This window comes from Aotus nancymaae, unplaced genomic scaffold (genome assembly GCF_030222135.1).
Source record: "Aotus nancymaae isolate 86718 unplaced genomic scaffold, 86718_ANA_hifiasm-v0.15.2.pri h1tg000016l, whole genome shotgun sequence".
Taxonomy (NCBI): Eukaryota; Metazoa; Chordata; class Mammalia; order Primates; family Aotidae; genus Aotus; species Aotus nancymaae.
This window is the reverse complement of record NW_026988428.1, coordinates 30,367,480-30,494,119: the sequence shown is the minus strand read 5'-3', so window position 1 is coordinate 30,494,119 and position 126,640 is coordinate 30,367,480. Positions and strand designations below refer to the sequence as shown.

At 39.3% G+C, this 126,640-nt stretch overlaps 1 protein-coding gene and 1 long non-coding RNA gene across 2 annotated transcripts in view; both read left to right on the top strand.

The window, feature by feature from the left end:
* The first annotated feature begins 5,016 nt into the window (after positions 1–5,016).
* On the top strand, positions 5,017–75,544 carry KCNMB4 (potassium calcium-activated channel subfamily M regulatory beta subunit 4). The gene is made up of 3 exons (XM_012441243.3): positions 5,017–5,385; positions 41,996–42,123; positions 74,839–75,544. Exons 1-3 carry the CDS (start codon positions 5,050–5,052, stop codon positions 75,005–75,007), a joined length of 633 nt encoding a protein of 210 aa, XP_012296666.3. The 5' UTR covers positions 5,017–5,049; the 3' UTR covers positions 75,008–75,544.
* A 26,258-nt stretch (positions 75,545–101,802) lies between these two features.
* The window catches only part of LOC110567216 (uncharacterized), a 70,152-nt gene continuing 45,314 nt past the window's right edge, over positions 101,803–126,640 (top strand). Inside the window, exon 1 of the long non-coding RNA XR_010342971.1 lies at positions 101,803–105,063. This is a non-coding gene — a long non-coding RNA (uncharacterized LOC110567216). The remainder of the gene's footprint in view (positions 105,064–126,640) is intronic.

The window sequence follows — 126,640 nt, the reverse complement described above, 5'->3', positions numbered from 1 at the left end:
TCCACAGCAAAACAAAAATTGGGAATTAGATATTAGAATACTAAAACTATCTTCTAGACCAACACTTTTATATGACAGGGAGCAAAATAATAATAAATTATCGATATGGTTTAAATGTGTCCCCCAAATTTAATGGTTAGAACATATTCCCCCAGTTCATATTTTGATGGTATTTGGAGATGGGGCCTTTGGGAGGTAATTAGGATTAAATAAGATCATCAGGGTGTGGGGCCTAATGGGACTGGTGGCTTTATATGCACAGTGGCCTGAGCTGATAGGCACTCTTGCTCTCTTGCTATGCAACTGCCTTCTGCCATGTTAAAGCACACAAGGACCTCTCCAGATACTACTGTCATCCTCTTGGACTTCCCAGCATCCAGAATTGTAAGAACTAAGTTTCTTTATAAATTACCCAGTCTCAGGTATTCAGTTATAGCAAAAAAAATAGACTAAGAGGATTATTTACCTTATGTCAAATTATTTACTATTAAAGCTGGGACCAAAACCTCTTGACTGCTACATTTTAAGTTCCAAAGCTAATTTCTCTTTTACTACATTCCTGTGTATATTTCTCCCATAGAGAGTCACTGCAGTTAACATTAAATACTCACAGTTGGTGAGATTTGGGGAACTTTAGACAGCACTACCAATATGGTATTAAAAATTTGCTAACCTATCTAGAATGTAAATTTTAATGGAAATATGTAAATTGATTATCTATGTTTTGCTTTCCATAGTTGCAAACATAAAGGCTATACACAAACATAAATTTGAAATTAAAAAAAATACCTTAATTACTATTACAAGCAAAATGCAAAGTCTGGGAGCTTCTTGGTTAATGTTGAACTAGGTAATACTTAAAATCCCTTCCTGTTCTAATTTACTGTGATTAGAAATAGAAAGTAGTGGGCCGGGTGCGTTGGGCTCACGCCTGTAATCCCAACACTTTGGGAGGCCAAGGTGGGCGGATCACGAGGTCAGGAGATCGAGACCATCCTGGCCAACATAGTGAAAACCCATCTCTACTAAAAATACAATAATTAGCTGGGCGTGGTGGCACGTGCTTGTAATCCCAACTACTCAGGAGGCTGAGGCAGGAGAATTGCTAAAACCTGGGAGACGAAGATTGCAGTGAGCCGAGATCGTGCCACTGCACTCCAGCCTGGTGACAGAGCAAAACTCTGTCTTAAAAAAAAAAAAAGTAAGTAATGTTTAGTAATAATTATTTACTCATTTTAATACCTGAAGTTTATGGTTAGGAAAGAATAATCATAAAAAGTGACCACATAGGAAATGTATTTTGAATTTAAAATTCTGAGGCTAGTAACAAATATTTAACACTCATAATGGAACTTGGCAAGGAAGTTAATTTCTTGGTATCGGCAAGCTGAACTCAATTTCCTATGACATTAACAAAATCTATAATTACAGCTGCTGAATCAAGAAAATATAAAATTGTTTTATTTGGTTTTCTTTGTTGAGCCACTCATACTTTCATAATGTGTAGTATCTATCCTAGTTAAAAAGGTCTAAACTCTAAAATGTAAATTTTAATGGAAAAGAAGGTGATTATACATTATTTTCCTCACCTACGTATCTTAGCTTTTCAAGTGTTTAGTAGCAGTTACCAAAAAAAGTCATGATGTGCCAATTTTTGAAAAAATTTTCCCACCTGCTCTAAATTCCCTTTTATTCCTCAGACACACAAGCCTGCTTTATAATTCTTTTTAGAATTATAAAGAATCTTTTAATAAAAAGTATATACACATATGATATTGTATATTGCAACTTTAGCATCAGCCACAGGACTTTTTGAATATTGATCATGAGAACAAGTTATAAATAACAATGGCTTTAATGCCCTTGTTTAGATAGGCATTAATTTTTGTTTAAATTGAACTTTATCAAGACCTGGCCATGATCCTACTGGAAAAACTACTGCAGACAATGATGTACATCAAATAAGTCAGTCTGGTTCTTAGTATTACATTGTTAATCTTAATTGATGGAACACTATTCAAAGAAAAGACGAGCTGCTTTTTCTGTGCTGCTTCCATCTTCCACAGGGAACAGAGATTCTAAGTGACCTCAAAGCTTAGCTGAGCTTTCCTGAGGTTCTTACTACTATTCTGACTTAGAAAGTGGTGACCCGTATTCTGAAACTGAGGGGCTGACATATCCAATCTTCCTTGGGAATATGATAAAGCAACTCCGTTTTAAGTAAATAAAACTAATAAACGTTTCCAGTGTTTCCTAAAGAACAAAATAGAAATTGATTTAATTTGTGAAGTCTTGGTATGTTTGACTTTCGATAAACATGTGAAAATAATGTGTTCAGAGAAAACAAGTTAAAAATGGGAAACAGGAGAAAAATGTCTAAAGAACAGAAGACACAAGTTTCTTCAGATACTTTAAGAATAATTGCCAGGAAAAAAATTGACTAAATGCAGAAATAAAAGAAAATGGATTTTAAAACTAAGAATTTCAGTTAAAATAAGGTAGAATTTCTGATTTTGTTCCCTAGACTCACACCACTGTACTTCAATTTTGAGGCAGAGGTTTCCATTCACACAACACTTTGAGCTGTGGAATCATTGAAAAATGAATTATATTCATTAAATTATTGGTGGTCCCCCAACTGCTGTGCATTAAGGAATTAATTCTGCCTCAAGTTTCAGTTCTTCATGATACCGAGCTACAATAACTGGATCTTATTTGTTCATTATTGCCTCAGATCTTAGACATGGCTTTAGCTTTCTTGGAAAAGATTATAACAATAGAAAAAATATTTTTTCTAAATTTTTTATTTTTCCTGCAATAGGAAAAAGATTCAGATAGATTTGTGATTTTGGGTTATGTTATTTCAACTAGTAAACTCACTTTTCCTTTTAAGTAATGTAATCACTTACAGTTGCCTTTATGCTAACAAAAAAAAGAATACAATTCCTACGTTTAAATTTTAAAAAGAAAATCTGTCTCAAAACTTGAAAGATACTAAAGAACAAAGCATCTTCATAATTAGGAAGTTTTTCAAACCGTACATCTTCTTAATTTATGGGGAAAAAGACACTTAGGATCTTCCTGTAATTAATTTGCCCATTGCTTAGAAATACTTGTTACTTGTCACAATGTAGTGCTTCAAAATAACGTAACAGAACTGCAGTCGAAAGGTAATCAATACCAGTCAAGTAACATTTGAAGTCAAGTCATTCAGGAAAGAGAAGTCAAGAATTCTATGATTCCGTTTCCGTATTCATCAGGAACATAATTAAGAGTTTATTCATTTGAGACTTACAAACCAAAAAAAGGTTTATGTATATGTATGTTTTATGTATAGATTGCAAGGAAGTGAATATTCTGATTTTATTCTTCGAAATGTAGATATAAATAGTTCTCCAGTTTGATTTTATGCAAAAGTGTGGTTTGGGAAAAGGTAATTCTAACTTTAAAAAAGGTCGCGAAATAGAGGCTAGAAGCATAGTTGGCGTAATTGTGGGTGGAGGGAGCAGCGGCAAGAATTAAGAGCAGAACGCAGGTCTAGAAAGAGTTCCTGTCCCAAAGTGGGTCTGCACGCCGCTGTCGGCTTGAACAGCGCTCCTGGAAAATCATCTACATAAATCCTGAGGTGGGTCAGGGGTGGCAGGGCTCCTAACGAGGGAAATGATAGAAACGATTCTGTTCTTGGGAGCTCCGAAGCAAGGGCACTGTTCTGATGGGAAAAGTATTTCTTTCCAGGCTGCAAGCCTCTCCACCTCTTTCCTTTGGTCTCTACTTAGCCCCAGCCATGGGGGCAAATAAAGTTGGGGTCGAGCCGACTGCCGGAGACCTAAGTTGCCACAATGGCTATCGAGGACCTAGGCAGCAAGTTTCCTTGGTCCAGCCTCCTGCCCCCACGCACGTTGCCTCCACAGCAAACTCCACCTGACTCAGCCTGTTTAAATCCAATCCTGCAGCCCTTCCGGCCAGAGTCGGGCCAGGGGGCGCGGGTCTGCGCCTAGACCGTTAGGAGGCCGGGGCCCGGGGGCCGGAAGGTTACTGCGCTCGCTGTGGCTGCTGCGTCGGCTGCGTGGGCGCGGCTAGGTCACGCCTCCGGCACCGCCACGCGCCAACCCGCCCGCGGCGTGGGAACAGTTGGGTCGTCCCCGAGGGCCTCCCAGCGCACGCTGCTAGCCCAGGGCTTTCATATCGATCCGCCCGGCCCCGGAGGCCCGTGCCCTCCCACACCGCCACCCATGTCCGCTTCCCGGGGTGCGCCCGGAGCCTGGCCGCTCTCCCTGCAGGTGACCAGTCCCCGTTTGGAGTTCAAGATTCCCGCCGCTCCATCTGAACTCCACCCTTCCCTCTGATTATTATTATTTTTTTAACTCTCACTCCGGTTAAGCTATATTGATCTTAATCTTTCATCTCGGACGTCCCTTTAAGGGGATTGAGCGAAGATTCCGATTGCAAGCCGCAGCTGTGGCCTGTGCCCGCCAGCCCCTCGCCCACGGGAGACGCCCCCGGGGGAGGCGGAGCTGAGCTGGGCGGGGCGGGAGGGCCCGGGTCGGCGGCGGGCGGGGCGGGGCGGAGCCTCCTCCTGCACGGGGGAGCCCCCGGGCTCGCCCCAGATCAGGCACTCCTACCCTTGGGGCAGTGGCCGGGCAAGTCCGCGGAGAAGCGGCCAGCGGGCGATGGAGACAGAGAGACACCCGACGAGAGGAGGCGGGGTGGGGGAGGCGGGGAGAGTGCGGGGGCGGAGGCTGGCAGGGGGCGCTGGAAGCTGGAGCGGTCCGTGCGCTCCCCGCGCCCGAGGGTGCAGGAGGCTCTGAAGCGGCGGCTGCACCGCGGGGCCCAGGCGGCGGCTGGGGGGCGGGGGGGCGCTGCCGCCGCCGGGGGCGTCGCCGGCCTCGGCCCCTTTGTTCTCGCGCGCTCCCCCTCGCCGCCCACTCCCCTGCTGTCGCGCGGCGGCGGCGGTGGCGGCTGCGGCTCCTCCCGCCCGAGGCAGTCGGGCTCGGCGCCGGGGGCGGGAGGGGGCGGGGGGAGCGCGCCAGCCGCGGAGAGTGGGGGGCGATGGCGAAGCTCCGGGTGGCTTACGAGTACACGGAAGCCGAGGACAAGAGCATCCGGCTCGGTTTGTTTCTCATCATCTCCGGCGTCGTGTCGCTCTTCATCTTTGGCTTCTGCTGGCTCAGTCCCGCGCTGCAGAATCTGCAAGCCACGGCGGCCAACTGCACGGTGCTGTCGGTGCAGCAGATAGGCGAGGTGTTCGAGTGCACCTTCACCTGTGGCGCCGACTGCAGGGGCACCTCGCAGTACCCCTGCGTCCAGGTCTACGTGAACAACTCCGAGTCCAACTCCAGGGCGCTGCTGCACAGCGACGAGCACCAGCTCCTGGCCAACCCCAAGGTAAGAACGCCCCGCGCACCCAGGGGCTCCCCGCGAGGGAGGTTTGGGGGCAGCGTCGGTGTTAGACCCCGCGCGGGGAGGGTTCGGTGTGTGCTCGAATTGCTCAGAGGTGACCAGGTTGCGCAGGCTGTGCTCAAACCAGGAATGAATACATCAAGGAGCCCCAGGGCTCTGCTCTTTTAGGTGGGTTTACGCGTGGCGACCAGTGGTACCCAGAGGCTCATTTTAACACCTATGTTGCCTGGTGTCAGGTTTTGAGGCCTCGACCCAGTCCGGGTCCTGCGCCTACCGGACCGGGTTTGGAGAAGTGCAAGGGGCCCAGAAAGTTAACTTTTCCTGCATTTTGAGCCAGTGGTTAGCGGGGATCCACCCACTCCAGCACTAGGTCCGAGCTTCAGCTGGTCGCATCTGGAACTCAGCTGGAATGACCTTCCTTGAAAGGTCGAGGGGACCCTCTAAAGTTGTGAGAGAGAGTTCCTTAGCTTTTCGCTCTACACAGACATTTTTAACTTGGGGTTCAAAGATAAGCTTTTGTGGCTTCACAAACGACCTGAAATCAAATGTGAAATATTGCGGGTCCATTTTGGGAAGTACAGAGGGCTCCTAGTTTTCATGAAATAGATTCTCAAAAGAGTCTCCAGGGAGCCTAGTGTCCCTTTGTGTTTAGGGACAGTCAGAAATCGCCTGGTGAACAGTAAAACTTACTGAAAATAGAAAACCTTCAGTGAAATGTACCTAATATGACTTCTCTGACAACGTCTTTTGGTCTGGAAAGCAAGCAAGAAGAAAAAGAAAAAAAAAAAGGATAAAACTTGGTTAGGACTCCCGGGATGGAGAGCAGAGAGAGGAAGTCTCAGAAAACTGTTCCCAATGGAGAAAAATAACTTATAAAAAGCAGTGTCCTTAGCCTGTGAACTAATTGAGCTTTGTAGTGCACCTGGTTCTGGTTCTCTTTTTTTCTTCCTTTGATCTTTTCTACCCTCCTTGTTGCTTAACTATCACAGTAAAGGTATGTGTCTTTTAAAAAGTTACTGACATTTTTCATTTATTTGAGGGATCAAGCAGAAAACCAGTCCAGAAGGGAATTAATCTTGTGTACACAGGAAAACTTTCTGTTAACTGTAACAAGATATATTTGTATTAATCCAACAGAAAAAATTCTATATTAATATTGTAATAGTATTTAAAACAAGCTTACCATCACTCTGCAATAAAACTTGTGATCTAACCTCCTGAACAGTAAATTCTTGAATTTAAGAAAATTTTAAAACATTATTTTTAAAAATATGGATGACTCCTCTCAGAAAAAAAAAATGCTCCAATTGACAAATGAATATTCATTTACCTTAAAAAAATTGATAATACATAAGCAGTTACTATAGGACTAAGGATATAGAATTTAGATTATAATGTTAGAGATCTTGAAGAAGAGGTGATAACGTCTCAAAGACAGATGTTGTAAGTTGATCCTCTTAATGCTCAGGAATTTAAAAAGAAATCCCAGGGTTTTAGAAACATCACTTTGTTGTTTTTTAGAATTAAGTCAATAATGTCAAAGATAAGTACCAACCGGTAGTAATAATTTAGAAATTGTGTGTTAGTTCATCATTTAGAAGTTGTTATAGTTGAAGAAACATTGCTAATTACTTTAAGATAGTGGTTCAAGCACTAATAAATTTCATATATATATCTATATATACATAGATATGCACACATGCACACACAACAGTAAATGGCTAATATTAAAACATTGACAAATTATAATTTATTACAAAAAGACTGCTTCACAATTTTCAGGCAGCTTGAAGAAGGATTTGGCAGAAAAAGTAAATTGAAATCTTTGGGACATTGATTTTTTAAATTACTTCGAAGCAATTACAATGCTTTATGCATACTAAGATTTCTCCTCTCTCTTTTCTTTCTCTCTCTCTCCTGAAAATAATCATTTTTTTTCAGTGCCAGTTTAGATCTTGACAACAGTTGTTTTGAAAAAGTACCTAAACAAAATACATTTTATAAAGTAAAGTATTCAGGAACTGACAGAACTGGAGAAGGATATATTTATGTTACAGAAGTCATGGATGACATACTATCAATTTAGTCAAGGTTTTCTCAGCCAAACCAATTTATATCTCTTTATCCAGATTATAATTATGTTGTAGCATTTATAGACTATAAGCTTGTTCTTTAGCATCACCTTTCTATTTTTGACCAAATAATGCTCAATTTGGAAATTCTTATAAGCAGTGTGATGGAAAAATTTAATGTAATAAAAATATTATGGCAGACTCATGTACATAAGCAGAATGTTTCCACAGTGTCCCTGCAATTAGACAATACCCATTGTCCATTCCTGTTGCATCTTGGCTGCCCAGATCTTTCTTTCTTTTTTTTTTTTTTTTTTGCCTTACTTTACCTCTTTATTGAAGGCCTAGGTTTCCTCTCTGTTTCTTTGTAGAATGTCTAGATTCCCAACAGTATCTTGAATCCCAACCACCTTCAACCTTTTCTTCATGACCCACTAACACAAGAAACCACTTAGGAAATCACTTCTTACAAAAATAGAGTAAGGACTTTTTCCTCTCCCTTGAGTTTGCAGCATTAATTACAGTAAGAGGCAAAGGAGGGAAAGAATACATTGCAAATATAGAATTTCTTAAGCCATAAACTGCTAAAGAAGATACTGTGAGTAAATTTGATCTTTGACTAATAATTTCTTCAAAATACCTTGAGTTCCTACTAAATTTATTTATCTTTTGAATTATATCCTTATTGTCTAAAGCAATCACTATATCCAGTCTTGTAACAGATTATTCAAGCCAACAAATTAGCCGCAGGGAGATGATCTCTGTGGATTAACCATAACAAAATCTAAATTTGGGGTCAGCTTCCTCTTGCTACTATTCCTGTCACCACACTACCTTTTTGTGACACAGTTGTACCTGCTAGGAGCTTTGGTTCTCACCTGTGGCTGTACATTAGAGTCACCAGGGGAACTTTAAAAAGAAATTCTTATTGCTGGGTCCAACCCTCCAAGATTCTGATTTGGTCTTAGTTGGGGCCTGGGCATTGGCGTTTTTTAAAAGTTCTGCAATGATTCTAATATGAAGACAAGATTCAAAAACCACTGTCTTAGGGCCTGGCATGGTGGCTCACGCCTGTAATCCCAGCACTTTGGGAGGCCGAGGCGGGTGGATCACGAGGTCAAGAGATAGAGACCATCCTGGTCAACATGGTGAAACCCCGTCTCTACTAAAAATACAAAAAATTAGCTGGGCGTGGTGGCGCCTGTAATCCCAGCTACTCAGGAGGCCGAGGCAGGAGAATTGCCTGAACCCAGGAGGCGGAGGTTGCAGTGAGCCGAGATTGCGCCATTGCACTCCAGCCTGGGTAACAAGAGTGAAACGCCGTCTCAAAAAAAAAAAAAAAAAAAAAAAGATACTGTTGGTGCTACTGCATTTAGGGAGTTGGTATAAAAAGAGAGGGACTCAAGGAAATTCTGAAGGAAAAATATCATTTAAAATTATTGTATAAAGATTAGTTTAAAACTAATAATTAGTTTAAATGAAATAAACTTAATTCCAGACATTTGCATTTTCATAATTATATACATTGGATGACAAAAAAAGATGAATTTTTTAAACTGCCTTCTTGTTTTTGAGATAAGAGAGAGTGGGTGATTAGAGATAATGTGGTTATTTATTTATTTATTTTGAGATGGAACCTCTCTCTGTTCTGCAGTGCAGTGGCATGATCTCAGCTCACTGCATCTTCCACTTCCTGGGTTCAAGCGATTCCCCTGTGTCAGCCACCCAAGTAGCTCGGATTACGGGCATGTGCTACCATGCCCAGCTAATTTTTGTATTTTTGGTAGTGACAGGGTGTCACCATGTTGGCCAGGCTGTTCTTGAACTCCTGACCTCAAGTGATCCACCTGTCCCAACCTCCCAAAGTGCTGGGGATACAGGTGTGAGCCACCACGCCTGGCCTATATGTTTATTTTTATTTTGAGTTTTTTTCCCTTCCTCTAATAATAAAAACCTAGAAACAAAAGTTAAGAAGGCTCCTTCTAAGAAACCACTACTTGGAAAGTGAGAGAAATGCATTAAGGAGAAGAAAAACTTAGGTGGGACTGAACAAGGCTTTAAGCTTTAGGCTTTAAGTATATCTGCTGAAGCTGGATGTACCTAACTACAGGTCATCATGGCTCGCAGTTACCTTGACGCTGTCCACATCCACTCATGTACCCTGTCCCAGTGCACTGTCTGGAGTGGTTTCTGAACTCCTTCCTGGAACATTCAGTTTGATACATTTTGCATTCTAGAGACATTCATCATATCAGAACTGCATGATAAAAGGCTAAGCAGAATTGTGATGACTTCTTTGTAACCTTTATTTCTCTTGAAAAAGTGGCTTTTCGTGGTTATTTTTCCTTTGGAGATAATGTTATATGATATTTGATACATACATAAAATTCAATTTAGGAAATCCTTTTTTTTGGCATCTATTATAATGATCAAAGAACTGGGCAAGAAACAAGAGGGCATACAAAGATGAATTTTTTCATTTAACAAATATTCATCAAGTGCCTATCCTGAGCTATGTGTGCATCCAGGTGCTGAGACTAGAATAAGATCAAAACAGAGTTTCTGCACTCATGGAAATTGTATTCTGCTGGGAAGTAACAGACAAGAAATAAATTTATATATAATGTCGTGTCATGTAATGATAGGTAGATAAAGAAAATTCAGTCAGGGTAAGAGTATGCACAGTGACAGAAATAAGTGAAGGACTCTTCTTTTGGACAGAGTGGTCAGGGAAGGCTGCTCTGATAAAGTGTCATTTGCACAGAGACCCAAAGAACATGAGGGGATGAGCAGAGGTAGAAAGGATGGAAGTAGTGAATCATGTGGCTGTCTGGAGACAGAGCGTCCACCAGCTGAGGAAACAGCAAATGCAAAGGCCCTGAGAGAAGTGTCTGTGTGAGGAGCTGTGGGGGCGAAAGTGAGGTTGGACCACAGTGAACAAGGTGGACGGTGGGAAATGAGGTTAGGGTCTTAAAGAACATGATAGGGACTTTGGATTTTATTCCAAGCATGGTGGGAAGCTGTGACATTGAGCAGGGCTGAAATATCATCAGACTGAGACTTTGGAAAAAATGCAAATGATCCCTGTCACTGCTGAGTTGAAAATAAAATGTATGTGTATGTGTATATGTGCACATGCACACATGTTGACTTGTGCAGAGTGAGAGGTGCAGAGGTAAGATTGGAAACAGAAAGTCCAGTAGGACAGGCAAAAGAAGGTGTTGGCTTAGATCAGTAAGTAGCATTGGTAAAATTTACTGATGAATTGGATATGGGGAATGAGGGAAAGAGGAGTTGAGGATGGCTCCAAAGTTTGTGTCAAGCAAAACTGAGTGAATGGAGGTGCTTTTAGTAATGGAGAAAATAAAGGAACAGTAGGTTTGAAGGCGTGTGGATGAAAATCAATGGTTCAGTTTTGCATATGGATAACATACATTAAAAATGAGAATGAATCCATGAGTCTGTTGTCAAGGAAATTATTACCCAGCAGAGGAGATAAGAACACAAATAACTATCAAACAAGGCAGAACATTAAGTTCTAGAGAGAGGTACAAGCATTATGATATGAACATCCAGAGGGAAAGACGGGGAAAGCTTCATGGAGAAAGAAGCATTTGCTATGAGTGAGGATGAACAGAGTTTCATCTTGGTGGTGAGGAAAGGTGGGGTGGAATGAAGAGAAAATCAAAGAAGATAAAGTGCAAGAAACAAAGCTATGAACTGTGTGAGTGTAGGGTGTGTTGGAGGATCTGCAGATGGACTGGTGTGCCTGGAACACAGGGCACACAGAGTGAGGTCTTGGGGGTAAGGCAGGAGGGTAAATTGGGGCCCACAGTGTAGAAGACCCAGACAGCCAGGATGGGTTTGCTAGACACTGGGAAGCCATGGTAGGAAGAATAATGTCTCCCCTCAACAACATCTACACCCTAACCCTCAAAAACTATAATTGTCTTATGTCACATAGGAAAGAGAAATTAAAGATGGAGTTAAGGTTGCCAGTCAGTTGATATTAAAATAGGGAGATTATCCTTAATTATCCAGAAAATCTCAGTAAATACAAGGTACTTAAAGTAGAAGACAGAGGCAGAAGGTCTCAGTGATGGAATGTGTGAAAGATCCAACTAGCCATTGCTAGCCTTGAATACAGAAGCAGGCCATAAGCCAAACAAAGCATGTAGACTTTCTCCAAGGAAGTGGTAAAAGACAAGAAAACGGATTTTTCGCTAGGCCTTCTGTAATGATGATCACATCGGGGTCACCACCTGAGACCTTGATCAGCACTTGGCGGGGGTCTGTCCTGCAAACCCTGACTCCACAATAGATGAATAAATACACTCAAACACAGACTACAATGAACAAGTGGACTAGGGGGTCATGCACTTCCCACAGAGCAAGATTGCAGCTACACGACCCTCCACTAGCTGTTCCTCGCTTTTATTCAGTATAGATTTAATGACAGAGGTTCTAAGTCAACACGCTTGTGAATAATTAACATGGTTAAAAATGTGTTTTTACGAATGATAAAAGGTTTGGTTCTGGGGCCCAGAGCAAACACCATTAGTGTGTAATCTCTGTGGTGATCTCTCCCTAAGAGGGCCATCCAGCACAAAGTTTACATGAGTAAACAAGCTAGTTAGAGTAGAGACAAAGGAATGTGGGGTAAACAGACTTAACTGGGAAAGCTTCTGTCATCCCTAATCTTTACCCTATGACAATGCTTTAAGGTAAGAAGCGGCCGCTTTCAGCCAGTTTCATTATTACAAGTTTTGAAAACTTTTCAGCCTTCCAAAAGGTTTGAGACTATATCTTATAACTTTCCCTGATATTTCCCTTAATATTTTGCCAACTACCCTGAGTGAATCCTAACAGCTTTCAGAATGCAGCCTGGCGTCTTGGTTTTAGCCCAGTAAGATACCTTCTAGACTTCTGACTTCCAGAATTGTAAGATAATAAATTTGTGCCATTTTAAGCCACTAAGTTTGTGTTAAAGCAGCAATAGGAAACTAATACAGAAGTCAAGGAAGGTTTTTGAGTAGGTGACAATTATGATTAGATATTTAAAGGTGTGGTCAGAATGTCTCTTTAGAAACAATCTAATTTGGGCTGGTACAGTGACTCTTACTATAATCCCAGCCACTCAGGAGGTTGAGGCCTGTACAACTTAGTAAGATCCCATCTCTTAAAAAATATAAAGGAAATTGGCTGGTCATTGTGGTGCACACCTGTAGTCCCAGCTACTCTGGAGGTTGAGGAGGGAGGATTGCTTGAGCCTAGGAGAACAAGACTGCAGTGAGCTAAATTTATTTTAAATATATGCTTTAGCACTTAGGCCTGGGTGACAGAGCAAGACTCCATTTATAAAACAGAAACAATCTATCTGCAGGATGTTAGGCTCTATCTGTCTGAGGTTACTTATCATAATCTATCTCTAACCTGCATTTGTGGATGTCATTTATGAAGCTCTCAGTTATATTTGTAAGGTCCTCAAACGTTATGCATAAAAAAAAATCAGAAACTAAAAATCAAAAGAGATTTGTGATGTTACAATACATATTAGTTATAATTTGGTTACAATACATTTATTTGATCACAAACTTGCCTCATTATAAAGCTTTTTATGAGTTGACACATTTTATTTATTTAAAATGTTTTGGGCACTTATTTATGAATGAAGATGTCAAGTTTTATTTCCTTTGGGTTTAAATATTTTTTCAGTCTTGAGCAGAATTCCATATTCAGTTTAGTTCCTAGATCAGCAGTACATTTATATTTCAATTACCATAATTACTCACAGTAAAATGCTGAACAGAATAGTTTTTAACATTGCATATGTTTCCAACCATTCCTCATGCTGTGCCTTAGGTATTCTCTACAACACGTAAATTAATGTGTAAAAATTTATACTTATGAGTGGTAGTAATAGCCTCTTCTGTTCTTTTAAAATAACCAGTATAATAATTGCAAATCATTGTATTTTATTAAATTATTTACTTCTGTGGCCACTTTTGTAAATAAACTAAGATACATTTATTTTAAGTATGTATGCTTTCTTGAGTAGTGTAATCCAACAGATTAGGTTACTGAGTGGTCTCTTTATACTGAAGCACATGTGAAAAAATACCTAGACTTGCTTCGTCTTCATGTGACTGATGTAGTAGATCAAATGGACTTTGAAACCTTATCTAATTTCCAGTTTTACTAGTTTTAATTTAACTATATTGCAGCAGCATATGTTATATTTTATTGGAGAAAACTAAATCTTAGAAACTAGAAGTATAATCCATTTTATTATTTGTAATAAATATATTTAGGATAGTCTTGATCCAAACAATTTTATTTACAAATAGATCTAAAGAACTGAAAACCAGACAATAATACTGTTTAGTGAGTGCTGAATTTGTAATTCCTATTTTAATTACCTTTTGTTTTCTTTATTTCAATGATAAAAATGGTAACAGAATTCATCACTATTTCTTCCAAACCCACTTCTATTCTGGAATTTTTTGTTTCTGTTAATTGTATCATCATTCTCTGGTATTAATATTTTTTATAAATTTGACTGCCACTGTCTTATTCAATGCTATCTTTTGCTTTGATTACAGTGTCTCTTCAATGAGCTTATGGCTAGTCTTTTTTCCTCCAAATTAGTGGTTTTCAAAGTGTGGTCAGTGGACTGGCAGCATCAGAATTATCTGTGAACTTGTTAGAGATGCACATTCTGGCTGAGTGTGGTGGCTCACACCTGTAATACCAGTACTCTGGGAGGCTGAGGCAGGAGGATCGCTTGAGACCAGGAGTTCAAGGCCAGCCTGGGCAACATAGCCAAGACCCCATCTCTACAAAAATTAAAAGTAAAAAGTTAGCCAGACATGATGACACACACCTGTAGTCCTAACTAATCAAGAGGCTAAGGCTACTTGCTTGAGCCCAGGAGGTTAACCACTACAGTCCAGCCTGGGGAACAGAGCAAGACCCCATCTCAAAAAGGAAAAGAAATGCACATTCTCAGTCTCATCCTCAACCCACTGAATCAAAAACTCCACCTGAGTTTCAGATTTAGTAGTTGTGTGTTGGGGTTCAACAATGTATAGGGACAATTACTCTGATTTTATGTTTACATTTATATAAAAATAAAAAATAATATGATTTATACAATAGAAGTACATAACTAACTACCAGGCAACCAGGTGGGGAAAATGACAGAATATAAAGTAAATAGTCCAAAAAGAAGGCAGCAAAAGAGAGAAGACAGCTAGGTGTGGTGGCATGTCCCTGTAGTCCCAGCTATTCTAGAGGCTGAGGTGGGAGGATTGCTTGAGCTCAGAAGTTTGAGACCTGCCTGGGCAATGTAGCAAGAACACCCACCCCTTCTCTCTCTCAAAAAAAAAAAAAAAAAAAAGTTGGGAACTATGCAGAAAGGAAAGAGAAGAGAGAGAGAGGGGAGTGTAGGCAGATAAAACAAATTTTGAAATAATTATATATTAAATTTAAACCTGAATATATACGTAATTACATTAAATGTAAATGGACTAACTCCTTCAATTAAAAGACAGAGATTGTCAGAATGGAAAAATCAAACTCAGATATATGCTGTTTTCAAGAGTACCACATAGAATATAAGGGCACAGAAAGGTTGGAAGTAAAAATATACACCATTGAAATATCAACCAAAGACTGAGCATGGTGGCTCATGCCTGTAATACCAGCACTTTGGGAGGCCATGGTGAGTGAATCACTTGAGGTCAAGAGTTGAAGACCAGCCTGGCCAACATGGTAAACCCTATCTCTACTAAAAATACAAAAATTAGCTGGGTGAGGTGGCTCATGCCAGTAATCCCACCTACTCAGGAATCTGAGGCAGGAGAATTGTTTGAACCTGGGAGGTCGAGGCTACGGTGAACCGAGATTATGCCATTGCACTCCAACCTGGGCAGCAGAATGAGACTCTGTCTCAAGAAAAAGAGAAGGAAAAAAGAAATACCAATCAAAAAAGAAAGAAAGCTGTAGTATTTATGCTATATGAAATATAGACATTGACACACAAAAAATCTGTTGCTAGAAATAAAAAAGGGCATTTTATAATTAAATTAATCAGCTATTGAATGGAGTACTTTAACAGGAACCTAATAACAAGGACTTGAATAAAGCAGATACTAGTTTTTTTTTATTATTTTACTTTAAGTTCTGGGATACACGTGCTGATCATGCAGGTTTGTTACATAGGTATACCCATGCCATGATGATGGTTTGCTGCATCCATCGCCCCATCATCTACATTAGGTATTTCTCCTAGTGCTATCCCTCCCCAATATCCCCACCCCCTGTGGTTCCTCTCCTAGCACCCCACCCCCAGGCCCCGGTGTGTGATGTTCCCCTCCCTGTGTCCATGTGTTCTCATTGTTCAACACCCACTTATGAGTGAGAACATGCAGCGTTTGGTTTTCTGTTCTTGTGTCAGTTTGCTGAGAATGATGGTTTCCAGTTTCATCCATGTCCCAGCAAAGGACATGAACTCATCCTTTTTTGTGACTGCATAGTATTCCATGGTGTATATGTGCAACGTTTTCTTTCTCCTATCATTGATGAGCATTGGGGTTAGTTTCAAGTCTTTGCTATTGTGAACAGTGCTGCAATAAACATACATGTGCATGTGTCTTTATAGTAGAATGATTTATAATTCTTTGGGTATGTACCCAGTAATGGGATTGCTGGGTCAAATGGTATTTCTATTTCTGTATCCTTGAGGAATTGCCACACTGTCTTCCTCAATGGTTGAATTAATTTACATTCCCACCAACAGTGTAAAAGTGTTCCTTTTTTTCCACGTCCTCTCCAGCATCTGTTGTCTCCTGATTTTTTAATGATCACCATTCTAACTGATGTGCTGTGGTATCTCAGTGTGGTACTAGTTTTCTTTTCTTTTGTTTCTTGCATAAATGTCTGAGATTGTAGGCTGTCCATGATGCTGCACCATACCCAGATTCCCACTATCTTGTTGCTTTACCATCCTTTACAGTGTTTTTCCTAACTTGAATCATTTCTGCCTACTAGGCGATATGACAGGAGAAAGAGAAAATAGAGGGTATACAGCTTCCTTTTTAAAAAATTGAGATATAATTCACATAAAATCTTTGACCTTTTAGTGTGTACAGTTTTTAGTAATTCACGGAGTTGTTTAACCATCACCACTATCTAATTTCAGAATATTTTCATCACCCCCAAAAGAAATCCTATAAATATTGATTCTCATTCCTTATTCTCCCAACTTGGTCAGGATATTTAATTCTTTTTGTAGATTTCTGGATTTTGTTTGCTAATATTTTGTTGAGGATTTTTGCATTTATATTTATAAAGGATATTTGTCTGTACTTTTCTTATGATGTCTTTGTCTGATTTTGGTATCATAGTAATAGAATGAGTTGGGAAGTGTTCCCCCATCTGTTTTTTTTGGAAGAGTTTGTCATTATACACCATGATCAAGTGGGATTTATTCTAATAATGCAAGTTTGGTTCAACATGCTAAACAAATCAATGTAATAGATTACTAGCATAAAGGACAAGAAAACCATAATTATCGCAATATATGGAGAAAAAACATTGACAAAATTCAACAGTCCTTTCATGCTAAAAAAAATGACAACAATAACAAATTAGGCATAGAAGGGAACTTACTCAACCTAAAAAAGGAAACCTATGAAAAACCCACAGCTAATATTATACTTAATGATGAAACATTGAAAGCTTTACTCCTAAGATCAAGAAGAAGACAAGGATGTCCACTCTTGCCGCTCTTGTTCAACATTGTAGTGGGAATTCTAACCAGTGCAGTTAAGCAAGAAAAGCAAGAAAAAGAAATAAAAGGCAACCAGGTTGGAAAGGAAGAAATAAAACTATTTTCAGAAATTGCATGATCTTATATATAGTAACTTCTAAAGACCTCCCCTAAAATTTATTAGAGCTAATAAATGAATTCAGCAAAGTTGCAGGATACAATATCAGTATACAAAAATTAATTATATTTTTATGAACTAGGAGTGAACAATCCAAAATAAAATTAAGAACACAATTCTGGCTGGGTACGATGACTCACACCTGTAATCCCAGCACTTTTGGAGGCCAAAGCAAGAGGATCGCTTAGCTCAAGAGTTCAAGACCGCCCTAGGCAACATGGCAAAACCCCATCTCTACAAAAAAATTAAAATTAAAAAAAGTCAGTGTCATGGCATGTGCCTATAGTCCCAGAAACTTGGGAGGCTGAACTGGGAGGATCGCTTGATCCTGGGAAGTTAAGGCTGCAGTGAGCTGTGATCATGCCACTGGACTCTAGCCTGGGTAACAAAAAAGAAAAGAAGAAAAGAAAAGAAAAACAGAATGCAATTCCATTTCTAATGACATCAAAATAAAATGCCTTGGAATAAATTTTATAAATTTAACAAAAGCGTAAGACTTATAACCTGAAGACTACAAAGCACTACTGAGAGAAATTACAAAAGACTTAGATAAATGGAAAGACATCCTTTGTTCATGGATGGGAAGACCTAATATTGTTAAGATAGCAGTATTCCTCAAGTTGATCTACAGATTCATTACAATCTCTAGCAAAACCCCAGCTGGATTTTTTTTTCTTTTTGCATATATTGACAAGCTGATTCTAAAATTCATGTGGAAATGCAAGAGAACCATAATAAACAAAACCATCTTGAAAAAAGAGAACAAAATGGAAAGGTTCACATTTCCTGAGATACGCTGTAAATATTGCAGATTTGGTTCCAGACCGCTTCAATAAAGCCAATATTACAATAAAAGAGTCACACAAATTTTTTGTACATATAAAAATTACATTTACACTGTACTATATTAATGTACAGTACCGTTATGTCTTAAACATGTACATACCTTAGTTTGAAAATGTTTTATTACTAAGATGCTAATGGTCATCTGAGCCTCTAGAAGGTCATAATCATTTTGCTGGTGGAAGTTCTTGCCTTGATGTTGATGGCTGCTGACTAATCAGGGTGGTAGTTGCTGAAGATTGGGGTGGCTGTGGAAATTACTTAAAATAAGACAGTGAAGTTTCCTGCATCAATTGACTCTTCCACAAAATATTCTTCTGTTGCATTTGGTGGTATTTAATAGCATTTTACTCACAGAACTTCTTTCAAAATTGGAATCAGTCCTCTCAAATCCTTCCACTGCTTTATCAACTCAGTTTAGGTAATACCTAGGTTCATTGTTGTCATTTCAACAATGTTCACAGCATCTTCACCAGAAGTGGAGTCTATCTCAAGAAACCACTTTCTTTGCTCATCCAAATGAAGCCTCACTTGTTCAGTTTTCATTATGAGATTACAGCAATTCAAGCTATACTTCTAATTCTAGTACTAGTAGAATAGCAGCAATTCAAGCTATACTTCTAATTCTAGTAGAATATCTTCAAGCTCTGCTTCCCCGCTCCAGAAGAAGGAGTCTCGCCCTGTTGCCCAGGCTGGAGTGCAGTGGTGCAGTCTCGGCTCACTGCAACCTCCACCTGTGAGTTCAAGTGATTCTCCTGCCTCAGCCTCCAGAGTAGTTGAGATTATAGGCATGTACCACCACGTCCAGCTATTTTTTTTTTTTTTTTTTGTATTTTTAGTAGAGACAGGGTTTCATCATGTTGGTCAGGCTGGTCTCAAACTCCTGACCTCAAATTATCTGCCTGCCTTGGCCTCCCAAAGTGCTAGGATTACAAGCATGAGCCACCATGCCCGGCCTTCAAGCTCCACTTCTAATTCTAGCTCTTTCCTATTTCCACCACATCTGCAATTACTTTCTCCATTGATGTCTTTAACACCACAAATTGTCCATGAGGGTTGGAATCAACTTCTTCCAAACTCCTATAATGTTGATATTTTAACCTCCTTTCATGATTTGCTAATGTTCATAATGGCATCAAAGTGTTGAATCCCTTCCAGAAATTTTTTCATTTACTTTGCCCAGATCCATCAGAGGAATTACTATTGATGGTAGCTATAGCTTTATGAAGTGTTTTAAAAATTTTATTTATTTATTTTTGAGATGGAGTCTCACTCTGTTACCCAGGCTGGAGTGTAATGGCATAATCTCAGCTCACTGCACCCTCCACCTCCTGGGTTCAAGTGATTCTCCTGCCTCAGCCTCCTGAGTAGCTGGGACTACAAGTGCATGCCACCACACCCAGCTAATTTTTATATTTTAGTAGAGATTGGGTTTCAGTATGTTGGCCAGGCTGGTCTTGAACTCCTGACCTCAAATGCCTCACCCTTCTCAGCCTCCCAAAGTGCTGGGATTTTAGGTGTGAGCCACTGCACCCAGCCTAAAGTGTATTTTTTAAATAATAAGACATGAAAGTTAAACTTACTCCTTGATCCATAGGCTCCAGAATGGACGTCATGTTAGCAGGCATGAAAACAACATTAACCGCCTTGTACCTCTCCATCAGAGCTCTTCGTTGATGAGGTGCACTGTCAATGAGCAGTAATATTTTGAAAGGAGGTTTTTTTTCTGAACAGTAGGTCTCAACAGTGGGCTTTAAATATTCAGTAAACCATGCTGTAAACTGATGTCCTATCATCCAGGCTTTCTTGTTTCATTTCTAAAGCACAGGCAGAGTAGACTTAGCGTAAATTTTAAGGGCCCTAGGATTTTTGGAATGGTAAATAAGCATTGGCTTCAACTTAAAGTCACCAGCTGCACTAGCCCCTAACAAGTCAACCTGTTCTTTGAAGCTTTGAAGCCAGGACTTTCTAGCTATCAAAGTCCTAGATCTTCTTCCAATAGACGGCTGTTTCATCCATGTTGAAAATCTGTTGTTTAGTGTAGCCACCTTTATAAATTATCTTAGCTAGATCTTCTAGATAACTTGCAGCTTCTATATGAGCACTTGCTGCTTCACTTTGCTCTTTTTTTTTCTTTTTGAGACAAGGTCTGGCTCTGTCATCTAGGCTGGAATGTAGTGGTGTGATATTAGCTCACTACAACTCCACCCCAAGCTCAAGCCATCCTTCCACCTCAGCCTCCAAAGTAGCTGGAATTACAAGTACAGTCCACCACACCCAGCTAATGTTTGTATTTTTTTAGAGGTGAGCTTTGGTCATGTTGCCAAGGCTAGTCTTGAATTTGCTCAAGCAATCTGCCGTCCTCTCCCTTCAAAGTGCTGAAATTACAGACATGAGCCACCACGCCCGGCCTATTTTGCACTTTTATGTTATGAAAATGGCTTCTTTTCTTAAACCTCATGAACCAACCTCGGCCAGCTTCAAACTTTTCTTCTGTAGTTTCCTCACTTCTGTCAGCCTTCATAAAATTAAAGAGAGTTAGAGCATTGCTCTGGATTGGGCTTTGGCTTAAAGAAACGGTGTGGCCGGTTTGATCCTCTATGCAGACTCCTAAACCTTTCTGCATATTAGCAGTAAATCTGTTTCACTTTCTTGTCATTCATATGTTCACTAGAGTAGCACTTTGAATTTTTTTGCAGAAACTTTTTCTCTGCATTCCAACTTGGCTGTCTGGTAGAAGTGGCCTACCTTTCAGCCTGTCTTAGCTTTTGATGTGTCTTCCTCACTAAGCTTAATCATTTCTAGTTTTTAATATAGAGTGAGGGATGATGACTCTTCCTTTCACTTGAACATTTAGAGGCCATTGTAGAGATATTAATTGGCCTAATTTCAATATTGTTTTGTTTCAGGAATAGAGAGGCCCCCAGAGAGGTAGAGAGATGAGGGAACAGGTGGTTGGTGGAGCACTTACAACACTCACCCATTCATCGATTAACTTTGCCCTCATATGGGCATGGTTTATGGCATCCCCAAAGCAATTATAATAGTAACATCAAAGATTACTGATCATAGATCACCACAGCAGATATAATAGTCATGAAAAAGTTTGAAATACTGTGAGAATTACCAAAATGTAGCACAGAGACATGAAGTGAGTGCCTGCTGTTGGGAAAAAAAATGGTTCCAATGGACTTGTTCTCAGGGTTGCCACAAACCTTCCATTTGTAAAAGAATGCAATATCTGCAAAATGTAATAAAGCAAAGTGCAGTAAAACGAAGTACGCCTATACAACAAAGCTACAGTACTCAGGACTGTGTGATACAGAATAAGGATGGACCTACCAACCTATGGAATAGAACTGAGAGTCCAGAAGAAAGCTATACATTGTGGACAGATTTTTGACAAGAGCGTCAAGAGCATTCAATAGGGAAGGAACAGACTTTTCAACCACTGGTGCTAGAACAACTGAATATCTACATGCAAAGGAATGAAGTTGAACTCTGATTGCACATTAAAATAATGGATCAGAGACCTAAATGTAAGTGCTAAAACTTTAATGCTTGAATATGATACCAAAAGCATAAGCAATTAAAGGACAAATAGATAAACTGGACTTAATTAATATTAGAAACTTTTGTACTTGAAGCACCATGAATAAAATGAAAAGACAACCATAAAAGAAAATATTTGCAAATAATATATCTGATAAGGGTCTAGTACCAAGAAAATATAAAGAGTTCTTACAACTCAACAAGACAAATAATCCAATTCAAAAGTGGGCAAAGGATGTGAATAGTTATTTTTCCAAAGAAGGTATACAGATGGCCAATGAACACATGAAAAAATGTTTGACATTTTTAGTCATTAGGGAAATGCCCATCAAAACCGCAATGAGATACCACTGTGGATACAGTAGAATGCCTATAAAAATGACAATAAGAAGTGTTGTCAAAAGTGTGAATAAATTGGAATCCTCATACAAGAATGTAAGAATGAAAAAGATACAGCCACTTGGGAACAATTCCTCAAAAAGTTAAACAGTTACCATATGACCCAGCAACTTTTTGCTAGTTAAATACCCAAGAGAAATGGAAACATGTCCGTGCAGAAACTTTGTACATGACTCTTCATAGCAGCGTTATTCATAACAGCTGAAAGGTGGAAACAAACCAAACGTCCATCAATGGATAAATGGATAAATGAAATATCCTAATCCATACAATGGAAAATTACTTGGCTATAAAAAGAATGAAATCTTAATACAATATGGATGAACTTTGAAAATATGGTAAGGATAGGAAGCCAGCCACAAAAAAGTGGCCATGTTATATGAATCCATTTACGTGAAATGTCCAGAATAAGGAAGGAAATCTATAGAGATTGAAAGTAGATTAGTGGTTGCCTAAAGCTAGAAGGCATAGGAGGATTGGGAATGACAGCTAAAGGGTACAAGGGTCTTTTTGGTGTGATGAAAACATTCTAAAATTGATTGTGATGATTGTTGCATACCTCTGTGCAATCTACTAAAAAACATTAAATTGTACACTTTAAATGGGTGAATTGGATGGTATGTGACTTATATTTCAATAAATCTCTTGCCCTAAAAATAATAATGAATGATTGCTTTGCAAATTTTGGCATTTCAAATAACTTACAAAGCAATGTATTATTCAGTAAGTGATGTTAAAACTGCCTGTTATTTTTTAGAAGTAGATTTAAAAATATTAATTTTCTAAATAAAAAACTTGTTAGGAAAATATTAGGAATTATCAAAAAATTATTTGGAAAATAGTTAAAAATATAAATTTAATTAAAATTTTAGTTTTGATGGAATAAAATTTTAAAGGTACAAAAATAAATTATGAAAGTACTAAATAAAATTTGGGTAGATATTTATACATATTTTATACATTAATATTATATATAGGGGGTGAGCAAAGCTTTTCTAAACATAGTAGCAAGGGCAGAAATCATAAAGGAATACATTATTTTATTTAATGACATAGTAAAGAAATACTGACACATATTTTTTAAACATCAAAATTGAAGGAAAAATGATAAATTTGGGCAAATGTTTGTAACATGGTAGAAAAATGATTCAAAAGTAAACATACAAAGAACTCTTAGCAATAAAAGACCATCTCTTCAGTAAAATACTAGGCATGAACATGCATGTAATTGAAGAATTACAAATAAAAACATGAAAAATATGTGTTATCTCACTAATAATCAAAAAAATACAGTCGTTAATTGTCTAAGGTGATTTTGTCCTGCGAACATCATAGAGTGTACTTACACGAAACCTAGATAGTATAGCCTACTACACAGTCAGGCTATATGGTATAGCCTGTTGCTCCTAGGCTACAAACCTGTACATGTGACTGTACTGAATACTGTAGGCAATTGTAACACAATGGTAAATATTTGTGTATCTAAACATAGAAAAGGTACAGTGAAAATACAGAATTATCTCATGAGACAGCCATCTATATGCAGTCCATCATTGACTGAAATGTCATTATTCAGCACAAGACTGTACTAATCAAATCATAACTATGTAAGGTGATAGATGTGTTAATTAGATTGTGGCAGTTATTTCAGAAAGTACACATACATGAAAACATCACTTTATATACCTTAGATATGTATAATTTTTATTTGTCAAGTATATTTTAATAAAGATAAAGGGAAAAAAGAAATATTAATGCAATGTTGAGATACCTTTTCTGCCTATCAAGTTGGCACATATTACATTGGTAACAATATGGAGATGTGGGCATTCTTGTGCATGGCTGGTGGCAACATATTGCAGGAGCAATTGCATGTCAAATTGGAAATGCATATCGAGATCCTGAAAAATACGTGTGTTCGGTTCTTAGGGCTGCCATAACAAAGTACTACTAATTGGGTGGCTTAACCCAACAGAGATTTATTTGTTCACAGTTCTGAAGGCTTTAAGTCCAAAATCAAACAGGTCCATGCTCCCCTGAAAGCTCTAGAAAAACACCCTTCCTTGCCTCTTCCTAGGGTTGGTTGTTGCTTGGAATCCTTGCCATTCCTTGGCCTGCAGTGCATCACTCCAATTGCTGCCTCTATGTTCACTTGGCCTTCTTCCCTCTGTGTGTGTCTCCGTATCCCTCTCTTCTTTCTCTTATAAAAACGCCAGTACAGCCAGGTGCGGTGGCTCACACCTGTAATCCCAGCACTTTGGGAGGCCAAGGAGGGTGGATCACTTGAGGCCAGGAGTTTTAGATCAGCCAGGTCAACATGGTGAAACCTTGTCTCTACTAAAAACATAAAAATTACCTGGGCTTGGTGGCATGCGCCTGTAATCCCAGCTACTCAAGAGGCTGAGACAGGAGAATGGCTTGAACCCGGGCGGGGGCGGGGGTGGGTGTGGAGCTTGCAGTGAGCTGAGATCATGCGACTGCACTCCAGCCTGGGTGACAGGACGAGACTCTGTTTCAAAACAGACAAACAAAAAACACCAGTCATTGAATTTTGGGCCTACTCTAATCTGCTGTAACCTTATCTTAACTAATTACATCTGCAAGACCCTATTGTGTTCATGTAAATTTAAAATTTTTATATGAAAAAAGACTATACACAAATATCAAAGATAAATGGAATATGGAAAAATACACACCATTAATACTATTTTTGACCAACAGTAGCTTCTAAATTTCTCCAATAAAGATGGCTTGTTTTTATGAGAGAAAACCCAGAACGGTTACTTTAAAATAAATGCTCTGCGAAACACAGAGACTAAATATTACAACGGAGAGGATTGATATATTGAAGATAAAACTACCTTCTTACAAAACCGTGCTGTTTCTCCCATCCCAACTTAAGTCACCACAATAATGAATGACTAAAAAGGCCTTTCTCACAGTCCCCATTGGGGGAACATCTCAGGCTTTACTACCAGAGGTCTAAGACAGAGCTGGGCACATAGACATTTGAGAAGCTACCTGTTGTAATGGAAAAGGCCAGGCTAGGTGTAGTGGCTCATGCCTGTAATTCCAACACTTTCAGAAGCAATGTGAAAAGATAACTTGAGGAGAGGAGTTGGAGACCAACCTGGACAACATCGTGAAACTCTAAAAACAAATTTTTTTTTTAATTAGCCAGGCATGGTGGTACACACCTGTAGTCCTAGCAAGATGGTAGGATCACTTGAGCCCGGGAGTATAAGGTTACAATGAGCTATGACTGCCACTGTATTTCAGCCTAAGCAACAGGGTGAGACCCTGTCTCAAAAAAAAAAAAAAAAAAAAAGGCTCATGTGACTGAATCTAGATGATGCTTGCTCCTTTAAAGGTGAACATCTAAAGGTCAGTCACTTAACCTCTTGATCGAGAAAGCTTCACAAGCTGAGGACTATAGATGACATATATAATGCAAATATTATTGATAAATGTTTCTAGAATAAATACATGTTGGTTTTTGTATTTGTAGTTACTGATGTGTCAAACAGGGAGAATTTTACAGATGAGGACAAAGTTTAGGGACTTTGTCACAAGTTTTAGAATTGTTAGTTCAACAAATGTTTATTGAGTATAGGCCACGTTACAGGCACTATCCTAAGTGCTGTGAGTACAGTCAGTGATAAACAAAACCCATGCTGGGTTGGAGCTTTCTTTCTGGTGCAGTCTCTGGAGGACATCACACAGTGTTGTGATGGGTGCATTTACTCTTAGATTTGAGATCGAGTCTACCTCCTCAATCTGTTGAGCTGTCTTTCATCTAGCCTTATCTCCCATATCCTCGTGATGTACTGAATATTTTCTTCTGGTTAATGTCAAACATCTTTCCCTTCAGTGTTTTTTAATGAACATTTGTTTGATTTTTGCGTAAGAGTTGGTTAGAAAATTAACAGCACAAATGTATGGCCTTGAAATTTTTCTTGGTTTTAAAATTCCCATTGAAGATATGCTGAGCATATTCAATGAGTGCAGAATTGTCTTATTTTTGGGAAGATAAATTCAGTTATGAATCCTCAGCAAGTTTAATCGCCAAATAAATGTTCTTCAAAAATACAAAATCAGAAACAGAAATGAGGAAATAACCACAAATACAGGAAAAGTTAAATGAACTTTAAGTGAATACTTTGATCAATTCTGTGCCAATAAATTTGAACTCATAGGATGAGATGATGATTCTCTAGGATAATATGAACTTCCTAAATAAAACAATCTAGTAGAAATTTCTGAAATGTAGACCAATTACCATAGAGGAAATGGAGAAAACTGTCAAAGAACTACAACCGTAAATGTTTCCAGGTCATCTCTATGAAAACAGATAACTTTAATCCTACTTTAAACTATGCCAGAGGACAAAGAAATAAGGAAAACTTCCAAATTATTTTTATAATTTTACGAGTACATTGAAACAAAACCTGTAATAACATATATACAACAAATGAAAATTATAGGACAGCTTCCTGGCCAGGTGCAGTGAGTGGCTCATGCCTGTAATCCCAGTACTTTGGGAGACCAAGGAGGGCGGATCATGAGATCAAGAGATTGAGCCCATCCTGGCCAAAATGGTAAAAACCACATCTCTACTAAAACTACAAAAATTAGCTGGGTGTGGTGGCACTTGCCTATAGTCCCAGCTACTCGGGAGGCTGAGGCAGGAGAATCACTTGAACCCAGGAGGTGGAGTTTGCAGTGAGCCGAGATTGTGCCTCTGCACTCCAACCTGGTGACAGAGCGAGACTGCTTCTCAAAAAAAAAAAAAAAAGAAAAGAAAAAAGAAAAAAAAGAAAAAGAAAATTATATAGGACAGCTTCTCTTAAGAATATTTACTTAAAATCCAAAATGAAATAACAATACTAATCTTAGTGATGGAAGTATCATGGGTTTCTAAATTTTATTTTTGCTTGTTTCCATTTTCTAAAAACCTTTTTCAGACAGTCATATCTCATGTTGTAAGTCTGAGACAATGTGATAGTGGAGATCTTGTTTCAGAGATTACAATATATGTCTTTATAGATAATGGGTGTGTCTTCGAAGTGGGTCTTATATAAATTTTCACAGATTGATTTCATAAAAATTACATTTTTAATGTAGCAGATGTACCATAAATTAAATAAAGACAGGAAAAATGAGGAGGGAAATTGGGATTGTGACAATTTTTTTTATAGTACTATATAAAGACTCTTTTCTTTTTTTTTTGTTTTTTTGTTTTGAGACGGAGTTTCGCTCTTGTTACCCAGGCTGGAGTGCAATGGCGCGATCTCGGCTCACTGCAACCTCCGCCTCCTGGGTTCAGGCAATTCTCCTGCCTCAGCCTCCCGAGTAGCTGGGATTACAGGCACGCGCCACCATGTCCAGCTAATTTTTTGTATTTTTAGTAGAGACGGGGTTTCACCATGTTGACCAGGATGGTCTCCATCTCTTGACCTCGTGATCCACCCGCCTCGGCCTCCCAAAGTGCTGGGATTACAGGCTTGAGCCACCGCGCCCGGCCCCCTATATAAAGACTCTTAAACATTAGTGAAAAAATGACCAAGATAGGTAAAGATCATGGGTGGTCAGTTTGCAGAAAAGAAATGCTCGCTTAAAAATGTACATTAAAATAGGAAGCTCCATCTTTCACCATCAGAAAAGTTTAATTTGGACCATGTTTTTCTTTTTTTTAAGGAGATGGGGAAAGGTGCTCTCATTAACTTCTGGTGGAAGGGCAATTCATACAGTTTCTTTGGAATACCATAATTACATTTTTTGAAACTATATGCCAGCTTTTATTCTTGTTCTCACATGTTTGCATAGATGCTGGTACAAGGAAGTTTGTTGCTCTTTTGTTGGTAATTGCACAAGACTAGAAACTGCTATAATGTTTTTCATTAGAGGACCAATTGGTGCTCTAATGAATTTTGGCACAACTATGCAGTGAGTATGCAAAAGAATGAAACCTCTGTCTGCAGACATGAGAGCACTAAGATATTTTGGTCAGTGAAAGAACAAAGCATACACAGAGGAGTGTGCTGCCATTCTCGTTAAGAGATTATCTAGAAGAATGCGCAATGACTTAAGCATAACTGGGGTAAGGGTCAGTCAGAGGGAGACATTTCATTTTGAAACGTTTCCCACTGTTTGCATTTCTACCTTGTGTGTGTCTATTATGCTTTATTTTATTAATTTTTTTGGAGGGGAACAAAGTTTATTGCTTTCTTAAGCTTTTATCATATATTTCCAAATTATACTAAATAAGTAATAAAAATGTATAATTCCAACAGCTGTGTGTTTGAGAGCCTATTTTTGTAGATACTTGTGTGCACAGGATATGGGCTATGATTTTTCATTTTTAGCAGTTTAATTTTGCCAGCACCTTTGGTATCTAATTTTATGAACATTTCATCACGTGTTTGTGGGCCATTTTATTTCTTCATTTGTGACTCACTTCTTTGTTTTTTTCAATTTTTTTTTCAGTATGCGTGTGTGTGTGTGCATTGGAGTTTTTCTCTTGTTGCCCAGGTTGAAGTGTGGTGGCACAGTCTCAGCTTGCTGCAACCTCCATTTCCTGTCTTCAAGCAATTCTCCTGCCTCAGCCTCCCAAGTAGCTGGGATTACAGGCATGTAGCACCATGCCCAGCTAATTTTGTAGTTTTGGTAGAGGCTGAGTTTCACCATGTTGGTCAAACTCCTGACCTCAAGTGATTCACCCCCATTGGCCTCCCAAAGTGCTGGGACTTACAGTCATGAGCTACTGTGCCTGGCATTTTTTTAAAAATTGTTTTAATTTTTGTTGATACATAGTAGATATATATATGTTTATGGGGTACATGAGATGAGTTCTGATGCAGGTATGCAATGTGACATAAGCACATCATGGAGAATGGGGAATCTATCCCCTCAAACATTTATCCTTTGAGTTACAAACAATCCAGTTATACTCTTCAAGTTATTTTGAAATGTACAATTAAGTTATTATTGACTGTAATCACTGTACTGTGCTATCAAATAGTAGGTCTTATTCTTTTTATTTTTTTGTACTCATTAACCATTCCCACCTCCCCCACAGCCCTCTACTACCCTTCCTAGCTTCTAGTAACCATCCTTCTATTCTCTCCGTCTATGAGTTCAATTGTTTTGATTTTTAGATCTCTCAAATAAGTGAGAACGTGTGATCATTGTCTTTCTATGCCTTGCTTATTTCACTTAACTTAATGTTCCGTCCATGATGTTGCAAATGACGGGATCTTATTCTTTTTTATAGCTCAATAGTACTCCACTGCATATATGTACCTCATTTTTTTAATCCATTCATCTGTTGATGGACACGTAGGTTGCTTCCAAATCTTGCCTATTGTAAACAGTGCTGCAACGAACACAGGAGTGCAGACGTCTCTTTGATATACTGATTTCTTTTCTTTTGGGTATATACCCAGCAGTGGGATTGCTGAATCGAATGGTAGCTGAATTTTTAGTTCTTTGAGTAACTAAACTGTTCTCCAGATTAGTTCTCCAAACTGTTCCCCTTAGTGCTTATACTAATTTACATTCCCACCAACCAGTGCACAAGGGTTCCCTTTTCTCCACATCCTTGCCAGCATTTGTTATTGCCTGTCTTTTGGTTAAAAGCCATTTTAACTAGAGTGAGATGATGATGATATATCATTGTAGCTTTGATTTGCATTTGTCTGATCAATGATACTGAGTACCTTTTCATATGCCTGTTTTCCGTTTGTATGTCTTGATTATTAATTTTTAATTAAAATAGCACTGTGACTTCAGATGCTATTTGACCACTCTGTGCCTCAGTTCCCTTACCTGTAAAATGAGGATTATAATATAATAGTACCTGTCTCCTTGGGTTACGAGAAATAATGAGTTAATATGTGGAAAGCACCTAGGATAGTTCCTTGCATATTTGATAAGCCTTCAGTGAATGTTTGCTTTTGTTATTATGAACATAGTTTTGAAAATCAAATTGCACTATACTTTTATTTGAGGGTAAGGGGTAGTACTCCACTGCTCCAAATCCTTGTGCCACCCAGAGATAACTGTTAACTATTTTTAGGTGTTTTTTTTTTTCTGGTATTTACCTCCATGTTTCTAAACAATAGGTTTTCTGATGTATACAGCTGAGATACTGTTTACTGACTATGATGGATTATAGGGATTTAGCTTTCTTATACCACACCATTCTACCCTATTTTCCTCTTTATTCTTTAAATAAATATGATTCTATCATAATTTTGGGGTAAGTTAATATTGAGTGCTCAACTTATTTTAACTATGTAAAGTACTGTTCACTTCTATAACTTTTTATTTTCCTTAAGCTAAGAATCATCCTCCTTTTTTATTTTCTTACTTTCCTGTGTACCTTTTTCTTATTTTTCCAAAATTCTCCTGCAGAATTGTAAAACCCATTTGTATACTGTTTTTCATATGGCCATTCTCAATAGGTAGTGATTTAGTTCCACATTTCTCTCTCTTTTTAAAAATTTCTTGGCCAGGCATGGTGGCTCACTACTGTAATCCCAGCACTTTGCGGTGCCGAGGTGGGCAGATCCCTTGAGCCCAGGAGTTTGAGACCAGCCTGGGCAACATAGTGAGAACCCGTCTCTACAAAAAATACTAAAATTAGCTGGACGTGGTGGCATGTGCCTGTAGTCCCAGCTACTTGGGGGGCTGAGGCAGAAGGATCACTTGAGCCTGTGAGTTAAGGCTGCAGTGAGCCAAGATCACACCAGTGCACTCCAGCCTGGGTGACAGAGTGAGACCCTGTGTCAAAAAATAAATAATAAAAATTTCTTGGGACACCGTTGCTGGACCCCATCTGCCTACTTCCCGTACTGAACTGGTTGCACTTTAGGCCTGCTGCATCTATCCTTTATTGAGTACCTTGTTTTCTTGATCCTACACCTTCCTTTCTTAATTTATTCCTTTGTTTTGGTGGAGGACATCCTCAAATAGAGTTCTGAGAATGAGTGACTAAGAAATAGAATTTGTAGATCTATGTGTAGATCAGAGTTCTGTTTCTGAGGATTTAACACACTGTAAATCATGTTACTTGAATTATTTGTTAACCAGTGTCCATAAAATATTGTAAGACTGTACCTCCATCATTTCTTTCAAGAGAAATAAACAATCAGGTGTTCTGACCAAAGTTATGCTCAATGAGCTCAAATTGGATCATCAATCAAAACTGATCATAGGCTTTAAGTACCTCCTGGCATACTGCAGAGTATTCTTTCGGGTCTCTACATCCCAGTATGAAGAAAACAGACCTAGATTAACAACTGCATATTAGCACAAGTTGGGGCAGTTGGTAGTATAAAAAGAGAAGGTGCCTTGGGAATGTGAGCCATCTGCTTCTGAAACTTATTTGCCAACAAGTCCTGCTTTGAGTCAAAATAGCCCAGCATACAGTGGGTAAAATGGTAACTTGATGTTGCATGTTCAGACATTCAGACCCTACTGAGACCCAGTAACAAACCACTGGTTTCTCAAAAGGAGAATAGTCATTTGCCAAAGAAAGCATACATTTGCTTTATACCATCAGGGCTCTCTCTGGGGTCCATATATCCCCTAATCTGTCGCAGACTCTTGTTTATTATTGGAGCCACTGAGCCATAGAGATGAATTGAGACAGTTTCCTGCTCTGTATCCTAGAGAAGGTTTTCCTGCTCTGGCTGCCACTGAAAGCTGAGGTTCTGGGTTACTCAATATAGGGATCAGAGAAGCAATCCTAAATGTCAGTATGTGTTTCCTCCAAAATATGAAAAAGCTATACTTTCAGAATCTGTAGGAACAATCTATAAGAGAGTTCATGGACTCCCTGGGCCTACTGTGACACTAACTTGGGCTAAAACTTCATTTTCCCCTGACCCCCATGAGCTCTCATTCTAAGCACAGGTATATTTGGAGCCCCCAGGGATTAGAGTTAGCATAGAGCCAGTGTTCGACAATATTCTGAATGTCTGCCCTTTCCACTCTATACAGTTACTCTGCTACATGTCAGCATATTCTGCTGGGAAAGGCTAGGAGATTTTCAGCAGGTACAACTTGAGGTGCTATTGCAAGGTCTTTCAGTATAACCAGCCCCCAACCCTTCCTCTGAGGAGCTCTGGGCCTGGGATTGGCTGAGGAGTCCTGCCGTACATCACAGTGACTCACAGACTTCATTCCATCAAAACTCAAGTATTTTCAGGTATGTAAATCAAGAAGACCCTTAGAAGGTTGTCCACTTATTTTAATCCTAGATGTCCTATAATCTCTTAGTCGTTGTCAAAGATCCCTGTGGCTCAAATCATTTTTATTACATTCACAAATTATTTAATTTATTCATTTATTGTTATTATTAGATCACCCGGACTGGAGTACAGTGGCAAAATCATAGTTCACTGTAACCTCAAACTCCAGGGCTCAAGCTGTCCTCACCTCTCAGTCTCCTAACTAGCTAGGACTAAGGCATATACCAGTACACCCAGCTAATTTTTTAAAAAAATGTTCTGTAACCAGAGAGTCTTGCTATGTTGCCCTATAGTCTTGAACTCCTGGGTTCAAGCATTCCTCCTGCCTTGGCCTCCTAAGGCTCTGGGATTACAGGTGAGAGCTACCATGCCAATCCTATATTCACAAATTCTGTGGGTCAAAAAATTAGACAGGGCACAGAAAAGAATATAGTTTCTCTCTAATCTATGATATCAAAGGTCCAATTTGGAAAATTTAATGGCTGGTGGCTGGAGTCATCGGCAGGCTCATTTACTTACGTATCAGGCAGTTGATCCTGGATGTTGCCTGAGGACCTCAGTTCCTCTCCACATAGGCCTCTCATGTGATCTCACTGTATGGGCTAGTTTGGGCTTCTTTGTAGAATACTGTCTGGAGACCAAGGACCAGCATTCTCAAGAGAGTGATGCAAGCAGGAGCTTTATCACCTTTTCTGATCTAACCTGAAAGTCACACTGAATCATTGCTGTAATCACAGGTCCATTTACTTGCTAAGGAAGAGAAGATAGACCCCCACCTCTCAGTCAAGGAGTGCCAACATCACATTGTAAAAATGTGTGGAAAGGGATATATATTAATGCAGCTCTCTTTACAAAATAGATTCTGCTACAAATAGGAAGCACCAATTTTTTATCATCGCCATACTGGTTCTAGAGGACTTAACATGGACAGGGTTTGTTGATCCCCTTCATGCAGAAATGATGGTTGTAATATTTCATTGAATATATACCCATACATATACACTTTGAATTTGTGTACCTTATAGTACACAGTATAGCCACAAGTAATGCCATCAGTGAAGCCCATCTGAATGTATGCATGAACATTTAAGAACGTTTTATTTCATTTCAGTCTCATAAGAGTATTGACCATCTTTATTAGAGAAATGCAAATCAAAACCACAATGAGATACCGTCTCACACCAGTTAGAATGGCAGTCATTAAAAAGTCAGGAAACAACAGATGCTGGAGAGGATGTGGAGAAATAAGAGTGCTTTTACACTGTTGGTGGGAGTGTAAATTAGTTCAACCACTGTGGAAGACAGTGTGGCAATTCCTCAAGGATCTAGAACCAGAAATCCCATTTGACTCAGCAATCCAATTACTGGGTATACCCAAAGGATTATAAATCATTCTACTATAAAGATGCATGCACATGTATGTTTATTGCAGCACTGTTAACAATAGCAAAGACTTGGAACCAACTCAAATGCTCATCAGTGATAAACTGGATAAAGAAAATGTGGCACATATATACCATGGAATACTATGCAGCCATAAAAAAGATGAGATTGTGTCCTTTTCAGGGACATGGATGAAGCTGGAAACCATCATTCTCAGCAAACTAGCACAGGAACGAAAAACCAAACACCGCTTGTTCTCACTCATAAGTGGAAATTGAACAATGGGAACACATGGACATAGGGAGGGGAATATAATACACTGGGGCCTGTTGTGGGGTGGGGATCTATGGGAGAAATAGCATTAGGAAAAATACTTAATGTAAATGACAGGTTGATGGGTGCAGCAAACCACCATGGTACGTGTATACCTATGTAACAAACCTGCGTGTTCTGCACATGTATCCCAGAACTTATAGTATAATAAAAAAACTTTAAAAAAAAGGTATTGACCATCTCCTCAAGGATTTTAAATGATGATCATAAGTCATTAAACAAATATTTATAGGCACTGTCATGCCTGTAATAATTATTAATAACTATTGAACTTTTTCCAGATTAAAATTTCTTGTTTTGGTGTGATTACCTCTATTTAGATTCAACTTCTATTTTTGGCAAAGACAGTGTGTTTTCTTTTTCGTTTGTTTGTTTTGTTTTTGAGACAGAGTCTCACTCTGTCTCCCAGGCTGGAGTGCAGTGGTGCAATCTCAGCACACTGCAACCTCTGCTGCTCCGGTTCAAGCGATTCTCCTTCCTCAGCCTCCTGAGTAGCTGGGATTACAGGGGCCTGCCACCGCGCCTGGCTAATTTTTGTAGTTTTAGTAGAGATGGGGTTTCACTATCTTGGCCAGGCTGGTCTTAAACGCCTGACCTCATGATTCACCCACCTCAGCCTCTCAAAGTGCTGGAATTACAGGTGTGAGCCACCGCTCCTGGCCATGTTTTTATTTTCTAATTCCAAAACTAAATGAACCATTTTGAAGATGGAATGCCATGCCAGACTTTTCAGTCTTAGTAATATAACCAACCTTAGCAGTCTGCCTGAATGCAGAAGTGAATATTATTAAATTATAAAAATCCAGATGTTACATCAACATACCATAGTAAATTCTAACTAAAAAAGCTATGCATTGAAAGGTGGATATATGCTCCAGGAGGTAGTGAGCAATTTTTTTGCAGAAGCATTTAAGGAGAGAGGAGCAATTCTTCAGTGAATAGTAGGTCAGATAATTTGGGCATTTTCCAACACCATCTCCTATGCCCCTTATCCTCCAAGCACATTAGATGACTCAGTCTTACTGGAACATCTGTACACAGTGTCTGTACATTCCATTTCTTCTTGGGATGTCACCTTCCCAACCCATTCTCTGACAAGCAAATTCCTGTTCAACCATAAAGACACGAATCAAAAGTCATCTCTTCTGTGAAGCCTTCTCTTATACTCTGGAGGCCAAAATATTCATGTCTTCTTTTGTAGTCACAAAGCACTTTGTAAATATGCTACTATTACTACTCTGCTTGCTTCGGGGGAGGTGGAGAGGGAGAGAGAGGGAGAAAGGAGTGAGTAATATCTAATCTTTGTTTTCTATCCAGTACTCGACAGTCAAGAATAGTTTATTGCATAAATTATCAATTCTAAAAATCTGTCATTCCAAGACAGGAGAGCTGTTAAAAATGCAGATTCCTAGTCTTAATGAATGACACTTTCAGGAGGGTGGATCTTTTTGACAAGCAGTTCAAGTGATCTGTGGAACAGACTTTGACCATCTCTGCTCTAGGCTGGGCACCACTCTTTCTGCCCAGCCTACTCTCTCCTAAGAGCACATTTTAGCTTCTCCTGTTCCTAGTTAACCTTGCCTTTTACATTTTCTAATGTATTTATTTGATTTATTTGACTGAATTCTTCCATAAGATTTCATTTATTTAGCTTTCAGATATGGATATACATTCCAGACCACCTGCCCTAGAATTTAGTTTTCTAGCTGACGTATAATTTCATATGTGTTTGTTCAATTAACCTACATTCATAAGGACTCTGTATGTATGTCTGTGTGTCCACCCATGCATATATACATGCACAACATTTGAAACATTATGGAATTTGTTTATTTATTTTTGAGATAGGCTCTCGCTCTGTTTCCCAGGCTGGAGTACAGTGGCGTGACGGCTCACTACAGCCCTGACTTCCTGGTCTCAAGCAATCCTCCCACTTCAGCCTTTTGAGTAGCTGTGACTACAGGTGTGCACTACCATGCCTGGCTAATTAATTTAATATTTATAGAGATGGGATCTCCCTTCATTGCCCAATCTGGTCTTGAACTCCTGAGCTCAAGTGATCACCCTGCCTCATCTTCCCAACATGTTGGGATTACAGGCTTGAGCCACTGTACCTGACCATTATAGAGTTTATACATGGCTCAGTTATACTTTTTATTTCAGTGCTTTTCTGATTGTATGTTCATATTGTCAAAAGTATCACCAAAATTACAATCATAACTGATGGATATTTCTTACAGGAGTTCAGAAAATGAGGGATTATGATAGAAAATATAATTAAACCTGTGTTCCAGTAGGTAATGTTATAAGAATTCATTTTCTAACCAAATTTGTTTGGAAATTATTTAATCGGCTACATGCATTCTAGTATTATGTCTTTCAGCACTACCCTCCCTAACCAAATGAAGTCAAGAAAGAAACTGGGGAAACAAATTTCCTCATTTCTGTTTCTTAAATAATCCCTAACATAGAACCCAGTCCCTAATATTTAACTACGTAGATCACAAGATTTATGCAATAATCTTTAAATGACTCAGTAACAGAAGAAAGTTAATTCTGCCTACTCTGCCCAAATGATTGAAATGCAATCCTCTCAAGACACTTACACAAAGAACCTACTCAAGAACAATTCTATTAAAATATAAATCCCTTTGTGGTAGACTGAAAAAAAAAAGCTATTATAAATCTTGATAAACCCTAACACAAAATAATGGAAAACTAAGTAATAATAAGTACGTAATCAAAAATTCCATGTCGTGTGATGATGGTGTCTTTTCTTAATAAACTTATTGGAAGACTTTGTTATTTTACTCAGGATAACCCACTCAGTTTCACGAACTTTGTTCATGAATGCAAAGTCAAAAAATCTTTTTCTAAAATCTTTTTTAAAGAAAGTTATTTCATCTAAGTTCAGGCAGTAAACAACATGGGCCCTAGTGAAGGTTATTTGTGCGGTAATGATATTGGAAGTCTGAAAATGCTGCCTTTGCAAATGAAAAACAAAATAGTTCAGAACTATATGAAGAAATTTCTCTAAGGAAATGCTATTGTTCTCCATGACCAAAGGCATTGTATCTATAAATTCTAAGTGAAATTGCATCCATGGCACCAGAAACCAACCCTGAAGCCAAATTGAGACAGGAGGGAACAAGCAAAGATTTACAGTGCATTTCTTTGAGGATGTACCAGGAAAACAAAGGACTGCAACAGACTTGCCTTAACCCATCAGCTCTCAGGAGGACTATACCAATTCCATTCCAATAAAAAGATTACACTGGTTCTCCAAGAGAGGGATGCAGAGGGCAAGAGATTTCCTTATCCCAAATCAGGAGCTCCAAAGAGAGAAGACTAGGAATCCCTAAAGATGGAGATATGGAAAGCAGTAGTTAGGACCCCTCTGCAGTCTGAATCCCAGCTTTTCCATTTGCCATTGGGACCTTGAGAAAGTTTTCTTTTTCTTTCTTTCTTTTTTTTAAGACAGAGTCTCACTCTGTCACCCAGGCTGGAGTGCAGGTGTCAAAGTCTCAGCTCACTGCAGCCTCCACCACCGGGTTCAAGTGATTTTGGTACCTCAGTCTCCTGAGTAGCTGAGATTACAGGTGTGTGCCACCACACCTTGGTAATTTTTGTATTTTCAGTGGAGATGGGGTTTCACCATGTTGGCCAGGCTGGTCTCAAACTCCTGACCTCAAGCGATCTGTCCGCTTCAACCTCCCAAAGTGTTGGGATTATAGGCGTGAGCCATGCCATCCAGCCAAGAAAGTTTTCTTAAATCCCTCTGTCCCTCAGTTTTCTCATCCAAAAATGGAGGTAATTATAATATTTGCTTGTTTGAATTAATATAGCACTTGACATATAGTCAATAAGTGTTAGCTGTGATGATGATGTTCCATGTAGGTTGTTATTTGTGGTCCTCCCCAAATGAGAGACATTCATAGTGGAACTATTATGAAGCCTGGAAAACCACCAGGCTTGAACAACCTAGAAACAAAAGTCATTTATATGATTGAATTCTCGAGTTCTTTTTCTAGAACCCTGGTTTGATCATTTCTAACTTATGTAAAAGTTCTGACAATCTACAATAATCCACTAAGTGAACTGAGAAGGAATCTAGGGAGGATCTGAGTTAGGCTTCACAGTAACTGAAGAATAAAGATTTAAGGAAATAGAGCCATAACGATTTTTAAGAATTTGATGTTTGCCTTAAAAAGTTTAGTTTTTTAGACTAGGTGTGATGGTTCATGCCTGTAATCCTAGCACTCCAAGAGGCCGGGTGGGACCGTTGAGCCCAGGAGTTTGAGACCAGCCTGGACAACAAAAGGAGACAGACACCTTCTCTACAAAAGATTAGTTGGGTGTGGTGGAGTGTGCCTAGTAGTCCCAGCTACTCAAGAGGCTAGGCAGGAGGATCACTTGAGCCCTAAGAGTTCAAGGCTGCAGTTAGCTATGATCTCGCCACAGCACTCAAGCCTGGGTCACAGAGCAAGACCCTGTCTCTTAAAAAAAAAAAATTATTTCCAGGCAATATTAGTTTTAAAAGGTTCCTAGAGTATTATAATTACTGATCACTTTATCACTTTTTAAAAAGTTCCTAGAGTATTATAATTACTGATCACTTAATCTGTATCACTTTTTGGAAAGAATTCAGTACATAAAAAGAATACTCAAATTTTGATCTCAGATTCTTTTCTCTAGTGTAAAAAAGTACTTTCCTCCCAGCACTTTGGGAGGCCGAGGCAGGTGGATCACGAGATCAAGAGATCGAGACCATCCTGGTCAACATGGTGAAATCCTGTCTGTACTAAAAATACAAAAAATTAGCTGGGCACGGTGGCGCACACCTGTAATCCCAGCTACTCAGGAGGCTGAGGCAGGAGAATTGCCTGAACCCAGGAGGCGGAGGTTGTGATGAGCCGAGATCGCGCCATTGCACTCCAGCCTGGGTAACAAGAGCTAAACTCCGTCCCAAAAAAAAAAAAAAAAGAAAGACATTTATTTTAAACCCATTTCTCCCCAAAAAACTAAATAGCAAAGAATTCAAACCGAGTTAACTTACAAATATTTAAAATCTGTTTTGATTACATTGGGTTGTTAATTGTTTTCTAATGCACTTAGTATATCTCTTGTGTCAAGTATACCCATTGCCAAAAGGGCTCTGATGAATTTTTCGGCTTTCACACTTCACAGTTTCTACCTCCAAATTGGGAAATTTCTCCTTCCTAGAAGAGCACAATAACTTGGCACCTACTTACACTTTATAAACTAATTGACTGTAATGTAGAAAAAAAATACATTTTACTAGAAGGAAACAAAATATTCAACACCTTAGAGAAAGTAAGCAATAGGAAAATCATGGTCCTCTTTTGAACATTTTTCTAATGTAAAGCACTGGCCCCTATGGAAGGACCTACCACACTCCTCCTCTTTGCTGACTGGAATGCTGGCTTAGTCAGGGTTCCCAGCCATCTCCCCAGTGGGCAGGATCTCTTCTGGGAAAAATACTGTGACAGTGTTTGTAGTCCTGCCTTCTGCTGGGTTCTTTCTTGGTGTACCTCCAAGAATAGAATCATAGATATGTAGAGCTAGAAATTATTTTGGAGATTTTGCATATTTGAAAATATGAAGTCCAGAAAAGGGAAGTAATTTACCCAAGGGCTAACACCTAACTGATAATAGGACTGGAGCCCTCTCTAATGGTCTCCATTGCTTCCAAGCCCAACTGCTGCTTTGGAAGAACTCAGAATCCATATTTCATAGACATTTTTAGGTTTATATTACCGTTATTAATAGAAATAGAACTATATGTGCAGAAGATAAACATTCAATGATTCAGTCATTAAAATAACATTTGCATAACATGTTGTGAATGTGTTATATATAATAGACAGTAACCAAATTTACTAAAATTTATAATGTGTTTATATATTTTAAAAATGTTTAAACACTGTGAAAAAATATAATCTTGAATAAAATTGTATCCGTGTTATTAACTAATTCAATCAACATTTTTGCAATTTCACCGTTAGCAGACATAGTCATTAGTGTGAAAATATAGAAAAGACAGAAAAACAGTTCTCGTTCTCACCTCGCCAGCAAATTGGGAAGGCTGACATAAAACAGACAAGTATGATACTGTGTGTTTCCAGCTGTGATATCACGTGGCGTGAGTCCCATGGCAGCACAAATGAGGGGCACTTAACTGTGGTGGAAGAAAAAGAATGCTCCCTCAAATAGGTAACACCAAACTCGAATCTTTAAAAAGGGAGATTTAGGAACAAAGGGCATTAAAAGGAGAGAGAACAGCCAGTGCCAAGCAAGTAGGTTGACAGCACGTGGCAGATTTGGAGAGCAAGAACATCCATATGGCTACATCTCAGAATTAAATGAGGGTGAGGACAGGCAGGGACCAGATCATGAAGAGCTTTGTGCATCGTGATAAAACATTTCAGTTTTACCAGAAAATAATGAGAAGGTGTTGAAAAACTGCACACTGTAAATTAAACAATGTGACTGAAATTATACTATAAAGCTTATGTTGCGTTTGGTTTGGTTTTTCCCTGCTCCTTAATATTAGATGCCTTAGTAAAATACCTAAGAGTAGAATGTGATAAGACCCCAGAATCTGATTCTGGTGTAGAGCTTATGAAAATCTCAATGTCTGCATCTGTAAAATGGAAATAATTATAAGGTTGTAAAAACTATACAAGTTAAGTCCTGTTAATCATTTATTACAATGTCTTCTGTATTGTAAACACTCAATAAATAGAAGCTGGCATCATTTTCATCATCAATGTAAAAAGCTGAATTCCAGAAAATGGATTAGAATGCCAAGAGTTGATTTTAACATCTGGACTTAAGAACAGTTGTCTGATTCTGCTTAACCTATATTGCTTAGAATAATAGAGCCCCTTTAAGAGAACTACTTTGTCAGAGACATGGCTAGGAAAAGACATTGGTTAACAAAATACATTGATTATGTATTTGAAAGGAAAATTTCCACTGATTTTGTTGTCCACGAGAATGTAAGAAAAGAAAACGAGTTTCAGCAGTTTGGAACAGCATCCTGAGAAGAGCTGTGTGCTTGATTTATTAGTTACAGGTAAAAGAAGGAAACGTCAAGGTTCATAGATAGGAATTGGGAATAAAAATAAACTTATTTTTGCCTCCCTCTGTTGTCGGGCAGGCCCCCAAAAGAGAGAGAGAGCATATTATACTTTTAATTTGCTATTACATTGTAACTTTTTGTTTATAAAATACACTTATATCAAAATGGCTGAAGCTTATTTTTTGCTGTATTTTTGTATTTGGAATATTTTCTGTCCTTGTGCCAAATTGGAAATTTGAAATATAGTTTAGCAATTTCAGTTTGGTTGTATTTAAAAATTAGGCAGGTTCTAAATTAGACTTATTGTCTGTATAATGCCATCTTTCTATAAAAAATGACTATATTTCAGCCAGGTGTGGTGGCTCATGCCTGTAATCCCAGCACTTTGGGTGACCAAGGTGGGCAGATCACGAGATCAGGAGATAGAGACCATCCTGGCCAACATGGCGAAACCCCATCTCTACTAAAACACAAAAAGTTAGCCAGGCATGGTGGCACGCACCTGTAGTCCCAGCCACTCAGGAGGCTGAGGCAGGGGAATCGCTTGAACCTGGGAGGTGGAGGTTGCAGTGAACCGAGATCTCGCCACTGCACTCCAGCCTGGCAACAGAGCAAGACTCCCTCTCAAAAAAAAAAAAAAAAAGACTATATTTTAATATTCCATAAAATAATAGGTTTACTTTCTCTATTCTATTTTGTTAGTGCTCCTATATCCCTCCCTGTAAGAGAGAGAATCAGAAGAATTTGGAAAGTGTCATGAATTGGCAACAGTACTGGAAAGATGAGATTGGTTCCCAGCCATTTATTTGCTATTTTAATCAACATCAAAGGTAAGTCAATATTTGCATGTACATATTAAAATTGTTTGTAGTATCTGCAACTTATTACACTGATATATCATAGATTATGTGCCCACTTGACAGCATGGAGATAGTCTCAACTCTTCCTAGCATGTAGTTACGGAAATGCATGTAAAGAATCTGCAGGACAGAGAGGAAGACTTGTGTTGTACATCTTACCCTCTGAATACACTACAGAATGATAGTGCCTTTAGGTAGGAACATTACTTTGCATTCCCTAAGAATTACAGATTGATGCTTGTGAGCTAAACAATGTGCAGATTTGTCAGCACTTTTAAACTGCATCAAATCTTTCCTTTCATTTTCCTTTCTATTCTGATGAAGTGTCAATAACAAGAGTTCACACCATTAAAACCTTACTTGACTTAGGGATTACTCAGTTTATACCATATAAACCATGTAAAAATGGTTTCTTGGACTAGAACACTTTGGTACCTGATCAGATTAATCAGCAGTTTATTCATCTAACATTTATTGAGTATTCACAACTCCTTGCCGTACATCTCCACTTGGATGTTCCAGGGTTAGTGCGAACTTCACTTCCTCCCATAATCTCTGTCTTAGAAAATGGCATGACCATTCACTCATTTACCCAATCCAGAAACCTTTGAGCAATCCTTAGTTCACTTTTTCCCTATGTCACCATCATGGATTTTTGTTTGTTTGTTTGTTTGTTTTTAGACAGAGTCTCACTCTGTCGCCCAGGCTGGAGTGCAGTGGCGAGATCTCAGTTCATTGCAGCCTATGCTTCCCAGGTTCACGTGATTCTCCTACCTCAGCCTCCTGAGTAGCTGGGACTACAAGCATGCATCACCACGCCCAGCTAATTCTTATACTTTTAGTAGAGACAGGATTTCACCATGTTGTTGACCAGGCTGGTATCTAACTCCTGGCCTCAAGTGATCTGCCTGCCTCAGCCTCACAAAGTGCTGGGATTATAGGCATAAGCCACTGTGTCCAACCCATCATGTTGATTTTTACCTTTATTATGACTCCTCTCTGCCTCCCGACTCTCACTGTCTTAATTTGCATCCAGGTTTCTCAGCTCCATTAATGCAATAGTCTTCTAACAAGTCTTCTGCCTTCACCGTGGACCCACTCCAAGCCACTCTCCATAGTACTGCCAAGATAATCTTTCTAACACATGAGTCTAATCAGGTTACTCTGCACAGTTTTCAGAATAAAGCTCAAACATCTTGGCATGGCCTATGTCAGATACCTATTGCTACGTAACAAACCACCCTAAACGTGGTGGCTTACTACAGCAATAACACATTATTTTTTATGATTCTGTGGGTTGGCTGTGTTCATCTGCAGTTGGATGATGGCTGAAATAGCTGTGTGGTCCAAGATGGCCTCCTCCATCCCTCATATGCCTAGCAGTCAGTGCTGGCTGTCAGCTGGGGCCTCTCAGTATCCTTACCACCTGGCCTCTCATTCTTCAGTAGGCAAGATTGCCTTCCTTACAAGGTGGCAGCCTCAGACAGCATTTCAAGAGAGGCAGACCTCAGCTCTGCAATTTGAATAATATCACTTCTGACACATTCTGTTGGTCAAAGCAAGTCATGAAACCAGCTTCATGAGGTGCTGAAGTAGGCTTTGCCTCTTGATAGGAGGAACTGCAAAACGTTTGTCACCACATTTAATTTACCACAGGATACAGGGTTTCTCAAGATCTCATCTCAGACTGTCACTTTTCCAACCTCATCTCCCTTCTCATGCTTCTTGGTGGCCATACTGGAAATTCCTCAGATATCAACTTCTCTGGGCTACCTTCCTTGATCCCCAAATTTTGATTTAGTTATGTATCAGTTGAGATGTGATTTGTTGCAGGTAATCAGAATTTTGACTCAAAGCATCATAAAAAATTAGGAAATGTCTTATTGTATACATCAAGAAATGCAAGGTCAGGCATGGTGGTTCACGCCTTTAATCCCAACACTTTGGGAGGCCGAGGCGGGAGGATCACTTGAGCCTAGGAGTTCAAGGCCACCCTGGGCAACATAGGGAGACCCTGTCTCTACAAAAAAAAAATTTAAAATTAGCCAGGCATGCATGGTGGTGTGCACCTGTAGTCCCAGCTACTTGGGAAGCTAATATGGGAAGATTGCTTGGGCCCTCCGAAGCCTTAGGAGGTTGAGGCTGCAGTGAGCCATGATCACGCCACTGCACTTCAGCCTGGGTGACAGAATGAGACCCTGCTTCAAAAAAAAAGATGAAGGAGAATTGCACTGGTCGATGGATGTCACCGTTGTTTGATGCAATGACTTATTGGTATCACCAAAAACTCAGCTCTTTTCAAATCTCAATTTGGCCTCAAGGTGGCTCTTTTCACAGTTATAATATAGTCGCTTCAGTTCCAGATGTCACAGTCAGATGTAGCCGTATCCAAAGAGAGAAAAAGCCTGTCTTTCTTGATACATTTTTCTTGTGATTTGGAAACCTTTCCCTATCTTCCCACAGGCAACCTTGCCTCATGTATCCTTGTTCACAGTGAGTTCCTTTGCCTACACCTAAACCAATCACAAGAAATAACAAGCAGAATCTACCCCTGACTTGGGGCTAGTGTTATGTCTCTTAAGTCATGTAAAGAAATGGTATACCCCTGAGTAGATTTGAAAAGGAAGAAGAAAGGGAACAAAGTGTTGTGGAACAGCCAGCAATGCCAGCAAAAAGGTGTGTCTCCCATATTCCATAGTTGGTTTTTTTTTCCAGGAAATGTTTCTGAGTCATAATATTCCATAGTCTTCTATGTACAGCTTCTGTCCCAGGGGCTTGCAATGGTTGCTTCACATAACTAGCCCAGAGGAGCTTTTTATTTTATTTTATTTATTTTTGTTTTGTTTGAGACGGAGTCTTGCTCTGTTGCTCAGGCTGGAGTGCACTGGCGTGATCTTGGCTCACTGCAACCTCCGCTTCTCAGGTTCAAGTGATTTTCTTGCCTTAGCTTCCCGAGTAGCTGGGATTACAGGTGCATGCAACAATGCCCAGCTAATGTTTGTATTATTTATTGGAGATGGGGTTTCACCATGTTGGCCAGGCTGGTTTTGAACTCCTGACCTCACATGATCCACCCATCTCGCCCTCCTAAAGTACTGAGATTATAGTGGGAGCCACTGTGCCCAGCTAGAGGAGCTTTAAAAAACAAAATTTACCAAAGATGAATTAATTAGAATCTTTGGTGGTTGAACCTGGGCATTGGCATTTTGTAAAATCAATGCTAGGAATTCTAATCTATAACCAGAAACTAGAGCCACTGCTCTTCCCTTTCACTTATCACCCATCACTGGAATCGTTTGTATGCCCATTTTCCTAACCAGACGGCACACTCGTTAAGGGTGTGGGCCACTCTTCTTTGTTTATGTATCTCTAATACCTAGCACAGTGCCTAGTTTTCAGGTAATAAATATTTGGTGAGTGAATGAATAAGCGAATGCAATGTGTCAAATTAAAAGGAGGGTTCTTTGCTTCCAAGGAGTTACGATTTATTGGTGAAAGCAGATGCACGTGCAAATAGAAATATGCTTACATCAGCTAGAAATAGAAGGGGGAAGACTTAACACGGAGGTGGCTACAATAAAGAAATCAAAGCTTGATGATGTAAGATACCTTAGGAAAATAAGTTATCTAATATGGAGTAATGAGTTTGTAAGCTGGAAAGGTAATGTGGGGTTAGATTTCTAGTGGGTCATTAGTGTCAAGCTAAAGGGATGGTCTTTGTCATATAGGCAATAAAAATTTGTGAAAGTTTTTTTTTTTTTTTTTTTTAAATCAAAGACTGACATGAGTAGACCTTTTGAGTTAGAAAGTAACTGGTGTGAGTGTTGAAAGTATACTGGCTGGGGAAGATGGGTTAAAGGCAGAAAGAAAGGAGAGTACTGAGTGAAAAAACATTTTTGAATGGTTACTGTGTACCTGTCATCGTGAATGACATTTTATTTAGATTACTGAATTTCTAAATACTAGCCCCATTTAACAGATGAGTAAACTGTGTATTTAAAAGTTTAATAACTTGTCCAATGCACACAACCGTTAAGTGCAAAAATTGGGATCTAGTTTGTCTGATTCCCAAAGCTCCCATCAACCATCAGCTGGTCCTCATAAGAGACTTTGAGGGTATAAATGGGAATAATGGTAGTGAAAGTGGCTAACAGGGATTGTAGTAGTAAGACTTTTTAGAGTTAGAATCAACAGAACTTAATGACAATGTAAGTGATGAGGAAAAAGAAGGCGTCAAACTTGACTGAGTGCTAGAAAAGGACAGTCTAGCTCCGAGTTTGCTGACTTTGAGTGATTCTTAAAATATCCAGAAGATGCTTTGAAAGAGTTAGAAACACAGACTTGTAGTTCAGGAGCAAGAGGTCAGAAGCAGTGCTGTTCAGATGTGGGAATTGTGGTGCACAAGCTGTAGTTAAAGTGAAGACAAAGAGTGCATATTGGGAACACATAGAGTGAGAAGGGAAATGTTGACAGAATCTTAGGATCATCTGCATTTAAGTTATAGGCTGAAGGAAGAGTGGCTGGAGGGTGAGAGAGAGAAATAAAAAAAAAGAATGTCTTGAAAGGAGAGTATTTTAAGGAGAAGATAGTCAAGAAGAATATAATTTACATACAGCCTTTGATGAGTACAGACTACTCATTCAAGAAGTTTGCCATAGACTACATCAAACTCAAAAGCTCCATATAGCAAAGAAAACACTCAGCAGAGTGAAAAGGCAACCTACAGAATGGGAGAAGCTATTTGCAAACTATATATCTGCTAAAGAGTTAATCTCCAAAATATATAAGGAACTCCTACTACTCAATAGTAAAATAAACTAATAACCTGATTAAAAAATGGGCTAAGGGCTTAAATAGATATTTCTCAAAATAGACATCTAAATGGCTGACAGGTATATGAAACATTGCTGAACCTCACTAATCATCAGAGAAATACAAATCAAAGCCACAATGAAATGTCACCTCACACCTGTCAGAATGGCTATTAACAAAAAAACAAAAGACAGGCGTTGGTGAGGATGTGGAGAAATTGGAACCCTTGCACACTGTTGGTGGAAATGCAAAATGGTGCAGCTGCTATGGAAGATAGTGTGATGCTCCTCAAAAAATTAACAGTAGAACTACCATCGATCCAGCAATCCCACTCCTGGCTATTCTTCCAAAAGACTTGAAATCAGGATCTTGAAGAGATATCAGCAGTCCTCCTTTTACCACAGCAATATTCACAATAACCAAGATGTGGAAACAACCTAAATGTCCATCAGCAGATGAATGGATCAAGAATATGTGAAGCCTGGCGCAGCGGTGCATACCTGTGGTCTCAGCTGTGGGAGGCTGAGGCGGGAGGATTGCTTGAGGCCAGGAGTCCAAGTCCAGCCTGGGCAACATAGCGAGATCCCATCTCAAAAAAAAAGAAAAAAAATAGAAAGAAAATATGGTGTATACATACAATGGAAGTGTTCAGCCTTTAAAAAGAAACTCTGCAACATGTGACCACATGGATGAACCTGGAAGACATTATACTAAGTGAAATAAGCCAGACACAGAAAGGCAAATACTATGAGTCCATTCATATGAAGTATCTAAAATAGTCAAATTCATAGATTTAAAAAGTGGAATGATGGTAGTTATCAGGGGCTAGGAGGAGGGGTTAATGGGAGTTACTGATCAGTGAATGTAAAGTTTCAGTCAAGTAAGATGAATAGGCTCTACAGATCTGTGCAACGTTGTACTATTGCCAACAGCAATGTAATGTACACTTAAAAATTGAAGAGGGTATATCTCATGTTGAGTATTCTTACCACAATAAAATAACAGGAAAGTTTCCTGTGACTGGAAAAAACCTTGGGGAGGAGGTGAGTAACTGAGGAGTGGATACAGAGAAATAAGCCTGCTGCAGATGCAAACTGTTGGAGGGAGGGAGAAAAACAGAATGTATATCGTAAAGTAAAAATGGAACACGCCCTGAGGAAAACGAGTCAGGATGAAATAAAATGGTGAAGGAATAGGCAGATTTCTTTTTCTGTGAGATGGGACGGTTTGAGCCTGAACCCACCGCTGTATGAGTCAGGTGCTTCCTGCCCTGGACTGGGAACTGGTTTCAAAATGTTCCTGAGCTTGAGCTTGAGCTTGCAATTGGAGATGGACAAGGCGCCCCTTCCACATGCCGTCCTGACTAGCCAGTGACCATGTTGATGAACGTCCTCTCACTCCCCCTTTGGGAACTATGTGTTGTGAGGGCTGCCTTTCCCTGACAGGGTTGCCTCCTGTTAGGGCATGAATTTTGAATATCCTCAGTACCACTCTTCCTCCAGACGTGTGAGGTCTACCTAAAAAGAGCTAAACGAAATTATATACTAAAAGTATAAAAGTATTTTTCTGGGCCAGGCGCGGTGGCTCACACCTGTAGTCCCAGTGCTTTGGGAGGTTGAGGTGGGTGGATCACGAGATCAAGAGATTGAGACCATCATGACCAACATGGTGAAACCCTGTTTGTACTAAAAATACAAAAAGTAGCTGGACGTGGTGGTGCATGCCTGTAGTCCCAGCTACTGGGGACGCTGAGGCAGGAGAATCACTTGAACCCAGGAGGTGGAAGTTGTAGTGAGCTGACATTACGCCATTGCACTCCAGCCTGGTGACAGGGTGAGACTCTGTCTCAAAAAAAAAAAAAAGAAAAGAAAAAAGTATTTTTCTGTATTCTTAAAACAATTCTGACACCAAACATGGGGTTTTCCCACACTAAGCAGTTCAGTTCTCTGGTGACACTTGCTGGTGTCCTATAATTCAGTTCAGTTCTGGAGTTGGTATCAGATCACACAAATTAAAGGGTCCAGCCCCAAAAGGTGACCCCCACTTCAGATGTCAACCACATGTCCCAGGTATCTACCTGTACTTCTGACCAACCTTCTCTAAGTCAGGGGTTCCCACATCCTCCCTCCTTGCATTTGATAATTTGCTAGAGTGGCTCACAGAATACTTTACTTACTATTACCAGTTTCTTATAAAGGACACAACTCAGGAACTGCCAAATGGAAGAGATGCATTGAGCAAGGTGCCCTTTCCCGGCCACCACCTTCCCAGCACCTTGATGTATGTGCCAACCCTGGACTCTGGAGTTGTTAGGGTGTTTATGGCTATTACAAAGGCATGATTGATTATGTCGTTGGCCCTTGGTGATTGAGCTGATCTCTAGCCACCTCTCCCTTGCCTGGAGAAAGGTGGCTAGAGAGAGGTGGTGCTGAATTCTGATCCTCTATTCACATGGTTGGTTCTTCTGGCAACTGGTCCCTATCCTCCAGGAGTCACCTTATTAGCATAAACTTTGGCATGGTGGAAGGGGGCTTACTATGAATAACGGAGATTCTCCTCTCACCCCGAGTACTCAGGAAATTACAAGGGTTTTAGAAGTTCTGTGCCAGGAACCAGGGCAGAGACCAAATACAAATTTCTTATTATGTCACCTATAGCAGTTGTGTTAACTTTAGTACAGTAAATTTAAGCTCATTATACCTCCTTCAGAACGGATACACATTCCCTTTCCATCATCTCACTGTCCCGTTCCCAAACCGTGGGGGTGTAGATAGAAGCGGGGGTGGTCTATCACAGCCCAGCAGCACTCAAGACAGGATTTTTAAGCGACTCTGGGAAGGCAGGCGTTCCAAGTTTGGCTCTTTTACCATGACATATGTGAGAGGAAGCAGGAGTGCTGTTTGGAGGTGTGAAAAATGGCAGCTCCCTGGTGCCATCCACTCTTAGTACACTTTTTACTACTGTTAAATATGAAGTTAAAATAGACTTACTGTATGGACTCCCAGATGCTCTTGATAGGATGAACTTTATATTTAAAGTAACCTTTAGATTTCGCTCAAATGCAGGAAATTAGGGAGAATCGTGAAGTTTTCACTTTCAAGTAAAGAGTGTTATTTAAAAAATCTAAGAAAAAGATTACAGGAGTCTTAGCTTTCCACTGGTTAAGCCTTGTTGAGGCAAGCTATATTCCAGTGTTGGGTCTGCAGCAGCCGAAGCAGCCGTGAAGCAGCTGTGCCTGCCATGGGCAGTCAGTCTCCATGCGGCCATCCCTGTCTACACCCAGGAAGGATTCTGCAGAGGTGCCACTGGGCGAATTTATGCCAAGGGCTGAGTCCATTTGTGCCCTTCCCGTGTAACCTTTCCGCTCTTTGCCTCCCTTAACCTTCAGGCTCAGTCTCCTCCCAATATGTGTAGATTTGTTTTTGCACTTATTAATTCAGATAATTACACACAATTGTGCTCCCTATATCATTTTTTCATTTTTTCCCTCAGTCTTTCCCTGGTTTATCCCTTCTCAGTAAAACCCAACTTAGATCCCCTTAATGAGTATGCTTTGAAACCCCCTTGTCATTGCCAGAAAACTCTGTATTCTCAATCTTTTTATACAATTTTCTTTCTTTATCTTTGCTTTAACTGGCTTCTCCTTGAAAAGGGCATGTCTTTGAAAATAGCTATTCATTCCTCAATTCTCTTTGGATCTAAAGGCCAAAAGGAGTGATCAGTCTTTATTCTTTATCTTTTGCTCTGATTGGAGAGCATAGTGTTTTTCCTTATAGGTTTGCTTTTTACTACTTTGTTTTATGCCTCTGAATGGAGAGTAGGTCACAGAGTACACAGAGCAGGCTTACACACACACACATGTCAAATGAACAAATCCGGCCACACCACCTGTCCCATCTCTTGAATTCACTTCCTCCACCACTGCCTTGATTCAGGCTCTCACCTAGCTTGTTGAAGTCATCCTTAACTGGTCTGTCAGCTTTGGTCTTTCTCTTGTCTGTCGTCCACACCATGCTAGATTTTGTTTTGCTTTGTTTAAGCCTCTTTTTGATATTTTCACAGTCCTTGATTATCAATTTTTCTACCTTCTCATCTGTAGGATAAAGGCCATGCTCTTCCAATTCCAGCTTCAACTTCTGCCATTGAATTATGTGCCAGTCAAGGAAAACCAAAGATAAAACAATAAAACAACAACAAAATAGCAGGCATAGTCCTAGCCTTCATGGAGCCTAGAGTCTGTAGTCACAACATTAGTATAATTACAAAGTGGGGTAGTGCTGTGAAGGGGAAGCTGAGGGTGCTGCTATGAGATGTTACGGCACGATGGGGAACTTCAAAGACCTTTCTGAGTACATCAAATAGGTCAAGACCAGAGGATGTTCAAGAATTAGGTGAAAAGTGAGGGTAGAATATTTGAGAATGAGATACTACCATGTACCAACGTTCTGCAGCAAGAAGGAGCTTGGTTGTTCTAAGTACTGGCAGGCCAGCGTGTCAGGAGACCTGTGAATGAGTGGGAGAGTAGAGCAAGAACTAGACAGGGCTTGTATTTCTCTTAAAATGTAGTGAGCAGCCAATCATTGGTTTTAAGCAGAGTGGTAATATGGTCTGCTTTACACGTTTTAACTTTTATTCCAGCTGCATCAGTCACCTCAAGTCACTCTGTTTCCTTTGCACCTTGATGCCTTCGCTCCTGTCTCTCTCCCCTCACCTAGGGACACTTTCACCTTTTTCACTTCTGGGAATTAGCATAGCACACTCGTCCTAGAATGAACTCTGGAACCAGGCGCTTTCTAGTAGTTTCATCTTAGATATGTAACTTTAGTCTGTCTGTGCCTCAGTTTCCTTTGTAGAAGGGGGATATAACGTCAAGGAGATGGCATGTGCCTCACCCATAATAATTCCTATGAAAGTGTTTGCTATTATTGTTTTTATGACTATTATTAAGATTCACCTCAAGTGTCACTGTGTAACCTCCTCCCATCTTTTCAGGTATAATTCATTGCTTCCTCTTCTGCACTCCCAACTGCCATGATTCCTTTTATCACACTGTTAGAGAGTTAGTTGAATATGTACTTTTCTGCCATTATAGATTATGAATTCCTTAAGGGCAGCAGCCATGTGACATCAAACATGGGGATTTACATTTCTTCTCTACCACTGATTGATTGTATGCACAGCTTCTCCATCTTGGTTTCCTCACCTATTAAAGGGGGGTAACAGTAGCCATCTTAAGGGCTTTTGTTTCGGTTTTGTAAGAAACATTTGCACAATAGTGAGTGCCTAGTAGACGCATGTGCTTTTCTTTCCTGCCTCTGTACATTTCTAACAACTAAGTTAGAAACAAAGTTGGGCCTGGTTATTCACTAATTGGAGGCTGAGGTGGTGAATGAATAAATAATGGGGGTTTAATGAATGAGCAAAACAACAGAACACAAAAAAGGCAGAAAGAAGAGATTCTGTTGTTAAACAAAGTAAATATGTTGTACTCCTGATGCTAACAGATATATCCTAATTTTAAAGTTCATTCAAAGTGTGTTTATCCTGTAGCATATGTTTTTATATCCAGTTTACCCTTAGCATTTTAAAGAAAGATAAACATAATGGCCTGAGCTCAAATTGAGTAGAGGTTTCTACGGAACACAGTTTTAAAGCCATTAAAATAGAAGATTAAAAGCATCTGATTAGAAAAAGACTGCTCACTTACTTAGAGCTTAGTTTTCTTATCTATAAAATTTGATAGACTGATAAATTAAATGATCTCTAAAATTTCTTCAAACACTCAAATTCTGTGGTTTTGTGATTCCCTGGTTCTGAAGACTTGTACAGAATTACAACTTAAGATGCTAGATAAAATCCTAATGGTGAAAGGGAGAGGAAATTGGTAAAGAACTAAGCGGTTAACAGTCTGGAGCCATTTAATGGAGAGGCAGACAGCCCTGCTACCTCAACGGTAATTAAGTTTCATAATGATGACACTGAGTCATCAGAAAAGGTTAAATTTGGTTCAACCTACTCTCCTTAAAAGGCACGAATTTTTAGGAAGATTTTTGCCAATAATATTTTAATATTTTATTAGTTTTTATTCAACTTAAAATTTAAGCTTCAATTATTTGGAAAATTCACTTTTCTGAATGCCTGCTTCCTCTCCTTGAAGCAAGCCCATTTCAGGGGCTACAGAGATCTTCCTGCCACCACAGAATAGCTTATCACTCTTGTGTCATGGTTGTTACTCTTTTCATAATTTAGTGTCCTAAATTTTACACATAAAAATGCCACCATCTCAAGCTGGGAACATTGGCACATGCCTGTAGTCCCATCTACTTGGGAGGCTGAGATGGGAGGATCATTTGAATCCAGGAGTTTAAGGCTAGCCTGGGCAGCATAGTGAGACCTTGTCTTAAAAAAAGAAAAAAAGAAAGTGGTAGATGAACTTAAGAGGTTAAAGTAGATAATATTGTGCCTTTATGTCATACTAAGGGGTTTAAATTTATCCTAAGAGCAGTGGAGGAGTGACAGTCACATTTATGTTTTAGGAAGACGAGTCTAGTGGCAGCATGGAGGGTAGATTGATAGAAGCCAAAATTGGAGGACCCATGAACAATTTGGAGACTGTTGCATCAGTCTAGACAAGGGATGGTAAGAGCTTGGACAAAGGTAGAATTAGTGGAGGAAGAAAAGGAGGAATGGACACAGGACTTGAAGGAAGTGGAATCTGCAGATTTAGAGAAGTACATGATGCTCGATAGGGATTGAGGTTAAGCACTGGATGGAATTGGATCCAATTCCAGCTTTCAGTTGTGGGTAACTGTTTTGGAGGCACCATTAACTGGAAGGTTCTGGAGAAGCCTTTGCTTTCCTGATGTAAGTACTCCTGCTTCCTGCTTTCTGATGCCAGGACAGCAAAAGCCATCATGCAACTTTGAGGTGATAAACAGGAGGGTGGACATCTACACATTAGTGAGAGTGGAGCAAAAAGAGCTGGCTTCCTGGTACGCTTGTGGCATAGCTGCCCCTGCCCTGACCATGCTACCTCAGGATTTCTTGCTATGTAAGACCGACAACACTTGCATGCTTAGAAATAGACATCTGTATATGTTTATAACCAATAGAGTGAAAAATGATTGGTCAGTTGTAGTTTATTTTCCTGATGTCTTTGCATTCTAAAAACAGATTGAGCTCTAAAAACAGGCACAGCTCAAAAAAAGATTTCTTTTAATATATTTGTATGTTGAATTTAATTGTACCATTGGCTTCTCAATTTTTCTTTTGGTTTTTTAATAGAACAAATTACTAAAGAAAAAAACTTCATTTTTACTAGCAGACCTCTTAGTAATACAAATGGGGAAAATGCACATATAAAGATGGGACCTAAAATTTGGAGCAAATTTCAGAGGAAAATTTTGTTGACATTGGAATGAATTACCAAAATACTATGTTTGATATTTGGTAAAAAATATTTAATTTTTGTTTTCTACTCTGAGAAGTATTTTTTACAATCTATCATTATAGAAGAGACTGGTTCTATGACTATTTTGTATGGGAACATATTGGCTTTTTCTTTAGACATTAAATCCAATAATATCCTGAGTCTTAAAAAACAAAACAGTAAATCTGGAATCTTACCGAAACTGAGTCTTTTCCATATACATTTGTGTCTGTCTCCATATTAAGAGAGATTACATCAGAATTAAAGTCTTTCTTTGGTCCCAAAATCTGTACTTTTTTAAAAAAGCAGTAATTGCTGTGGCTTCTCCAGTATGCTGTGGAATATATATGGAAGTTATTCCAGTGTTTTTTCTCAGTCTGACATCCAAATGGCTGTACATAACTTAAAATCTGAATTTGAGAGTCTGTTTTCTAATGGTTAATCAAAGTGTTTTCATGCTTGCAAATTCATCTTCTACCAGCTTTTATCATCATGGCATTAAAGTTAAGAATTTGTTGTTATTAAATCACTTTTCATTTAAGATATTTTTTGCAGCCTTCAAACAAAGCCCTGAGGGAATTTGGGAGGAAAAATACAGGAACCGTAGGACAAGTAGGTCATAGAGTGCAGCATCATCAGATGGTGGAATGCAGGGCAGGGCTGTGCGTCAGGAGACTTCATTTCTATCCATAGCTCTCTTTGTGACTTAGTGATTGACCTTGGGCTACTTATCAGGGAGCTCTTGCCTCAGTTTCATCTTAGATAAAATGGGCTAGAAGTCACCCAAAACACATGTGGAATGTATTGTGGAGTTCATAGACTCATAGACTGTCAAATCTGGGAGACACATTTCAGTCATTTGCTCCAACCCAAAATGAATCCCCACCACATAATTTTTTGAAGTGTTGTCTGCTCTCTACTTGAATGACTCTTGTGACAGTGGACATCACCTCCTCCTGAAGAAGCCCACTCCATTTTTAAACATTTTTAGTTGTCAAGAAATGAATCCTGGGAAATACCTAAAATAGGCAAATTCATAGAGACAGAAAGTACATTAAGGGACTGGGGGAAGAGGAAAGCGGGGAGCTATTGCTCAATAACTAGGGAGTTTCTGTTTGGTGAGATTTAAGTTTTGGAAATAAATGATGTGAATCTAATTAATGCCACTAATTTGTGAGTCTAATGCTACTAAAGTATACACTTTACCACAATTTTTAAAAATGCACCTTGGTTAGTTCTGTAATCTCAGTGTGGCGGTAGACCATATTGTCCAAGTTTTACGGTAGAGGCAACAGAGGCTTTATGTACGATCACATGGCCAGGAAGGAGCAGTGTAAGGATCTACACCTGAGTACTTAACCTTCGGACTGTGGGTGTCACCAAGTTCATTCTGCAATCACTATTGGGAACAGATTTGTCCTCGTTGTTTGGGATGCTTTTCTTTCTGTCCCCTGAGCTAGCCAGTGTAGAGCAAGGCAGAACCTTTCCACCACCCTTGCTAAATCCAGAGACGAAAACTCAGTTAACGACATGCATGAGCTTTTTTAGCAGCTACAGCACACTGTTGATTCATACAGAGCTTATACTTAATTAAACTTGCTCCCCCAACATTTGATTTATACATGCTGCTCCTTATTGAAGCAGGTTCTTCCCCCATTCCTAAACTAGTGAGATTTGTGTTGCATTCAAATACACAAGAATTTAAAATGTATCCCTATGTGAATATATTTTGTTACTTTTGACTGATTGTTCCAGTCTCATGGTTATTTTGACTCTTGATTCTGGTACCCATTATGTTTGTTATTTCTTCCATCATAATGCTATCTTAATTGTAAGTCAAAATGGCTTTGGTTTTCTCATCCAAGTTATCGATAAAAATGCTGAAAAGGACTGGGACATAGACCTGTTTCACTGCTGATTTTCCTCTGGCCTTTCATAATAGCCAACACCTGTTTACTTTTTACATATCAACTCATTGAATCTGCATGACACCCCTACAAGGCAGTATTACCACAATCCTCATTTTATACATGAGGAAAGTGGAGCCCAGAGAGGTTAAGCAATGTGACCAGATCACACAGCTAGCAAGTAATACAGCCAGGATTCAAATCTCTTTAGTAAGCTTCCAGAGTCTTGTTTTCTTAACTATTCTGCTCTAGTGCTGCTAACATCAGCCAGGATTCTCATCCATATTGGGATAAGATAACATAAGGGACTGTATTAAATCCAATTAATAAGTTTGCTATTATAACATTTTTTAAAGTGTACTGTTAGTGGCAGAATAGTCTGAAATGCCAGGTGAAAGCATTTGTGCTGTAATCTTCTACCAAGAAGTTCTTTCTCCATTTGTTCACCAAACTCTAAACTCCTGCTCTTTCATGCCTGCTGCAAAGATATTTTCTCAGGAAAACTTCAGTTCTCCTTCTTTAATATTACCTCTTTATACAAATGTCCACTGCATTTTGAAATGGATTTAAACAATAAGCCAACCACAAACATTTATGAGCACCTAGAGCACATGCCGAGCATCATTCTGGGTAATGGGAATATAAACACGGGAAAATGGTGTTCCTGCCCTCGGGTTTACAGCAGCTGACTAATGAGAGTCAACACACAAGTGTGGCCCTGGTCCCTGTCATGTCACATGTGTTCTGCAAATATCACATGGCTGAATGGAAGAGAGCTGAGTACCAAGAAAGTCTTTTAAAACACCCAAATAGGCATCTCTAAACTTGTTTTGCTTTAGATTAAGAGATGACTATTTTTGACCATCATGGCTGTTTCCTAAAGGAAACCATTGGATCCCCAGCCTTTCCTGGTGTGTTTCAGTGAGCTTAGGCTAAACTGGGCTGTGGTTACAGCCTGAAAATCTCAGAAGCTTATAATAACCAATGTTTTTTTGCTTTCCATGTCTGTCTTGGGTCATGTGCAGCTCTGCTGCATGTCATTTTCACTGTGGGACCCCAGATGAAGGAGGGGCACCTACCTGGGACATTAATGCTAGAATCAAGGTGAAAAAACAGAAAACAAGTTTCCCTAGGAATACCTGTGGCTATAATTTTTAGTAATTTTCAAATTCTTTACCATGTTTATTCCACCAATCTGATAGTTATTTACATGTATTTTCTTGACTTTTGAATATCACATGCTACCAGGATAAAGTTAAGCTGCTGGTACATCTAAGAGAAACTTTAAGATTAACTGATAGGGTCTTTTTCATTACTCAAGTTTTAAAATTCTGTTATTGAACTGTAAGTCACCACTTTAATTGTTATGCATGTTTCTGTATAGTATTTTTGTTCTCCAAACATATTTGTAAGTAATTCATCATTTAGGAAAAGAGCCTCAAAATTAATTTAGCTAATGTTACTTTGCAGAAGCATTTGGAGATTTGTTTAATGCATTTAAACTGAGAGATATAATTGCTTGACAAACTACAACAAAACTGAGTGTAAAGCTATTATTCATGTATTCTTTACTATATAATTTAGGGGTTAGGATGAATGATTCATTGCTAGCCTTGATAAAAATGTTAGCCTATTTCTGTCTTCCTACATGTGGTAGTAATATATATATATATTATTGCTGCTAATATATATATATGCTACTAATTATTCAATTGAAAAATAACTGGTATGTAATACATTTTAATGAAATAGGCTTTTAACAATTGAGAATCTTTTAGAATGATGATACTGTAACAGGAGGTAGCGCCTTTCAGAAAGACATGCAGTTGACTTTCCCTCCACCCAGGATACATTTTTCAGATCCTTTTTCCAGATCTGCCAAAATAATGGTACAATACTGATACTAGAGGTATAGAAAAATAAACTGTGGTGATTGGCTGATTTTTCTTCACTGAGTGTCTAATTACAGGGAATTGGACTTAACCTAATCAGACATGAACGGCAATTTCCTGAGAGTAAATTAGGGAACAAATTACTGTGAGATGAGTTGCAGAATCTTTTTCAGAGGTTTGGAGAAAAACAGAATGTCTGTTCACCTGTTTGGACCCATTTAGTATTGGCTTAACCAGGCGCTGGCAGCAGCTGCTAGCATGCTGGGTCTGAAACGCTGACATGTATAGGAGCAGCAGCACTGGGGGCTCCTCGAGGAGGGCAAAGCACCTGAACAGGGATGGGGCAGATGAGTTGAAGGAACAGGAACTGCTAGTGACAGTTGTTATGCAAACATTGAGGTTGGCTGGGCTAGAGAGAGATCGATTGAAAAATGAAGCCGGAAGAAAAGCAGTAATGACAAAAAGAATAGGAAATGTGATCATTTGCACTTGGAAATTATCTCAGAATAGTTGGCACAGTCTGTAAAAACACAAGCAAATACACATGCCAGTTTATGCAAATACAACCATGATATTTGCAATTTCAAACAAATATATGTGGCCTTTGGGAAAAAACCTCCATGAAATCTAAAATCTTGTTCCCTGCCACCCCCCCCCCCGCCACCCCATTGCCACCTTAATTTGCTTAACTGACACTCTATAGCACTGGGTTTTCACTTTCTTCTTTGAAACCTTTTCTTATTCCACTAACATTTACTGAGCTCTCACTTTGAACTTAGCAGGTTGTGATGCTCTTCTAGGTGCAGGAATACTGGGAAAAAGTCCAGGTCCTTGGGAATTGAGCAGACTCACTGATACCACCAACCATTCTTTATGGGGGCATTTGTGTTGAGCCATGGGTGACTCAGCTAGCCCGTGTTGCTATGCCTCATTTCAGTTTTCGTATCTAAAAAGCCCTTGCCATCTTGATTTTATATCAAAATTCATGGGGAAAATGATTCTTGACTTCCTTTTAAATGCCATATTTCATCTGTGCACATTATACCCAGGATAATTGAGATGGTAAGAAGATACATTGACATTCGGGGGGATTCCTTACCCACCTCATTTCCTTGAGAACCAAATTCTAAAGCTCTTGCCAGCCTTACGGACACCCAATGGAATCCCTGCTCATGTGCATATTTTGGGTGCATCTGTATGTTTGTCATTTTCTCCCTGGAAACGGTTTCTCACACCCACGTTGCAAGTGTGCGATCTGTGATTATATCTCCTGCTCGTTTTCTGTGTCCTCTTTGCCTGGAGCGAGGGCTGAGAACATGATTCAGCTTAGGGAAATGATACAAAATGTGGTTGTTAAAGTGATCTTTCAAAAAGCAGCTTTTTATATGTGTGCAGTCACTATGCTTGGTGTAGCCTATGACTTCATTCACCTGAAACAATGAAGCAGCTTCTAGGATTTTAGAATTATGGTCTTGGAAAAACATGGAAGACACCTGCTTTTAGGCTCTTGGATATAATCTTATTTCATTTAAAAGATTTTGAAGATTTTGAGAGCGAGGCGCCTGCTATCTTTGCTCAGTGATTAATCTTTCCTGTGTTTGTTGCCATCTTGATTTTATACAAAAAATCATGAGGAAAATGTTTCTTGACCTCCTTTTAAATGCCACGTTTCATCTGTGCACATTATACCCAGGATTGTTGAAATGGCAAGAAGATACATTGATATTTGGGGGGATTCCTTACCCTCCTCATTTCCTTGAGAAACAAATTCTAAAGCTCTTACCAGCCTTACAGACACCCAATGAAATCCCTGCTCATATGCATACTTTGGGTGAATCAGTGATTTTTGCTCACTGTGACTCATCCTTCCAGTGTTTGTAGCCTTTCTTATAAGGAGAACTTCTATTTCTTGGTTTTTTTGTTTTTGTTTTTGAGACAGAGTCTCACTCTTCTGCCAGACTGGAGTCCAGTGACATGATCTTGGCTCACTGCAGCCTCCACCTCCCAGGTTCAAGCAATTCTCCTGTCTCAGCCTCCCGAGTAGCTGGGACTACAGGTGTGTACCAACCACACCCAGCTAATTATTGTAATTTTAGCAGAGACAGGGTTTCACCATATTGGCCAGGATGGTCCCGATCTCTTGACCTCGTGATCTGCCCACCTCAGGCTCCCAAAGTGCTGGGATTACAGGCATGAGCCACCATGCCCAGCTGAGAATTTTTATTTCTACTTTGTTAATTTGGCTTCACAAAGTAAATAAGGGGCCCTTTTGTTTTGTCTTAATCGGTGAAGGGAACATGGGATGTCCTGTGATTTCTAGTCCTGTCCAGCCCAGGCTTGCTTGAGAAGTCCCTTGTGTAGCCCCGTGTTACCAGACATGCCATATCACAACAAGCACCTTTTGATGTTTAAGAATTAGTTCATCTAAGGAACTGTAAAACAGAAAGATATTTTGAGACTCAACATCCTAAATCAACATTTCCATTTTCTGAGGATGTTTCTTTAGGACTAGGTGTCGCTGAGATAGAAAATGTTTTGAGAGACTTTGGAAACAAAATAGTTCGCCCTTAAGTTTCCCCATTTCTGGTTGAAATCTGATTTAATAATACTATATTACTCTTTAAATATGAGAGAAATCATTGTGGGGAGGAATGTGGGTTTTAAAGAATAGAATGGGTTGGATAGAGAAATTGTAAAACTGTGTTTTTATAAAATAGAAGTGAAAGGATCAGAAATCAGCAGCATCAAAACAACGTAAAGAACTGATCAGACTGTATACTTGTTACCTCTGAATTTCTCTATGTGGAAATTCTACCTCAATTTTAAAATTCCGAATTTAAATACAAGACTTAAAGTCTAGTTAATGGACAGAAACTTTAGGAAAGTCAAACATGTGTGGCATAGGATTGGGGCTAACATGAATATGGAGTTTAGAATTGCGAGTGACATTGTATCATAAAAGAGCTGCATAAAGACACATCAAGAATCTGTGGGCACATTTGACAAAGAATAAAGTTGAAAAGGAAATATCAGAGATGTATTACAAAGACAAAAAGGAAATTCTATAAAAAATAAGGAGGTACTTCCTTAGGGAGGATGGATATTAAAATTGCAAGGGTTATTAATGCTGTGGTTAGGAACGCAGATAGTGGTGGAAGTAGTGGAGATCTAGCTAGGCAAAGGCATGATGTAGGAAAATGATGAAGGAAAGACAAGTGTTTCATAATGTGTGCTAATCGTTGGGCAGGTGTGTTTTGTATGTAAATGCCTGTCATAAAGAGACAAACATTGAAAAAAGGATGAAAAAAGTAAACCTTTTTTTTATAACTCAGATTGTAGAGTTGAGTTCTAAAATAGAAATAATAGAAAACAGTTTATTCCCCATGTTATTTTTAAATACTTCTGTCGATGATTTAATTCTGAATGACTAACTGGGAAAAGGGATAGAAAACCTGTGCTAGTGAGGAACTGATGACAGTATAGGAGAGCAGTTTATGGTAGTGTGGCTTTCTGAATAATAGCCCCCAAAGATCTCCACACCTTAATCCCCATGGATTTATGTTATTTTACTTGGCTACCTTTTGTTACCTTGTATGATAAAAGGGACTTTGCAGATGTGATTAAGGATTTTGAGATGGGGAAATTATACTGGATTGCCTGGATGTGCCCCAAATGCAATCACAGGATACTTAGGGAGATGAGATTGGAGAGAGTAGTAGGGGATGGAATGAGGCAAGCAAGAGATTAGAGTGATGCCAGGGAAGGGGCCATGAGCCAAAGAATGCAGGAAAGGAAGCTGTGAAAGGCAAGGAAACAGATTCTCTCCTAGAACCTCCAGAAGGAACACAGCCCTGCTAACACCTTAATTTTAGTCTAGTGAAACAGATTTCAAACCTCTGACCTCCAGAACTGTAAAAGACTAAATCTGTGTTGCTTTAAGCTACAAGAGCAGCAATAGGAAATAGATACAGGCAGTAATTTGCAGATAGTTCTAAGTGTAATTGACTTTTATAATGAATATATATGAACTTTCCTTCAACTTTGAGCTTTGAAAATACCACACATTTTAAAATATTCTGATTCTGTATCATATTCTTTGGGTTGTCAAATTCATTTCTTCAAGGTTGGAAAAATTGGACTGGGACTAGATTTTAGGGCACCTGTGCTGTGTGGGGTTTTGTAGAAAAATGCTTCCCAGCTGGGTGTGGTGGCTCATACCTATAATCCCAGAGCTTCAGGAGGCCAAAGTTGGAGGATGAAGCTCTTGAGTCCAGGAGTTCAAGACTGGCCTGGGCAACATAATGAGAACCTGTCTCTACAAAAAATTGTAAAAAAATTACCTGAACATGATGGCATGCACTTGTAGTCCCAGCTAATAGGGAGGATGAGATGAGAGGATTGCTTGAGCCCAGGAGGTTGAGCACTCCAGCCTGGGTGACAGAGTGGGACCTTGTCTCAAAAAATAAAAAAACAAAACCCACTTTTCACATACATACCCTCATTTGATCTTCTTAATGTGGGTTTTATTTCTTATTTTACAGATGAGGAACTCCAAGGTTTTGTTTTTTGTTTTTTTTTAAATGAAGGTATTCTTCTAGAGCATTCCTGGCTTGTTTTTATACAGTGAAGGTTCTGATCCATCTGGATTTTTTGTATGTGTGGGAATAAAATGGGGAGCCACTGTTTGTTTTCTCCAAATGGCCTGTATTGTCCCAACACAATTTATTGAATAAATAATTCATCTTTCTTATATGGATTTTAAATGATATTGAACTTTCACATCAGATTTGGAACTACAAAGTAGGTTAACAAGGTGAGAGCTATTAGAAGAATAATCTGTCTCAAACAGAAGAATGTAGATGTCTTCTTTTCTCCAGTTTATTTCTGCTTAAACCTTAAGTTTAAACATTTTGGGCAGAAAACACTTACAGTCCTCTATGAAATAAATAACTTTCTTGGTAACTCAGAGAAACCACAGACCAAATTACTCTGAAGAACAGTAATTCTTAAAGGAAAGCTCACAGGAATTTCTGGGACAAAGCTGTCATCTAGTTTTCGAAATCTTGCATTTCTGATGAAATCAATGAATTGAAAGTCCTACTCTCGGTGTGGAGATAACCTGTAACTGATCCACGTTCCTCAGCAGCTCAAGGAGGTAGATTTAAGAGGAAAAGGATTTAATGTAAATTTAATGCAGTTTCTTAGATCTGATCTTAGAGAATATCTAACTAGGTTGAATATTCTCTTTCCATTGTATTTTCAATGGAAGAACAATAAAGGATTTCTAATTAATAAAGCCTTTTTATGCCAAGCTGACTTTAGAATGAAATTCATTGATTTGCTTTTTTAAAAAAAACAGAAAGTCATAAGCATCCTTCTGATTTGCAGGTCTTGACAATTACTCCTCTTTTTTTCTGAGAACTCAGGATCCTTAATAGGTGTCCGATCTTAGGGTTTTAAGAATCACACTGGGAAAACCAACAGATGGATAAAAAATAATTACCACACAGTGTGAGTAAAATCTTTTTTTTTTGAGATGGAGTTTCACTCTTGTTACCCAGGCTGGAGTGCAATGGCGCAATCTCGGCTCACCGCAACCTCCACCTCCTGGGTTCAGGCAATTCTGCTGCCTCAGCCTCCTGAGTAGCTGGGATTACAGGCACGTGCCACCATGCCCAGCTAATTTTTGTATTTTTAGTAGAGACGGGGTTTCACTATGTTGACCAGGATGGTCTCGATCTCTTGACCTCGTGATCCACCCGCCTCGGCCTCCCAAAGTGCTGGGATTACAGGCTTGAGCCACCGCGCCTGGCCAGAGTAAAATCTTTTAAAAAGTTTGTTACTCTGGGAGCACAGAGCAGCGATGGTTTCCCCAGGCCTCTATTTTGGAAGACTTGGTTGAGACAGTTATTTGACTGGGCTGCATCTGAAGGGACAGTCATCTTAATCAGTAGGAAAACATTTGGCAAACCCAGCTACCATAAGAATTTAATGGTGTTAAATGATAGTTTATGGGATAAGTTTGGGATATAACTTCTGTTTGTAGTCCTCATGATGGGCCTAGTGTTATTGAATTATTTTTTTCCTTGCTGTACCTGAGATGCATATATTGGAACTGAAAGTAATCATTTTCTTCTCAAACCTATTCTGTTTCTTAACTTTGCTGCTTTTAAGCCTTCCTGTGCCTAACCTTTACAGGGCTAGAACGCTTGACTCTTAGGGTCAAAGGTGGCTGAGGGGGCATAGAGGCATCTATACTAAAAGGAATTTTAATTTAATCCAAGAAATTGCCTGACTTGAATGTAAAAGTGTTAGATTGAAGAAGACATTTGGAAAAGATATGTTTTTGCCATCATTTACAAATCATTCTCTGAGTTGTGAGCCCCAGATTTGTAATGGTAATCATTATCATTACCACCCTGTATTGAGCACTCATTATTGGGCAGCCATCTGGTCAAATATGTCACACACATTATCTCATTTACTTTTGGGGGGCATGGTAGTAGTATCCACAGTTTACAGATGAGTAAATTAAGACTCACGGGAATTAAGTATTTTTTCTCAAGACCACTTAGCAAGTGATAAAGCCCATATTTAAACCCTGATTTGTCTAACTGAAGTTCATGTTCTGAGATATTGTTCTATATTTATGAGGCTGTTTAGGTCTTTCCATCAGGCTAGACTTAAGTATAATCTCTCCTCTATAATTCAACACTTTATTGCTCCAAAATAACATACCTGCCAGTTTTCTGGATATCCTGCCAAAACTGAATGCAAATTTTTCTCTCCAAAAACTGCAAGTTTGGGGCTTGATTTGATTTTCTCCATGAAGAATAGGCAAGCTTGATGAGCAGCACCTCTTGTACAATTAAACATTACTACTTAAAATTAACCTGCTTTGAGAAAATAGCTCAGGAAAATGTAAGGCTGTTTATAACATTTATAGATCTATAATCAGCCTTTCATTCACAGATAGGAAGCATCTGTGGAGCTAACCATGATCTTGATATAATATCTCCCTAGCATTTTTTTTTTTTTTTTTTTTTTGAGACGAGATCTTAATGTGTTGCCCAGGCTGGAGTGCCGGGGCACAGCCTTGGCTCACTACAGGCTGCTGCTGCCCCAACCTCCTAGGCTCAAGCGATACTCCCACCTTAGTCCCCAAATAGCTGAGACTACGGGCATATGCCACCACGCCCAATCTTTTTATATTTTGTAGAGACAGGGTCTCCCTATGTTGCCCAGGCTAGACTTGATCTGGGCTCAAGCAGTCCTCCCTCTTTGGCCTCCCAAAGTGCTGGATGACAGGCAGGAACCACCATGCATGACCTCCTCCCAAGCTTTTAAAAACCCTTTTCTCAATATCATTGCTAGGCCCCATTGGACAAAAATTGGCTCATGATACTTTACGGAACAAAACAAACAAACAAACAAAAAACTTTTCCATTACCCTTTCAGGTTTAGTGACTGGGGCCTGTGAATTAAACTGACAAAAGATAAATTAACCAGAGAAACAGCATACACATTTTATCAATGTATCAATGTTAATATTTTTATGAGCGTTGGGCTTCACAGTAGTACATAAGTGTTTAGACTGAGGGCTTATCTACCTAACTTAGAAGGGAAAAAAGAGAGGAAGAAAGATTTCCTATGGGAAGGACAAATAGGTTTTTAGGAGGAAAGTCAGTGATAATGTTTTTCTTTCTAAGTATTAGTGGTCTTTCTGTTTTCCTCAGTGCCATCACATTCCCCTGGAGAAGGGATTTACAGTAGCCTCAAATCTCAGAATCTGCTGCTTTTAGTCAGATAAGGGAAGAGCCAGGAAAGCTTCGTTTAGCACTTGTTGAATCTAAAATGTCTTAAGCTTAAAATAATCTTTAAACCAATGCTGGAATTCTGAGTGGATCCCCACAATAGAGCAGTTCAACATAAAGAATACTGCAAAGGCTGGGTGCAATGGCTCATGCCTATAATCCTAGGACTTTGGGAGACCGAGGCCGGGGGATTGACTGAAGTCAGAAGTTCGAGACCACCCTGGCCAACATGGCAGAACCTTGTCTCTATTAAACATATACAAATTAGCCGGCTGTGGTGGCGCACACCTGTAATCCCAGCTACTCAGGAGGCTTAGGCAGGAGGAGGCAGCGGAGGCAGAGGTTGCAGTGAACCGAGATCACATGACTGCACTCCAGCCTGGGCAGCAAGAGCGAAACTCTGTCTCAAAAAAAAAAGAGTACTACAAAGGATCTCTGTGTTCTGGTCTTTGTAATCCCACTGTAATAAATGACATAACTTGGTATAGCTTTTAGGTTACCTTCCTGTGATTGCATAGGAAGACAAGTATGCTCTGCTCTTCTCTTGACAAGGTCTTATGATTGCATCAAACAACAACTAGACACATCGGCTAATTACTATCAGTAAGGTTAGCTCAATTCTGCCAGAACCAAATTCAATACTTTTCTCAGTCAGTCTTTAACATCTTTCAGTAGAAAACATCTTTTGAAATCTTTTTAAAAGTCATGAAGCGATAGACCAAGTCATGTATTTTCATGGGTTGAATTTTAATACAATCTCTTTCTAGAAATCCCAATAGCATGGAGTTTTGCCAAAAAAAAAAAAAAAAAGTAATACCCACATCAAGCCTTTCTAGAATACATGTCAATGATCAGTAACTTCTGCCTGAAATATCTATGACATAGTCACCTGTTTCACTTGTGGCATCTCAGTTAAATGTTTGTTTATACCCTTGAGATTCTTGTAGAGGACTTTCTGAGGCTATCTGAAACCCAGCTTCAAGCAAAGTTGTCTGGGAAAGATCACATGTCAGGTGTTCTTTGGTTTTCATTATAAAAAATTATTGTGCCACCTCCATGTTGGGAATGTAACCTGATGAGACACCCTTACCCAGAAACACAGAACACTTCAGGCACCTCAGTGATTTGAGTCTTGAACGATTTGCTCTTCAGCCATTGTCAAAAAAGGCTGATACATTTGATAAGTAAAAAGCATTTTTAGCAGGGTGCAATGGTTCACGCCTGTAATCCCAGCAGTTTGGGAGGCTAATGCAGGCAGATTGCTTGAGCTCAGGAGATCAAGACCAGCTTGGGCAACACAGTGAAACCCTGTCTCTAGAAAAAATACAAAAATTAGCCCAGTGTGGTGGTGCACACCTGTAGTCCCAGCTGTTGAGGCTGAGGTGGGAAGATCGCTTGAGCCTCAGAGTCAGAGGCTGCAGTGAGACGAGATTGGAGTGCCAGCCTGGGTGACAGAGTGAGAGCCTGTCTCAGAAAAAAAAAGGGGGGGTTAATGAGTTCTCTAAAGATTGAGAAGATTTAGCGGTATAAAATAAACTAGAAATGTGTGAGGGGAAAAAAGGCAAGGCATTAGGGGTATGGTTGACACAAGAATGTCATATCATCTTGCTGAGATGAGCCAAAATTTTAACTTTCTAGTAGCCTATGTGAAAAGGAAAATTCTCTGCTCAGAGAAGCAAGAAATTCTTGTGAATACAAATCTAGAAAAAATTTCCTTTTCCTGTAGTATCTCAGAGAAAACACTTCAAAGTGGATCATCTTGCCTCTTGGTTTGTTCAGTTAACATCATGTGATACCAGTAAATTATAAAGCAGTTCAGATTTTTACATGAATTGGTTAAGTTGAAATAATTTCCCATTCCATTGATAAAAGTAGAAGACGATGCTACCATTTTTCTCTGTTAGCCAACAGAACAAGCATTGTGGAATGGAAGAACTCCCATTTGGTGAGACAAAATCAAAGGGAATATATTTTCTATGTCTAGGATGATATACGTCAAATCTTTGTCTTTCTAAATCTCATTTGACCAGTACTACTGCTAGCTTATAGGGTGCCGTTTTGCCAGTTAGAACCAAGGGCACCCCAAGCAAATCCAGCATCGAGATCTGTAGTTCCACCTTTTAATCTGCTCCCCATCCCTCAGTAGTTCTCCCTCCTGATAAGCTGTTCTCTCTTATTCCAGGTGTCCAGAATGCACACCTTTATGCAGTGTGCATTCTGCACAAAAATATGCAGAGATCGTGAAAATGACCTGAATATAAGTATCAGTTAGGCACTTTGGGAAATAGCTAGCTAAGTAGCATTGTGTTTCATATTTCTTTTTTTTTTTTTTAACTATTAGAACTTTACACAATGCTTCTTTTTTTTTTCTTTCTTTCTTTTTTTTTTGAAAAAAAAAGAATGAAGGAGAGGAAGAAAAAGGAAGAGAAAGAGGGAGAGAGAACGGGAGTATTGCTTTATTGCCCAGGCTAGAATGCAGTCTAAAAATGGGAATTGAAAACCTCTTTTATGCCAATGCTTATGCTTAACAATGGAGACAGGAGGGAATAAGGGAAGAAAACAAACAAGCAGCCAACCAATATTTCATTTAAACCTATGAAATGCTATGCGATTACTGAGGAGTGATTTACTTCCAATTATGTAGTCACTTTTGGAATAGGTGTGATATAGTACTGATAACAATGTGTCTTTTGTGTATTTGAAGTGGAGAGTTCTATAAATGTTTATTAAGTTTACTTGTTCCGAGTCTGAGTTCAAGTGTGTGGGAGTCTAAGTCTCCTTATAAGTCATTAAGAACTTGTCTTATGTATCTGGGTGCTCCTGTATTGGGTGCGAATATATTTAGGATCGTTAGCTCTTCTTGTTGCATTGATCCTTTTACCATTATGTAATGTCCTTCTTTCCCTCTTTTGATCTTTGTTGCTTTAAAGTCTATTTTATCAGAGGCGAGAATTGCAACTCCTGCTTTTTATTTATTTATTTATTTTTGCTCTCTGTTTAGTTGGTAAATCTTCCTCCGTCCCTTTGTTTTGAGTCTTTATGTATCGTTACATGTGAGATGGATCTGGATGCAGCTTACTGATGGGTTTTGGCTTTTTATCCAGTTTGATTAATAATAATATATGTGAGTTTAATACTGCCATTTGATGCTAGCTGGCTGTTTTGCCCATTAGTTGATGTAAATTCTTCATTATGTTAATGCTCTTTACTTTTTGATATATTTTTGGAAAGGCTGATACTGGTTGTTCCTTTATATGTGTAGTGCTTCTTTCAGAAGTTCTTGTAAAGCAGGCCTGGTGGTGGTGAAATCTCTAAGCACTTGCTTGTTCATAAAAATTTTTTTTTCCTTCGCTTGTGAAGCTTAGTTTGGCTGGATATGACATTCTGGGTTGAAAGTTCTTTTCTTTAAGGATGTTGAATATTGGCCCCCACTCTTTTCTGGCTTGTAGGGTTTCTGCTGAGAGATCTGTTGTAAGTCTGATAGGCTTCCCTTTGTGGGTAACCTGACCTTTCTCTCTGGCTGCCCTTAGTATTTTCTCCTTCATTTCAACCCTAATCAATCTGACGATTATGTGCCTTGGGGTTGGTCTTCTCAAGGAATATCTTTGTGGTGTTCTCTGTGTTACCTGGAGTTGAATATTGTCCTGCCTTACTAGGTTGGGAAAGGTTTCCTGAATAATATCCTGAAGAGTATTTTCCAATTTGGATTCATTCTCTTCGTCACGTTCAGGTACACCTATCAAACGTAGATTAGGTCTTTTCACGTAGTCCCATATTTCTTGGAGACTTTGCTCATTCCTTTTAATCCTTTTTTCTCTATCTTGTCTTCTCGTTTTATTTCATTAAGTTGATCTTCAACCTCTGATATCCTTTCTTCTGCTTGATCAATTCGACTGTTAAAACTTGTGCATACTTTGCGGAGTTCTCGTATTGTGTTTTTCAGCTCCATTAATTCACTTATATTCCTCTCTAAATTGTCTATTCTCGTTAGCATTTCTTCAAATCTTTTTTCAGAGTTCTTCGTTTCTTTGCATTGGGTTAGAACAAGTTCTTTTAATTCACAGAAGTTTCTTATCATCCACCTTTTGAAGCCTACTTCTGTTAATGGAACATACTCGTTCTCCATCAGGCCTTGTTCTGTTGTTGATGAGGAACTGTGATCCCCTGTAGAGGGAGAGGCATTCTGATTTTGGGTATTCTCTGCCTTTTTAGGCTGGTTTCTTCCCTTCATTATAGATTTATCCATCTGTCTTCTTTGTAATTACCGACTTTCTAATTAGGTCTCTGAGTGGACATCCAACTTGTTGATTCCCAGTGCCGAAATCTGAGCAATCCACTATGCCGGCTAAAACAGCAGTGTTAAGATTGATGGTGCTTTTCTGCCCAGGAATCTCCGGTCTGGCTTCCTTCTTGAGTCGCTTTTTCAATCAGCTGAATAGGTGACTCTGCCTTCCCGGAGCTCCAGACGTCGACCAGAAGGGGACGCAGTCCTGCTTACTCTGCACCAAGAACCGCCATGCCGAGGCACCGGCAAAACCGCTGCGCCGGCCACAATAGTCGCGCTGGCGACCCGTGGGACTCCTCCGCTGGGAATCTCCTGGTCCATGAGCAACAAAAATTCGTCTGAAAGTGTGGCATCCTCTCGTTCTCTGCTCTTTCCCTGAGAGCTACAATCCCGAGCTGCTAGTGATCAGCCATCTTGGATCTCTCCTTCACATATACCCATTGTTAAGTGATGCACTTAAGTGCCTGGGCCCTGGACCCAATGCTGTTCTCATGCTGGGTGCCCTTCACTCCTGGATTCCACAGGGCTGGTCCCATTGTCCCTAGCCCCAGAGAGGTGGGCTGGGATCCAGGTCTGCCACCCCAGCTCCATTCGGTCCCCACACTGGTGCTGTGAGAATGTTGTCTAGACCCAAATGGGCAGGAAAACACTTGGAGGACCACCCAGGAGACCACAGGACCCACAGCTTTATTGGAGCTGTAATGTGCTTGACATAGCCCCTTCAGTCTCCAGTTAAAATTCGATGATAACAGTAATTCAGTGTCATAATTTACCTCTATTTTTAAAAAATGTGTTATTCTTGGATATGATAATAAATGCTACACAATTCTTCTTAAACTGAAGTGTACATCAGAATCATCCCAGAGCTTCTCCAAAATGCAGATTTCTGGATCCCACAAACTCAGATGTTGATTATAATAAATAAAGGTTGAAAACCAGGAAACTGCAATTCAATAAGCACTGTTAAGTGATTCTAATTTGAGAAAAGCTGGCTTAAGGGTAAATAAATAGTACAATTTTAAAAATCTTATGGACGGGGTTTCAAATCATCTCATTATTTTAAATTGTGTAATCCTTGGGAAGCTAATCTTTCTTAAAGACTTCAGTTTCTTCCATTATAAAATGAAAATTAAAAGTTACTTGAGCAGAGGGTCATTTTAAGGATCAAATGAGTCTGAATGTCCTACCATAGCACCTGGAGGGTAGAAAGCACATCATAAATGCTGACTGTCTTTATTATCACAACGTATTTTCAAACCTTGACTCAGGCTGGTGCCAGTGCTTATGGAAGTTTTTCTGTGGGTTCCGGCAGTATTTACTCTTCTTTTATAACCTTGACTCAGGGCTTAAAAGTGCTTTTCATTAGTGTTTCTGCATACTCCAAGAGAAATCTCTTGCTTACTTTTTTGAAGTCCCTAGATATAGAGGAATTACCCTTTTTTTTGCTTACTGTCTGCATATTCTTGTCACCATCCTGGTTTTATATCAGATCTCATCATGCCATTGATCCAGTTTGTCACATGTGGCAGTGATTATTTAAAAAGAAATTATAGTTTACTCCCTACCATATAATTATGACAAATTGAATTCTAAGCCCAAACCCCTTTGCAGATAATTTTTGGCTAAATAATCTGAAAACTGCATGCCTGATAAAATTGGAGGAAACTGAGGCAGGGGACTGCCTTCAATCAAGGCATGACAAGCCCAGTTTGAATTAGCTAGACTTTAATTAGGACACAAGAAGCAATTTAGAGATAATCTCACTAAATCAAAAAACTGAATGATGAGCTTGAGCATTACTGTACAGAGAAACGTTTTTCCTGTTGAAGGAGACTGTGGGGCATCTGAGAGCTGTGTGAAGTGGAAATGGACATGAATTATTTTTAAAGAAATGTGTACATTTATATATAACATTTCCACATCAAAGAACACTTTCAAAGTGATTACAAATTCAGTATGGCTAACTCAGAGGGACTGATGTTGTTTTGTCATTTAAGATATTAAAAGTTTTACTCCAAGTGCTTTGGTAGGAGGTGGAACACCAAGAAGTTTCTGAATAAAACGAATATCTGGGTCCAGCATTTGCTAGTTATTATTTTTCTCTCCTCCTCTTCTTTATACTCACATTCTTTTTTGGTACATGTTCTTCAAACTGTGTTTCAGAAAATATGTATGAATCCCACCACTGTCATCTAGGCTATTTTTCTGGCTCAGTTGCACAATATTGTGGTAAAGGATTCAACATCAGTAAGAGTGACTGGAGTATGAATACAAAAGAGGATCCACGCTGAAACCTTTTACTAGAAAATTAGTTGTAAAACACATTGCTTATGGAAATTACAAGCACATTTATTAAACTAGTGTTAAAAAAAATCCAAGTCCCTCACCCAAAATCCTTTTTCTTTTTCTCTCTCTTTTTTTTTTTTTGGCGGCTGGGTCTCACTTTGTCACCCAAGTTGGAGTACAGTGGCTTGATCATGGCTCTCTGCAGCCTTGATCTCCTGGGCTCAAGAGATCCTCCCACCTCAGCCTCCCAAGTAACTAGGTCTACAGGCACCTAGTTTTTTGTAGAGAGAGGGTTTTGCCATATTGGCCAGGCTGGTCTTGAACTCCTGACCTCAGGCACTCTGCCTGCCTCTGCCTCCCAAAGTGCTGGGATTACAGGCATGAGCCACTGTGCCCAGCCGTCTTAACCACTTACACTTCAGTGGTACTAAATACAATTCACATTGTTGTGCACCCTTAGCCATTTGATGAAGCATTTAAGACTCATTTTTGTATCAGTAGGTTCTGCAGGCGCATAACAGTCCTTCACAGAAAGAAGGAAAGAGCATCCTGAGAGACAGCTTTTACCTTCCCTCACACACTTAAGGAGAGGTTTCTGACAGCCATGAGCACTGTGCCTGGGAAAAGATTCATGGCAGTGCTAGGATGGGGATTTCAGACTCTTAAATATGATTCTGGCTGTCCTGTGACCTGATTCGTTTTAGACCTCAGCCCTGAGTTTTTTAGACTCCAAGCATGAAGTTTCTTGAAATTTTGCATGAATAATAAGGCTGCAACAAGGGCAGGCTCCTCTTCCTCAGTAGCAGCATCTATTTGTAGAATAGCAGCAATGACAATGTCATAGCCCGAATGAGCCTACAGAAAAAAAGAATATGTACATTAATATATACAGAATGGTATATATTAATATGGTAATTAATATAGTAATTCCAAAAAAAATGCAGTTTCTGAAAGCTGGGATGATTTTTGCCTAATTGTTAAAATGACTCTGCATTTACTTAATATAAATTTTAATTAAAATATTATGAAATAAAATATTAATAAAAATCTTGCATTATGTGCAAAATTCGAAATTTTACTTTGCATCAAAGGAAAAACTGCAAGGATTTTGACATTTCAAAGCCAGTCTATAAAACTATTTCTGTTAATGGCACATGATAGCTCCACTTTAAGTAAAAAGAAATACCCGACACCCTTTGTCAATCTTCAGGGAAAATAGGTTCTGAATTATGAGAGCTGTGACTGATGAGTGATTTTCAGGAACGCATTTCTGTGTTAGATGCACTGCCCTTGTGCTCTGAAGGCTTTGATGTTCTTGAGGGCAGTTGGACTCATTATTCTGCACTATCTTCATCTTTTTCTGGAGGAAACATAGCTCCTCTAGTATAACAGAGCAAACCTTGTGGATGAAATGGAAGTATCTTACAAAATGTAAACCTCTCGTATTAAAAAGTTAAATTCCCAGGATCTCTCTCTAATGGCCGAAGATTAGCCATCATGGCTTTTGGAGTACATTTCATCTTCACTTTCTGCACATGGGACCAATGCAGGAATTGAAAAATAGACCCTCACATTGATAAGATAGAAATCTATTGCTAGGACTTTGTGAGGTTTATCAAGAAAGTGGTCAGTGTTTTAAAATGATGGCTAATTTCACCCAGAAGCATGGAAGAAGGCATTCATTCATCCATTGTCTGCTTATTAATAAAAACCTCTGCTTTACACAGTGAGGCCAAGTTGCAGTGTGAGTGATGCTATCTGTCTTTCTGACTAAATTTAAGCAGTGGCTTTAACTGACTTTTTTTTTTTTTTTCTGAATTAAGATCATTTGGGTCACACCTGTGAGCTGAGGTCTAGTTCGGATTTGTTGGAGAATGCTCACCCATCAGTAATTTTTTGACTGATTCAAGCCCCTTGACCAGTGGACATTAGAGGATGAATGAGAAAGTGGAATACATTAAGTAACTTAAAGTGAAGAAAAATCATAAGAGATACACTTTTGACATTTTGTGACACCTAAATTATATTATAATTAATGTGTAAATTTGTACCAATTACTTGACTCAAGAGTTCGAAAATTTCTGTAATGGGTTTGAAGCCCAAAATTACAGTGTGTATAGTCAGAGTGCAGCCTTGACTTTCAATAATGGTTATTCCCTTTGGGCTGGAAAGCAAGTTTGGCTTTAGGTTGCAGAGAGTTTTCAGTGCCATGCCAAGGCATTTGACTGCTCTTTCTTTCTTATTCTCCGCTGTCTTGCAGACCAGATGACGTGCTTCTGCATCGCACTCATGATGAGATTGTCCTCCTGCATTGCTTCCTCTGGCCCCTGGTGACATTTGTGGTGGGCGTTCTCATTGTGGTCCTGACCATCTGTGCCAAGAGCTTGGCGGTCAAGGCGGAAGCCATGAAGAAGCGCAAGTTCTCTTAAAGGGGGAGGAGGCTTATGGAAAGCAAAGCACAGAAGCTGCACTCATTGGCACACGTCCACCTGCGGAACCGGTGTTTCCTGGCGCAGGAGATGGACAGGGCCACGACGGGGCTCTGAGAGGCTCATCCCTCAGTGGCAGCAGAAACAGGCACAACTAGAAGACTGGAACCTCAAAGCTCGTATTCCATCTGCTGTAGCAATGGCTAAAGGGTCAAGCTCTTAGCTGTGTGGAGTAACTATTTCAGAAAACCCTATAAGAAGTTCATTTTCTTTCAGAAGTAACAGTATATTATTTGTACAGTGTAGTATATAAACCTTTATGATTTATGCTACTTAAAAATATTAAAATAGAGTGGTCTGTGTTATTTTCTATTTCCTTTTTTATGCTTAGAACGCCAGGGTTAAAAAAAAAAAAGGCGAAGACATCTGGGTTTCATTTACTTCTGCTAGGTTAAACTTTTACTTGACAACAAGGATTCCTGCCGAAGTCTGAACCTAGTAACCCTCAGTTTCCACTATTAAAAGAGTACCTTTTGATGTCTGCTTGGAAAATGAATAGTGCACTGGTAACTCAGTCTCCAGTTATCTCTGTGTCTCTTAAGCAAGGGATTCTAAAAGATTGGGAAAACATCCTCCAACACCTGCCTTTGCCTAACCATTTATTTTTCACCAGGTTACTTCTTGAAAGAGAGAGGTGATTCTGAAGGCTTCTATCTCAAAAAGCACTGGGCTTTTTTATTCTTCTGTTCTTGTTGTTTTTGATGGATTTTTAAACATTTGTGTGCAATACAATATACACGATGTGAAGGACACTCTTCAGCTTAGTCAAATGCTGTTTTCTTTTTTTTTTTTCTGTAGGTCAGAAAACATCAAAATCAGTTCAAGCATTTTGTTTTTTTTTTCTTTTTGTCCTTGCCTTGATGTTATGAGTATTAAAACAGAAGGATTGCTGTCATTGTTCAGTTTGCTTGGACAAACCTGGAGATGCAGCCCAGCTCACATCATTGCCACCGATGAGCTTTCTGTGCCTTTATCAAAAGTTTAGTGAGAAGACCATTATGAACTCAAATTCCAAGTATGAATCGCAGGTCTCAGTGAACATCAAACCTATTTATTCTACATAGAATCAAACCTTTGTTTAGGTGAGATGTACATCGTTAGTAGAGGAACAGCTGACAGCATAATTTCATTTTGTTTTCTTCTGATGTTCTTCAGACATGCTTCTATTAGAATAAAGGTAAATTGGAATTTAAGGACAAGCTCCCCTCAGTTATTTCCACGGGGCTCTCTTTATATATGTATTTGGAATGCTGTTTTCCTGACTTAACAATCCACATACCAACGTTTTCTTAATCTTAGAATGTGAGTAACTGAAAATCACAATCTGTGGAAAGGTGTTGAATTGAGTATAATCTTTTTCTGTTTATTTTTATGTTTCGTTTTTTAACAGATGGGGGTCTTGCTATGTTGCCGAGGCTGGAGTGCAGTAGCTATTCACAGGTGCGATCCTAGTGCACTGCAGCCTCAAACTCCTGGGCTCAAGCAATCCTCCTGCCTCAGCCTCCCAAGTATCTGGGGTTACTGGTGTGCATCACCATGCTTGGCTCCAATCATTTTTTTCCTAATTCAAAAGTTACAGTTTCACTGTGAAAAGGGCCTTGAACACACTATTGATGACATCTTTTGAGGCAGCTCCAGTGCCTTGACTTCAATCCCCGTTTCCACTTGCAGCATCCCTGTTGTCTTAGCAACACTATCTGAAGCATAGAGTAACAGGAACCTGAGAATCCAAAAAACCATCATCTCTGCATCACAGTATGGGAGATGAAGTCTGCTTTATCCACTTCATCCAGTTGTCTATTATTAATTGATTACAAAGTAGATAAAAATAGTGCATGGATATACATTTGTGTTGAAAAAGGAGAGGTTGATATATACTAATCTGAGTTTTCATTTATCAGTTTGATACTCATACATTTACATTAAACGCTTCCATTTAAGCCCCAAAAGTATATGCAGCTGTATTCTGTAGGTTGATTTTTGGAAAAGGGGAGAAACACACTGAATTCATAAGGTGACATGTAGTCTTAAGGTCTTACTTGCTTACAGTCAATTAAATTTGAGGCACCTTATTTATACTTGTTAAAGGTAAAATCCGAAGGAACAAGGAGAGGATATTTTAAGATCATAAAAGGTAAATAAGCTTATCTTTTTAATGTTTTCATCCTCCTTTTGTATAAATCAGAAAATGATCTAAACTGCTGTAACAAAGAGACCCCAAAATATGATGATTCATGTAAGATATTAGTTTATTTTTTCCTCACATAGCAATCCAGAAGTAGCTTTGTTTTGCAAAGGTATTCAAGGGATCTAGGATTCGTCTACCCAGCCTGTGAAAAAAGAGGAAGTTGGGAGCAAGCTATTTCTTTTTAAGGAAGTTCCACCCATCACTTCTGCCCACAGTCCATTCATGAATACTTACTACATAGCTATACCTAGCTTCAAAAAAGACTGGGATGTGTCTGTAACTAGATGGACATGTGCCCTAATAAAACTCCAGAGATAGGGTTCTATTACTAAAACTAAAAAGAGGAATGAATACCAGAGGTAAAGACAAAAATGATAGCAGTCAATGGCCTATGCCGTGATAATCTACTGAGCAGGCATGATGGAGATCCCTTGCCCCAGCAGAAAGTGCATTTCTTGGTGAAACCATGAATCTGCTATCTGGGAGAAACTCCTTTGTCGATTGTCTTCTGTGGCCCCTAGTTTGACCTCAGGAAATTCTTGCTCGTCAGCTTCTTTGACCCCATCTGAAACTTTCGAGGGGCATCACTGCTTTTGCAGCCCCTGCTTGCTGGTGTGGATTTTTAGACCTAGATTGCCCTAGAGACTGAAAAACATAGGCTTTTATAGGCCAGGGTTTTAGTTCATTTGACTGTAATAAAGACTTCAATGCCATTTTTAATATTTGATTGCTGACATCTTTCAAGCCTCATCATTCCCTTTCCCCTTATGCTCCACATCTGGGCAAAGTGATGGAAGCATGGGTGCCGCCTCCTTTGGCCCCAGCAGGAAGTTCAAAGCACACAAGCCCTGGCATGCATGCAGGAAGCCTCACCCCAGCTGCATACTCTGAGAATGATAAAAGCCAAGCCAGTTAAGCCCTCTTGGGATCCTGCCCTATCTCCCTGGAAAGTCTCAGTATGTGAGTAATAAACCTTTTATACCTGTTTCTTGTGTGTGTGTGGCATTATCAGCCTCAGCATCTGAACTGAATTCGTGGTAACTTTGAATTTTGGGAGGAGGAAGTTCATCTGACATCTTAGAGTCATTGTAGCATTGGTGACGGCATTTTATCAGCACTAGGGGTTTCTGGTTCATTTGCTTTCAGAGGTTTCTGGTTCATTTGCTTTCAGTCAAGTCATGTGAAAGTAGCCACAGCCAAAGAGCTGCTCTAGTTATAGTTCTTTAAGCCAGCAATGTGTTATTAGTCACTGTGCTTGACCCATACCCCTGTCCCTCAAATTAATGGCAGCCACCTTGAAGTCTTTGCAAGTATGAGTTTAAGTGGTGATGTAACATCCTTCATCTGGTCTTTTCTGCTGAAATGACTCCCATTGTCTGACCAGTAACACAATGGAGACTTTTGAGTCAGCGTCTTGCTCTGTCACCCAGGCTGGAGTGCAGTGGCACAATCTCGGCTCACTGCAACCTCTGCCTTCCAGGTTCAAGCGATTTTCTTGCCTCAGCCTCCCAAGTAATTGAGATTACAGGCTCCCAGCCACCACACCTGGCTAATTTTTGTACTTTTTTGTAGAGACAGGGTTTCACTATGTTGGCCAGGCTGGTCTTAAACTCCCGACCTTTGGCGATCTGCCTGTCTCGGCCTCCCAAAGTGCTGGAATTATAGGCGTGAGCCACAGCGCCAGGCCAACATGGTGACTATTGAGAAAAACTGAATAATAATCACATCTCCTGCTCCCTGGAATGCAAAAGCAGTTGTACTTCATGGCGTTGTGTTACCTACTTGGAAACTTATTTTTTGAACTTACTGCAACTACTTTTCTTAGTTCCTCACTAAAAACATCAGCAAGGAGCATCCAGTATACATTGACCACTCTGCTTTTCTCTAACCACTGCCTTTCAAATTGTTGCTGATGTCGGTTTTACCTAATGATTGGTCAAAACATAACGAGGGTCTCTAGTTTTCCATCCTGCAATTCCACACTGCCTGTTGCCTGGCAACAATACCAAAGCCACATATTTTAGATTTTTGTTATGATGGCACTTTTCCGTTTCTGTGTATCAGTCAGCTAGAGCTGCATAACAAATAGCAAAGACTGGGTGGCTTAAACAACCAAAATTTGTTTTTTAACAGTTCTGAAAGCCAAAAGTTCAAGGTCAAAGTGTTGACAAGTTTGGTTTCTCCTGAGGCCTCTCTCCTTGGCTTATAGATGGCTCCCTTCTTGCTGTGTCCTTATGTGGCATTGATCTAGGCACTTGTGCGCCTGATGTCTCCCTGTGTGTTCCAGTGTTCTCTTTTAAGGACACCAGTCCTGTGAAATTAGGGCCCCTCTCTATGACTTAATTTAACCTTAATTACTTCCTGAAAGGCCCTATCTTCCAATATAATTACACTGGGGCTTTGGGCTTCAACCTATAAATTTTTGGGGCAAACAACTTAATCCATAATATTCTGGTACCAAATTTTAGTGTATAGGCTAAGCCACTGTAGCAGAGAAACCTCCAAATACTGTAATTCCAATAAGAACTAATTTTCTTTCTTATAGCCATCAGGAGGTAGCCCATGAAATTGTTCATGGACTTATTTGTATTTATTCTACCATTATTTTTACTCTGTTATTATTTTGTTATTATTATATTTATTCTACTTTTATTCTGCCATCCCCTAGAGGGTCCTCTTTATAATGGTCAACCAGTGGGATGGAGAAGAGAAAAGTAAAGGACAAACATTTACATTTGAATGAAATGAGACGGAAGTTGCACACATCAAGTTTATGTACATTCCTTTGGTAAGAAATTTACTGCAGAGGAACCTCGTGCTGAGCAGCCATGCCCTCTAAAACCTAGGACATAGATTCTATTATTAAAATAAGGGAGAATGAAAAGAGGGAAGATTATCAGTTCCTTCTTACATTCCTCTTGTATACATGGTATATTTCGTATTGAGTATGAGAAGAGAATTGGACCTAAGGAGATGATAGTTTCCTGAAATTTAGATGATTCTTTACATTTTTATTTATCTTAAAAAGTTTACTTAATTTATTTTAATTTAATTATTTTAGTGATTAAAATTAATCAGAATTTTTAAAAAAAATCAGTAAGAAAAAACATAAGGGAAGCTTTGTTGCTTTGCAAAATAGGGATACATTTCAGGAAGGTAAGGTAAAGGGAGAGGGCTAGGATAGAGTATGGAGTACAGAAGTGGGACTTAGAGACAGCCAAGAGAGTTTGAAATGTTTAAAGAATATATACAATAGAATCTGTAGCCTTTTAAAAAAATATATCATTTCCATCTCTCTGAATGCATTCCAGTTGTAAAAAAAAATGTATCGAGTTTCCTATCATATGGAAGATTTTTAAATTGTAGGAAATAACAAAATATTCAGAAGGCTACACAAGGTATTAAAAAATGGGACAGGGATGTATCAGCTTACTAGCTTATTAGAATGAGTTTGGTTCCTTATGAGGGATAATCTAGAGAAAAGAGGCATGGAATAAGAGCTTTGGAACGAAACAATCTGAGTTTGGATCCTGGCTCTCCCTTTTGGCATCTGTGTGATCTTGGGTAAGCTACCTAATTTCTATTATAGCTTTGTTATCTCAACTATAAAATGAGGATATTGATATATCATTGGAGAGGACTAAATGAGACAATGCAAAATGTGTACTTAGCACAGTGCCTGATCCATAAATATTAACTGATGATGATGATGGTCGTGGTGGTGGTGGCGGCGATAATGGTAATAATGGTGATGATGATGATGGTGGTATAGCATTAGTGAAGTAAAAAGAAAAACCAAACTCAAAATTAATTTTCCTAAAAATCTGTGTTTTTATTTCTCAGATGCTTCTAGCTTAGTCCCCATCAGTCTAAGACTGAAACAATGTTGGGATTTTCCTTTTTGGAAGTTCTCTCATTGGCAAGTTGTTTTTATTTCCAGAACTCCAACTCAGAAGAAATCACTTCTGAATTCATTGTCTATTTTAAAAAGTCAAGGTTCTTCAAATTCTCCATTTTATTCAGCATTAAATAACTTTCAAAATATATCTGTTTTGAAAGTCTCCACTTCCTCATACTTAGCAATTTTCAGCATTATGAAAAGATGTGCCCTCTCTTTGATGCAAAGCAATTACTGGGATACTTTCTTTTTTCAGAGAGGAAATCCAAAGAACATGGTCCTTTCTGCCTGGCCCCTGTACAACATTGAAAACAACTGGGGTAACTTTTGATTAATGCATCCTTTAAAAACATGCAACATTTCCATCTCCAAGAAGTTTGAATATACAAAATGTATTCTGTGTCTCTATCAGATCTCTGACTCAGAGTAACTTTTACAAAGGTTTTTATTTTTTTCCCCCCTGTATGCTTTTCAAAGCATGACTAATGAGGCTGATGGATGTTATCATAGCAGTGCCACGTTTCTGGCAGGTAGAAGGAGATCAAATTAGGGCTTGGACTTCCAAGGGAGATCTAAAAGCAATGAGGAATTCAAACAAGACCACCCTGAGTCTATACAGGAATTGGCAGTGTTTGAAATTTGGGAGAAATGGTTTTATTTTTGTGAAAGTTAGTGGTGTTAAAGGTCAGAAGTGTAACTACCTCCAGAGTTCTAGCATTTGGGGTAGTGGAGATATGGTGAGAGTTAATGAAATAAAATCAAGAACGGATGTGCCTGGTTAAATGTCAGTTCTTGCTCACAGCAAGTAGAGATGTTCAGTCTTTCAGAGTCACTGCCAAAGGCACCATACACATTTCCCCACATCAAGAACCTGAGAATTATTTTCTCTTTTTTCCAATTCTACAAGTGTTTATAATCCACAGAAGAGTGCAGGGGTCGCTTTTAGACATTTATCCCACTTACCAGACAGCAGTTAATGAACTTGCATCTCTGCTTTAAGCTTAGGACAGCTAGGTGAAAGCAGCCACTGCTGAATGAGTGTGTATTTCGTGAGAAAACTAATGTGAAAAAGATGCCTGGCAGAAGTATGGCAGTGGTTTCTGAGCCTGGGGGTGGGCAGTGCTTGGTTAGAATCTCATACTATGATCCTCCCAGCTCACTCTACCCCTCGAAGAACAACACATACCCATTTATTCTTCTGCCAGTGCCTAAAATCAAGCTTGATCAGCCATGGCAGTAGGATGGGAGGAGACCTAGAACAGACCATGGGAAAGTGAGAAGAGTCTCTGGCTGGAATGATGTTGATGTGTTCTTGAGGATGTCTTTCTGCATACACTTAGCTGTTTGCATTTATCCCTAAGGTGACCTAGAAAATACAACCAAAGAAATATATACTGACTAACTGTAGGGTACAGTACTAACCTGTTAGCTGGTAAATATTAGATGTATTTTTTCTCTATAGATTTTTCTGTACATGACCATAATGGATGAGACCCATCTATTCCTTGGCTTTTCTTTGATCTCAGCTGTGATTACCAGATTATTATCTCTTGCCTTCCCCATTCTAAGCTCTGGATGTACATCACAATAGCTCGGATGCATTCGTGGGTCTCTGTCTCAAGCTTACTGATGGACAGACAATACAACAACAGAGTAATGGAACAAAATATTATCAGACAACATGGATAGGGAGCCATTTGCCTGGCTCAGATAATGTGTGCTTCTGAAAAGTTACGGAAATGTATCAAACCATATAACAACCTTTTCCTAATACCTCAACATTTACATCACATGCTCTGCCATCCAGCTACGCTATGCTCTTCTCAGGACCTTGAGCGTCTCTTACCATGTTTCAATATCTGGTTCTTCTCATCCATCAGATCTAAGCTTAAATACTGACTCTTTCCTGAAGCCTTTTGTATATACAGTGATCCTATATAAGCAGATTTATCCTGTTATTCTCTCCTCTTCATGATGCTTTCTTCTTTTCTAGTACTCTTAATTGCTTCTATTTTTTTTTTATTCATGTACTTGTCTATTACCGATCTCTCTTCCTAGTTCTAAGAGTCATGAAGGTAGAACAATGTTGATGGGCTTTTTTTCCCCACCACTGACACAGTGCCATATTTATGGAATGAATGAATGTCCTTCCCTGCCTTGGGAAATTTTATTCCACTTTCAAGTCCCAACCTCTTCCCTCCATGCTTCCTCCACAAACTAATCACTTCTTCCTCTGTGGTTCCACAAAAATTTGTACATACATCTATTATTTTAAGAATTTAGGGGCCGGGTGTGGTGGCTCACGCCTGTAATCCCAGCACTTTGGGAGGCCGAGGCGGGCGGATCACGAGATCAAGAGATCAAGACCATCCTGGCCAACATGGTGAAACCTCGTCTCTACTAAAAATACAAAAATTAGCTGGGCTTGGTGGCGTGCGCCTGTAGTCCCAGCTACTCGGGAGGCTGAGGCAGGAGAATTGCTTGAACCCAGGAGGTGGAGGTTGCAGTGAGCCGAGATCGCGCCACTGCACTTCAGCTTGGCGCCTGGCAATGGAGCGAGACTCTGTCTCAAAAAAAAAAAAAAAAAAAAAAGAATTTAGCATGTATTACAGGAATGTGTCTTGTGTTGTATGGCTGTTAATCCACTGATTCTTCATTACCTCTCCACCTGTGAGACAAGCAGCATAATTTATTGACCTTTTTTCCCATGTGATAATAATAATTCCCAACTATTATTAAGTGCTATGTGCATTTAAGTTTTTTTTTTTTTTATCAAAGATTATTCTAAACTCTTCATTAAAGGTTGGCAGAGTGAGACATTAGCATACGACCTAGGGCATAGTTAACCCTGAAAAATGTAAATGAATGAATAATAAGTATCTATTCCAATCTTGGTCTTAAGAAGTTATGATGAAGATAAGGTAATGTATTTTAATATTATGTACTAGTCTTTAAACAGATGAACAGCAGAAAAATCACTGTGTTCACTATCAAATTACCCTAAAACAGCAACTTAAAACAACAAACATTTATTATCTCACAGTTTCTGAATTAGCAAGTAAGGACTCTGGAAGTAGCTTAGCGGTAATTCTAAATTATTTTTGGTAAAATTATGCCACTTAGAAAGATAAGTCTATAGATTAAGGTTATAGTGGAATAAACATCAGATCATTAGCAGGAGCCCAGCAGAATTATAGTGGGGAACTTTTGATAAGAATAGTGAGCTTTGACATATTTGATCAGAATAGTGCATTTGACAGGCATCTTAGAACAAAAAGTAAGCAAAGTCTAATAGTGTGTTTTCTCTGGGGAAGGGAATGAAGAGGCTTCCAAAAGAAGTAACTGGAGACTTCAGGGATAGTCCTTTTTTTTTGAGACAGAGTCTCACTCTGTCACCTAGGCTGAAGGGCAATGGGCTCACTGCAACCTCCACCTCCCAGGTTCAAGCGATTCTGCTGCCTCGGTCTCCTTCTGGGATTACAGGCACATGCCATCACACCCAGCTAATTTTTTGTATTTTTAGTAGAGATGAGTTTTCACCGTGTTGGTCAGGCTGGTCTCGGACTCTTGACCTCAGGTGATCCACCCGCCTCGGCCTCCCAAAGTGCTGGAATTACAGATATGAGCCACTGGGCCCGGCCCAGGGATAGTCTTTTTAATATTTTAGATAGCTTTCAAGAGTAGATACTGAAATATATGTGACCCTTGAGCTTTCCTCACTTTTTGTGAACAGGCTTAAGCCAGAAATAGGGGATTAAGCATGCAAACACTGAAATTGGGAATAGGCCTATGGCCAGATCTTTTACACCTCACTGAAATTTCTGAAAGAGGCCTAGAGCCCTCATACCTAGCGGAAATGTATGCCTTTACAGGTAAAAGCTAATAAAAGCATCCAGAGAAAGAAGACCCTTGATAAAGAAGTATTTAAATACTGTAAACAGAAAAAATATTGGAAAAACAATTGTGCTAGTTAACGAACTGAAAGCGGAAAAAATAGTCAGTGGAAAATAGTTTCTCTAAGGGGGGACGAGTATCCATTTAGCCATTTTACTCTTAACTTCACAAGAAAAAAATATTTAAATATTATAGAACGGTCTTGAATTTTTTTTTTTTATAATGAGTATTAGAATGCTTACCTTTAACTCTGGCACTGTGATATCACATCTCCCAGAAGATCAACAGACTACTCAGGTGGTGGGATCAACTGTGTAAATGAATCCGCCAGATTAACTGCTCCTCTGAACTCCTTTTCTTTGAGATCCCCAGGGACTTCCCTGTTCAAACTCAGGCCAAGGGTCATTTGAAACGTACTGGTAACCTTGTATCTAAATCAAACTCAAATTGAAGATTTCCATGATGTCCTGTATTGGGCACCTTACGGACTGAAAGTTCTACTAATATATATAGTGTAGGGAAGGAAAAACTTTTCTTCTACCCTTCTTGGTTCAGTAACTGGGGCCCTGCAAATTAAACTGACCAAAAACAGGCTAGCAGGAGAAATACTTATGTGTGCACCCAGAGGCCCGCAGAAACAAAGTGAAGCCCCAAGGAAGCAGTTAGACCTGGAGGCTTATATACCATTTTAACAAACAGCAGTTTTAAGAAGTGGCAAGACAAAGGAAAGGGAGTTGGGCCTTGTAGGGGTGGTAAATTGTGGATTTTCCTGGTATGAAAGAGGGAAGGGAGGACATTTTCTTAAATGAAAATGTACACCCTGCTTTTAAGCAAGTAGGGGGAAGGAAAGAGAGCTTTTCTGTGCCTGCTATTTCTTGATTGCCTTCAGCTTAAAATAATTCTTATGTCAAAGTGGTAAATTTTAGGGTGGCATACTCTGATCAGTAGATTTCAGTAGAATTTCTATCAAGGTTATGTTGGCACATTCAAAACGTATTCAAGCTTGCACGATAGCTTCTAAAAACAGTAGCTAAAGAACTAAAATCAATCGTTGAAAGCCTAATTAAAAAGAAAGACTCATCATAACTTATACTAGTCCTTATGTCAAAAAACCCAATGCACAAGGATGTAGATTAGTTTAGGATTTCAGGGTCATAAACAAAACAGCATTCCCTAACGTTCTGTATACTAAGCCCTAATACTATTTTCTTGTGGTGTTACATATTCTGGACTTAGAAATCTATGCTCTGCCTTCTGTAGTAGTTCCTTAGGGTCGATTGAGATAGTTAATCTTGCTCACCTATTCCTGGTAAAATCAACTATATGCTTTGACAGTTACGCTTCAGTGATTTACTTTTTTTTTTTTTTTTTTTTTTTTTCCATAAACTCTTGACTAGGACCTTGTGAATGTTAAATTTCCCTGAAACTCTACTGGTATCTGATATGTAGGAGACCTCTTGTTATATTCTAAAAATGAATTGAGCTCTCTCAGTGTCATTTATGTTCTAACAGTTTTGACCCAGAAAGGACTTAAAGTTAGAAGGAAAGTTATAATTTTGTCAAAACAGACTGTGTAACTTAGACCAAGATTTATTCAGGAGTACATACTTCACTTAGGACAGAGGAAAAGCCATTCAAAACTTTTCCAGGCCAAAGCTACACACTGTGATATACACCTGTAGTCCTAGCTTCTCTGGAGGCTGGGGCAGGAGGATCTCTTGAGCCCAAGAATTTCAGCCTGTCCAGGATTGCTCCAGTGAATAGCAACTGTACTCCAGCCTGGGCAACAAACCAAGATCCCACCTCTAAAACAAAAACAAACACAAACAAAAAAACTTTCCTGGGCCAGTTATTCAGAGTTAATTAGGAGGATTCCAACTGTTCTAAAATCATCATGACTCTATCTGATATAAACAAGTTTTCAGTAATCAAAACTCTTTCTTAAGAGCCTAAATATGAGCCAGCATTTTATGATTTAAAATGAGATTGTTAACATCTTCATATGCTGGATCATCTTAAGCATTTTAAACCATTTTAGCTATTCACATATAAGCAATGATGGACAAGCCCTTAGTGTTCTAACTCAGCTTTATAGTGTTTATCAAAGACTTGCTACAGCTTTCCTCTCAACCTAAGGGCAAAAGTTCACCTTCCTTATCTCAGGACAATAGCAACTCAGCTAAATCAGTGAAGGTTACTACTAACTCACTTGTAGGGTCTCCTTTAGACTCAATGGACCCTCATCATGTACAATATGTTGTGTGCTAAAAATTCACTATGTTTCTTTTTTTTTTTTTTTTTTTTACTTTATTCAACCTGTAGAAATTGTCTAAATTTTCCAATGCCAACTGTATTGCAAATCATCACCACAGGGTATTGAGAAGTTTTCAATTAGCAATAATCACACCTCAGAAAAACCTCGCTGGCTGCATGAGGCTGAAAATATACTTAATAGGTATTCTTACTATTCACGAAGTGTTGTTACTGTCTCACCTACACATTTCCTTCCCTGTAGTGCTGTAATACATGGACCACTGCTTTCCTTCTTCTACCAGAAGAAGTGGTAAGTCATGACTGCCTAACTTCTGGCCAAGAACAGTCCGTGCCATGAGCAAATACATAGACACTCTTCCAGAAATTTGAGTTAGCCTTGTTTGTTCATGGGCGATACTGTTTGGATTTGTGTTCCTGCCCAAATCTCATGTCAAATTGTAATCCTCGGTGTTGGAGGAGGGGCCTGGTGGGAGGTGACTGGATCATGGGGGCAGATTTCCCCCTTGTTGTTGTCATGATAGTGAGTTCTCATGAGATTTGGCTGCTTAAAAGTGTGTAGCACCTCTCCTTTGACTCTCTTCCTCCTGCTGAAGCCATGTAGGACATGCCTGCTTCTCTTTCACCTTCTGCCATAATTGTGAGTTTGCTGAGGCCTCCCTAGCCATGCTTCCTGTTCAGCCTGCAGAACCCATAAGCCTATTAAACCTCTTTTCTTTATAAATTACCCCATCTCACATAGTTCTTTATAACAATGCAAGAATGGACTAACACAGAAAATTGGTACCAGTAGTGAGGCACTGCTGCAAATATGCCTGAAAATGTGGAAGCAGCTTTGGAACTGGATAATGGGCAGTGGTTGGAACAGTTTGGAGGGCTCAGAAGAAGACAGGAAAATGAGGGAAAGTTTGGAACTTCCTAGAGACTTGTTGAATGGTTGTGACCAAAATGCTGATAGTGATATGGACAATGAAGTCCAGGCAGAGGAGGTCTCAGATGGAAATGAGGAACTTATTGGGAACTGGAGTAAAGGTCACTCTTGCTGTGCTTTAGCAAAGAGAGTGGCGGCATTGTGCCCCTAATCTAGAAATCTGTGGAACTTTGAACTTGAGAGTGATGATTTAGAAAAAAAATGGCAGATGAAATTTCTAAGCAGCAAAGCATTGAAGATGTTGCCTGGCTGCTTCTAACAGCATATGGTCATATATGTGAACCAATGGCAAGAGGTGGGGAAGGTTTTAAATAACTAAGAATCTTGATATCTGCAAGAAAAAAAGCAAAGAAAAATGGTCAAATGATTAAGTGTTTTAATGTTTCTTAGGGAGGTAGAATGCAAACAAAAGGAGCAATCTGAAGGTTGGAGGAAATGGCTTACCTGGTCATTATGACAGATGAACAACTTCCACTAAGAATCCTGTTATCCTAATACCCCAGAAGGCTACATTATTGGAGAGGTTCAAAGAAGCTGCTACAAAATACCAAAGATTAGCTCCAAAATCAGGGAAAAAAATTATTAGGACAACAATTAATCAACAATTAATTAACAACAATTAATCAAGTTTTGCCTGGATCCTCACCTCATAGCTTCACCAGTTCTAGATAATAGATAAGCTATTATCTCATGAACTTGTCTTAGTTCCAGAAAATTATTTACCTTAAAACAGCTATCTTGTCCCAGCACAGTGGCTCATGCCTGTAATCCCAGAACTTTGGGAGGCTGAGGTGGGTGGATCACCTGAAGTCAGGAGTTTGAGACCAGCCTGACCAACAAGATGAAACCATGTCTCTACTAATAACACAAAAATTAGCCAGGTATGGTGATGCATGCCTGTCATCTCAGCTACTGCAGATGCTGAGGCAGGAGAATCACTTGAACTTGGGAGGTGAAGGTTGCAGTGAGCCAAGATCATTCCATTGCACTCTAGCCTGGGCAACAGAGCAAGACTCTGTCTCAAAAAAAAACCCAATCAAACATACAAAATAGAAAAAAAAACACCTGTCTTAAACAATTTGAGTCCAGATGCCCAAACAGTATAAATATCCTTCCCTAACTATCTCTTTCTGAGTCACTGCCAAGACTTTGTCAAAATAGTCTCCTTTGCAATAAATTTAATAAACTAAGCTTTGTTTGGTCAACAGCTTTTTCTGGGATCTCCAACCAAATTCATCTTGTTGAAACCACAAAGCAGCTTTTGGTTTCTTTTAAAATTATTTGCTATTACTAACCAGATTGTCTAAATCTTTTTCTTGGAAGTATGTGAGATGATATGAGATGATTTACTCTTCTGGGTCATTTAGATAAGATGATTGGTGACATAATGTATGGAAAGATAACATATGCAAAATGCTTAATGCTTGGTATACTTTCTGGCACAATGTAGGTGTTCAATGAATTTTAGCTATATTAAAAATCTCCTAATCTGGCCAGGCACGGTGGCTTATGCCTGTAATCCCAGCATTTTGGGAGGCTGAGACAGGTGGATCACTTGAGCTCAGTTGTTTGAGGCCAGCCTGGGCAATATGGTGAAACCCCATCTCTACAAAAAATATAAAAAATTAGCTGGGTGTGGTTGCATGCACGATATAGTCCCAGCTACTTGGGAGGCTGAGAAGGAATAATTTCTTCAGCCCGGGAGGCACAGGTTGTAGTGAGCAGAGATTGTGTCACTACACTACAGCCTAGGTAATAGAGCAAAACTCAGTCTCAAAAAAAAAATTCCTAGTTCTCCAGTCCTTATTTACTTGAACCCCCAAAACAGCCTTCAAATTCCAGGCTAATTGTCTCTGAATTTAGAGTTCTGATTTATAGATCATCACTGGTTTCCATTGATGTGACCGGCAGAAATTATCTTTTCTTTCTCCCTCCTAGCCTTTGACTCCTGTTCTCCTCTATTACCACCAGCAAGCTGAGGGAAGAATTCAACTCAACATTTGCCCCTCATTAGCTGCCTTAGAGGACTTTTTCCTGGGGGGAATTAACTCTGAGCAGAGGACCTCTGTTCATTGATGTTTTATTTTAATAATGAAAGGTGAAAAATACTCTGACCCTGATAACTGAACAGATTTTCTTTTCTACCACTTTCCCCAAATAAAGGAAAAAAATCTACATCTTCTCAAAAGCATTTTGGATGGTGTTGCTGAACAGGAGAATCTTGGTTAACTCATAAGGTTAATGAAAATGGGAGTCCAGGAGAAACCTCAGTATTTTATTATTTTATTTTATTTTTATTTTACTTTAAGTTCCAGGATTCATGTGCAGAATGTGCAGGTTTGTAGCTGTACCATGGTGGTTTGCTGCACCTATCAACCTGTCATCTAGGTTTTAAGCCCTGCATGCATTAGGTATTTGTCCTAATGCTCTCCCTCCCTTTGTCCCCCACCCCCTGAGAGGCCCCAGTGTAGGTTATTCCCCTCCCTGTGTCCATGTGTTCTCATTGTTCAACACCCACTTATGAGTGAGAACATGCGGTGTTTGGTTTTCTGTTCCCGTGTTAGTTTGCTGAGAATGATGGCTTCCAGCTTCATTCATGTCCCTGCAAAGGACATGATCTCATTCTTTTTTGTGACTGCATAGTATTCCATGGTGTATATGTGCCATATTTTCTTTATCCAGTCTATTATTGATGGGCATCTGGGTGGGTTCCAAGTCTTTGCTATTGTGAACAGTGCTGCAATAAACATACTTGTGTATGTGTCTTTATAGTAGAAGGATTTATAATCCTTTGGATATATACCCAGTAATGGGATTGCTGGGTCAAATGTTATTTCTGGTTCTAGATCCTTGAGGAATTGCCACACTGTCATCTACAATTATTGAACTAATTTACATTCCCACTAACAGTGTAAAAATGTTCCTATTTCTCCACAGCCTCGCCAGCATCTATTGTTTCCTGACTTTTTAATAATTGCTGTTCTGACTGATGTTAGATGGTATTTCCCTGTGGTTTTGATTTGCATTTCTCTAATGATCAGTGATATTGAGCTTTTTTCCATAAGTTCATTGGCCACATAAATGTCTTCTTTTGAGAATTGTCTGTTCATATCCTTTGCCCACTTTTTGATGGGGTTGTTTGTTTTTTTTCTTGTAAATTTGTTTAAGTTCCTTCTAGATTCTGGATATTAGACCTTTCTCAGATAGGTAGATTGCAAAAAATACCTCCCATTCTGTAAGCTGCCTGTTCACTCTGATGCTAGTTTCTTTTGCTGTGCAGAAGTTCTTTAGTTTGATTATATCCCATTTGTCTATTTTGGCTTTTGTTGCAATTGCTTTTGATGTTTTAGTCAGGGAGTCTTTGCCCATGCCTATGTCCTGAATGTTATTGTCTAGGTTTTCCTTTAGGGTTTTTATGGTTTTGGGTTTTACGTTTAAGTCTTCAATCCCTCTTGAATTAATTTTTGTATAAAGTGTAAGGAAAGGGTCCAGTTTCAGTTTTCTGCATATGGCTAGCCATTTTTTCAGTACCATTTATTAAATAGGGAATCTTTTCTTCATTGCTTGTTTTTGTCAGATTTGTCAAAGATCAGATGGTTGTAGATGTGTGGTGTTATTTCTGAAGTCTCTGTTCTGTTTTATTGATCTGTATGTCTGTTTTTGTACCAGTAGCATGCTGTTTGGTTACTGTAGACTTGTAGTATAGTTTGAAGTCAGATAGTATGATGCCTCTCGATTTGTTCTTTTTGCTAAGGATTTTCTTGGCTATGTGGGCTCTTTGTTGGTTCCATATGAAATTTAAAGTAGTTTTTTCTAATTCTTTCAAGAAAGTCAGTGGTAGCTTGATGTGAATAGCATTGACTCTATAAATTACCATGGGTAGTATGGCCATTTTCATGATATCGATTCTTCCTATTTATGAACATGAAATGTTTTTTCATTTGTTTGTGTCCTCTCTAATTTCCCTGAGCAGTGGTTTGTAGTTCTCCTTGAAGAGGTCCTTCACATACCTTGTAAGTTGTATTCCTAGGAATTTTATTCTCTTTGTAGCAATTATAAATAGGAGTTCACTCATGATTTGGCTCTCCACTTGTCTATTATTGGTTTATAGGAATGCTTGTGATTTTTGCACATTGATTTTGCATCCTAAGACTTTGCTGAAGCTGTTTATCAGCTTAAGAAGTTTTGGGGCTGAGATGATAGGGTTTTCTAAATATAGAATCATGTCATCTGCAAACAGAGACAATTTGACTTCCTCTCTTCCTATTTGAATACCTTCATTTCTTTCTCTTGCCTGATTGCCCTGGCCAGAAATTCCAATATTATGTTTAATAGGAGTGGTAAGAGAGGGCATCCTTGTCTTATGCTGGTTTTTAAAGGGAGTGCTTCCAGCTTTTGCCCATTCAGTATGATATTGGCTATGGGCTTGTCATAAAAAGCTTTTATTATTTTGAGATATGTTCCATCAATCCTAGTTTACTGAGTTTATAACGTGAAGGGATGTTGAATTTTATCAAAGGCCTTTTCTGCATCTATTGAGATAATCATGTGTTTTTTGTTAGTATATCTTTAATTAATGGGTCCCAGTACCATGAACATCAAAGGTAGTTTAGGAAGGGGGAAGCCTCAGAAGGTTTCCCATGTTGTCTCATTCATCAGAGACCAAGAGACACCACAAATCACTGCAATATCCCCATTAGTTCCTAAAACTCTGCCTTCTGAGACAACTTGTCTTAAATGCCAACTCTGGGTTATAAAATTCAAATTGACTCCAAAATTTAAAGAGGAAACATATGAACTGTAAATGTATGAGTGAAATCTTCTAACCCCTCCACCCCAAATGTTTAAAAGAAGAAGAGGAAGAAGAAGAAGAAGAAGAAGAAGAAGAAGAAGAAGAAGAAGAAGAAGAAGAAGAAGAAGAAGAAGAAGAGGAGGAGGAGGAGGAGGAGGAGGAGGAGGAGGAGGAGGAGGAGGAGGAGGAAGAAGAAGAAGAAGAGGAGGAGGAGGAGGAGGAGGAAGAAGAGGAAGAGGAGGAGGAGGAGGAGGAGGAGGAAGAAGAAGAAGAAGAAGAAGAGGAGGAAGAAGAAGAAGAAGAAGAAGAAGAAGAAGAAGAAGAAGAAGAAATAACCCACTACGGCAATGTTTACTTTGTCCTTTATAATTGTTGGATGAAATGATAAGACTGATACTTCACTCTTTGATTGGGATGAGTGGGGTACGGTGTTTGTGTGTATTTGGGGGTGGGAGTAGGAAGGTTTACTGCTGAGAAGTGATGTGTTGATAAATGTTGGACAAGCAGCCAAGGGTATGAGGGATTCCCTTGTTTACAGCATTTGCTGATTTCTGTGGTATCAGTACTCCCACTGTAGCTGATTACAAGTTGTCAGTGTGACATTGCTGAACCTGGAGTTGGAAAGTAATGTGCAGTAGCACACCATTATATAGTATTTCAAAATCAGTCAACAAAAATAACCTCAAGAGCAGAAATAATAGTAGAATATGGTAAAAATATAAGGAAGTGATGAATTTAAGGTATTTATTACCTTTGTTTTAGATATAGTTTATTAAGTTATAAGCTTACATCATTTAATTTCTTTTTCAGTACAGGGGCTTATGGAACATCATTTAATTTTTAATAATGGCTGTGTTTAACAACTTGTTCTGAAAATTTAACCTGTGGCTATAATTCCAACACTTTGGGAGGCTAAGGCAGGGGGATCGCTTGATCCCAAGAGTTTGAGACCAGCCTGGGCAAACAGAGCAGGACCCCATCTCTAAAAAAATTAAAAAAAAAAAAAATTTAAATTAGCTGGGCATGGTGGAGCATACTGGTAGTCCCAGCTACTCAGGAGGATGAGGTGGGAGGATTGCATAAGCCTGGGAGGTTAAGGCTGCAGTGAACTCTAATCATCATGTCACTGCACCCCAGCCTGGGTGACAGAGTAGGAGCCTGTCTCAAAAAAAGAAAAAAAGAAAGAAAGGAAAAAAATTTAGAATAAAGAAAATTTGGTTGGGCATGATGGTTTACATTTGTAATCCTAGCACTTGGGAGGCCAAGATGGGAAGATCACTTGACCAAGCTGGTTCGAGACCAGCTTGGGCAATATGGCAAAACCCCATCACTACAAAAAAAAGAAAAAAATAGCCACGTTGGCACATGCCTATGGTCCCAGCTCTTCCAGAGGCTGAGGTGGGAGGATTGCTGGAGCCTGGGAAGTTGAGGCTGCAGGGAGCTGTAATTGCACCACTGCACTGCAATCTGGGTGACAGAGCAAGACCCTGTCTCAATAAATAAATAAATAAATAGAAAGAAAAAAATTGACACAACTCTTTTTTTAAAAAAATAATCAATTTATTTGCTTAATTTTTTCTTCCAACTTTTATTTTAGGTACAGGGGAATGTTTAACTCTCATGAGCCAACATCAAAACACCATTGTGACAGCAGAGTATGTTCCTGTCTTTTTGCTTACCATGATGCACCAGCAGTTCTTATTGGCCACGCTGGTTCTTTTAAACATGAAGTCTCAATCTCCCACCCACTTTTTCTTACCGAGACCCTGGCTCTAATAGAAAGCATCTGATCCCATTGAATTTCAGCTTCAAGTAAAAATGTATTTCTTTTGGTGGGAAAAGAGTGTCCAGGTGTACTGTACAGCTGTGCATTCTTCCTGAGGAGCATTCTACCTTTCAGGACCTAAGAGTTAGAGTGAGAAGGCAAGAAGGAAGCCTGAGCTATTAGTACTACAGCCAAACATCAGGACTTTTTTGAAATATCTGTACAGGGGCAGAGCAATGACACTTTTCTTAGAGTGATGTGGACTCAGCTGCTCAAGTAATTAATGTTCCAACTTAGATGACTCATTTTGTAAGAACATTAAGTTCATAGCCAATTTATCAATACAAGAAAACTACCACCTCATTTTTTTTTTTTTTTTTTTTTTTTTGAGACGGAGTTTCGCTCGTTACCCAGGCTGGAGTGCAATGGCGCGATCTCGGCTCACCGCAACCTCCACCTCCTGGGTTCAGGCAATTCTCCTGCCTCAGCCTCCTGAGTAGCTGGGATTACAGGCACGCGCCACCATGCCCAGCTAATTTTTTGTATTAGTAGAGACGGGGTTTCACCATGTTGACCAGGATGGTCTCGATCTCTTGACCTCGTGATCCACCCTCCTCGGCCTCCCAAAGTGCTGGGATTACATCATTTTTTTAACTCAAAAAGTATTGCTTAAATTTTATTAGTTATAATTTTTATTTCGGACAAAGATGAATTGAAATGCACAAAGATGATGCTGGAGCCATACTGGCACTGTTTTCAGTGTGGGTGTCCTATTTTCCAGGATGGTTAGGGGACCAAAAGCTGTCATCTGAGGACGGTTTGAAGAAACTGTGCTTTTCCTAGAGAAGACAGAAGGAAGCCATGATATCTACTTTAAAAATCTGAAAATGCTGCCAGATGGAACAGGGATTAGAACTTGTTTTACAAATTATCATGGCAGTTAGAAATAGGGGCTCTGTATTATAGACACCTGAGTTCCAATACTGGCTCTCATCACTTACTAGCTTTATGACCTTGGACAAGTTATGGAAACTCTTTAAACTTCAGATCACTTATATGTAAAATGGAGTATATTCATTTCCTATTGCTACTGTAACAAATTACTATATATTTAATGGCTTAAAACAACATAAATTTATTCTCTTACAATTCTTATGGTGACTCTAAAGTGGGTCTCACTAGGCTAAAATCAAGGGGTTTTGTCTAAGTCCTGCTGCTTGCTGCACAGAAAGCCAATGACTTAGACAATGAGTATTGCCAATGAAGAGGGCTTTCATCTGGTGCTGCAGCCAAGGAGATGCGAGATCAGTGTCAAATCCATCTCCCTGAGTGACTAAAATTAGGGGTTTATATAGCAGGGAAGAAATGTAACTATGTATGGGAAAACAGAAACTTAGGGCAGATAAGGAAGCAAGCAGGATAAATGAGGGGCCTGGTATCTCATTGTCTGGTTGGATAAATTGGTGAGCCACAGCTTTTTCATACTTCTTGAGAGAGTTAGAGGTGCTTTCCTGAGGAAGGAACTCAGATAAAAGCAAATGTAAGTTTCAAGATTTAAGACCAACCTGAAGGGTCAATTTCTATGTTTATTAAAAAAATTTAAAAAGTCTATAGGACTATTGAGATAGTTTCACTTCCCTCTCTCCATTTATCAGTTGTTCAATCATGGGGGATCTGGTCGTCAATCTTTCTGACTGCTTCATGCTGAGGAGGGATGTTATGTGCAGCTCAAGGGTTAATCTAAGACTATAGTTTTATTCTGAAACACAATCTTTCTCTTTCCAGTCCCCCACTTCCAAGAGACAAATCAAGCAGGACCAAGCTACCTGAAAAATAAGCTTCAGTCCCATGTGCTTGGCCTGATTACCCACACATAGCAGAAAGAATCAGTGTCTACATAGGCTGTCTTAAATCAGCTTTGTTGTAAGCTCTCACAAGGACATTTCAAAGCTCTGGAGGAAGAACCAGTTTCTCCAACTGTGTCCCATTATAAAAGAAAACAGATTCTTCTTGAACATATGCAAACAAACACATTGTCATGAATTAGGAATATTCACAAATAACTTACAAATTCTGGAGAAATTAGGCACAGAGAAATGGCCTCAAATTCTGTTTATAAGAGTATACTCAATTGTTAAAGGCTATAAATAGCTCAAAAGGAAAAAAGTTCTCCAGACTCTGAGAAATCAGTTATGTTTCAAACAAACAAACAAAAAGTCATAAAACATTATTTCAGTCCTCCATTTATTCAGTCCATGTGCCCACCTCTTGCATCACTGTGGCCAGGATGTGATACATGGAGTCAAGGGATATTATTCTGGAGCTTTAAAATTTAATGACTGCCCTGCTAGATTTCAGACTTGCATGGGGCCTGTAGTCCCTTTCTTTTGGCTGATTTTTCCCATTAAGAACAAGAGTATTTACTCAATGTCTACACTCCTATTGTATCTTGGGAGTAACTAACTTGATTTTATTTTACAGGCTCATAGGCATAAGGGGCTTGCTTTGTCTCAGATGAGAATTTGGACTTTGGACTTTTTAGTTAATGCTGAAATGAGTTAAGACTTTGGGGGTACTGTTGCATCACAGGTTGAAAAACACTTTGGGGGACTGTTGGAAAGACATGATTGTATTTTGAAATGTAAGAAGGATGCGAGATTTGGGAGGGGCCAGGGCAGAATGAGATGGTTTGGGTCTGTGTTCCCACCCAAATCTCATGTCAAATTATAATCCCCAACATTGGAGGTGGAGCCTGATTGGAAGTGATTGGATCATGGGAGAAGATTTCCCCTTTGGTGCTGTCCTCATGATAATTAGTGAGTTATCATGAGATCTGGTTGTTTAAACCTCCCTGCTCCCTCTCTTCTCCCTGCTCTGGCCATGTGAGACATGCCTGCTTCCCCTCTGCCTTCCACCATTATTGTAGGTTTCCTGAGGCTTCCCCAGCCATGCTTTATATACAGTTTGTGGAACTATTAGCCATTTAAACCTCTTTTCTTTATAAATTACCCATTCTCAGATATTTCTTTATAGCAGTGTAAGAACAGACTAATGCACTATGAAATCAACTCCTGATCTGGTTCATATTGGGTTAGCAATCTTTATAAATGTTTCTATCAGCCTTTTAATTAGAATCCTGGAAGTTTTCTCTCTAATCCAGTAGCAGAATCTCCAGATTTATCAGAAAAGAATCCTTTTCAGGAAGAAAGGAGTCCTTTTCAGGAAGGAAGGAGTCCTTTTCATAAAGCCCCAAAGAAGCAAGAGACTGTAGCTGATTATAAGTCAATTTTTGAGAGGAATCCATGCAAAACAAAAATTGTGGATGACAAAGTCTTAGGACACCAATAGTTAAAGACACAATTGACAAAGAAGTGTGGTTATTTCTGTGACATACAGTTTAACAAAATAATCATAATCATTACTGACAAGAAATATTAAAACATATCAGAATTTCAGGAATCTCAAACAATCCTGGAACACATATTAACAACACATCTATATACGTGTAACTCAAAGAAAGCTAAACACCACCTAAGATTTTGGCAATTCTTCCTGCATAATTCTAACATAATAAATAAGCCTAATAAGGTGAATAGGTCTCTCTTGGACTTCAGGGATCTTAATATCTGAAAAAGTTATTTTGAGGTCAAAAAGACCTCAAAACTTGAAAGTTTTGAACTTGAAAGTAGAACTTGAAAATGTGCTCTTGGAAAGTTTGCCAACTATAAAAGGTTTAAGACACTAGATAATCACAAAATAGGATCATAGGTGACTATGAAATAGTCATTCATTTAGCAAAATGGTAAAACAAGAATGTGTATACTTTGATAGAGAGGAAGACTTAATTTCTCAAACAGTAAGACCTAATAAAGAAAGTATGAAGTCAACTAAATCTGTCTTTTGCCCTCCCTTTTTTTTCATTCTTCTGGAGTTTTACTCAAAAGCTAAACACAATATTTTATTTTCTCTCACATGGAAATTTTGTTCAAAAGACAAAATCAAATTTTAGCTTTGTATGGTGTATTACTAATGTTAAATGTTAATAAAACCTTATAAGCAATGTTAAATGCTATAAAACTTTATAAGCAAATCTAATTTTAATCAGTTATCAGTTTGACCATAAGGTAAGATTTCCATAAACTTTCTATATCCTATTAAAGAGCAGATCAATGCTCCAACAAAACTCTGTTATTCCAACACACAGGCCCAGATGCTGGCCTTGCATTAGTGTGCTTTTGATAGTAATGCCAAATTTCGAAGGCAGTTCTTTCGGTTAATTAGGAATATGACTGGGTCCAGCAACAGCAGGGGAAGAGTGAAGCAGAAACTCACTTCCAGCCAAAATTGTGTGAGCAGCCACTTAGGAGTTCTTCTGGACTTCCTGGTCCATAGCAGCTGAGCCACAAGCAATGCATTCTTGGACAGGAAATCAAAATCTGTTACTAAAACACCAGGGGTTTGCTGTAAGTTCTGCTACTCACTACACAGAAAGCTGATGACTGAGACAATGAGTATCGCCAGGGAAGAAAGCTTTCATCGGGTGCTGCAGCCAAGGAGATGGGAGATCAGTGTCAAATTCATCTCCCTGAGTGACTAAAATTAGGGATTTATATAGCAGGGGAGCAATGTAACTATGTAGGGGAAAACAGGAACTCAGTAGGGGTAAGAAAGCAATCTTGAAGAATGAGGGGCTTAGTGTCTGATCTGGATGATGTGATTTGGTGAGTTTCATTCTTTGATGCTTTTTGAGAGGCCTGGGGTTCCTTTTTTGAGGAAGGAACTCAGATAAAAGCAAATGTAAGTTTCAAGCTTTAAAACTAAAAGGATCAACCTCTATGTTTTTTTTTTTTTTTTTTAAAAACTGTCTATGTGACTACTGGGTCTGTTTCAATGTCAGCAGGGCTGCATTCCTTCTGGAGGCTCTAGGAAAGAATCCATCTCCTTGCTTTTTCTAGCTTCTAGAGGCCACCTGCAGTCCTTGGTTCATTTCCCCATTCCTCTACCTTCAAAGCCAGCAAAGTTGGGCCAAGTTCTGTTTCCACTGCTATCTTTCTGGTTCACTATCTTCTGCTTCCATCTTTAATTTACAAGGAGTTTAGTGATTACATTCAGCTGTAGGGGCCAAGTGAAAACTTCCCCTTCATCCTCTGAAGGTTCACAGAAAAATTAACTGACAAAGAGCAGATAAATTGGAGAAAAGACATAAAAATTCATTTTCATGAGGGAGAATCACAGAGTGACCACCCATCCCTCAACTGGGTTCAGAAGCCTAAATACTATCTTGATGTTACAGAAAGAATGGGGCTTGAATCCCGGCAAAACACGTTATAGGAGGGGGAGAAAGGAATTCTGTTTAGGGGTGTAAATGTTTCTAATAAAAATGAATGGATTAGAGAACAGAGGTTCACTTGTAAATTTGTTCTCTTTAGAATTTTTACGAGCCTCAGAGACAGACATTATTTTGTGAAAGGGTCTGTCTGTTCAGGTGTGATTACATTCATGGTCATCTTTTCTGCAATAGATAGTGAGATAGAAAGGAAGGGAAGCAAAAAAATTGTTCTCCTTGGTGGGTCCTTCCAGTCTTTATGTAGATAAGGGAAAATTCTTACAGTGTGTGTTGATCTCTAAGGGCCTTTAATTCAAAATAGTCATTATATCAAAGGATCATATTTTGGAGTAAAGTTCCCTGTGCTCCTTTATTCCACCTGTCTGGAAGTTCCCTGCAAATTTCATGCATTAAAAGCTGAGTTGGTGGCTGTGAAGTGAGAAATCAGGTTAGTAGTCGAGTAGCAAGAGATAGGCAAAGGAGGGGGAAAAAACAAATTGGGATAAGCAGAAAAGAGCAAATTTAAATATATTGTCCCATATCTGCATGAATCAGTCTCTTAGTCCTGAGAATAGATCGGTTCAGTTAAACAGCTGTGTCCCATTTTAGGAGACAGCATTGCAGATGGGCTAAGCCTCTATATATGATGTAGGCAAACAGATTTTTAATAAAAGGGCACTTCTATGGAAACAATAAAAACAAAGGTTAATGTCTGGGGTAGTCGATAAACTAAATTTTCTATAAACTAGTTTTGCTAGTTTATAGATTACTCTAGAGTGTGTGAAGCATATTCAGATTATAGTGGCAATCTGACAGATATTCCCTGGATTATAGTTTGAATCAGGTATTCAAATCAACTTTTGGAATAGTTCATACAACAACAGGCATGAAGGCTGTTTATATACAAAATACTCTGGTGATTTCTCCTGAAGTTTATGTCAGGTTGTCTAGCTACAGTTTGTAGGGCTTCAAGAAAAGCAGATTTAATTTCTATTGATTTCAAATCAGTAAAAAGGGAGGAAAATTTTAAGACATTAGTTTGGAGACTTGTAGCCAGGAAGGAATTTATAATTCAGTCTAAATTGTAGGCAAATAATAAAAACTTTAAAACAATGGACAAGGCTAGAACCTAATTACAGGTGTACTGTGACAGAGCAGGAACATCGTTATCTCGGACAATCCCCTCATTCTAAAGCCCACCTTAATAAACCTAAATCCAAAGGGCATCAGTCTAATGGCTAAGGTCAGCATGACCACAAACAAAATAACATCTCCAACCAGAAACATTCCAGACTTCTCCCCAATCAGAGGTATGCTTGCCCTGATATAAACCCTGCTCTGGCCAGGAAGATGCTAGCCCTGAGATAACCCTGCTCCAAGCTGGAAAGATGTCTGCCCCAAGATAACTTCCCCTCCTCCCAGAAAGAGTCCAACCCCGCCATAAACTTCTCCACACACATAAACATTCCAAGCTTCTGATAAGCCCCCTCACCCTAAAACCAAGGGCTCCTGACCAAAATGGGCCAGGAGTGCCTCTCAGGTTTGGTCTAAAGTAAACCTGTCTTTAACTGCCAGCCATGTTTCATGTTTCTTTCCTCTTTCTTTAATTCTTACAAACTATGGTTTTCTTCCTTCCTTTCTTTCTCTCTTTCTTTTTTCTTTCTCTTTCTTCTTTTCTTTTTCTTTCTCTCTCCCTTCCTTCCTTCTTTCTTCTCTTTCTTTTTCTTTTTTTTTTTCAGAGACAGGATCTCACTCTATTGCCCAGGCTGGAATGCAATGGTGTAATCATGGCTCACTGTAGTCTCAACCTCCTGAGCATAGGTGATTCTGTCACCTCTGCCTCCTGAATAGCTGAGGATGACAGGCACATGCCAGGACACCTGGCTAGTATTTTTTTTTTTAATTATTTTTGTAAAGGCAGAGTCTCACTATGTAGCTTCGGCTGGGTCTTGAACTTCTGGCTTCAAGTGATCCTCCCACCTTGACCTCCCAAAATGCTGGAATTACAGGTGTGAGCCACTGCACCCAGCTATAGTTTTCTTTTGAAACATAGTTTTCCTCTCCAGTTTCTCATTTCTACCAAGGCAAATCACAGTAGGACAAATTTAGGTTTTAATCTTTTTTTCTTCCCCTTAGATGGAGTCTTGCTCTGTCGCCCAGGCTGGAGTGCAGTGCGTGATCTCAGCTCACTCTAACCTCCACCTTCTGGGTTCAAGCAATTCTCCTGCCTCAGCCTCCTGAGTAGCTAGGATTACAGGCGCGTACCATCACACCCAGCTAATTTTCTGTATTTTTAGTAGAGATGGGGTTTCACTATGCTGGCCAGGCTGGTCTTGAACCCTCTACTGCATGATCCACCCTCCTTGGCCTCCCAAAGTGCTGGAATTACAGGTGTGAGCCACTGTGCCTGGTTTAAGTTTTACTCTTTATATGCTTGGCCTGTGCTCCTTTGGGGCACACACAGATAATTCAGGATAATCTCTCTATCTCAGGGCCAGCTGAGTACCAGCCTTAATTTTATCTGTAGTATTGATTCCCCTTTACAATGTAATCTAAATATTCACAGCTTCCAAGAATTAAGATGTAAACATCTTTAGGGGCCCATTATTCTGCCTACCACATGAGGATACTAATATAATGAGGATAAAAATAACACCTACTCATAGCTTCTTACCGAGGAAAAGTACATTCTAGAGTTCTTATGTTTGAGTAAGGATTTGAGTAAGAATGTTATCTTTGAGTAAGTATCTTCATAATCATATGAACATCTATTATTATTAATAACAGTCTATATTAGTTTGCTAGGGCTGCCATAACAAACTACTGCAAAGTGAGTGGCTTTAAACAACAGGAGTGTATTTGTCTGTCAGTCCTGGAGGCTGGAAGTCTGAGATCAAGGTGTCATTAGGGTGATTCCTTCTGAGGGCTATGAGGGAAGATCTGTTCCATGCCCCTACACTAGCTTCTGGTAGTTTATTGGCAATCTTTGTGTTCCTTGGCTTACAGATGCGTTACTTGATCTCTGCCTTTGTGTTCATGTGGTGTTTTCTCTGTATGCCTGTCTATGTCCAATTTTCCCCTTGTTATAAGGGCTTCAGACACATTGGGCTCATTCTACTTCAGTGTAACCTCATCTTAATTAATTACATCTACAATAATCCTCTTCCCAAATAAGGTACATTCTGAGGTCCTTGGGGCCAAGACTTTGACATACGAACTTTTGGGATATTTGACTTAACCCATAGCACAATCCAAAGGATAGGACTAGGACTAATGGATGAAAGAGCATATGTACCTCAGCAAAACAAAGTGCTTTGATTAGAGATATGTGAATGTGAAATGGAGTGCTGAATTTTCCAGTATTCATTAACCATTTAGTGAAGAGGAGGTTGTTGCAGAGCAGATTCAAGCATCCCAAAACTGCTGGGAAAAGATAAGTTTTAAAACACCTTCTTAACCTGGAGAGGATGGGTTTTCCTATAATCAGCTCCAGAAAGTGGCATCACTTTTCAAAGATTTATGAGAGCTTAGTTCGTCTTGGGCCTAATTTGTAACCCTAGAGCCACTTTGTGGGTGCATTCTGAGGAAAACCTACCCTGGATTTTTATTTAAGATCATGATGCAGACACACTCCAGTAGGTCAAAAGTTATAGAAAATAAGCACTTCAAAAGTCCTGTTAATTATAATTCAATTATTGTTTGAGATGGTGGTTCTAGGACCTAGGACTGCATGTGGGTGAGAGATTACATGCATTTTTTCAGTAATAGTATGCATAAATGTTCTCTTTCCACCACGGTCTTGCCAACATCTGTTGCTTTTTGGCTTTTCTGTTGTCTTTCTTTATTTTAGACGGTCTCATTCTGCCACCCAGGCCAGACTGCAGTGGTGTGATCATGGCTCACCATTACCTCAACCTCTTGGGCTAAAGTGATCCTGCCTCAGCTTCCTGAATAGCTAGACCACAGGTGCACACCATCATTCTCCACTACTTTTTAATTTTTTTGTAGTGATGGTGTCTTGCCATGTTGCCCAGGCTGGTTTCAGACTCCTGAGCTCAAGCAATCCACTCACTTCAGCCTCCCAAAGTGCTGTAATTACAAGCATGAGCTACCATGCCCAGCTGACTTTTCAATAATAGCCATTCTGCCTGGTGTCATGTGGTATCTCATTGTGGTTTTGGATTCCATATCTCTGAAGGTTAGTGATGTGTAACATTTTTTTCATGTATTTGTTGGCCACTAGTATGTCTTCTTTTGAGAAGTGTCTGTTCATGTCTTTTGCATACTTTTTAATAGGGTTATCTGTTTTTCGTTGTTCAGTAGTTTAAGTGATGATAGGATTTGGCTCTGTATCCCCACCTAAATGTCATGTTGAATTGTAATCCCCATGTGTTGGGGGAGGGGCTTGGTGGGAGGTGATTGGATCGCAGGGGCGAATTTACCTATGCAGTTCTAGTAACAGTGAGTTCTCACGATATCTGATAAAAGCGTGTGGCATGTAGCCCCTCACTGTTTCTCTCTCTCTCCACCGCCACGTGAAAATGGTGCTTGCTTCTCCTTCACCTTAAACCATGATTATGAGAGCCAGGTGGGAGAGGGTCACTGGAGGAACTCCAACCAGCCTGCCCACTGAGGTGGAGCCTCAGGAGGTTCACACCCTTTGCAGCAGGGAGGAGCCTGGCCCCTCCTCTTCCTAGGTGGAACCTGGGATTTAAATGGTCTGGCAGGCAGCACTCTAGTAGAAGGACTCTAGCCTTGCGAGAGTTCCTGTTTCGCCTTTTCACCCAATAAAACCCTGCTTTACTTACCATTTAAACCATCTGTGAGTCTAAATGTTTGTGGCTGTGGGACGGACAAGAACCCCATCTTTAGCTGAAATAAGGAAAAGTCCTGCAACATTTTTGGCACACACTGTGGGGACTCCAGAAGCGGTGAGTGAAATGAGAGCTCAAAACCTCTCACTGTTGCTTCTAAGCCTTTTCATCCTCAAACTTCTGAAGGTGGAGGAAACCGTGTCCCCACCCCCTTCACGCCCGGGCCTTTTCATGGCGTTTTCCTTTCTTTTTGGAGACCGACTGGGGAGCAGCAGCTCCCTGCTACTCTCCCTTCCCTGCAGGAGCTGAGATGCTTGGATCCAGGGTCCCGCTCAGCCAGCCAGCTGGCAGTCCCCACCACACAGAACTGCTGGAACCTTCCCCTTTCCCAGCCAAGCGGTTTTACTCCATCTGACAGTAATTAAGATTTTCTCCTGGTGGAGGAACCACTTGCCTAAGAGTAAGAGATTCTTCCCCAGGCATTTTAAAACTGTTTCTTTTCTTTCCGTTTCTCTACTCTGTCAACAGTTAACTTTAATGGTTTTTTCTCCCCATTTACTAGGTCAGGCCCCCCAACTATCACTGTTTATATTTTCTATAAAGCTTTAATTGTGAAAAAGGATTTGTGGGGCTAGTCTTGGGCTCTGGCCAATCTGGTTTGTGCTGCAAGCCTCTATCATGCTTTACATTCTGGGGGCATTGCCAGTAACAGCTTGGCAAGGCTTGGTTTAGCAATCCTGCCTTAGGGGAGGACCCCTCGCTTGTTCCGTCTCTGCATGTTTTCCTACCCCTGGCTCTTAAAGGGCCCCACCCAGCTACTGGGTGTTCTCCTGTGTGTGTGTGTGTGTTGTGTGCCTTGTCTGTAAAAAGAGCTCTGATTAATTTGACCTAAAGAAAAACTCGAGCTTCCCTTTTTAAAGGGAAGTTAAAAGCTGTGGAGCCTTTCAGTTTAGATCACTTTCATCTCTGAGATAAAAACAGCCCTAAAAACTATTGGTAAAATGCACTTCAGGTGCAAAGTTTGGTAAGTGTTTTGAGGTTACAAACTGCTATTTGGGTTTTGAGAACTGTTTGACTTGACGGCTTTACAATGGTTAGGCCTGGGGACATATGGAACTAATCACACCTTTAATTAAGAAGGCAAACTGTGGCTAAACTTAGCACGCAAGTAAAGCAACTTGCCAGTTTTTAAAGTTAAAAATTGCTAGAATTTAATTGAAACTATTAGAAATAGATTTACATGCAAGGTGTGTAAGAAAAGCAAAATGTGAGGTTTTTTTTTTTTTTTTTTTTTGTAAAAGGTTATAAAAAGACATGGAAATGTAAACTTTTGCCCAGGGTTAAAAGATTGTTTTGAGTTAAATTAGGAAAAAGCTGAAGGTTCAAATAAGTGGTGGAAGAATTGTGGAAATTAATCTTGCCGAAGAGGTTCTCTGTGTGAACATATTGACTAAGTTCAAAAAAAGGTAATTATATGGTTTTTCTGTAAATTGGACATTGAAATAAAAGCATAATAAGGTTTTCCCAAGGTGCGAATCTGCTCTTTGGCAAAATTTGTAAAGGGTTATAAAAGGATTTTTGCTTCCTTAAAATTTCTGTTATTTTGGCAAAATAAGTAGTTTTTGGTAATCTAGAACTGTAAGTGCTTTAAACACATTTAACAGGCTTCTCAAAATCAAACTTCAGTTTCAAAATTGTCTTCCCTGGCACCTGGCTTTTTGCATACTTCAGAGGGCCCCAGAAGTGTCTAGAAAAGGGAGGTAAACAGGATTATTTGACATGTTTAGGTACCTGGGATTGTCAAAATGCTGTTCAATCTGCTTTAGGTTGTATCTTGGTAAATAGTGCTAATATGTGTTCCAAAATTATATGGGATTTCTAAAATTCTAATGTCTTAAGTATATGCTATCAATTATAATTAAGGTCATTATATTAAGTTGTTGAACATATGGAGATAACCAAAATTCTTTGTCATTTGTGTTTCTGACTGTAACTACCTTGGACATTTTGCCGTTCACAGACAGTTGTCTTGTTTTAATCATCTTCAAAAGATAGCTTGTAATAAGCTGTAGGACTTTGACAGGTGCTGTTTAATACCCAGGCTTCTGATAACTTTGGATATTGTGACACTGGAATACAGGAAAATGTACAGAATTCATGAAGAGCTGAAATGCTCACAAATATCAAGCAAAACGAGTTAGCTAAATGGACTGAACTCAGGAAGCTGAATCAGCCTTTTTGCTTTTAATTGAAATATTGTTAACCCATGTTTTGTTTTTCAGAGTCAAGGGAACTTATTTTGAACTATTTACAGCCTTTAATAATTGAATAAATTATACTCCTATGAACAAAATTTGAAGCATGTTTATTTCTCTCTGTGCCTGATTCCTCTAGAATTTGGAAACTGTCTGTGAATACTCTTATGGCAATATGGTTGTTTGCACCAGTGCATTAAGAACCCATTTTTCTTTTGTAACAGGACACAATTGGAGAAAGTAATTATTTTACCTCGGCTTTGACTGGAAGGGTATGCTTCCCTTTAAGGGGTTAAGCGTGACTCTCAGAGACAGTAAAGGACCCATGGGGAAACTGGCCTCATACCCTTGTCTACGCAGTCCCTGTACAGGGTTCATGACCTGTGGCCAGTAAAAAATGTCACTTTCTAACAGGTACAGGAGCTCCAAGTTTATCTTGGGACGTTAGGAGGAAAGGATCGCCCAACTCACAGGTGTTTGAGGATAAAAACCCATGGTTGGGCTCAACTTTAAAAGGTCTTAAAGGCCGGGCGCGGTGGCTCAAGCCTGTAATCCCAGCACTTTGGGAGGCCGAGGCGGGTGGATCACGAGGTCAAGAGATCGAGACCATCCTGGTCAACATGGTGAAACCCCGTCTCTACTAATACAAAAAAATTAGCTGGGCACGGTGGCGCGTGCCTGTAATCCCAGCTACTCAGGAGGCTGAGGCAGGAGAATTGCCTGAACCCAGGAGGCGGAGATTGCGGTGAGCCGAGATCGCGCCATTGCGCTCCAGCCTGGGTATCAAGAGCGAAACTCCGTCTCAAAAAAAAAAAAAAAAAAAAAAAAAAAAGGTCTTACCTGAGATGCCTTGTGGAACAAACTACCATCAAAGCCAATCCAAAAGGCTTATGTAGAAGTAGTTATTCTTGTTGCATTTTATGCAAATAATCAGGCCAAGTATAAGACTGAAGTCTATTTTGTAAACCATTCCGTCCTATCATTTTTTTAAATAACAAACATGAGGACTGGAGAGAGAGAAATCATGTTTCAAAACTTACACATTTGTCATTAAATCCTAAATTCACTAGTTGTTTTTAAGTTTTCACCTGCATTCTAGATGATCCCTGGTTGCTCCTGTGAACCAGCGAGCAATTCCTGGCTGCTGCTCAGGAAGAACAAAAGAGATGGATAATGTAAAAATATGAATCAATATTCTAGTTCTGAGCAATTATCCTGCAAATTCTGCCAGGTGATGGGAATAAATAGAATTCCCAACATTTGGAGGTTCCTTTTTGGGAAAGTAAGACCAAGGGCAAAGCCAGGCACCATGTACCCAAATCCTAGCAAGCATAACTATAGCTACAAGTTATCTGGGTGTGTCACAAGACAACCTTTCCTGTCCCTTTTTGGAAGAGGATTCAGTTCCATAGCTTCACCTTAGCACTTAGCCTGTGATAAGGAGTCCATGCAACACCCCTGAGATATATTTTTGTCCCAGACTCAATTCTAAGCTTTAGGTCAAAGCCCTAGAAAGAAAACTGGATCTAAGGGATCTAGAGGCACACAGCAACAGGTTAAAAGGCACAGCGCAGGTGAGCGTGGCTGATTCCTGCTTCTTCAGCCAACCACAAGCTTCCTGTTTCATGGATAAATGCCACATTAGTATCCATGGCATAAATGAGGTCTTAGTAACTCCATGGTTATTGACAGTAAGTGGGAAAGAGACATAAGTGAGAGTGGATAATTCCTATACTCTAGCTGCCCCCTACTTCATGGGTGAAAGCCACTTTGGCACTCATGGTGGCATCTGCCAGGGTTGCCAGGACTTGGGGATGCAAGGATGGAAGACAGAAATAGGATGGTTTTCCCTCTCTCCCTTACTTACCCTGGGTATCTGCCAGGAAGAAAGTTAAACCAGGGATGCCTGCTCCCCTCTTTCTAGATGGGTAGTTATTCTCCTTTAGTCTGTATCCCTTTCAAGTGCATCCTGAACCCTTGGGAAGCTTTTTAAAAACATCTTTTCCTTTCTTCTCCTTGGTTCTCTCTTTACTGGTAAGAGATTGTGTCTCTATACTATGGGGCACTTCCCTCAGATGCATCCTTCTAACTGAAAAGAGTTAATTTCCCAAACCTTAGACTGGTTGGCTTAGGATTGGGCTTAGGGGAAGGGAACCCAGAAGCCCAACATGCTGGCAAAAGGGTAAAGTTTTTTTTTTTTTTTTTTTTTTTCATGTAGGGCTTTTGGCATCCCTCTCCCTGTGCAAACTGGTAAAAGGTGTCAGAATTTTTGAGCTGTCCTTACCCCTCCCCTTGTTTTCTTTTTTGATATGTGTCTTCTAATAACCTGATTTTTCTATTCTTGCCTTTGGGCCATCAAACTCCAAATGGTCATACAACTGGAGCCTCCAACAATAAGTCCCTTCTGCCAGGAACCCTTAGCTAGGCCTCTGAGGGAGCTCTGACTGCCATTTCCTCAAAACAGTGCCTCCTGTCAGTAGGAAGCAGTTAAGATCTGTCTTGGTCCTTATCCTTAATCTAATGGCAGTTAGATGTACTTCTTATAGAGGGAAAATGAGAGTCAGGTGGGAGGGGGTCCCTGGAGAAATGCCAACCAGTCTGTTCACTGAGGTAGAACCCCAGAAAGTTCGCCCTGAGCAGCTAGGAGTCGTCCAGCCCCTCCTCCTCTTCCTGTGAAGCCTGGGATTCGAAAAGCCGGTGGGACATACCCTAGCGGTGGAACTCTGGCCTTGTGAGAGTCCCTGTTTCTCCCTTTTTCTTCCCCTTTTCACCCAATAAAACCCTGCTTTACTTATTCTTTAAACCATCTGTGAGCTTAAATTTTTGTGGCTGTGGGCTGGACAAGAACCCTGTCTTTAGCTGAACTAAGGAAAAGTCCTGCAACAATTGCAAGCTTCCTGAGGCCTCCCAGTCATGCTTCCTGTTAAGTCTGTGGAACTTTGAGTCAATTAAACGTCTTTTTTTCATAAATTACCCAGTCTAGGGTAGTTCTTTATAGCAGTGTGAAAACAGACTAATACAAGATTGTTATAGATTCTGAATATTAAATCTTTGTAGGATACATAGTTTGCAAATATTTTCTTCCATTCTGTAGGTTGTCTGTTTACTCTGTTGATAGTTTCTTTTGCTATGCAGAAGTTCTTTAGTTTAATTAGATCCTACTTGGCAGTTTTTGTTTTTGTTGCAATTTCTTTTGAGGATTCAGTCATAAATTCTTTCCCAAGGCCAATGTACAGTTTGGTATTTCCTAGGTTTTCTTCTAGGATTCTTATAGTTTGAGGTCTTACATTTAAGTCTTTAATTAATCTTAAGTTAATTTATATATATGGTGAAAGATATGGATCCAGTTTCATTCTTCTGCATATGGCGAGCTAACTATTCCAGTGCCATTTATTGAATAGGGAGTCCTTTCTCCATTGTTTGCTTTTGTTGACTTTGTCAAAGGTCAGATGGCTGTAGGTATACAGATTTATTTCTGGGTTCTCTGTTCTGTTCTATTGGTCTATGTGTCTGTTTTTTGTACCAGTACTCTGCTGACTTGACTACTGTAGCCTTACAGTATTGTTTGAAGTTGGGTAATGTGATGCCTGTTGCTTTGTTCTTTTTGCTTAGGATTGCTTTGGCAATTTGGGCTCTTTTTTTGGTTCCATGAGTTTTAGAGTAGTATTTTTTCCTCATTCTGTAAAAAATAATATTGGTAATTTGATAGGAATTGTGTTGAATCCATAGATTACTTTGGGCAGTAGAGCCACTTTAGTGATATTGACTTTTCCAATCCGTGAACTTGGTGTTCCCATTTGTGTCATCTATGATTTCTTTCAACAGTGTTGTCATTCTTCTTTTTTTTCTTTTTTTATTAAGATGGGGTCTCACTCTGTCGCCCAGGCTGGAGTGCCAAAGCGCAATCTCTGCTCACTGCAACCTCTCCCTCCTGGGTTCAAATGATTCTCCTACTTCAGCCTCCTGAATAGCTGGGACTACAGGTGTGCACCACCATGCCCAGCTAATTTTTGTATTTTTAGTAGAGACAGGGCTTCTAAAAATGTTGGCCAGGCTGGTCTTGAACTCCTGAACTAGTGATCTGCCCATCTCTGCCTCCCAAAGTGCTGGGATTACAGGCGTGAGCCACCGAGCCCAGCCAACTCATTTTTCTTGTAGAGATCTTTCACTTCCTTGGTTAGATGTATTCCTAGATAACTTTTGTGTGGTTATTGTAAATGGCATTGCATTCTTGATTTGGCTCTCAGGTTGAATGCTACTGGTGTATAGAAATGCTACTAATTTTCATACATTAATTTTGTATCCTGAAATGTTACTAAAGTAATTTATCAGTTCCAGGAGACTTTTGGTGGTGTCTATTGGGTTTTCTAGGTATAGAATTATATAGTCTGTGAAAAGAGATAGTTCGACTTCCTCTCTTCCTCTTTCCATGCCTTTTACCTTTTTCTCTTTCGTATTTGCTTTGCCTACGACTTCCAGTACTATGTTGAATAGGAGTGGTAAGAGTGGGCTCCTTGGCTTCTTCCAGTTCCCAAGGGGAATGCTTCTAGCTGCTTCTTTTTCAGTATGATGTTTGCTATGAGTTTGTCATAGATGTGTCTCATTATTTTGAAGTATGCTCCTTCAATTCCTAGTTTGTTGAGGATTTTTAACATGAAGAGATGTGAGATTTTATTGAAGGCATTTTCTGCATCTATTGAGATGATCATATGACTTTTGCTTTTAATTCTCTTTGTGGTGAATCACATTGATTGATTTGCATGTGTTGAACCAACCTTGCATCCCAGGAGTGAAGCCTACTTATGATAGTGGATAAGGTTTTTGATGTGCTGCTGGATTTGATTTCTAATGTTTTGTTGAGGAGTTTTGGATCTATGTTAATCAGGGATATTGGCCTGAAGCTTTCTTTTTTCATTGAGTCTCTGCCAGGTTTTGGTACCAGAGTGTTGCTGGTTTCATAAAATGAGTTAGGGAGGAGTCCTTCCTCCTAACTTTCTTTGGAATAGTTGCAGTAGGATTGGTGCCAGCTATTCTTTATATGTCTGGTAGAATTCGGTTGTAAATCCATCTGGTCTAGGACCTTTTTGGCTGATAGGGTTTTTTAAATTACTGATTCAATTTTGTAACTCAATATTGGGCTGTTCAGGGTTTCAATTTCTTACTGATTTAATCTTGTGAGGTTTTGTGTTTCCAGGAATTCATTCATCTCCTCTATATTTTCTAGTTTGGGTACAGAGAGGTGTTCATAATGTTCTCTGAGGATCTTTTATATTTCCATGGTATTGGTTGTAATGTCATCTTTGTCATTTCTGATGATTGTGCTTATTTGGATCTTCTCCCTTTTTTTTTTTCTTTGTTTATTTAGCTAGTGGTCTCTCTTGTTTATCCTTTTAAAAAACTATTTTTTTGGTTTTCTTGATTATTTTATGGATTTTTGGATCTCAGTTTTTTCCAGTTCTCCTCTGATTTTAGTTATTTCTTTTATTCTACTAGCTTTAGGGTTAGTGATACGGTTTGGCTGTGTGTCCCCACCCACATGTCATGTCAAACTAATTCCCAGTGTGGGGAGAGGGACGTGGTGGGAGGTGTTTAAAAGTGTGTAGCACATCCGACCTCACTCTCCCTCGCTTGCCGCCATGTGAAGTTGTGCTTGCTTCTCCTTTGCCCTTCTGCCATGATTGTAAATTTCCTGAGCCCTGTCGAAGCCATTTCTCCTTTATGGCCTGTGGAACTGTGAGTCAATTAAGCCTCTTTTTTTTTTTTTTTTTTTTTTTTTTTAAATAAATTACCCAGTCTCAGGTAGTTCTTTATAGCAGTGTGAGAACAGACTAATATGGTTAGTTCGTTCTTGTTTTTCTATTTCTTCTAGATGTGACGTTAGATCACTAGTGATATGTTTTGGCTGTGTCCCCACCCAGATTGCATCTTGAATTCCCACGCGTTGTGGGAGGGACCTGATGGAAGATAATTAAATCTTGGGGGGGCGGGCGGCGGTCTTTCCCATGCTGTTCTCTTGATAGTGAATAAGTCTCACAAGATCCGGTGGTTTTAAAAAGGGGAGTTTTCCTATACAAGCCCTCTCTTTACCTGCCGCCATTCATGTAAGACGTGACTTGCTTCTCCTTGCCTTCTGCCATGATTGTGAGGTCTCCACACCCGTGTGGAACTGTAAGTACAATAAACCTCTTTCTTTTATAAATTGCCCAATCTTGAGTATGTCATTATCAGCAGCATGAAAACAGACTAATACAGTTAATTTGGGATCTTAGTAACTTTTTGAGGTGGGCATTCATTGCGTAAAATTTCCTCATTAACTATTTTTGCTGCATCCAAGATGGATTACTTTTTAAAAGTATAAACTTTTTTTTTTCTCTGATACATGGTTATCTATTTAATAAGATTAAATCTTCATCAAAGAATTTCATAAAATAACTTTAAAAATGTTGGTTTGTTATTTTTAGTAACACCGGGATATAGTATAAATCTATTGATTTACAAACTATGAATGGGGCCAAACCACATTGTTTTCATAGCAAGCCCTCCAGGTAACTCTGATGCACAGTAAAGTTCTAGAACCACTGGTATAGAATCTGAGCACACTTGCTCTGAAGCCAGATTGCCTAGGTCTGAATTCTGACTTTGCCATTTATTGGAAGTAACCTCTTTTAAGTCTTAGTTTCCTATCTCATAGTGTTCTTGGAGGGATTAGTCCATTAAAATGTATATATACGCAATGAGTGATGCTGGATACTTTGTTGAAATGTTTCCATTAGTATTACATATTATTGTATGATTATTATATATGGAATCAATCCAAATTTGTTTGCTTGGTACCTTGAAAACCCTGCTCTCAAGCAGCTTATACTCTAGCATGGAAAACAGAGCAAATCATTTTGATGTAGTATGCCATGGGTATGAGAAATATCTTATAGTTACAGACACAATGCTGGAGAGAGGGAAGTTTATGGAGATAAATTAGGGAACAGGTCAGCAGCAAGTCTTAGAGGCAAAAAGAGGGTAACTACCTTTTTTTTGGTTTAGTCTTCTGGTATGGTAAAAAAATTTTAAGGCAAAAAACAGTATCTAATCAGTGTTACAAAAATTGTGTAGTTTGCAAAATAATAAAAGGATTTATTTTGTAAAATTCCTTTATAATGCATTATAGGTAGATTGATTTAATTACAGAACTGAGTTTAAAGTTATATGGAACATGTCTTCATTTCCCATTACTGTCTGCATCTTTGTGACTCTACAGTTAGCTTTATTTGTAGATAAATTGAAGGGCTATATTCATAGCCCTTGGTGAGAGTGAGGCCTGGGCTAATATCCTTCCGTTTTCCCACCACCTGTCAGCCCTGGGATGGGTCCTGGGTGTTAGAGATAAAAACTATTTTAGGGGAGAAAATGGAATATACAGGAGCAAAAATATAAAAAACAGCAACATGCATTCTGGAGGTCACAAGTGATTTAAGTCATTGAAGCATAAATTACGAGGAGAGGAGTGGCTATAGCTAAAGCTGGGAAGAAAAGTACAGGCCAAGTCATGACAGGCCTCACATTGCCCATCAAGGAGCCTGGGTTTTGTGAACAATTGGGTGTCACTGGTCAATTTCTGAAGCATCATGGTCAGTTTTATATTTTTGATAAATCGTTCAGGTGGCAGTGTGGAAGGTGGATGGGAGTGCCAGGCAGAGATACAGAGACAACATACAGGACTTCTGGGGGGACCTGAGCTCAGGCAGGACAGTGATATGGAGAAGGGTGGGCTGTCTAGAAGATTAATTGAAACAGTGGTACTTAAAGGCTTCCTGTTCAGGATGTGTCAAGTAGGAAGATGATTTGTCCTTGAGAGTTGCCCAGAATCACACAGCTTTTGACTGGGTCTAGAATCTACCACTCTACCCTCAATCCTGTGCTTTTCTCCTTGTGCTGCACTGCCTAGCAAAGTGTTGCAAGCCTGGAATGCTGGGGCCCTGGGAAGCTGCTCACAGAAGACCATCCAGGGAAATACCAGTGGAGCTGGGAAGGCTACCTACTCCATGGCCAGTGGTTCCCTCGTTGAGTTCTCCTCATTACTCCATTTGAATGTGCCATGTATCTCCTGCTGGATCCCTGACTGATGTATCAATGCTATCTTTATTTAAACAGAAGTGAGGAGTGAGCATTTTATCCCACCTTCCTTGCTCATGGCTGGGTTTGAGGGATACAGTGGCAGTGGCACCTTTAGGACCTGGTAATACTTAATTTCTTGTCTTGCATATTCTGAACAATGTTGTAGAGACCTGTTTTGGTCTCCTCTTATTTTCTTCAATGGCTCAGCAGTCATCTGGGCCCGACTTGTGTATCCTCTAGTTATTAGAATCTCTGTCTTGGGGGAGCTAAAGTTTAGGGCCCATTTCTTCCACCTTATTTACGGAGTGCTTCTTTTGTCTCCCATTCTGATTTGACATGCTAGTTCTACATGGGATAATCACTGACCCTTTGCTGTAATAATTTCTTATTCTGAGATTTGTCTAGCAGCATATTCCTGGGCCCCGGAGGGAACATGAGATTGAATTTAGAGTAGGTGACTGCTATCACATTTAGTCTAACATGCTGGGAGGGATGTGAACATCAGGGCTAATGGACACTTGAGCTTTTTTTTTTAGCCACAGTTGGATAGGGTGGAAGGAAGTAATTTGCAGCACCTGTGAATATGAAAAACTGAATTGAAAGCTGGAAGCCTAAAATTAAATTGAATTTAAGCTGTAGCACTTAAGTACTTAATCTGCCTTTTCTCTACCCCAGGAAACACGAGGAAGTGGTTAAGAGCAGAGGTTTTAGAATTATATTGTTCATATTCAAAGTAAGGCTCTGGCATTTGGTAGCTATGTGATAGAGACAAGAAAACAGCTCAGAGCAGTCTGAACTATGTGAGATATGCAAAATCAATCAGGCATAATAAGACAAGAGCATGAGACATCTGCTATGCCCCCAGCACCCATGCCTGGGGCAATTGTTTAAAGGCATTTTGTTCTTTTTTTTCTTCCCTGTAGGTTCCTGACTAGCTAACTCACCCATTATCTTCATAATCTTTCTAAGATTTTTGATACAAAGGACAGTGTATAGCCAGTTAATAGCTTATGTTATTTTAATTTATATTTGTTACCAAAATGCCAGGGGTTTGGTCTAGGTCAAACCTGCCACTCACTGCACAGAATGGCAATCACTGATGTGAGTATTGCCAGAGAAGAAGGCTTTAATGGTGTGCTATAGCTGCAGGGAATGAGAGATAAAGTCCCAAATCCATCTTCCTGACTGATTAAAATTGGAGGGTTTATATAGTGTAGAAGGCAGGCAAACAGGAATTAGGGAGGGGTAAGGAAATAATCATGATGGATGAAGTGTCGCATTGTTTGGATGTGATAATCTGATGAACTTCAGTTCCTTGCCTGAGGTTCAGTTTCCTGAAAAAGAAACTCACATGGGACAAATATAAGTTTCAAGTTTTAAGACCAGGGAGGGTCAATTTCTATGTATTTTTTTTTAACAACATAGATATTAGTTATGTGGGAAAATTGTGCCAGTTTCAAATTCCTGGTAAACAACTTAGAAACTGCCTTTTTTTTTCTTCCTTCAAAGACCCACTTGTAACTGCTATAAAATAAGAGCGTATATTAAAGATACCTTGAATCTATCCTCCTGGGTTGCAAGTCTTGAACTTGGCTTAAGGAAACTCTCAACTTATATTAATTTTGCCTCAGCATTTTCCTTTGGTCAACATTATCTGGAGAAAATTGACAGGACTCACGGTGACCTCCTTCTCACTGCCCTGGTGTTCCCTCTCATACTTAGCACTCAGTATCAGCATGAAATTAATATGTTCCACTAATTCCAGAGATTTGACTGGGCACAAAAAGGTGAGTGCTCCTGAATCTGGACCTTCCTTTTATGTTTGGTTGAAGTCTAGATTTTATTTAGGCTGGTTTTCAAACCAACTCTTTCCTTTAAAAGTGAGGGCTTCAGTCTCTGTCTTTGGACAGGAAATTCAGGTAAAGATCTCTGCAGATAACTGCCTTCTCTGCCTCTGCCTCAGGACAAGAGGTTTGGGGTCACAATCAGACAAGGAGGTCTGCAGAGGACTTCTACTTTCTCTGCCTCTGACTTAAAAAAGATTTGGGTTATAGTATAGGCAGTCTGGCACCAATGATTTCACTTCTTTTGGTCTAAAATTACAAAGCATGCTTTTAAAATTGCAGCTGCTTTATATAGTTTGTAATTCAGGCTTATATTTTTATTTTTGATCAGTTTCTGCTAGTTCCAGACCAAAAGGTGCATGAGGCTGGGTTCTGTTGCTGTTGAGAGAAAAGGCGGTTGTTCCCTCTGACCCATTTGGGTACTCGAGGTGACTAAAGGCTTTGCAAAAATGTCAGGACATTGCCCAGGTTATGAAGTGGCCTCATAAGGCATTCCTCAGCAGGAGAACATTTTAGGGACTCTTGCTTAATGCAAAGGGTATAAATAGGGAACTGGTCACTTCTATACCTTGAGCATCCTACTAACACCTGGCAGTTAGAGGTGGTCTGAGACACATAAGAGAGAGACTCATGACACTTGGGTGACACCTTGTGTAGTGACACTCATAAGCAGCATACTTTGACCCAAAACACATTTCTGGCCTTGGTCACTTTTCAAAAGTTCTACATTATGGGAAATCAACTTTTTTAAAGGACAATGAACACTTTTTTAAAGGACAGTGACTCCTGTGCCCTCTGTTGGCATGATTTTGCTTAGAAAAATGTGAAACTTTACTGGTCTTGGGGAAAGCTTAAAATCTCCCCGAATTGGTTCCTCTAAAACTTGATCTTCCATTTCTTTCCACTTGGCTTTTCCTTTTCCTTGCCATCTTCAGTACTACATAGGACATTTCTAGCAACTCTAAGACGCCTTGAGGAACCCACTAAAAAAGCATCATTCACACCCCCTTTTTGGGGGTCTTCTGTCTTCTTCACCGAGTCTCAAGAGTCATGGGCAATTATGTTAAAGTGAGGGCATTAGGAAAAAAAAGGCACAAGCAGGCTTCTCTCAGATCTATAGCTCTGCTCTCTTTTGCACTGATTTCCTAATGTCTGGCTTTTGGGTTTCCAGGGATTGCTTTCTACTTTGAGAAGGAACTTGATCTTTGAATGCAATGGCTGACAAGTCAATAGTGAGATTTACAGTTTTGGAAGTGGCCTGTTATAGTAGGTAGCTAGTCATACATGAGCAGGGCAGGAGAGGGAGTCTCACCACCAGGAATGTCAGGCAATCATCATATGATGGTCAGACAGTTGCTAATCTCTAAAATGGTAATTAGTCGTAGCCAGCACCTTGGAAAGGCAGGCTCCCAATAGATAAAAAACACCTGAAATTGGTGAGCAGTGGCTTCCTGATAAAATCTCAGCAGTTGGGAAAGTGGGCTGAAGCATGTGCATTAAGAGGCAAAATGGCAGAGTTTAACTGGTACATAACCTCTCAGGGACATTTGCGTGGTAAGGAAAGAACACCTCAGGTGAGCATGCATACAACTCCAGTAAACACACTGTGCATGCTCCCCTCCCAAGTGCTAGCAGGCCACTGTGCATGTGGACAGCCACCCCAAGGGAAGAATCAGGGTAGAAGGGAATGCAGGACCCTAGAGTATGCCAACAAATAAAATCCTAAGTCAAAAGATCAAACAGCACACTTGATCTTTCAAGTCACCCGCCTGGCCCTCTTCCTTTCTTTCTTGCTCTAAGACTTATTAATAAACTTTCTCTCCTGCTCTAAAACTTGCCTCAGTCTCTCTTTCCGCATCATGCCCCTCAGCCAAATTCTTTCTTCTGGGGAGGCAAGAATTGAGTTGTTGCAGACCCCTATGGCTTTGCCGCAGCCAACAGGCTGGCTGTGGTTGCAATGGGTGGTTATTGCTGCAGATAGCTATTTGTTTCCACTTTTAGATAAGAAAAGTGATTTGAACATTTGCAGGCCATGGAAAGAGTTGCCATGAAGAGATAAGACTTTTGTAGGGGATGAGCTAATTACAGAGTGGACTGACTGGTATTGGATTTTTCACCAGCCTTGGGGAAATACCATTGTAGTGTGAAGCACTGTAGAAGTGCTTCATGGGCAAGTACCATGGCATTTCCCTATTTTGGGGGCCCAGAATTCAATGTAAATGTGAGATCTTAATTTTTAAAAATCTAGATACTTTGACTTCCAGTTGTGTCTGCTTTTCGTATATTTGGATATTAAGCTCTGAAAACTGCAAATGCTTTCTTTGGCATTGTTCATTAAATGGCTGTATCCTAAAGCCAGTGATCCAATTAAGAAATAAGCTAAGTTTAAACAACCAACTATCAAACTAAATCAGTCTCCATAATACAACTTTCAACACTAGAATATCTGGCAAGCTATATGCAGAAGAATGCAACTGGACCACTACATTTCTCAGTGTACAAAAATTAACTGAAGATGAATTAAAGATTTAAATGTAAGACTCTCAAACTATAAGACTCTTAGAAGAAAACCTAAGGAATACCATTCTGTACATTGGCCTTGGGAAAGAATTTATGACTGAGTCCTCAAAAGCAATTGCAACAAAAATAAAAATTGACAGGTGTGATCTAATTAAACTAAAAAGCTTTTGCATATCAAAAGAAAATATCAACAGGGTAAACAGGCAACCTAAAGAATGGGAGAAACTGTTTGCAAACTATGCATTCGACAAAGATTTAGTATCTATAATATATACGAAACAAATAATTAAACAAGCAAGAACAAGTAAGTCTATTAAGTAGGCGAGAGAACGTGAACAGACACTTCTCAGAAGATGGCGTACAAGTGGCCAACAAATATATGAAAAAATGCTCCACATCACTAATCATCAGAGAAATCAAAATCAAAACCACAGTGAGATACCATGTCACACCAGTCAGAATAGCTATTATTGAAAAGTAAACAACAGTTATTGGCCAGGATGTGGCAAAAGGAGAATGCTCATGAACTGTCGGTGGGAACATAAATTAGTTCAGTTCCTGTGGAGGAACTGAAGGTTTGGAGGTTTCTCAGATAACTTAGAACTACTATTTGATTCAGGAATCCCATTACTGGATGTATATCAGTCTCAAGGGTCATGGGCAATTCTGTTAAAGTGAGGGCATTAGAAATAAAAAATCATGAGCAGGCTTCTCTCAGATCTATAGCTCTGCTCTCTTTTGCACTGATTTCCTAATGTCTGGCTGTTGGGTTTCCAGGGATTGCTTTCTACTTTGAGAAGGAACTTGATCTTTGAATGCAGTGGCTGATAAGTCACCAGTGAGATTTACAGTTTTGGAAGTGGCCTGTTATAGTAGGTAGCTAGTCATACATGAGCAGGGCAGGAGAGGGAGTCCCACCACCAGGAATGTCAGGGAATCATCATATGATGTTCAGACAGTTGCAATCTCTAAAATCATAATTGGTCATAGCCAGCACCTTGGAAAGGCAGGCTCCCAATAGATAAAAAACACCTGAAACTGGTGAGCAGTAGCTTCCTCAGTTCGGAGGTTTCTCAAAGAACTTAGAACTACTATTTGATTCAGGAATCCCATTACTGGATATATATCCAAAAGAAAATACATCATTCTATTACCAGAAAGGGGTCCCAATCCAGACCCCAAGAGAGGTTCTTAGATCTTGTATAAGAAAGAATTCAGGGTGAGTCCATAGAGTAAAGTGAAAGCAAATTTATTAAGAAAGTAAAGGAATAAAAGAATGGCTACTTCACAGGCAGAGCAGCCTCTAGAGCTGCTGGTTGTCCATATTTTGGTTAGTTCTTGTTAAATGCTAAACAAGGGGTGGATTATTCATGTCTCCCCTTTTTAGACCATGTAGAGTAACTTCGTGACATTGCATGGCATTTGTAAACTGTCATGGTGCTGGTGGGAGTGTAGCAGTGAGGACAACCAGAGGCCACTCTCATCACCATCTTGGTTTTGGTGGGTTTTTACTAGCTACATTACTGCAACCTGTTGTATCAGCAGGGTCTTTATGACCTGTATCTTGAACTGACCTCCTAGCTCATTCTGTGACTTAGAATGCCTAACCATCTGGGAATGTAGCCTAGTAGATTTCACCCTAATTTGTCTCAGCTCCTATTCAAGATGGAGTTTCTCTGATTCTAACACCTTTGACATGTACCCCCTCCCTTGTACATGTTAATTCCAAGGGTTGCAAAGGGACAAAGATCCATCTCCTGTAACTTCTTCATGCTGAATAGGGGTGATGATATTCTTGCCTATTAGGGTCTCTTGCATTCCAGGTAGAGAGGAGCTCAGTTAGAAAGCATCAGTATGCTCAGGACTATTTGTAACTCCAAGTACCAACAAAAGGTGGTATCTGGAAGATTAGTATGTATTTAATTTGAGAAACTGTTGATTAAACTTATCCTGTATTCCTACACAAAGAGTACAACAGCAAGATATTCCATAACAGTAAAGCAAAATAAGCAAAATTACCCCAAGTAAACTAAATTGGAAGGTTTTCCATGAACTGGGTAACTGTTAAAAACCAAGCTGATATGGAGTGGCTAGCTGATTCCAGTACACGCCCAGAATTAGAATATTGATTCAGCTTTTTACATTACCTATCCCTGTTGTTTATTCTGAGAAGCAGCCAGAGGTCACTGGTTGGTTCACAGGAATAAGCAGGGTTAGTTTAATTGTAGAAAAAGAACTAGAATCTAATGACAAGTATGCCACAGTTTTTGAAATAATTTTTTTTCTCTCTAGTCTCCCATTTTCACTAAAGACAAATCATGGTAAGACTGATTTGCTTTATTATACTTTGCCTAATTATTTATATAAAGTGCAGCAAGAATAATTATTTTTTACACAGACTCTTTTAAAATGGGCTTTGGTGGAAAGCTGTTTCATAAGGATTATTATATAAGATGTTTTTGAAGTTGATCCCAGCCATGGGTTTGTACCCTCATACCTATAACTTGGGTAAATTTCTCTCCTTTTGAGGCCCCAGTATAACATGGGGCTCCTGGGCCTGTCAGAAAGTGACATTCTTTACTTACCACAGGTGAGAAACCCTACATAGGTTTCTCACCTGTGGTAAGTAGACAAGGTATGAGGCCAGTTTTCCCAGGGAGTTTTCATTGGGAAAAGCCAAATTTGATTTCTTCAATGAAGGCATGCCATTCCAGTCAAAGCTATGATAAAATAACCAGTTTACCCAATTGTGTCCTGTTATGAATGAAAGCATTCTTATTGCACTTGTGCAAGTAACTGTATTGCCATAATTTAAGAATATGCACAAATAATTTCCAAATTTTTGAGAAATCATGTAGAGAGAAACAATATGCCCCTAATTTTGTTCACAGGAGTATACTTAATTCAATTGTTAAAATCTGTAAATAGCTCAGAAGAACAGTTCAACTGTGAAAAACAAAGCAAAGGATCAGCAATGTTTTAAAGCAAAGTCAAAAAGATTATTTCAGTCTTCTGTTAGTTCAGTCTATGCAGTTAACTCCTGTTTTGTTACTCATCTCAGCTCTCCATGAGAGTCCTCAAAATGTTTCCTCTATTCTAATGCCACAATCTCCAAAGTTGTCAGAAACCTGCATTCAACCACACCTGTTAGAGACCTATAGTTGATTATAAACTACCTTCTAAAGAGGACCAAGACAATTTTCCATGGAAGAGATTACAAACAGTCTTAGGACAGCCACTATTAAAGCCATAATTGACAAGGAAATTTTGCTTACTTCTGTGGTATACAACAAGTTTACATAACAACTGTAATTATTATTTTTGCAGCAATTTAAACATCTTTTAGAAAAACAGTACCACTATCTACAGGCATAGCTTGTTTTACTGCATTTTGCTGTGTTGTGCTTTGCAGATACTGTGTTTTTTTTAATTATTATACTTTAAGTTCTTGGGTACATGTGCAGAACACGCAGGTTTGTTACATAGATACACATGTGCCATGGTGGTTTGCTGCATTTATCCCCTCATCATCTACATTAGATATTTCTCCTAATCCTATCCCTCCCCAATCCCCTCACCCTCTGCTATCCCTTGCCAAGGCCCCCACCCCCTGACAGGCCCCAGTGTGTGATGGTCCCCTCCTCCCTGTGTCCACGTGTTCTCATTGTTCAACACCCACTTATGAGGGAGAGCATGGGGTGTTTGATTTTCTGTTCTTGTGTCAGTTTGCTGAGAGTGATAGTTTCTAGCTTTATACATGTCCCTGCAAAGGACATGAACTCATCCCTTTTTATGGCTGTGTAGTATTCCATGGTGTATATGTGCCACATTATCTTTATCCAGTCTACCATTGATGGGCATTTGGTTTGGTTCCAGGTCTTAGCTATTGTAAACAGTGCCACAATAAACATACATGTGCATGTGTCTTTATGATAGAATGATTTACAGTTTTTTGGGTATATACCCAGTAATGGGATTGCTGGGTCAAATAGTATTTCTAGTTCTAGATCTTTGAGAAATCGCCACACTGTCTTCCACAATGGTTGAACTAATTTACAACTCCCAACAGTGTAAAAGTGTTCATATTTCTCTACTTCCTCTTCAGCATCTGTTGTCTCCTGATTTTTTAATGATTGCCATTCTAACTGGCGTGAGACAGTATTTCTTTTTTTCTTTTTGATACAGAGTCTCGCTCTTGTTGCCCAGGCTGAAGTGCAATGGTGCGATCTCAGTTCACCACAACCTCTGCCTCCCAGGTTCAGGCAATTTTCCTGACTCAGCATCCTGAGTAGCTAGGATTACAGGCATGTGCCACCATGCCTGGCCAATTTTGTATTTTTAGTGGAGACTGGGTTTCTCCATGTTGGTCAGGTTGGACTTGAACTCTTGACCTCAGGTGATCTGCCCGCCTCGGCCTCCCAATCTGTTTGCTGACTGCATTATGTCTTCTTTTGAGAAGTGTCTGTATCTTTCATCCACTTTTTGATGGAGTTTTTTTTTTCTTATAAATTTGTTTCAGTGCTTTGTAGATTCTGGTTATTAGCCCTTTGTCAGATGGGTAAATTGCAAAAATTTTTTCCCATTCTATTGGTTGCCAGTTCCCTCTAATGATAGTTTATTTTGCTATGCAGAAACTCTTAAGTTTAATTGGATCCCATTTGTCTATTTTGGCTTTTGTTGCCATTGCTTTTGGTGTTTTAGTCATAAAGTCCTTGCCTATGCCTATGTCCTGAATGGTATTACCTAGGTTTTCTTCCAGGATTTTTATGGTGTTAGGTCTTATATTTAAATCTTTAATCCATTGGGAGTTAATTTTTGTATAATGTATAAGGAAGGGATCTAGTTTCAGCTTTCTGCATTTAGCTAGCCAGTTTTCCCAACACCATTTATTAAATAGGGAATCCTTTTCCCATTGCTTGTTTTTCTCAGCTTTGTCAAAGATCAGATGGTTGTAGATGTGTGGTGTTATTTCTGAGGTCTCTGTTCTGCTCCATTGGTCTATATATCTGTTTTGGTACCAGTACAATGCTGTTTTGATTACTGTACCCTTGTATAGTTTGAAGTCAGGTAGTGTGATGCCTCCAGCTTTTTTTTTTTTTTTTTTTCTTAAGATTGTCTTGGGTATGTGGGCTCTTTTACAGTTCCATAAGCAGTTTAAGATGTTTTTTTTTCTAAGAACTTCAATGGTATCTTGATAGGGATAGCATTGAATTTATAAATTACTTTGGGCAGTATGGCCATTTTCACAATATTAATTCTTCCTAACCATGAACATGGACTGTTTTTCCATCTGTTTGTGTCCTCTCTTATTTTCTTGAGCAGTGGTTTGTAGTTCTCCTTGAAGATATCCTTCACATCCCTTGTTAGTTTGATTCCTAGGTATTTTATTCTCTTTGTAGCAGTTGTGAATGGGAGTTCACTCATGAGTTGGCTCTCTGGTTGTCTGTTATTGGTGTATAGGAATGTTTGTGATTTTTGCACATTGATTTTGTATACTGAGACTTTGCTGAAGTTGCTTATCAGTTTGAGATTTTGGGCTGAGATGATGGGGTCTTCTAAATATACAATCCTGTCATCTGCAAATACAGAAAATTTGACTCCCTTTTTTCCTAATTGAATGAATTTTATTTCTTTTTCTTGCCTGATTGCCCTTTCGAGAACTTACAATACTATGTTGAATAGGAGTGATGAGAGAGGGCACTCTTCTCTTGTGCCAGTTATCAAAGGGAATGCTTCCAGTTTTTGCCCATTTAGTATGATATTGGCTGTGGGTTTGTCATAAATGGCTCTTGTTATTTTGAGATATGTTCCATTGATACCTAGTTTATTGAGAGATTTTAGCATAAAGGGCTGTTGAATTTTGTCAGATGCCTTCTCTGCATCTATTGAGAGAATCGTGGTTTTTGTCTTTGGTCCTGTTTATGTGATGGATTACATTTATACATTTGTATATGTTGAACAAGCATTGCGTCCCAGGTATGGAGCTAACTTGATTGTGCTGGATAAGCTTTTTGATGTGCTGTTGGATTCAGTTTGCCGGTATTTTATTGAGGATTTTCACATCAATGTTAATCATGGATTTTGGCCTGAAATTTTTTTTAGTTGTGTCTCTGCTAGGTTTTGGTATTATGATGATGTTGGTCTCATAAAATGAATTAGGGAGGATTCTCTCTTTTTGCATTGTTTGGAATAGTTTCAGAAGGGATGGTAGCAGCTCTTTTTTGTACCTCTGGTAGAATTTGGCTGTGATCCCATCTGGTTCTGGACTTTTTTTGATTGGTAGGCTATTAATTGCTGCCTCAATTTCAGATCTTGTTATTGATCTATTCAGGGATTTAACTTCTTATTGGTTTAGTCTTGGGAGGGTGTAAGTGTCCAGGAATTTATCTATTTCTTCTAGATTTACTGGTTTATTTATATAGAGGTGTTCGTAGTAGGTGTTTGTACCATCTCTGATACTATTTTGTATTTCTGTGAAATTGTTTGTGATAGCCCCTTTATCATTTTTTATTGCATCTATTCAATTCTCTCTTTTCTTTTTTATTAGTCTGGCTAGGGGTCTATCTATTTTGTTGATCTTTTCAAAACACCTGCTCCTGGATTTATTGATTTTTTTGAAGGGTTCTTTGTGTCTCTGTCTCCTTCAGTTCTGCCCTGATCTTAGTTATTTCTTGTCTTCTGCTAGCTTTTGAATTTGATCTTGGTCCTCTAGTTCTTTTTTTTTTTTTTTAATTGCATTTTAGGTTTTGAGCCTCTAGTTCTTTTAATCGTAATATTAGGGTGTCAATTTTAGATCTTTCCTGACTTCTCTTGTGGGAATTTAGTGCTGTACATTTTCCTCTAGACACTGCTTTAAATGTGTCCCAGAGATTCTGGTATGTGGTGTCTTCATTCTCATTGGTTTTGAAGATCTTCTTCATTTCTGCCTTCATTTCATTATTTTTCCAGTAGTCATTCAGGAGC

Bases quoted from the DNA above. Each gene is read 5' to 3' on its own strand.
- KCNMB4 (XM_012441243.3), top strand. From the start codon at position 5,050: ATGGCGAAGCTCCGGGTGGCTTACGAGTACACGGAAGCCGAGGACAAG. The intron at 5,386-41,995 runs GTAAGAACGCCC...CTATTTTGTTAG, and splicing joins AGCTCCTGGCCAACCCCAAG to TGCTCCTATATCCCTCCCTG. The intron at 42,124-74,838 runs GTAAGTCAATAT...GCTGTCTTGCAG, and splicing joins TATTTTAATCAACATCAAAG to ACCAGATGACGTGCTTCTGC.